Source organism: Tubulanus polymorphus, chromosome 8 (genome assembly GCF_964204645.1).
Source record: "Tubulanus polymorphus chromosome 8, tnTubPoly1.2, whole genome shotgun sequence".
Classification (NCBI taxonomy): domain Eukaryota; kingdom Metazoa; phylum Nemertea; class Palaeonemertea; order Tubulaniformes; family Tubulanidae; genus Tubulanus; species Tubulanus polymorphus.
The window spans coordinates 8171979-8316157 of record NC_134032.1 but is presented as its reverse complement, the minus strand read 5'-3'; the positions used below and the strand labels follow the sequence as shown (position 1 = coordinate 8316157).

Genomic DNA, 144179 nt, shown 5'->3' with positions numbered 1-144179 from the left:
CGTCTGAAAATAGGCAAACAAACACCGAAGGTTACCATAGTTACACCGACAGGCGTGCACGCGCGCAACAAACGGGGCTGTTCCTCGTAATGAATACTTGAATATTCATTCAATTTTGAGTCGTTTCCATCCAATTATTTCATCATCCTACTATAGAATTACACATACATACGAACCGACGTCAAAGGTAGGACAGGGTCCCTACAGAACAGTCATTCCTGGATATAAGGAGTGTCTGTATGACTTTCATATGTACATGTATAAACCATTTTCTGTAGTTCTGTGAGCAAATGTTCATCCTTTACACTACCTTAACTCGTTTTCTAATTTGGTCACTGCCTAATTGGGTAAAAACGAATCCCAACTTAATCGATTTAGGCATAGTCTACTGTACAACTATAAACTAGACGAAAATTTCTATTTTGCTTTTTTCAAAAAAATTGAAGGGGTTCCTGACATTTTGCTCAAATTAAGGGAGCTTCAAGCACCTAAAGAAACATTTTCCAAGACTGATGAAGACAGTCAAGGGAGACTGATGAACTCTGAAATTTTCACCTTTTCATATCCTCAATATTGCTTTTTTAACAACAAACTACCACCGGATCTTTCACATGAATTTCCTCGCTCCAGATTTTTCACGTTTTTTACACGTCAGGGTACAATAACAAGAATTTACTGATCGCGACTTGGACGGAAAAAAGTGAAATTTCGTTAACTTTTACACAGCTTTTGCTGCATACAGCTCACGGTAGATGGGATGGATATTTTTCTTCGCATTTTTCACATGCTTCTTTAACCTTTTCATATTATTTTCACAATTTTCAAGCAGATCCATATTTCAGTCATGTTACGCCTGTAAGTTCCCCTCTACTTAAGACTGATATTTGTCCTGATTGTCTTGATAAACTGCCCAAAAGACTGTCAGGAGCAACAAGCACTGGTTATTCACTGTGGCTCCTGGCGAATGAATTAAACGTAACAACAATTTTTAATGATAACGCATTTATTTAACAATTATTTTGAAATTAATCGAATGTACATTTTGAGTTTTCGCCAGACATCCAAATAGGCAACAGTTCGTGTAGACAAAGTAAAGTAAGTGATCGGGTAAGTGATAAATAACATTTCAAACAATACGGCCCTGTTTCACAAATGTAACTACAATCAAATCATATCATTGAAGTCATCAAGCGTGAGAAGGTCATCATAAATCATAACATTACCCTTCCAGTGCATCTACACCGCAGTACGATGTATAAATTGGTGATGGACTTAGCTAGTACACTGCATCGTAGTGTATTCATATAGGCCTATTAGTTATTAGTTTCTATCCCTATTGAATGACTATAACCTGTCAAACATTGTAAAATATTAGTAACTAATGATACACCGCAGGATGGTGTAGACGCACTGTAGCGACATGCCCATTATTCAACACACTGGAGTGGCATTTGGAAGATTTTTCTCATACAATGTATCATCTTCAGCACTTTCGGGTATAAATTAGTCAGCGCTGAAAGGGTTAATGAAAGGCTGTCATCAGTTACTTTAATGAATCATTAGAGTAAGATCGTCATTAGTAACTTAACATAATTTTGCTTAGCTATGCTGAAAATTCTTCCTCAGAGAGAACCATAATTTTCACGCAGTGTTCTCCGCAACATTTTTACATCCACCCCTCTGAAAATCAGTTATCCCTTAAAAAATTAACAGCTGCCCCCACAAGAGCGGATGTCAATATTCTATCAATGTTGATAATCGCTTTGAAATATATTGAGGTAATGTGAAAAATAGAAGATTACACCGAAATCGAGCTGAATTTTGTGGAGCATTGAAAGCCTTGCTATTTCAGCAGCCACAGTGGTACTGTTTTTATCAGTAAACCATTCAATCGATGGAATCTGTGTATATAATAACTAGGCCTAGAGCCAAAAAATTGCCAATTTCTCAAAATTCAAGGCGTTTTTAAGGACTTTTGGGCATTTTGCTTAAATTCAAGGATATTCAAGTACTGTCAGGAATATTTTCCCGCCAAGGTTTTCGCACCACGATTAGTGCGCATGATCGACTGTATGGTATGGGTACGGCAGTGGTCGTTTTACAGCTCTCGCGAGCAGAGCCTATGTCAATCCGTAAAGTGTAGTGTAAGTAAATGTAATTACGTTGTTCGTTAGAACTCAATTCTCAATTATTCTCACTTATGTTCTCGACAAGTACCTAGAAAAATATTTTTGGTTTAGAAGGAGTTTTCAAGGAATCAAGGAGTTGTACCGTTGAACTGACGGCATACGGAGAACACAGCGACTACGAAATAACGACAAAATCGAAAAAATACTAACATTTGCACCGCTTCTTCGAAGGAACACGTAGCTGTCGGCGCGTCGTACGTTTTTCAAACGAAGCACTTCTCGCGATGACTTCTGATGTCGTTGATTTTGAATCGGCGCCGGCAGCGAACGCACGCGATCGTGCCACCTGAGTGCGGAGTCTGCACGTCGACGACGCGAGACAGGTCGACCTGCAGCGGACGGACGTAGAATTTCGACGCCGATACCTCGCCAAGTCGGCTACACTCGATGGCGCCGACGTGGACCACTTTCAGAATCGTTCGCGAATTCTTCTCCGGGTTCAAAATCTCAAAACCACCGCCACGTTTTAACTTTGGGTATTCCCTGAAAAATTCAATCCGCATTTGCAAAGTATTTCTTCAATAATAGACATAGGGGGAGAATTTACGGAGGCAGCTATCGTTTCCGCTACGGATATCGGGGCTGCCAACCTCTAAAAAGCGCTATTAGTAACAAGTTTAATTTCTTTGAGTAACATTTCATTGGAATATGAAAGAAAATGTTCCATCATTCAACAATAAGACCATCAGTAACATCTTTCATATTTCTGTAGTATCGAACAAATCAAATTGGTATTTCTTGTTATAAAATTGTAATAAACACTGAAAATCAGGAACATTTGGCAGCTCTGGGTGATCATGGGGGGTTTATAGAAGGAGCCATCTATACTGGAAGGCTCTCTCATCGGTAATTCAATCATAGGCCTATCGTAGGGGGATATATGGATCCATGCTTTCAGGAACTATCTAGGCAGGGTTTCCAGTGGTAAGGCCAGGGAAAAAAGAAGTACTAAGAAGGACTTTTTCCACAATTCTAGACCCAAAAGGAGGGACTTTTTGACTCAGAAAGAAGTTCTTTCCAGTAAAAGGGTCCATAAGGGAGCATTTTCGCAATGACTTTGCTGGAATACTAGTCGTGTAGACCGGTCATACATTTCAGGGTAATTATTCAATCTTAATGATTTAATTGAATTACCAGGCCCGAGTAATAGAATACTTCAACAGTACAATTCGCGACAAAATTGCATGCGAAAATACATAAAAAATCAAATTTGGAAGGACTTTTTTATCAAAAGGATGGATTTGGGTTAAAAAGAAGGACAAAGATGATGTTTGTCGAAACTTTTTTCGAAAAAAAGGATCGTAGGGGTATGAAGGTAGCCATCTTTTCTGGAATTTGACGATGTCACAGGGGAAATGTATGGAAGCCGTCATCTTCACCGTAAGCGTTTATGGAACTTGATTTCGTAGGGGTCTTTACGAAGGCAACCGTAGGGGGAGTTTATGGAACGGGACCATAAATCGCTAACTTACTCGTAGAGTTTATCCGATAGATCCTGCTTCGATCCGTTTGCGTTGAACGTAATTTTTCGCAAGCCGAGCCCGGACGCGAGTAGCCGCGCTAGTTCATCTCGATCCGGTATCAACAGCGCGTCCGTCTCGGCCAGGCAGACGACGGCTCGCGTCAACGTTCTTTTGATTTTGTCTCGGTTTTTCGGTCGTTTTCGAAGCACAGCCGTCGTCGAACCTGAAATTTCATCGAAATCACGGACGATTAATGCGGCGAAATTTACGCGAAAATTCAATAATCGATTAACTTATCAACCCATAGTGGCCACTTAACGCCCTTTAAAATTCCCTGAGATTTCCCTGATTTTTCCACGTGACCACAAAAGATTCCCCGAGTGAGATTCCCCGAGAAATTTCTAGCTTTAAACGTTCCAATTTATCGAAGAGTCGAGACGATACGCGATATGCGTGTGAGATGAATAACGAGAGAGAAGTTCTAGTAAAAATATATGTATTTCGAGCAACGCTTCGGCTAAATACTATCAGCCATCATCAGTACGCCTGATAGAAATTACTGTCTGTCACAGTTGCTCTCCGTGCGACGTTTTGGTCCGTAATTTCGTTTATAATCGGTTTATCTGCAAATATCATGCATCAATTTGTTCAGTAAGGAATTTGCATTCAGAAATAAATCATGAACTGGCATAGATTTGTTTGTGTTTTCATCTATCAGCGATAGTTAACCTAGCATATACCACTTTCAGAATCGTTTCCAAATTCTTCTCCGGGTTCAAAATCTCAAGCCATCGTAGGTTCAAAATTCTTAAACGATATATCGATATAATTTCTTTTTGATAAGTTTCTTTCTCGAAAGATCAGAAGTCAAATTAGAGCGCGCACTTACCGCGTGTCAGGAACTGTTCGTTTCCACGAGATGAAAGCGGTTTCTTCGTCACAGTCGTCGCAAATTACTCGCGGAATGAAAAAACTCGAATTCGAAAACAAAATTGTTTCACCGAATTCTCGACAAGCGCGACTCGCCTAGGAGAATACTGAATTCATTTTTTTAGCGCATAAAATCAATAAAAAATATCATAATCTGGTAACTAGAAATTTCCAAATATGGTATTGGTATGGTCACCATTTCAGAAATTTTAGGTATCAATCTTCACAACTATGCGCGCGACGTTCTAATTGGACGTATTGACTACTATTGCTACGAAAACTGATCATCCAGACTTCAAAAGGTGTTCACAACTTCATCTAAGGCCCTTTCGATGAACAATGGACTACAAACGCCAGACAGGCATTCTATCAGGACACTTTCAAAAAGTAATTGTCCACTCTTCACAGGTATAGACTTCACCCCAAGACAGTCCCAAGACATCAGAAATGAACTACGAACACCAAGCTTTCATCAAGGCGCACTCCATAAGTGATTGTCCAGAGTGAATATGTGTTCAGAACTTCACTGAACAGCAAACAGCATACGTGAAGACATAATTTTTTTAAGTTATTAAAAATGAACTATTTTGGATTTCAGGAGCTGTTCCAGGCCAGGGCCAACTTTAGAAAGGTTTTGTGCTGCGTTGAAATAAAGGGCACATTGAATGATTGAAAAAAAAACACTTTCTTCTATTTCAGCTGAAACCAATAACGTTAAGGGGTCAGATGAGCGAACTCCGAAACGTTCATCCTTCACGATAATTTTCCCCAATTTTAAGCAACATACCCAAGTAGAAGGCTAGAAAACAATTAAATTAGGCTAATACAAATCTATAATGAAAATGCATACACATAAAGATTGTTAAACAATAGGGGTCAGGGATTGCAGGAACATTGCTAGGTAGAGGAGCACATTTGAACCGTATAGGATCTTATAATCCTAGGTCCCTACAGATCAGTCACCCCTGGATATGAAGTTCCCTGCATATAAGCCTAAGGAGTTTCAAAGGAGAAAATTTAAAATTTCAAAATAGGGGCCCGCATTTCTTTCATATCCCAATTACTGTAGAATTCTCTTCCTAAATCAACCAAACATTAATTAATTTAAATTCAAGGTTACCAGTATAGACTGGTACCGGTATCAACTTTTACCCGGGGGCTTACTCAATTCATTTTCAATTGAGTTAGGCCTAACCCCTGGCTAAATGTTAATACCAGTCTATAAGAGCTACGGGGCTGGTTTTATAGACTGGTATTACCTTTAACCCGGGGGCTAACTTAATTCATTTTCAATAGATTTAACCCGTGGGTTAAAGTTGATTCCAGTCTATAAAACCAGGCCATTGACCGCAACAAAAAAATCAAAACATTTGAAGGTCTTCTATAAGGCCCCAAAAGATCCCCTGGGGATCCGCGCCCGAATTTAGGGGTCGATCTAGAACTGGAGTTCGGTATCTTAATCGATCTACTGCACTTGAGGTAACATTCAATACCAGTTTTTAAGATGAATTTGTGAAATAGCGATAGATGTATAAAATGTTTTGTTCTTACCCGGTGATGTGTTTTGACTGTAATTCAATGAGACAGTGGCGCCACCTGTACTCGTACTAGGGAATGAATTCTGCTCTGCCGTGGTGAAATCCGAATCGCTTGGATCGGCGATCCGCAAATTAGCGTTATCCGAATAAAACATTTCGTCGATAAAATCGCCAGCGTGATCCTCCCCCTCGCCGCCGGGGGGCTCCGTTTTGATTACGACCGCCGTCGTCGGTAAATTTCCGCCCACCGACGTAGTAGCCGGGGTCAAGGTCAATGAACCGGAATCGACGTTTTCGTCGTCGCAATCTTCGGCGTCCGACGGGGAACGCTTTAATTTCCAATGACTCGAATTGTCCGACGCCCCCGGTAGGTCGCCCGAGCAATCGACGTCGTAGTCTGTCGGCGCTTGTTGGTGCACGGCGGGCGCGGTGAGAGCCCGACGGCGTTTCCAGTTGCGCGCGGCCGCTTGACAACGACGACTCAAAAGTTCGAGGCGGCGCTTTCGCGCGGGATTCGAAGAACAGGGAATTTGCCGCGTGGTCGCCGTCTGCGGATCGTCGTCACGGTTACCCGTCTGCCATTGAGCCGTCAGATTAACTGAAATAAATATAAACAAACGAATAAAACTCGGTGCAGTGAAACCTCATTTTAACAACCTCACATCTATTGCGTCCTATCATATTAGCGCGCTGACACCTGGTGGGCCCTTACAGGGTGGCCTTTTTACATCCATTTTATAAATTCCCTTAGTTTTTCCCGATTTTTTTTGTGATTGGGCCTATAGAAATTCCCTGAGTCGATTCAGAGAGACTTCTATTGTCTGTCACCTGCTCTCTGTGCGACATTTCGGTCCGTAATTTCGTTAATAATCGGTTTATCTCCAAATATTATGCATCAATAAGTTCAGTAAGGAATTTGCATTCAGAAATAAATGATGAACTGGCATAGATTTGTTTGTGTTTTCATAAATCAGCGATAGTTTTACCTACCATACACTCGCGTAATGCCGAAAAATGGCTTTTATGACCCATCACGTGGCGCCACCTACTGTATTTTGATATGCTAATGAGCAGGTGATTACGTCACTGTAACATTTGCGAGCGCCCGCGGAGCTGAATTTTCAGCATTACGCGAGCGTATGCTGAGTAAACTATCGCTCATAAATGAAAACAAAAACAATTAGTAAAAATTGTTGTTTATTTCTGAATGCAAAGTCCTCACTGAACAAATTGATGCGTAATAAAGGTAGATAAACGGATTATTAACGAAATTACGGACCAAAACGTCGCACGGAGAGCAGGTGTGACAGACAGTAGGTTTAAAATGTTACAATTCATGGAATGCTCTACCCAGTGCCATCAGATCTGTTGAATCACTACATCGTTTTAAAACTCTTCTTAAAACTTAACTTTTCACCAGACATTTCGACTGAATTTTCCATGTAGATGTTTTATATGTTTTGTAGGATGTATTACCGCGTCTTTGTTATTTTGTGTAAAGCGCTCTAGAGCCTCTTTGGAATAAGGCGCTATACAAATTTTGTATAATGATAATAATAAATCATCCATTTTTCAATGCATCGCATGCTAAAGAAACACATGGTCAATAGAATTTTCCAAATTCCCAGACTTTCAAGGGTTTTCAAGGTTTTTGGTAAAATTCCCTGATTTTTCTGGGCAGTGGCCACACCGCTTCAATCGCAGCACGTGAGGATCCTCTATCAATACCATATGAAATGGTGTCCTTTTGCATAAGTGACGGGTGGATCTTCACTTGTCGCGAGTGGAATCCTCTATTGCCAAAATAAATAGTACCCTGCATGCCCAGGACACCTGATTGAATCATCTATTTCGGCAGTAGTCGAGATTCCTTCTACAAACTAGCAGATTTCATCTTTCGAAAATGATGCAAATTCGCGTTAAAATCGGCGAGCGGGTTTCGATTTTAAAGCATTTAACTAACCGGTTTGATTTCGTATCGAAATCCATCTGCTCCACGTTTGGTCATCGGCTCCAGCGATGAACTCGTCCAACCACTCAAGATGTTCCTCTATGTAGCGTCTGATCAGGTTTTCTTGTAAATGCACCTGCACGCCGACGCCTTCAAATACTACCATCTTTCACAAACTGTAGAAAAATACAAATTATTTTCACAACCTCAACTAGATATCCTTGTTTTCAGCAAGGGCCGATTTTCAAAATTTGAATGTGCCTCCCGAATTCAAAAGTATGTCGTTTTAAGACAATTTTAAAGACGCAAAATGAACCCGCACAGGCACTGATATGGGACAGAAAAAGCCCCATTTTGAAGTGCCACCAGAATCCTACGAATCTGCCCTTTTCAAATTACGAACTGGCTCCAGTTACAGAGGGACGTAAATTCCGCCGCTGACGCTGTGGTGGCCCCGGTTGGTTACGCCGTTCACTATGCGCGTGCGTGAAGGACTACGGTGTCGGTGGCGCATTTAGTGATGTACAGCAGTGTGTTAGTGACATTCACCTTAAATGTAACCCAATGTAAACAAGAGTTGCCGTAAATGGAGCGAACGTCAACAACGTTGTTGTACTACTGCCTACTGGAGTGTGGAGATCGATCAAATTGTTCATAATTCTCATTTCTAGACAGTAAAGTGAAAGGTCATTTTGACATGATTAATTGCTACATGCACCCCCATTTCATTTATTATGTTCATTTAATCACCAAACGGGCACGATTTGAGCAGTGGGTAATGGCCAACAATGGGTTTTTTACTTTACTTCTCAGACGCTAGGTGGCAGCACTACCGGAGAAGTATCGGTTTTTGTCATTTGAAACGTTCGTAGAACAATCATGGAAAAAAGACAGACAAGCCATTAACCAGCCTATTAAAACTTTTAAATACCAACAGAATTCGGTGATAACAAATATAACGGATAGAGATAGGCCTAGTAGAAGTTACCTAAAAATGACATTTATTATCGAAGAACCAAATTGTCCAGCTACGTGTTAGATGCAATACGTTTGAAGACGATCGCGCTAACCTAAAAATCCGGATTTGGACATTTTTTAATTTTTAATTTTCAACATCTCATAACGCCGACCACCCGGCGGTCTAATTACCAAAAAGCAAGACAAGCCACAATGTAGTACAACATAAGATAAAAGGAGAAAGATAGAGCAAAGTTGGGTAAAAAGATAAAAACTTCGAGTTGAAGAGAGGATTCAAACGTGTATATTGTTGATAAAACGCGGAATGGGACTCAGTCTGAAGCTGTGTCGTGTCGGGACTTGAACCCTCGATCAGAGTCGTTGCTACTGCAAACAGGTTAAACAACATGGCGGACTACGACGATGATGGTTGGTGTTTTTATACTGTTTTCATTTCAGATCGCGTATCATCATGCCGATATCTTTCACCCGTTTACTTAGTCTTTTAGGCCTGAATAAATAGAGACTGGACAGGATCAAAAGAACTTTGTGACATTGTGTGGGCGGGGTCACTTTTGTCTTCAATTTCTTATAGGGTGACTTAAAAAATGACAAAAATGTCGTCAACGAAGAAGACGAAATTGGGTAAAAGTGCAGATCCGCACCTCTCCGCGTAAACGGTTCAATCAATTACATTAAATATCATTGTTTCAGATTCAAAATGTCATCAGCAATTCAGTACGATTGTCATTGGTTAATTTTAAATCTTCACTAGAAAGATTTTAGCCTGGATTCTGACTTCTGTTATATTTAGTAGATTGCGTCAATCACGAGAGGTGCGGATCTGCACTTTTACCCGAAGTTGATATTTAACCGTACGGCGAACTGTTAGTGTTAACTTTCGCTATTTTACCGTACATCATTACTATATATTATGGTATTAACTAATAAAGTAATAATAAAATCATTTTATTGGGTTTAGGCACAGGGGCTTGGCACAATTTGATGGAGTGGAGGATGGATGATTTTCCCTGGAATACTGACTGCGGTGCAGGGATGGTATCATCCATCCATCCTCCATCAAATTGTGACAAGCCCCTGTGCCTAAACCCAATAGGCCTAACATGATTTTATTGTTACTTTTATTAGTTAAGCCCCTGTAGGTTTAGGTTTAGGGTTCCGATGGGTTTAGGGTCTAATGACCCAGAGGGTTAGGCTAGGATTAGGGTCCGTTTTACTATAGGGATAGGATTAGGGTAAGTTGAGGAACTATAGATAGGCCTAGTTAAGACATTCGGGTGGTTTTCAGCGAGCTCGGTGGGATGATGCTGCGCTGGCAATTTACTGGATCGGGTTCGAGTCTCGCTCTATCCGCTCTATTTTCTCTAACTCTGTTCACCACAATTTCCTCAAATTTTCTAAGTCGCGCACCTCTGTGCGCATGCGCGGCGTAAATCAGCCAATCAGCGACGATGTACGGTAAAATAGCGGAAATAAACACGCTGCCGTATACGGTAAAACATCCACTGTGAAATGTCAAATGACACTCACACAATCACTGGCCCTATATTATACTAACTAGATAGACAATCAATGTTAAACTTACTTTACACACCACATTCATTTGAGAGTGGAGAAGGTGCCCTGTGTATGTACATTTATTTTTTTAAAACTTTTTTCTGTATTTCTATGTAGGAGGTGGATCTGCAGCAGTCACCGTACCTTGCGGAATTTGTGGCCGGTCATTTTTCCCTGATGCATTAGTAAGTACTGTATGCCATGGCACGATTTTGATGACCAAACGAATTGTTTCATTGCAAGCTTAAATCAAAAAAAGCAATCAGAAACATCTTAATGTTATTCCTATAACTTATCAACCAAGGTCGACAATAGGTGTTCGATGTCAGTTTGATCTGAACTTGGGACCCATTGGAAGTAGGCCGACAGTCAACTCTGAGTGCTCGAATGATAGAATAATTTTCCTACTCTCTATTTATGGATTCAATGAAATTCTCCAATCTGAAAAATTGCCATGGTGTTCAAAAAAGATCCAACTTAAGCGTAGGAGTCTGCCGTACCATCACACTCAGACGTCACTCTCAAGTCAAAAGGCCAAGACTTGAGCGGAGTCTTATATAACCTCTAGCTCGGACAACACTCTTGAGTCGAACAATCCGAATTTACCAGATTCTACTGTACATCCAATTCAGATATCACTGCAGTCTAGCGATCCGACTTGAGCGGAGTAATCATTCAAGTCAGACAAATTTTCATTTTTCAAAATAAGTTTGTCTACTCAAAATACCAGTCCCTCAGATATCCCTCCCAAGTTGGACAAATATTGTCTGAAAAGATCCGACTTGAACGGAGTCTAAAATAACTAATTTCGCTGAACTGTGGAAGCGTTAGTTTTTAATCTAAAAGAAAATTCCCATTGTTTTTCCTCTAGCGCCGACATGAACCTATATGCGCGAAATCTCAGGCGAAAAAACGAAAAGTGTTCGATTCGGGCAAACAGCGCTCACAGGGTACAGATATACCAATCAGTAAAGTAAACCATTCCGGGAAACCTATCAAGGTAAGTTACAAATATTGTGTCCCCCTATGACATCATAAAATCGTGATCTCTGTAGACACTTCTAGAAAATATGGCTGCCTCCTTAAGTCTCTCTAATTAATCATTAAGACACTTCCAGAAAAGATGGCTGCCTCCATTCATCCCCCCTATGACATCGCCGAATTAATCTTGAAAATGTAGCCGCTGTCATAAATCCCCGTATGACAGCATCGAATTACCCCTATAAACCCCCCTTGAAAAGATGACTGCCTTCAATTTCATGAATCCCCCAATGAAATCATCTCAAAGTGCAACCAGAATAATTCTAATTACCCCTATAAACCCCCTTGAAAAGATGATTGCTGTCAATTTCATAAATCCCCCTACGACGTCATCAAATTGTCACCAGAATATTTCTGCAGTGGTTTCACGGAAAGTTAGTACCCGGTAAATTTTCATGCTTAACACATTTGCTGCCACAGTAATAATACAAAGCTGCTCCCAATTGCCAGTATGGGTGTACGCGTAGCTGGCACTGAAGCTGTTAAATAGTCAGCCTTAGCTCGATATTTACGAACGAGATAAAGCAGAGTTTGTTACGATGCCAGCCAATACGGGATATCGACAAATTCAAGTTCTTGAATTACTTGAACTACATTGAATTTGATGGCGCTAGTCAGAACTGGAAATTGGAACCTAAATCCGCCATGTTCTAGTTCATTTGCAATAAAAATATCTCGCTTCAAGTTTTTAGTAAGCAATATTTTACTTACTATACATAGGCACGCATAATCCTTTAAATATGATATCCTGACAATGTGTTGAATTCGATAAAACCTCACTTCGAACGCTAAAAATGACTAGAAATGTAAAAAACTACCAAAAATAACAAATTTAGCGATGACGCTCGAAGCAGCTAACGGAAGTAATGACTGGTGCCGGATGTCATCGTTTTGTTGCTGAGTTCAAGATTCTGAAGGTTTATTTATTGCAGGCTACACTGATAAATATAAAATAATATTATGAAATAAAATTGATTTTAGAAGGACTAAACTCGTAGATTCATAATAAAAATATGAAAAGTACCAGGACTCGAACTAACAATCAAAATTGGGCTGTCAAGTGCTGCCACCATGTGACACCTGGCAATCAGTCCGCATCGTCAGCAGTTGCAAAATGTTTTTTGATAATTTTAGGACATTTATAGTGATTTCTAGCCTTTGCAGTGAGGTTTTATGATATCCAACGTAACGGTAAGATATCATATTTAAAGGATTATGCGTGGCGATATATAGTACGTAAAATATCGCTGATTGAAAACTTGAGGCGAGAGATTTTTATTGCAAATAAACTAGAACATGGCGGATTTAGGTTCCAATTTCCGGTTCTGACTAGCGCCATCAAACGAGTAATTCAAGAACTTGAATTTGTCAATATCCCGTATTAGGAACAGCGTCATTCCCATGCGCCCAAGTGCAAATATCTAAGTGAACATGAAGGATCAGCTATGAGCATACTCTAGTAGCAACGATGATAGAACCACAACTATGAGTAAACTCCTAGTCGCCCGAGAATGTGTGAGAAGAAAGCTGCCGTCATCTAAAGAGGATTTGGCTTTCTGGAGGTGTCTTATTAAATGAAACCTAAGATTTTTACCTAACAACTGATTGACCTAACAATTATTTAGCTATTTTGTGCTGTGATTCTAATTCATATAAGCAGGAACTTAGAAAAATTGTGAAAAATTAGAATTGAAGGAAATTTTGATTAAAAAGAAATGCATTCTGTACTTTTGACATGGTTTATGTATTTCAGAAAGAGGTAAAACTGATCTTTTGGAACGTCGATTGTTGAGAGGGTAGACCTGGTCTAGATCTGACCCTACTTGATGCATGTATACGATTTTATCAGGGGATCTGGCCTTTTTATGGAAAAAATCTTTCCATCGTGGCTTTATTTAAGTCCGGTGTCATTTTGTTTAAATCTGATGTGAAATATGTTCTTTGACGGGTCCGTTTTAAGCCTAGCGTACATCGACGAAGCAACTGGTGACAACTATTTGCTATTGAGCGATTACCCCGCGCAGATCGAAAATCTATTTACAACCAGTCAGTTGCAACTGCGTGGCGCGTGGCGATCGTTGAGATCCACAGCGCGGACATCGACCGCAACTGAGATGTGCTATCTGAATGAATTTTAATTTAATTGATAATTGAATAGACATCTACGGATATGATAGTAACTGAGTAGTTGCTCAAAAGTAGAACATGGGCAACTGGTTCGAACTGGAGATAGATCGTAGCTTACCAGTCGTAAGCTCGCTCACATCGACAAAATTCAAGCAACTGATGGTATCTAGCCAGTTACTTTTATGCGCCGAAAACTGCCCGGCAACTAGTCGTCTCCAATTGCAATGTCGATGTACGCTAGGCTTTAGACACACACCAACTTGGATGACCGAAACATGCATGCCTCGTATTACGATCGAATTAGTATTTTTTCTCATTTTTACCCTTCAAGGGCCTTGGTTTCATGAAAAAAAGTTCAACCTGTTTTGGTCACGTACTTCGCGCATTCAGTATTTCCTATTTCGAGCAATAAATGGAACCTTCGATGTTGCTGTAATTATGGCAGTAGGATATCAACTTCTGTGACAATATAGGGTTCCACTTGTTGCAAGTGCCTGTCCACCTGATGTCGCTAGTTGTTGTAACTCCAGTTTTTGCACTTCAATCTCTTTAAGATGAAATATAGACTATTTTTCAATTGAAATTGAATCATCTTTTCTGTGATCGATGAAAACTACCGGTATTCTTAAACACTGAGAGTAGAAAAGTGAATCGTGTAATTTATTTTTCGAGGCTCGATATTTGGATTCAATCATGACCAGTCATAACCAAGCTTTCCCGGTATTTTCAGCGTGTATCCGATGTTATCTTATTTCTTATAAATATTTGACTACTTTTTTCGTGAAACCAAGCCTTGAAAGGATCCGGGAATGAAGGATTTTCGGTAGATTTTTTCTTTTTACTTTCACATTTTTGAGGGGTGGCTGGTTTATATTTCAGCGTGAAGCGCCCTCCAAGAATAACTGGCGGGCCAAACACGAAGATTTTATAAACGCGATCAGGTCGGCGAAGGGCGTCGACATCGCCTTAAAAACCGGGGCTCCGCTTCCACCCCCTCCTAAACCATCCATCAATCCAGGTTAGTTCATTACTACTCACTTCTTCGATCATAAATCCACAATCGAATTAGCCCTATAGACACTTCCTAAAAACATGATGACTGCACCTCCATAAATCCCCCTTTGACATCATCATCAGTTTACCCCTATAGATATGTAGAACGGTGTGGGCTAGTAGTTTGAGCGTTCGACTCTGGGAATCCAGGTCATGTGTTCGAACCACCGTAGTCTCCTTCAGCAAGGCACTTATCCTCATTGCCTCTCTTGACCCAGGAGTAAGTGGGTATCTGGCCTGATAGAAGACTCCTGAGCGTCTAGTAGCTGCTCGGATGTTACTTCTCCTCAGGGAGAGATGACTGATACATGGTTAGAGTAAGATAACCTGGGGTAATAATACCAATTAAATGGAAAGCCCAGTTGAACATCGTGATAATAGAAATTTGATTACTTTCACTACTATTAGTACTACTTCTAGAAAAGATTTCCCCGTATGACATCATCAAATAACTCCCTTAGATACTAACCAAACAAGATGACTGCCTCCATAAATCCCAATATGACATCATCAATTACCATTATCGGCCCTTCCAGATCTGCCTCCCGACATAATCACCTTGCTCCACATAAAGATCCCCTATGACACCCTCAAATTATTGTACCCCCTAAGACTGAGATTTTTAGAATTTATCAACCTAGTACCCCTGGAAACCAATCATTCCGATAAGCATTTCCTGAAAATATGAATACAGGTACCTCCATACATCCCCATACACCATGATCTAGTTGATTTGGTGATTATAACCATTTTAGAGAAGAAGGCCACCTCAATAAATCCCCATACTACATCACTTGTTAATCTCCCTATGAGGTTATTTATTTCTATATTTTTCTTTCATGCACAGATTATGTGCAGTGTATGTATTGTAATCGACGGTTTAACGAAACTGCTGCCGAGCGACACATCACGTTCTGCAAGGAACAAAGCGAACGATTATCCAAACGTCCGGTCGTCAACGCGAACGAGAAGGCTAAATTCGACGCGCGCAAAAAGGTAAATCACGTCGACAGGGGGTCAAGAGAGCGGAGGCAATGCAAAAGGGGAGCAGAAATAGAGAGAAGGGAGCGAATTTTTCAACCAGCAATTTCGTCTATTTTCATTTTCAGTACAAAGCTCCGTTACCGAGTAAAAAAACACAGGACACCAGTCCAAACGGTTCTCGGCCTCCGCCTGCTGGACGAACTGGTCAGTACTAAATCTTCACTTATTAAATTACTGTAGTTAAACATGTACTGTGCTGTACAAGTATGTACACATTATTCTGAACATAAACTTGTACAGTGTACATTAACATGTTATTTTTTACATGTTATTCTGTAACTTACGCATATGTTGTTCCGTATATGCACAGGTTCCTGTACATGTAAATTTCTCACATTTACATGTTTATCACTTGTACTGTTCTGTACGCGTACGTGCATGATGCTCAGTGAATGAACCATCCTCACTTGACAGGGCATGATTGCGGCCGGCTGAAACTCGTGCCAACACACAGACCCTGGCCGCAAACCCTTCAATGAGCGGTCTATTTCATTGCCCAAGATTTCTTGAACTGTTCTGTACCGTAATATGCATACGTACATATTGATCAAAACATGTAAATGTTCTCAATACATGTACAGTGTAAATATTTTTAGACTCTTTTAGTTCCTATTTATTCAATTACTTAGCAATTGATGCTATCTGCTTCAATAATACTAGTAATTAATAACCTCTTAAGGCTTGGTGTTTTATAAACCGGTTTGAACGTAGTCATGAATTATAAAACAGTATCGAAGTTAAATCTGGTTCATAAAACCGGCTCTTTATGTGGTTATTTTCTCAGCTTTGCTTCGTTATTTCATTTCTTCTGCCGTTCTATGCGTGTGTAGGTAGTGCAGTAAGGTCAGCTGGGTCAGTCAGATCAGCTTCTAGTCAGAAACACGGACAGACTTCCTCACCAGCAGGTAAACTACACAGGGGAACCCATAGGCGTCACCAGCTGGGCGGAGGCGCAGATGCGAATACCGACCCTTTTTGAAATCGAAGTTCCAAGTTGCTATGCATCTGACAATGTATGTCATAATTCCATGGTAAAAGCTTAGAAAATGTGTTTCTGCGACACCAAAGTTTCAAATTTCTTTGGGGTAGGGTCTGCAAGCTGGGTCTGCTGGAGGATCATCTTGGTGCGCATATGGAGTCGCGTTCTTAGGAAATCCGACCCCCATCAAAAAACTCTGGTGACACCCATGCGCTTATTTTACTTTACTAGTTCTCAGTATGCTAGTCACTAGTCCTACTGCAGCATTCATTTTTAATTTTCTTAACCTTTTTAGTTAAATTTTTTGACATCACTGTAAACATCTGGGTTGGGTTTAATAGATGTGGAAGAAAAATAATGCCTGGGAATATTTTGAAATTCGTCAGTTTAACCATGGTTTCCATTGTTACTATGGTGGTTGTTACCCAGATTTAGGAGTTATCCCTAGGGATAACTTCGATACTCAGTCTATGAAACCGGGCCCAGGTTTTTAAAAGTACCATGAATAACATCAGGGTTGTTGAACATTTCAGGAGGTTTTGGCGCGGGCGGTGGCGCGTACGGGCCAGGTGGATATGGCAGTAAAAACATGAAAAAATCAACAAGCACCGGAACGATGGCTGTAAGTGTTAAATCCAGTGCAAGCTACATAAAAAAAGAGGCAAAACTTGGAGGCCTTGGATATTGTCATCAAATTTTCAATTGATGGCTTAATTGTTGCTTCACAGCCACTTTATAGCCTTATAGACAGCCTTTAAGACTCTATTCTTTTATGACTTCATGTTTTATGACGTGTAATGTTTTTAGACTATCACTCTCAATGTTTTATGACTTAATGTTTAGAGACTCGTGATGTTTCAAGACGTTCAATGTTTAATGTATTAAACCACAAAACTCTCAAAGATTTAGGGCTTTCAATGTTTTGAGATTATCAACGTTTTAAGACTATGTATTAAGACTCTCATTGACTCTCAACGCTCTAAAATCCATAGAAGCGGTAACAATATAAGCTTTATTTTCTAATTCGAGTAAAATATTTCAATGTTTTGAGACTATCAATGTTTTAAGACTCTAATTGACTTTTAGCACCCTAAAATCCACAGAAAGGATAACAATATGAGCTTCATTTTCTAAAACATTTCGGTGTATTGAGACTATCAATGATAATATTTTAGCGTTTCGATTTTCCAAGGTTTAAGACATGTCGATGTATCTATTCTCTCGACAGACGGACAGCTATGGACGACCGATGAGAACCGGTCGCAATCCCCAGGTCTACGAAGCGGCCAAGAAGGACATGTATGGTGGCAGCGGTGCGGGAATGGGGAGTAATAGGTATAATTCAAGCGATTCATTGCCTCATCTATCACCAGCTAGGTACGACGCACCTGTCACATATAACACTATCTAACCATTTTGTACCCAAATCGCCGAAGTGATTGAAAATGATGCATTTGCTTTATAATCCCCATTGATTGATGGCTGATTTGGCAGGGATCAGGCCCGAGTAAAATTTGACCCGTGCCTAATGAGACACGGAAACCACTCACTCAGTACTAAACAATGCATAAACAAAGCGGAGTGAGTCACTTCTGGAACCAGTTGCAATTCACTGGCAATAATATGACCCGTGCTTAAGTTTGGCTTGGGCTTGGTTGGACATATTTGGTTTGGTTTGGCCCCCGTGTGAACAGTTTTTGCTGACCAATATGGCCCGGACCAAAAATGCTTGTGTGACGCGGCTGTAGAATTGCTTCTGGGATTCTGAAGTTGGGACTTAATTTTGAAAAGCGAATGGGTCCACTTTGTTTCACAGTTCAAGATCAGCAGGGTTCAGTTTCACAAAAAAGTTTGATCTCATTATCGAGTTTCGTCAATATTTCAAGTTTATCTTAAATTGGTTTAGGAGTTCATCCTTCATGAAACTGAGCCCTGAGTTTATGTTCGAAAATTTGATTTATCCATGTGATAGAAATTGAACTCATTTTAAGATAACTCTTCAACTCAAATTAGAACTGCGGAACCAGTTGATTTTTCATCAATAGAATTAACCAATATCATGTTTCAATTGATATTGAAAAAGTACTTCAAAATTTTGTCTAAAATAGGCTGTAGTAGTTAAAAGTTCTCCTTAAAAAAAAAATTCAAATCAGAAGAATTTTTTTCTCCAAATTTAACGGTGTCCCAGTTCCCCCCTACCCTCTGTACCATGTACAGTTGAACCTCGTTGATATTCTGTTGAAGACGAAACCCGTTCCGCATGTCCCAGCTAACATATATCATTCAAGATTTGGATAATACGAAACCCGTTGAATACGACAATTTCACGTTTGCTCTCAAGATTCGTATGAACGAGGTTCCACTGTAGGCCTATAGGGTGTTTGGGTCGGGGAGGGTGTGGGTTTTTCAGTCGCTTAAATCATTGTTCCTCTACGTAATATAGAAAAGGTGGAAATCGCAGATTTTAGATTATCTTGTGAGTATAAATTAGGATTTCGAACTAGTTTTTTTTAAATTTTCAAGCGCGCCTTAGAGATCTTATAACCCGTGCTACCACTGTGCTGCTGCTGCTTCCACAAACCAAACCAGGGGTCAGATTGATGTAAATGAATGAATTGATTGTGAAAATGAATGTCTGCTTAAAGAATTGTACGAAAAACTGAAAAAATCATCAAAATGTGAAAAATTTAAGAAAATAACTGCATTAGTATTTTCATCTTTTTATGCTTAAGTGTAATACTGTGGAGCTCAGAATTTATGCACTGGCTGTGTTCAAATTTAAGAAAATTTTAGTTTTATCTGTCCAGCTTATGATCGGTAAGTAACTCAAAACTGCTGGTGTTTTCGTGAAGGAATGTGAAAAAAATTTGAAAAGTCCTGGTATTTTCTTGTGGGAAAAGCTAATTGTAAGGGTGTGAAAAAAATCCTGAGTTCATCAGTCTGATCCCTGAATGACTTCCAAACCCAATTTTGATGAAATGGACCTCAACAAGGGCTCTATCCGTGAGAGGTCTTATTTCAGGTCTCCGTAAGACAATCAAAAGTGAACCCTTTAATATAAAGACAACTTCTGTCAAACCAAGGGCATGATTTTGTCCAAAAATTGTGAAAATATGACGCTGTTATGGCCCTAAATAGCATCTTTAAACAACTATATTTTCTCTGGTGCTTGCCATTGCCAGAATAACCTTTTTTTGCTGGAAACTGTAAACTTGCTAAGAGCTGCAGATTTTGCCCGATGCTCTGTTAAATGCACATAGCACCCGGTGAGATCCACATCTGTCTAACTCGAATTTTTAGTAGATTTGATATGTTTTTTTCTTGCTGCTGAACAGTGATAGAAGTTCTATGTGAGTTTTAACCATTCCACTGAGTGTTGCGTGTTGTTATACATAGCCTATGTACTAAATTTCTCACAAATGATTTGCTGTTTTTTTTTGTGTCTCAGCACTTTAGTGACCCTGCTGCGCGCACTTTCTTCTATTATCCTATCGTTTTCCTCACCTTCCACAGCCTGCTACTATTCGCTTTAACTTCATACACACATTTTTCGTCATAATACCATGCACCTATCCTTACTATTTGATTGTTAGATACTGGAACACCCTCCCCTGCAGGAATTAGAACATGACATTGCTAGACGCTATTACGCATTGAATTGGCAGGGATTAAAACCTGATGGCATCATGTCACATTCCTCCTTCACAGGGATTTGAACTTTATGAAACTGTCACATGCCTGCCTCACAGGAATTTTAACTTTAAGACACTGTCACGTTCCTACCTCACAGGAATTTTAACCTGATGGCATCACGAGGCTGTCGTGTTCCTCCTTCACAGGGATTTGAACGTGACGACATCATGAGACTCATGATGTCGTTCCTCACTCATAGGAATTTTGATATCCTGGATACATCATTAGACTCTCTGCAATAGTGCACTGCCACGTGTAGTTTATTTAAATACATATGAATACATTTTTTATTTAGATACCTGTATGAATTTTCATACACTTTGCATAAATGAATATTTGGATAAATTATGATTATGGAGTAAAGTCTATTGAAAAAATTCTTAAAATGTTGAAAATATCTGGAGTTTTCGTCGAAATTGTAATTTTCTTAAACAACTTTTATTTTCAGAACCGGAAGTCCTTATACACCATCGCCTCCGAGCAGTGGGCGAGGCGCCAGAACCCGTCACCACGACGACCAGTACCATTCTACCGCCGCGACGAACAACAACTACCACAGTAAAGTGAACGGGCGCATCGCCAGCGCGGCGAAATTCTGCCACGAATGCGGTACGCGCTACCCGGTGACGAACGCCAAATTCTGCTGCGAATGCGGCGTTAAACGCATGGTACTCGACGTCTAGAGGCGTGAGAGAAAACTGTCGCTTTCGTCGATTTTTATGTAAACTCCCTATTCACGATGAATTTTCGATACCCGCCGTATTGTGCTCAAAAGGCGGCCGGAAAAATTATGAACTTTTTTTTTTCTAAATACAGCGGAACTTCGTTATTACAACGAACTTACAGAAAACCTGTTCATTAGAACTTAACCAGTATGAAACTATATTAACAGGGTTTCCAGCAGTCCTTCCAAGTCCTTTGTCCCTTCTTTTGGAAAAAGTTTGGACAAACATCATCTTTGTTCTTCTTTTTGACTCTTAAGTCCTTCCTTTTGATAAAAAAGTCCTTCCAAATCTAATTTTTATGTATTTTCACGCGCAATTTTGGTGTGAATTCAACCGTTGAAGTATTTTATTACTCGGACCTGGTAATTAAATTGTCAGTAATATTGAATATACAGGAAAGTGTTATGGAATTACCCTGAAATGTATGACTGGTCTACACGACTAGTATTTCGGCAAAGGCATTGTCAAAATGCTCCCTTATGGGCCCTTATTTTACTGGAAAGTACCTCTTTCCGAGTGAAAAAGTCCCTCTTTTTGGGTCTAAAATTGCCGAAAAAGTCCTTTTTCGTACTTCTTTTTATCCTGGCCTTACCACTGGAAACCCTGATTAATTTCAGGGTCCGGTTTTATGAAAAGCTTAACACGCTTAAGGTCAAATTTTTGTCCCGTGGTCAGTTGCTCAATAGTTGTTTGAAGATAACTGATGGATAAATACCATAGTAACAATGACGTTCTAATTGTCACTATGCCAACTATCCACTGGTTAACTCTTACCAACCTTTGAGCAACTGCAGCCCCTGATTGAAACATGAAGTAACAACCAATAGTGATTAAACCAAAATTTTGCATCTGAATTTTTGGTGAAACTGGAGGATCCAGGTGTTATTTCGGCAAGCAGGTGTGGGGTGCTGGTGGACATGGGGTGAATCTGTTTGTTGTATACCAATAATTTGATTGAAGTCTGCTATAAGCCAAGTTCGTTATAACGAGGTTCCGCTGTGTTAAGGCTTCATAGAGGTCTATTTTATAGATTTTGTCAGTCTGAAACAATTGCGAATTTAGCGGGTTCGACTGATTTTACTTTGAAAGCATCTCTTTGCGTTTGTCATAATGACAAATTTGTATGTTTGAATTTTAATTCTGATGCCAGTGGTGAGTAACCGGCGTTAAAATTTCACTATTTTTGAAAATGTCATAGATACACTGGAACCTCGTCAGGCGTGGATCCAGGAGGTAGCACCTGGGGGCACGTGCTACCCTCCAGATTTTCACTTGGCCCCGAAAATCATTCCCGTCAAAAATTTCGGTACAACCCGAGGACGTCCAAAGGCTACTCATATATTTTTCATGTTTCAAACGAGCTCAAATTCTTGGAAATTGCATCTGCAGGGTTTTATTTTTTTAAATGTTCGCGGGGGAGGGCCACCAGACATCGTTACTCGTAGATAGTGCCTCTTTTAATAATTATTGTGCCCTTTTCATCGGGTGCTCATACAAGATGAGCTCTGGATCAGCTCCTGCTCGTTATACAGACAGATATACCAGTAACAATTTATCAGCTATTACAGCTGAAAACAAATTATGTCCTAAGTGGGACGATTTATTCGATTTCACACTGAATACAACAACCGGTTGTAACAAACAGATTTTCAGGTCCCTAGCAGTTCATTGTAACATGGTTCCAGTGTATTTAATGCAAACCCTCGAAATAGAAAATGCTCCAGACGTGAATTACCTTTTTGGGTAGAATTTGTGGGAGAAGTTTCAAAATTCAAATCTCTGACAGTTTACTAAAGCGACTGGTATAGAGAATAGAAAGGGGGTATGGTGGCACTCGTGGTGGGGTATGGGGAGTAGGGTGGTGTCTAGGGAAGCGACGGGTGTGAGGTTGGGATTCTGCCCTGTAAAATCTATGCGCCTTGTAAATCTAGGGCTTTTCTTTAAAAATCTATAAGGCTTCATATCAACTTTCGAGTTGAGGATTTTCATATCTGCTTGATTTTCTGCTTGAAATTGTTGTAAGGAAAATACGTCCGAGAAAAACCTGAGAAAATACTGTATTTATCATGTCTCCGTCCTTATGTGTGCACATACATGTGCATGTCATGCGCTGATAGAACTACATGTACATGTCAGATGTACGTGTAAATCAATTTCAGATTTCATGCGCCGAGTATGTGTTCGATATGACCTACCGGTATTTATCATCAGTACATGTCATTAACATGTGCATGCCAGATCATGTGCCTTCGCGCCGATAGCATATGTACTACATATGACCTAGTTATTTTCATGGCATGTATATGTGACCTAGTTATTTTTGTTAGAGATTCTGTGTTTTTACAAACAAATGAAAGAATAAAAGATTATTGTAAATAAATCATTGATTTGAGTTATCAATTTTTTGTTCTCAGGCTTCCCCGACACCCTTATTCTCATAGAAGTATGCAGGGCTGAACGTAGCATTTTAATTTGAGGGGGCAGAGAAACCCAAAAAAGGCAATATTTGTAAAAAAGGCACTTTACCAAAATCTCTGGGGAGGGGCAAACTCCTGCTAAATACAACCCTGGTTTGTGTGTATGCCTGCGGGTCTGTGCGTGTGGTTAGCTTCCTTAGTGGGTCCATCTTAATGAAACGTCTGTACAATTTTAGTATGGTGCGCCACCCAACAACAGAACTAGGCGCTATAACTGGGTTTCAGTGACATGACCTTGAAGGCGACCTCCTAGAATGGGGTCAAAATTCAGAAACTGAAAGTTGTCTTGACAAAATTTAGCTATTGGACCTAGATACTACATATACAAAAGGTAATGGTAATTTCAGAGTACAAGCCTGAGACAAGAACCATTGTCGCTTGCTCTATTAATCGTCCTTTCATTGGATACAATTAAACTTCAAAATCCTTTACACGGACAACAACAACCGAGAATGTGTTTTGATATCGATAAGAATTTATTTCATATTTCACAATAACATATTTTTTATAATAATTTTCTAATGACTAGATATTAAATTACACAATAACAACCCCTCTGAACCACAACGATGATTTTTGATGTATCTAGGTATGAAAAGTTACCTCAATGACTTGAATACAATGGAAAGGTTAGGGTAGACTAAAGAGAGGCAACCTTTCATTCCTGGATATATCATCAACCCCCAATGAGGACCACCAGCTGCTATCCCACTAAACGGTGTGAGCATCGAAAGGAAAATTCTGTTAATTTTTAGTTAACTTTCAACTAGATTTTAAGCCTACCACATGAGAAATAATATAAGGCAAATCCTAAAGTATAATCCGCTTAATTCGGATCATTTGGGACCAACATATTCATCCGGTTTACCCGAAATCCGGATTAAACGTCATTTTCTTGTATATTAATGAACAACAAATGAACTGCAAATATTGTCCGGTTTAGACCAAACTCCGGATTAAGCAGATTTCACTGTATCTCGTGATAAACTCATGATTGATTCAAGGGTTCAGATATAGAGGTCTTGCAGCCATGTGGTTTTCCAACTTGACTACGCCATATAAATTGGTCGGCAAACATGACATTAAGGGATTTACGCGATGGACCGTCGGAAGTTTTTGAATCCCCTGATTATTTTTTGTGGACGGTGGAACCTCGTTACAAAGAACTCCAGGGGACCAGAAAATATGTTTGTAACAACTGCTAGTTTCTTTAAATTCATTAAATAATTGAAATTGTTAATTAGAAAAAATTTTCTTATTTGGAATAAAGATCTAGGTTCATAATCGTTATATCCGAGTTTGGTATAATGAGGTTCCCCTGTATTGCGAGTCGGCACCACTGGTTTGCAAACAAGCTATGATGTCACACACATGACCTCTGGAGCACAATTTTCATTCACAGAATTATGGATAGATTTCAACTCAATTCAAGAAGAAATTTGTTGTCCAAATACACACTGTTGCCACCTAGTGGACCAACTGTAGAGTCATTGCGATATCCCTTTGGAATTCTTAAGATAGAAAGATATTTCTCGCTGAGGCCCCAAATACGGGAAAACCTTATCAAGTTAAATTTTGGTTCAGTTGCTAATAATCAATTCACAGACAGGTTCAGATATTAGACCCATCAACCAATTCTACGAAGACAACTTGGATGTAGAACGTCTAGATCCAAGTTGTCTTGACCGGTCTGTAAAGCTAGGCCTCAACTTAAATTAAGAATATTTACAATAAAATTCTAATAACAATACAAAAACAGAAACAGTAATCTCTTTCAAATGTATTTTGAGGTCGGTGGACAAATCTTTTAAAAATTTCCAGCCCTAGCTTAATCCATGTTTTCAGCTGGATAACCATCCACCTTTACAGTAACTGAAGTAAGACATAGTCTTCTCGTAAACCAGGTAGATTTCAATGTTTCCGAACAATATGGATTAAACAGGGTCTACTGTTCTATAATTTGTCAAGCGCAGGTCCATTGAGTGCAAATTTACTCATCTACTAGTAACCCTACGGACAAAATCACGGTTGCAGAAAATTTATAGACAAGCAAAGGTCTAAAATTCTTTGATTTCTAGTTGGTACAAATTCTTTTATCGCGGAGGAAGTCAATTTGTAACCTAAGGTACCAAACCCTTCGTCCCCTATGTTAACAAAACCGGAGCCGAATTGACACATAATACATGTATGAAATCCAGGTATCGTTCATTCAAGGAAATATTTCAGACTCACAACCATCAATGAAGTTTGTTTGTTCAAATGAATTGGTATTCGAAAAACACCACTCACTCACTCCCGAAAAGTACGTACTTATCTACGAAGGGATCATTCACCTATCACGTAAAAACTGGGACAATATAATAATGAGCTAACTAATAACGACAAACAGCCAGTTAGTTATCACAACACAAGTACGTACTTCAACTACAATTATGTATGAGAAAGTGCGGACTTCCCCCGCTTAAGTAAGTCCTATCTAAGTAGAAATGCGGCAGAATTTGATCGTAACGTTTTGTCTTGTGCGAGTTGCCCCTCGTATTGCGGTGGTCCGCTGATCTTAATTTTGTGGAATCAACGCCGAGTTGGTCGCCTCCCTTTGCAACGCTGCCAACGTCCTGAAATTTGATAATAGTAGGACTAGTAAAAATTTTGCACATCAAAATTCCCCTAGTTATTTTCGATATAAGGTTGCACGAATCCAAGGATTTCGATGGCTCATGATGTAATATTTGTGCATCAACTGCGTTGGGAAATTATAACACAGTCAACGCATATTACTGGGGGCATTTTGCATTAAGAAAGCGAATTTGAAGTAGCCACTAGTAGCTACTAGAACTAAAGTTTCACCAGATCTTGTGACGGAATAGAGATTATCATGGGTGAACAATTTCTACAGGCGTCGCGAAGGCCTTAAATGGATTGAGAGCCATGATTGGGGTCGCATGAATTATGGAAAATATGGCTATTATTAGATCATTTACTAATTTAGAATATTTGGTTATTTTGAAATGAAAGATTTCTAGGGGGCATTCAGATATTTGAGAGAATTATTTCTGAAACTTTTACACAAACTCTAGCCCTTCCTACAGTTTTTAATTTGGTTTTGCATGAATTTGCATTAATTACCATATGCAAAGTATTTTCATACACTTTGCGAATGAAATGGTTTTTACAGGGGTAGAGGGTGCATGGGGTGTAAACCGCCCCTACAAAAAATGTCAGATTTTACGACAAAATGAAATACGTATTTCAAACTGATACCTTCAAAAGTTTGAATTCATCAGCTTTTCTCAGTATTTTCAAAAAAAGAGTTAATTATTTCCGATGAGCATTCTTTTTCAGTTTTAATTACTTGATACGCCCTATTTTGAAGTTACACCTGACCCTATTTTGAAGTTGCACCTGACCCTGGATCCGCCAATGGTTTACACACATTACCAGGGTATATCCAACTCAAATTATGGCTATTTTCTTACCTTCGTAGCCGGACAACTTTTGATTTCATCTCTTTCTCGTGCTCTTTAATGCGAGTGATCTCGGCCCACTTGGCTAAGTTGTGCTTCGGGTCGATCAGACAGCACTGGTACAGTCCGGTCCACACGCCGATGCTCTGCGGCGCCACCGACGGCCAGATCACCGACAGATTCGGCTCGTACAACGAATTGATGTATTCTGACATGACCTCCGGCCGGTTGACGAACGACCTACGCACGGGAAAATAAGAGTTTTTCCTTATATTCGTGATATAGGCCAACTGATTCTGTTTTTTGATATCCTCCCAAAACGCGGCATGTTTCGTTATGCTTTTATCGGTAAAAATTGTTTTTGATCAAGGGCTGGATCCATAGACGAGACCCAAGCCCAAAAGGAATCTGAAGACATTGTTATGGTATTAGTTTGTCAGAAGTTGGTCTATGACTGGTCTGAAATCGAAGCCCTCACTACGGAACCAGCCCCAGAACCTTTATCCATAATGATCATCCTAAGATTCGGTATTAAAAATCTAAGAATTGACCGCAGCTGGACCTCCGAGTTGGATAGAACTTAACTTACCATAAAGAGACCGTTTTCTCCGGTAATTTATGTTTTTTTCGCTCTGCCTCGCTGTTACACAGGAATGTACCTAAAACAATATTTTCATGGTCAAAGATTATTGTTGTCTTTTGATCAAAAATGAAGATACGTAAATGTGTCCAAATTCTTCAAAACTGTATAAGGCCTTATGGGTTGCTGCTAAAATCGGTCTGCTCAGGAAATTTGTTCGGGCTGAACTCACCGAATTGTGAACTGTAGCTGTGATGGAAGAGAGTGGTCAGGAATTGTTCGTTAAATTCGAATGAACACGGAAACTGTTGCCATAGCTAAAAAAAAAAACAATTGTAACAATCTATATAACTAGAACGAACGTCACGTACATATCTCCCGGACACTCCCAAAGTAACCTCCCAAACCCAGGTCCGGCATCAACATCGTTTTCTGAATTGACGATTCAACCATTTATTTTCAAGCAGTTTCGAAGTTTTCACTAGAATTCAGCATCATCAGGGAAACCAAAATAACCTAATAATGATATACGGTAATTTGAAAATATAGATGTACGTAACTAAGAAAGGTTATGGACAAGAACTGGAGAAAAATTCTATCAGGAAATAAATGGTTAAATCATCAACCATCAGTTTTGCTCACTAACTTTGAATACCGGGATAAATATCAGACTACCACATCAACATTGCTTTCTGTTGATAATCGCTACGCATTTGGTAATTTGCGCGAAAAATACGGAAACAGTTCGTTTTACTCACCTGCCAGACACAGTCGAGGAATAGTAGATATACGGGGGCCTCGGTGCGGCGGCGACTGACCGCAAACGCCGACTTCGCGCAACGATCGGAGAACATGTGACCGGCCTGTAACCACTCGCGTTCTACCAACGCTTCAAATCTGAAAACAACACATTATGATAGAGACAATATATTGAAGATAAGATTAGATAATTCATCGACGGCTTAAGATAACCAAATAAATTAGACAACAATTTGATGATGTCATAGGGGGCATTATAAGCGGCAGTCGTCTTTTCTAGAAGGGTCGAAAAGGGTAATTTGATGAATCAGCGGATCAAAATATCTGCGATAAATGTAAAATCCCACAATGGTGGTTCCTATCACCCTTCATCAGTCTACTAAAGATTAGACTGAAGTAGGAACCACCTACATTTTTAAGTCATTCAACAAACGTGGGATTTTACATTTAGGGTAACTTGATGATGTCATACGATTTATTGTGTCAAGTCACCTTTTCTAGAACAGCAGAGAAGGGTAAATTCAATGCCCTAATTTCCTGGAAGAGACATTAGGGGTAAGGGCTAAATTGATGATGTCATAGGGGGATCTATGGTGTCGGCCATCTTTTCCTGGTAATATCTATGGGAACAGGGGGATTTATTTAAGCAGCCATTTTTTCTAGAAGGGTCTGAAAGGTTTGATAACAACATAGGGGGATTCTACTAGGCAGTTATCATTTTTGGCAGTTATCATCTTTTTGTAAGGTTCTTAACCCTTTCAGTGCTGACTTATTAATACTCTATAGTGCTGGAGATAATTTGAAAATTTTTAAAAATGCCACCCTAGTGTGTTGAACCATGGGAATACCGCTATAGTGCGTCTACACCACGGCGCGGTGCAACGTTAGTTACTAGTATTTTACTATATTTGACAGGTTCTGCCATTTTTCAAGAGAGATAATTGCTAATTACTAATTCCATCAATACACCGCAGTGCAGTGTACTAGCAAAATCTATCACTGATTCATACACCGCGCTGCGGTGTAGACGCACTGAAAGGGTTAACTGGGTTATTCAGTCAAAAAGTGGATCGCAAAAATCTGGATAAAGCGGATAAAGGCGTACATACCCGCGGATCGTGCGACAATCCGGATCGAGAATCACCTGGGCCAGCGATGTCACCTGCAACGTCGTGTCGGTGCCCTCGGAGCCGTGAACGAGTACGGACGCTGACTCTTTATCGATGCACTGAGACACGACGCACGCGCACGTCAGAATATCCTTAACGTGATTCAACCAACCGCACGATTCTAACTTCGATAACCACTTATCCATACCCGAGTTCGTATCGCTACACGCTGCAAAATAGAAACGGAATGATTCGAAATTTCAGGGCTGGATCTGGCGTTCGATCTTTTAGATTTTAACCCATTAGCACTCAAGCCGCTTGTATCCGCATTGCCTATTTCTCCTCAAGCCACCCGCCCTGATACTTTTATTGTATGCTGCACAAAAACGGTCATAGCGGGATTTGAACCCAATAGCTTATGATAAACTAGACACCCAAGCCCTTAAAATACCGTATAGAAATCAACGCCTTCCTATTTGAAATTCTCGAGTATTTGGCGTATGAACATGACAGATCTGAGCGCTCACTTAAAATGCGAGTAAATTTGGATGATTTTCGGGGGGCCAAAAGGACTCGATTTGGGTGGCCCACCTCATCAAATCTTATATATCATATGAAAGCCATGACTATTTATGACAAAATAACACTAGCCTGTAATGCATGAAAATAAACAGCAAATGAGCTATTCGGAAATCGTGATAAACATGGATTTTCCCTTGAATTTTCTGAGGAGTAATCGACACTACTTAGTGAACTTCCTGAGTGCTAATTGAATGAATTAACCAGAGTGGCTACTATTTGACTTGCTCTTCCCTGACATGTAATAATTGACGATAACAATTCATTTTCTTAGTGCGCTCCTACAAATTATCAATGCACTTTACATCGGCATGAAATAAACATGAGCTGATGTACGTCGTTTTCTTCGACTTGATCTGCTAACAATCCAATCAATTAACACAAGACATAGATGGAAACTGTTTGGACTATTCGCGGCAAATTTCCGCGACTCTTCCCTGATTTCTAGCTTCTTTTAACGAAATTCCCCGACTATCTCCTGAGTTGTTTAAAGAAAAGAAAATTCCCCAACTTTTTCCCGATATCCAGGCAAATGTAATATGATAACAAATATGATACGTCTTTCAAATAACCCCCGGATTGAAACGGCAGTTTTTACAAATCAGGACCATTACTTGGGTACCCATCAAGTCTTGAATGAAAGTCTGATAATACTGACCCCTGTATTCATTATTACTTTATCAAGGTAATGAATGACCTGGTTGATCATATCAATGACGTTAAAGGTGGATTTAGGAAGGTAGCCTTCTTCTGATCGAGTCTATTGCGGAGAAATTTGATAATGTTATAGTTACGGTAAATAGTAGATTATGAAACTAAACCACTCCCATCACAGACCCCCCTACCTCCCTTCACACCTGACATACCCATTCGCTATCACCTCATCACTCTGAAGACCCAAATCAAACTATCACTATGCTAATTAAAGCTAGGTTTGCCCAATTTTTTCGGCGGCAATCTTGAATGAAAATTCACGACTCAAAATTCTCACCTTCGAGTAGTTTGATGAGAGATTCCTGTTGGACGCTGAACCGTTCTATCGGTTGATGTAGGCGGCGCCACTGCGAATAATGCGCCTCCGGTTCGACACCGCCACCTGCAACGAGTGCATATTCAAAATAATTTCAACATTTTAGTCACATGTCACTTTCATACACAGGACGCAGTTCTGGGCAAGATTTGACTCTGAGACGACTCAAATGAAAATGAAGAGATTTCAACTCAAAAGTTAATGCTAAATCACAACTATTAGAACAATTACCGAGGAATAAACCGTTTGATTTGAATAGACCTGGACCCGGTTTCATAGACTGAGTATCTAAGTTATCCCTAGGGGTAAATCCTAAATTTGGGTGACAACCACCATAGTTACAACGAGAAACCATGGTTATAACTGACAAATTCTAAAATGTTCCCAGGGACTATCTTTCTTCAAAATCTATGAAACTCAGGTCTATTAAAATGGGCTATAGTTCCACACCGGCAAATCAAAATTGCATATCAAACAGATTACTTCATTTTCAAATTATCCATCTCTTAGGGTCACTCTTTAATTAAGCCTTTCAGTGCTGACTAATTAATATCTTAAAGTAATGGAGGTAATTTGAAAAGTTCCAACCCAGTGCATTGAACATTAAAAGGCATAGTGTTAGAAAGCATCTACTGTACTCGGCTACACTGTGGTGCGGTGTACTGTTACACTGCTGGGCGGTGTACTGCTACACTGCGGTGCGGTGTACTGTTAGCCACTAATATTTCACTGTTTGACAGGTGAGAGAGAAAAACTAATTATCTAATACATCGATACACCGCGGTGTAGATGAACCGAGAGGGTTATTAACTCATGGATGTGGTTCATGACCGTAGGGCATGAAGCCGGATTCGATGCGAATTACGTACCTTTATTTTGCGCTACTTTAGCCAGAGATGGCGCTCGAGTATCGATGATGTAACCGCCTCGTTTGCCGATGCCGAGAGTGGCGTTGACCAGTTTCTCGTCGTCGCGACAACGTCTCGAGTTGGGACCGGTCAATGGCTGACTGCTCCTCAATATAACCGTCTGTAACAAAGTCTCTCATTAGCGGTCGACTACAGCCGAAACCCTTTGTAACCCAGGAGGCCTATTTCAGAAAAGATGGCCAAAATCTGTTTGACCCAAATCTTTTCCGTAAGGGTCTCAATAATTAAGAGCAATTTGATGATGTCATTGGCGGATCTATGAAGGCAGCCACAGTGTTTTTAGTAAGAAATTAACAAGCCAGGTCCCTTCGAAAAACAGGAGGGTCCCATAATATGTCACAGTCCCTGAAACGAAAGCTGGTTTGAAAAACAGGTGGTCCTCAAAAAACGACAGATGGGTCTGGGACCCGGGACCTGGCTCTTATTGAAGACACTGAGCCACCTTTTATGGAAGTGTCTTTCAGGCTATTTTACATATTTGATATGTTATAGGGTAACTTATTTATGCCATCTTTTCTTGGGAGGTTTATGGATCAACTATATGATATAGATTTATCAAGGCAGCCATCTATTGTAGAAGTGTCTACAGGTGCATGTACATGGATAATATTTTCCATAAAGAGATGGTGTCTCTAAGTTCAGAGTTAAATGTTGTTAGTTGTATAAGACAGGGTGGCCACTTTAAGTTCACTTGCTTTTCGTCCTCTGATTATTCCTTGACGTGCACGTTATTTCCCTGATATGATCAGTCAAATATGTAAGATATACACAGAAACTGAAGATGATTGACAGGTGCGGTTGTATCAGCTGTTGAAGACGCTCATGTAAGCAATAATACAACCACGTGCGCGATGCAAACAGGGACATCAAACTAAGAAGCACTGAAACTGTTTAATTTTACGCACAATCATGCAATGTCAACGAATTTCCTTGATTTTAGCTGTTTTGCGAGATTTCCAGACTATTCCCCCTGAATTCAAGGTAAGAAGCCACCCTGTAATATATGTATTATTTACCATTACCTTATTATCTTTATGGTAGTAACTGAGTACTGGGAATCGTCCCATGTGTCGGAAATTAGCAACTTTTTTCAACGTTTCGTTATCGATTGATTTCGGCACGACGACCGCCTGCGGGTACGATGGACAAACCTGAAATATGTATTCGAATTTCCAAATCATTTACTTCTTATAGCAAAATTGACACATTGTACACACTGCAGAATAAATTGTGCTGACAATATTTGATGGTGTCATAGGGGGAATATGAAATTTAAGGCGGCCAGCTTTTAAAGTAGGGTCCATAGGGGTAATTTAATGATGTCACCGGTGGATTTAAAATGGCACCCATCTATTCTGGAAGATGTATAGGCCTAGGGGTTATATGATGATATAGTTAAGGGTATTAAAGAAGGTACGTAGCCATCTATTCTGGAAGTTTCCATGGCAATTTGATGATGTCATGGCGAGATTTACGATGGCAGCCATCTTTTCTGAAAGTGTCTAGCGGTAATTTCATAGCGTCGTAGGGTGGTATACGAAGGCGGCCATGATTTCCGGAGAGCACTACCTCGAAGTCTTTATTAACGTGGCTGATTCTCCATTCGTCTGTCGAGCTGATGATACGTGTGAACTCTGATTCCGGGGTGAACGCTTGCCAGCCGTCCTCGATAATCTCAAAACCGGCTCGATGGAAAAACGGATACGACAAGTTGATGTTCTCTACGAAATAAATTTTCAATATCAACTCAACTAGGGACACAATGCTCGCATGGCGGAATGCTTGACAATCTAATAAGCTCGATATTCAAGGCCCCCAGGAGAACAAATACAGTAATCAATGAGTTTGAAACTCATCAATCAACTTTGCAATTAAATGTGATTACAAGATATGTACGGGGTATGCAGAAGCTACAGGCTTCAGGCCACAAATGATATTTTGGCCACAAAAACGGCCACAGGCCCCAATTCTTCAGACGACAATTGGTTCTACAGGAGGATACATATACACGTAAAACATTGAAATAATTGATAGAAACAATGTCTACAAAATTTCCTTTCAAAGCTTCAATATTCTTTCAAGTGCTGATTTCAGTGAGTAAGAATGGCTGCCTGTTGGCCATCTTGATTCTGATCAGGCTAGTTTTTAGCTACCGATATAGTGAATGCAATAATCGCCTGGCGGGTCCAAAATGGGGTGAAAATCAACAGTGAAGCTTGGTCAGCGCCCCTAAATATACCCAGAGTTATGCAACATACCAATATTGGAAAGTTGTTCGATGCTGCTGGCGACATTCAGGCAGTCCTCGACTGACGGAATATCCAGAGACAAAAATGTGAAATCTTTACACCTCAAAGTGAGAACGCCGACCGAACCCTGCAAGCGCTTCTCCACGCAATCCACGTTCTTGTGTAACAACTAGAAAATAGAAACACACGTATACAATGTATCAGATACAATAGGCCTATATCAGCAGGGAAAGTCTACCCGGAGCCAACCACTAATAGAGCAAGGGATGGCTATGAATACAATGATTCTCTGACGTTCCATGATTCAGATATTCTCTCGGAGCCACCCACAACAGAAAAGGATGACTTGAGCAACCCACTATAAACAACATTTGGCTCCAAATTTTATAATTCAGATCAATTCAAGCCACAGCGTAGATAAAGGGAAATTGTGTGGAAAAAGGGAAATACCATATTGAATACCATACCATTAGATAAACATTCTCAAAGCCATCAACATGAGTAGGCCTCAGAGATGCTAGGGCCAAAGTACCAAAATTCCAGAATTTAGTACGGGGGGGATCTGGGGGTCCTCCCCCAGAAAAAATTTTGCGTTTCTGCATCGCCGGAGATGCAGTATCATGATCGGCATCTTTCATCTGAAAATACGATGGCAGGCATTCGTTGTGCTTCACATCCCTCGCTGCCTTCTTATGCCGCGCGCTATCCGGGTGACGAAGAATATCTTTTTTCCCGCCACTAAAGTATTTGACCTGGTCTTTACAAATGACGCAGTACGCCACGCCAGCTAAGTCTATCTTACGAATGTAGTTCGATAAGTAGTCCCCATTACTGTCCTTACACTCTAGCCAGTGCCAGTTAAATTTATTTTTTATACCGCTGTCCATTGCCTTTATATCGGCCGACTCCCGACTGAAATCTTTCCGTGCGTGCTCATTTTGCAGACCGTCCCGCAAAAAGAAAGTTACAAAGCTGCGTGCCTCAGGACATAGCATGCGCGTGGTAATAATTAAGATGATATTTATTAAATATCATCTTAATTATTACCACGTGCATCTTCACATTGTTGGCCGTCAGCGGGACGATGTACAACGGCGCGTAAAGATAATTGACTTTTAATTGGAAATGGCGTCACAACAGTGGCGCTCCGCCTACGCACGCACAGATACCACAACAAGCACACATATATACATTGTAGCAGAACGTCCTCGGAAACAGAGACCAAGATAAAATAACACAGAAGCGACGACGAGTACAAGCAAACGAACACTTTAACGGTCCGTGCCATTACTGGTCGCCGCCAGGAATTCTCACCAAATTTCGGCGATCCTAAATTTCCGGAATTCCAGATATTTCCGGAAAACTAGCATCTCTGAGGCCTACTCGAGCCCAAATATTCGTTAAAACCCCCCCACCCTCACTGGTTCTGGATGACATAGGCCTAATGCGGATAACCGAGAAGAATGCAATGGGCCAAAATGATTTGGCTATAACCTGAGACACCCACTGTTGGATTCGGTTATTCGGATAGTCCATGGGCCACCAAAATAATTAAATTGAAATTATCAAAAATAATTTCTCGTACCCACAGTTCCTCTTTGTGGTCTTGTCTTGACGACAGGAATAGATGATGTCCAGTGATACACAGAGTTCCTTCCACCGATGGTTTGAAAGGTCGACGCATTACAACGTTGTCGACTTTTGGTGTCTTGATAAATTCTACGAACTCCATTTTCTGAATAAGAAAATCAATGATTCAAAGAGAGGGCTGATGCCTAGGCCACAGAGAGAGGGAAACTTAAGGGATAGCTGATGTGAAGACCTTGCGGGTTATGACAGTTTGGTCTGACCATTTTTCCGGCCTCCCAGCCGTCAACAACTTGTTCTAGTTAGATCTACACTGCTTAGGACTGGAAGACTATAGGATGGTCACCAGAGCAAACTTTCAGATCAGGGAACCCTCTAGCCATAGGCCTATTTGTCTAGTATCTGGCAATTGTTCCCAAACAGTACATCTTCCGGTATTCAGACCACAGGGGCTCGTCACGATAGCTGGGGGTCAAAAATCAAAGATTTGACCCAGTATCCTAGGTACCACCTATAAAAAAAGAAAAGGGAGCTAACATTTTGACATACTAGAATTGACCTTCTCATTTCAATCGCTCATAACTTCGTAACCCATCGACCGATTCGCACGAAATCGGTTTCGTTTCATTCCTAAGAGGTTACTTTTTCGTTTGAGACCTTCCGCGACAAAATCGGATAAGCGACACCCGAGAAATCAGGACTCAAACCCAAAAAAAACGAGTCAAAATAGCCAAAGCCGGAATTACTAGGACGTCTCGGAGTAGTCGATTCCCGACGAAAAACGATGAGTTGACGCGGTTCCCGGACGTAAATCATCACATATCATACATCGCTGGAAAGCTTATGAACTGACCTTATTGAAAAATGCCTTTATTTGATAATCCGTTCCGATACCCGCGACTGGCGAGCTGATAATCCAGATAATCTAAGGTCAATTCTAGTATGTCAAAATGTTAGCTCCCTTTTCTTTTTTTATAGGTGGTACCTACTGTCCGTCACACATGCTTTTCGTGCGACGTTTTGGTCCGTAATTTCGTTAATAATCGGTTGATCTGTAAATATTATGCATCAATTTGTTCAGTAAGGAATTTGCATTCAGAAATAAATCATGAACTGGCAGAAATTTGTTTGTGTTTTCTTCTATCAGCGATAGTTTACCTAGCATACGCTCGCGTAATGCTGAAAAACGGCTTTTATGGCCCGTCACATGGCGCCACCTACTGTATTTTGAAATGAATGAGCAGGTGATGACGTCACTGTAACGTTTTCGAGCGTCCACGGAGCGGATTTTTCAGCATTACGCGAGCGTATGCTGAGTAAACTATCGCTCATAAATGAAAACAAAAACAACTTAAGTGAAAATTGTTGTTTATTTCTGAATGCAAATTCCTCACTGAACAAATTGATGCATAATAAACGTAGATAAACCGATTATTAACGAAATTACGGACCAAAACGTCGCACGGAGAGTAGGTGTGACAGACAGTAGGATACTGGGTCAAATCTTTGATTTTTTACCCCCAGCTATCGTGACGACCCCCTGTGATTCAGACTTGGAAACCTCTAAACTGAGAGAGGGTCAAAAGAGCCCTGCACCCGTGGTGAGTGTGTGGTAATGATTATGATGACACTGACATAGGAATCGAATAGGCCCACGACTGCAACAGGTTTTTCACACAGGGACTTGTCACGACTGATAATGGATGAGACCAATGATGGGGGTACCAGTATCCCGCAACTGTATAATATTATACAGGGATAGTGGACCTAGTCATTGATATTGGTTTTTTTCATTCACTATCAATTGTGACAAGTAAGTCCCTGTGGTTTTTCACTGTGTCTGTGGGCCCTAGCGTGGGCAATGCCCATCAGATGGAGGGGAAATGTCATCACTTGGGCTGTGTAGTGCCCCACCAGTGCCAGTGTGTGTGGGCAGGTGGCGGCCCAGAATTCCAGAAAGAAAAATATAGAACTGCAACTTCGTCTTTGACAAAAAACTAAAGGCTTGAAAGGCTTGAAGTCCAAGTAATATTCTTTTGTTTACTTGGGTTTTGCGTGGGCCTTTAGTTCGGATTTAACTTATTCTGTCATTCCTTTTTTACGGGAGCGATAAAAAAGCTGTGTTCTTACCAATAATTAGGTAAAATCCTATCTAAAATCAGTCTTCGACTTCGAAAAATCGTTCGGAGCGATGTTCGGAGCTGTCAAATAATGAATTCTACGCCGTACTAGTGCGCCATCTAGCCTGTGAGAAATAGGATATGATCGAAGTTTTTCAAACAATTTGAATCGTTTTGCCAAAGTAAAACAATAAAAATCCATATTATTAATCATAATATTATAATATATAATATATTAATTATAATATCGAAATATATCCAAATAGATATGAAATAGTTTGAGGTTTGAAGGTCGCGTGGAGTCTCTGCGTTTCTTCCATTTCTGGGTTTAGAAAAACGCGTTAGAAAAATACAAAAATTGAGGTAAAAACCTTTGCATATCTCGCTGATGGTTTGTAATGAAACGTTTGCCGATGCGTTATTGAAATAATCAAGATAAGCTACTTTTGGATTTTGAACTGTCATTTTTGAGCGTCATCGCTAAGATATGAAATTTGCATATTATGAGTCATTCTGCAGAATTTCCAGAACCTGCCCTAAGAGGCCACATGGCTTCTCAGGGCAGGAACCTGACCTGAATAGAATTAGAATTGGTATTTTTCAGAAACAAATTAAAAAATACTAATATTTTTCATAGAAATAAAGAAATGAAAAAAACTTTTTTCTGTGGGAACATTTCTTATCAAAACATCATCAAAAATTTCATCTATAACTTAATGAAGAAGAAAAATCACAATTATTCTCAGGAATAGTATTTTGCTGCTATGTTAGGTAGGCCTAATTAATGATAACGATGATACAAGTTTTTGTAACAATTAAATTATATGATTCCAAGCGGCGCTGTTTTTATTTAATCTATGTAATCTATAATTTACAATTAACGTGCTATGTTTCTTCGACCAATTTCTTTGCACTTCACTTTCTTGTGTTACAATTGCATACGTATTTCTATACATTGTTTGCATCAATAAATATGAATGCACTTGCAACAAATGGCCCCTCAGGGTAGGTTGATATCGGAAGTCAAACTGCAGCAGTTTAAACTAGCCTCTCAGGGCAGGTGATATCTCCAGAGTGAAACTGGCCTCTCAGGGCAGGTTGATATCGGAAGTCAAACTGCAGCAGTTGAACTGGCCTCTCAGGGCAGGTTGATATCGGAAGTCAAACTGCAGCAGTTGAACTGGCCTCTCAGGGCAGGTTGATTTCTGCAGAATCAAAACTGGCCTCAGGGCAGGTTGATATCAGAACTAAAACTGCAGCAGTTAAACTGGCCTCTCAGGGCAGGTTGATATCGGAAATCAATCTGCAGCAGTTGAACTGGCCTCTCAGGGCAGGTTGATTTCTGCAGAACAAAACTGGCCTCTCAGGGCAGGTTGATTTCTGCAGAATCAAAACTGGCCTCAGGGCAGGTTGACATCGGAAGTCAATCTGCAGCAGTTGAACTGGCCTCTCAGGGCAGGTTGATTTCTGCAGAATGAAAGTGGCCTCTCAGGGCAGGTTGACATCGGAAGTCAATCTGCAGCAGTTGAACTGGCCTCTCAGGGCAGGTTGATATCTGAAGTCAAACTGCAGCAGTTGAACTGGCCTCTCAGGGCAGGTTGATATCGGAAGTCAATCTGCAGCAGCTGAACTGGCCTCTCAGGGCAGGTTGATATCTGAAGTCAAACTGCAGCAGTTGAACTGGCCTCTCAGGGCAGGTTGACATCGAAAGTCAATCTGCAGCAGTTGAACTGGCCTCTCAGGGCAGGTTGATATCTGAAGTCAATCTGCAGCAGTTGAACTGGCCTCTCAGGGCAGGTTGATATCTGAAGTCAAACTGCAGCAGTTGAACTGGCCTCTCAGGGCAGGTGATCTGCAGAACTCAAACTGCAGTAGTTAAACTAGCCTCACAGGGCAGGTTGACGACAGTAGACTACGTATATAATTGCACCCGCAGGGCTGATCAGATTAGATTTAATTGTGTATGCCTTATTGCTTGTGGCAACTATAATTATGCCATTGTCATTAGATAAAGTATAAAACTGATTAAAGTTGGCCTGCGCTTAGGTAATTAACCTCACGAAAAAATAATATGACATATGATCAACCAACCCTTACCCCGAAGAAAAATATGATCAGCAGAATTACAATAGAGTTGCTGCGAAAGCAGTAGAAACCCCCAAAAAATTCACAGTTGAATAAGAATATACAGCATATTGAAACGCACTAATATCAGTGGACGACACAAATTGTTTATGTAGGCCTATAGGATATTTGAATAATTAAATTAATGCTTTGAAATTTATATAATCCCCATAACTTTCTGTCGTCAGTTAACTACATGACTTTTTAGAAATACATTTCTTATTATGAATGAATTTTAATTGAAATATTACTTTCGTTTTATTTGTTAAGTATCGATATATCAATACATTTAATTTATTTCATTTTAATCCATTTAATGACCCTTCTCGAAATTTGCCATTTAACAGAAAGTAGAAACGCTTTACTCAATAAATTACTGAATGAATTGATATGCTTGGGACGTCTTTTTTGTTAGATATGCCCGGGAGGTGGGAGTGAACCCTCAACTTGGTTTTTCACTCCCACCTCCCGGGTAGTATACATATGCTTCTTCCAGTTTTCTCATGATGGAGCCCCGGAGTGTCCTCTAAATCATGCTTGTTCCGCAAAATGTGTTATCCTGTCTATTTTAAATTGTAATTTTCTACTCTGTAAAATTAATTGTCCTTTTTCTCCTTTATTGCATTATATACTTGTATGTTTTACTGTAAAACTTTTAAGTTGTAATAAAGTATTGAATTGAATTGAATCGTCGAGCAGATTTGAGCCTCAACTTCCACAGTATACATTTAAAGTTAGGGTTTCTTAATCATCTCATTTTTTTCGGTTAGCTTAGGTTAATGATAATGGGTAGGCTAATCTCAAAATTACACTGGTTACAAAGTAAAACATCGCAATGAAAATGAGTTGCGAATGAAGAGCACAGATGAGTCATGCAATTGCAAAGCCAAAAATTTAAAATTTCAAGGGGAAAACGAATATTCGGTTGTTAGAATGAATTTTAATTCTATATTCTAACTTTTCAGCTTCTGGATTGTGAGACTTAGGCCTATTATGTATTATGGTTACTGACTAAACCCTACCTCCCGTCAAATCATATGAAAATCCAGAATTTTTTTTTCGTGAATGAAGTTTGTTTTATTTATCTACAGGGGGAACTATGAACTCATCAATGGAATATTGATAATTCTATCGTAAAAATGGTTTTACCGAGAGTGCTGCGCCGGGGTCCGACTTTCCGCTTCGTGTTCTTGTGCGTATGCGCTATTGCCATCTATCTGGGATTTCAGATATTCAGCGTAAAACTGCTCACGTCTTCATCGAAACGACGAAATTCGGCTCCGAATGACGACCGCGACGTGGAGGCGCATCGGCCCGTCGTGAAAATCGACGCGCTCGGCAGATTGCTGAAACCGAACTTCCCGGCGTTCGCGCGAGTCGTGAAAAAGAATAACCTCGTCATCAATGAAATGGAGAGTCTGAAAAAGATCATCGCCGCGAAAGAACGACGAATCTTCGATTTTCGTCGGCGCGTATCGAATTCGGTCGCAACGACCGCGGTGGCAGTTGTTCGGTCGTTTAAACCGTTAGGGATGAATCCAGAGCTCATCGCGAAATATCAACCGGACGGTGAAGGCCGGTTTACTTGTTTCAATTCAGGGGTAGGTTAGAAAGTTTTCTTCAGATCTTCTGGGTCAAGTTTTATATAGATTAGTTTTAAGCAAAGCTAGCTGTGAGATCAGGTTCAATTGAAGACAAAGAAAGCATATTACATCTTTCTTTTCATTCTTAGATTCAAGCAATTGAAAATTGACTGATTTTCTGTGTAGACTTAGAGTAATGGAAAACATACTGATTTTCTCTGTAAAGTAAAAACAATTGAAAATGAATTTGTTTTGACTTGAGTTTAAGTAGGCCCAAATGAAAATGAACTGATTTTTGAATATTGATTTATGAACTGAGTGTTAAAACAATCAAAAATAGAATGTTTGACTGTAGAGTCAAAAGTAATTGTAGAAATTGACCATCAAATGATTTTGACTGTTGAGTTAAAGTAATCAAAAATTAATTGTTTTTGACGGTAGAATTAAGCAATTTAAAATGTACTTATTTTCACAAATAAGGAATCTTGATTGTTTTTCTTTTTAGGAGAAAATGAACATATCACGTGTCAATGATGATTACTGCGATTGTGAAGATGGTTCCGATGAACCAGGAACATCTGCTTGTGCAAACTCTAGGTGAGTCCTTGTATTAACTTAGAGTGAAATTGAATCGACAATTGAATCAGGAATGATTCAAATTTAGCCTCAGTAGTTTAAGCTTCACTATTGTGGCAACTGAGGAATCCGCCATTTGTGGCAAGTGAGAATCCACCAGCGCTGTGCTAGGATGAAGTATGACATCAATGGCAATGGCGATGGAGGATTCCTCCACTTACCGCATTGTGGCAAGTGATGATCCACCAGGTGTGCTAGTGTGCAGTGAGGCATAGACTACTGTGATGATAAAGGCTTCCTCCACTTGTTCAAGTGAGGATCCACCAGGTGCACAAGTTTGCAGTATGATGTCGATTACTGTGGCAATAGAGGATTCTTCTTTCGTGCTCTGGGATATCGACTTCTGTGGCGAAACAGGATTTCTGCACTTGAGGCATGTGAGGAGACACCATGTGTGCGAAGGCGAATTTATTGAAATGTACTCAGTTCAGGCGCGGATCCAGGGCCATACAGTAACTACAGCACAGTGAAAAAAGGGCACCAATTTTGAAAAGGGCCAGTATTAATGCCCAGCGAGCGAGTTTGAGTTTGAGTGCCATTCATTGGTATCATGCCACTAAATTTACCTTCACATTCAATTTGCTTATGCCCTTTTTAGATTTTTGGCGAAATTTGCCCTTTTTCGATTAAATCTATAGAGTCTCTTTCAGAATAGTGCCCCTTTGAGGAAAAAAAAATGCCTTAGATTGCCTTTTATGATTTCGGGCAATTAATTTCATTCACATTTTGCTTTAGGCCTAGTACAGAAAAGCAATCATTTTCTATGGCGCACAAATTGTGTGCCCTTTTATTTACTTTTTTCCCGAAACATAAATTTTTCAATGGCATTTGAAAACTGCGACTACTGCATTTGCTGCATGTGCGATAGTCTGGATCCACGCCTGCAGTTCTGAGTACTCCAACTGCGCATTTTTTGACAAATGTACTCGAGTATGGTACTCAGCACATCTATCCAAGGGTGTACTTAATTTTGGGTATTGTATTGAGTATTATACCGGAGAAAAGGAAAATGACGGTCACTCATTTGCAGTTCGGCCATATTTGTTGCAACCAAAATCAACAACTCATTCATCTACAGAGGATACTCATAATTGAGTACCCTATACTGGTCAAGTACCGTAACCAGAATCAGGTATGTTTCGATAAATTCGCCTCTGGTGTTGCCGTAGTGGCACTAGGGGATTCCTCCACTTGAGGCAAGTGAGGATCCATCAGTAGATGCTACGTAGTTTGCCCTAGGACATCAACAGTTTAATGTTTTCTCATTGTACAGGTTTTATTGTACAACTCAAATCGCCGGTATAAACGGGATGGTCGTGTCGTCGCGGGTGAACGACGGTATTTGTGATTGTTGCGACGGCAGCGACGAATGGAACAATATCACGCTTCCCGATAATATCAGAATCGACGAAGGTATGTTAACGCTAATATAGAAATACTTATATCTATACGATTTTGGCAATCAACGGACGGTACATGAAGAATTTGTTTAACTTGGTTTTTAGGCCAAAACTTGTCCGACTTGAGAACTTGTGGCCGACTTGTGGCTCTGCTCAAGTCGGATCTTTTAAGAAAAGTGAAAATTTGTCCAACTTAAGGGCAGTCCGAATTGGACGGTGCATTAGACTTCTCAACTCAGACAAAATTTGTCAGAAAAATATCAGGCCTTGAATTTAATGATGGAAGCAGCAGCATTTGCAGCCGGTTTGTCTCCTTACCGTGAACTGCTGTGGGTTTATGCATCGTACATAATACACGAAACACCACACACACACAATGAGTACATACAGCTTACTCATTGTCTAAAGCTGAGTAGTAGCATAAGAACACTGCACTGGGATGCAAATTATGAATCTATTGCATGCAGCGGTTAATAGATCTTGCATTGGAGTTTAGAAGATGAGAATTTTCAAAAGATATTTTCAATGCTTTTGTAAACAATTTTGTTTCAGATAAACTGAAGTATGTGGTGATGCACGCGCCCTGTCAGTCAACCTGCTATATTCATTTAAAAGCGCTAGAAGCCGAGAGACAAATCCAACAGCGAGGGGCCGTCATGAAACAAGAGTACTTAAAATACGCCATAGGGCAACCGTTTATGGAACATGTAGGTTTTCACAGAACTGGAATGAATGGTATGCAGGTATCATTCTATAGCCGATTAGTACCTGCTTTCATAATCCCTCTTGCAATGAGCTTGAAGCCCAGAGACAAATCCAACAGCAAGGGGCCATCGTATAAAAGAATACTATAAATACACCATAGGGCAACCGTTTATGGAACATGTAGGTTTTCACAGAAATGGTACCAATGCAGGTATCATTCTGTTGCCGATTGGTACCTGCTTTTGTAAACCCTCTTTTACAATGAAGTGTTAATGGCCTCAATCTCCAGTGATGATTATCTAGCGGAGCAGTACGTTGCAAGGGGATCCAAAATGAAGGCGGATGTCCAAAAGAATGTAAGGCATGATCTTGGATAAAGCAGCCTTGTCAAATGCCCACTGTTAGTTTTTTTTGAAGAAAAACATGAATAGGTCCGAGAGAACAAGTTTGCAGAGTTTAATGATCTGTCTTGTTAAAAAGAGCAGCATCTATTGCAAGGCTAAGGCCTCGGTGTTCTCCATAATGTGGAAGACACTGGGTCTGAACCTCGTGACGAACTCCTAAACATACCGCTGTATTGGCACATGAAAAGAATCCTTTGAACAAATTATTGATTAATTGATGATTATCATTCTTATTTTCAAAAACATTTTTTCAGATCCACGGACCGCATGGTCTTTTTTATAAACTCTCCGAGACGTGTTTCAATTTCGAAACATCCCAGTATAAATACATAGTCTGTCCGTTCCGCGAAGTTCGTCAGGATAAATTATCGCAGTCGCCGAAAAATATCGGTCGAACTCCGACGCTGAGTCGCCTCGATGCAGATGAAGGCGGAGGTTGGATGCTGGTGATGGACCGCGGAGATGCAGATGGCTGCCCAGATGGAGATCACAGAAAAAGTCTGGTGAGTCTCGTGAAATATAGTTTTGAGAATTTTGAAAAAAGCGGTGGAATTATCATTTTCATACTAGTCATCGAGCTAGGTCCAGAATACTATTCTCATTTCTATGGACTGAAGTTGATACCTACCGACCTTAAGCGATGGGTTGAAATTTTATACCTTCCTCTTACTAGGTATCAAACAGGTATCTAATATATATAGTATCGAAGTTGCCTTTTCAAATTGATCCTAAACATACTGCGATAACGGATCCTGGAAACAACCAATAATTCTAACTCAACGAATCAAGCCGACACTAAGGCTGGGTCCAAGTAAAATATAACCATTTCGATAAATCTAGGTCATAAAAGGACAAGAAAATTGTTGAAAACGGTTTCAGATTAACTGATGTCGTTTTAACCCTTTCAGTGTTGACTAATTAATACCCTATAGTGCTGGAGATAATTGGAATTTTTTTTTTAAATCCACCCTAGTGTGTTGAATAACGGGAATACCACTATAGTGCTTCTAAACCGTGACGCAGTGTATCGTTAGTTACTAGTATTTCACTATGTTTGACAGGTGCTGCCATTTTTCAAGAGAGATAATTACTAATTACATCAATACACCGCAGTGCGGTGTACTAGCAAAATCAATCACTGATTTATACACCGCACTGCGGTGTAGACGCAGTGAAAGGGTTAAGATACAGGTGGTTTAACTGATTTCATTTTCAGATACAGTTTGAATTTGTTTTAACTGATCTCATTTTTTAGATACGGTTTAAATGTGGTTTAACTGATCGTGTGTCTCACGTCGATGAGGATGAAAGATGCGTTTATAAATTCACATTCCAAACTCCAGCTGCTTGTTGAAACAAAATGTGACCGCTTGAGAGCCTGCTTCTAGTGGAATGTCTGAATATGCCTGACCCTAGTGGAATACATCTAGTGAAATATGCCTGCTCGTTGCGAATTACGTCTACTCCTAGTGAAATACGTATGTTGCCAGGCGCGAATTTGTCTAATCTCAATGGAATGTGCGTGGCCATGGTGGAATATGGCTACTCCTAGTGAAATATGTCTGCTAGTGAAATACATCTAATCTTAGTGAAATACGTCTGCTCCTAGTGGAATATGTCTGCTCCTAGTGAAATATGTCTACTCCGAGTGAAAAATGTCTACTCCGAGTGAAATACGTCTGCTCCTAGTGGAATGCGTCTGCTCCTAGTGGAATATGTCTACTCCGAGTGAAATACATTTACTAGTGAAATACGTCTGCTCCTAGTGGAATACATCTACTTCTTAGGGAATATCCCCGCTCTTTGTGGAAAATATCTGCAGATGTAGACCGTGTTATGTGACATGGTTGAAATTATCGCCGCCCTTTTGTAAACCTTAAGGTTCTTGCAATGAACTTGTAGAGTGAGCATACTATATAGAATGGTAAAAGTCTAAACTCATCGAGAGCCTGAAAATGTATTCATAACTGGAGTACAGTCAAACCTGCTTAATCGAGATCAATTTAATCCGGATTTCGATCCAATCCGGATATTTTCTACAGTCCACCTACATACACGTTTTTAGCATAATGATGTTTAATCTGGATTTCTGATAGACTGGATGAAATACTTTGGTCCTTTTCTAAGTAAGTGGGTTGTAGTGAATGGTTCGTTCATTCATTCATTCATTCATTCGTGATATATTTACATTGTCTCAAACTGTATTTATAAGAAAAGTCAAACGTGAATTATTTTAGAAATAAAATCGTGAATTATTTGAAAAATCGATCAATTCTTTAGTGGTTTTGCGTTTTCAGTCTTAAGTCCTTGTAATGCCAGTGTTCGGACGAATTGATATTGCATTAGAAAAGAAAGGCACATGTATCCGCTTTTATGAGTTGTAGGAGCCGCAGCATTATAAACGATGGCATTATAGAACCGATTGGATAGAACAGACTTCGACTGTACATATGTAACCATCCGTGCCCGGCATGGATTCGAACCTGATGGCATCGAGATTGCCATGGTGCGGTTTCATGCCGTGGCAGAGTGTATCAGTGACGCTATCACTGGTTCGAATCCCTGCCGAGAGAGGATGCATATGCACATGTAGACCGAAATTTCAACTGAGGATGATTTTTGATGAACTTAAACGCATTTTATCCGTCAGAACAGTCTACTAAGAGACATGTCAGGGCAATGACACTTTTTGAAATACTACCAGAAATTAGGACCATATTTGGGGGAGGGGCCGAATGAAATAGACTTTGAGCATTGGTTTCGAAAGATCCACTCATCGGTAACACTTGTTAATCGTTTTCGTTCAAAATATGCACATGCTTCCAAAAGGCTGCCTGATCAAATTGTATGAGAAAAAAGCAGCATTTGGCTTTAAATATGCTACAAGTTGTAAAAATTGGTTCTCTTTGATCTTATTTTCAAAAATCGTATGCGCAAAAGCTTCAAGGACCCACCGGCATTTGTATATGGGCACCTTGAGAAAGTTCCACTTTCGAGAAAAAAACTGTTGATGTTTTGAGTGATGTTATGTGTTATGGTGTGTGCTTTTCGCTTGTCTACTTATTCTTATCTTGCGTTTGGATTTTTCTAATCGCGCGACCCAATTCCTATTTGTGTTTCTGATTTTGTCAGAGATGATTCGATTAGACAAGTTCTCAGTGACAAGAGTATGGTGCAAATAGTTGAGACGTAATTATTCTACGAGCTGAAAAGTTTATCTTCCAATGATTGAATGCAGTCCATGTTTTAGCTCGTATATTTCATAGGTTGCCTTTGTTCTCGGATGTTTCCTGTTCATTATGTTCGTCAATCATAATAAAAACGCAAATCCGACGCCGGGAAGAAACGAAATCAGAAATTCGGTGGTCAGAAAAAACGAGGAAAATAAAACGAGTACTAGTGCGGTTGATATGACAATTCAATGTTAAGCGCGCAGACTCAACGTGGACTTGAACTGACAAGTCATCAATGACAAGAGTAGTGCAAATCTTCTACGAGCTGAGTGAGAAGCTTCCTGCAATAATTGAAGTCTATGTTTTAGCCCATACTGTCAACCCCGATATAAAGAGTATGGCGGTCGGGGGTGTTATACTTTTTGTACAGAGATGCGCATTGAGAAATCTGGCGGTATGCGGTTTGGCGGTATGTGGGAGAGCGGTAGATCGGGGGTTGACTGTATATATTTCATGGGTTGCATCGTTCTTTCATTTCTTCTTCTTCATTTTATTTTTGGACACTCGAAATGAGTTCCTCTAATTGCAAGCCCCATTTACGGCGGCGCCAATCACTCACGGGGTCATATTCACTTCTCGACCCACTCATTGTTAATGGCATGTAAGTTATGTTCCCTGGATCATCTTTTCCAAATTCGATTGATTTAGTCCAAATATCAGATTAACCGTTTCAAAAATACTGATCTTTAAATGGGACGCGTGATATTTCTTGAAAATGCTGGCACCCACAGGACCCGGTTTCCCAGTTCCGACGAAGCGGAATATGCATTAGCAATCGATGCAGTTTACTACGTTTCTAATGAAAGTGCGTAATTCGTGTGTCGTGTTCATCTTGAGGTCATCTCCATTCGATCTGACCAAACACAACCTCGTGTACGTACATGTTTTACGACGATTTTTCGTTCTATCGGAAAAATGAAAAAAAGTCGATATGAGTTCAAGGGCGATGAACGAGTGGAAGTTTTTCGAAGAAGTCGTCAGCATATCTTAAATTAAATGCGCCGTATGATCAAAGTTAGAATGGATTCATTCTTACTAATCAGAAAAAAATCTGAAACGAGGAAAGAAAGATAGTTTTTATTAATTGGATGAATTAGAAACGCGGAAAGAAATATGGATTTTACTAATTTGATAGATTTAGATACGAGGAAAGAAAGATGGAGAGTTAATAGTCTCTAATTTAGCGGATACGGATTTCTAAATAATTCAATCAAAGGACGTGGTACTAATATGGGTATTACTTCTACGACGGTTATCGATTTCTTTTTTTAATCTTAAAATAGGGATTGTCCGTAAATTTCGTTTGACTTTTTGATTAATGTGTCCCTTACGGACCCACCACACCTGCCGAGAGCGAAACAGGGGGAAATCGAAGTACGGATATAGTTGTGTGATCGGCGGTCGAATTCACAGATTTTTTTTTTAACGACTGCCCTGTCACCGGTTGAGCCCAAATTGGAAGAGATGATGAATTTTGAGATTTTTAAGATGTAGGCCGCCGTTCAAGACGGGTTTTTGAAGATCAAATTCCGCAATTCCCTTTTGATTTCTTTTCCCGTCATCAGATATAAGTAGAGATTGAACGAATAATTTATCATTACAATATCGAAGAGGGCAGCGAAGATATTTCTCAATTTTAAATTTGTCCAGCTAAAAGGACTCAATAAAGCAGCGGGGAATGTTATAACCATAAAGAACATGCACAGAAACAGAACCAACACGGTTACCTGGTTTGAGTATTTCGATGCTCGGTTTGTTTCTGATTTACCTTTTTTTCTGAGTAAAGCGAACGAAGTTATTGCGGACATGATAGCTAACAATACAAACGGACCTATAGAGACGAGAATAGACGATAGCAATGGCTTAATGAATGTGGGCAGATTTCTAGCGATGCAACTGTTGTCGATAACATCGACAGTCCCGAGTAAATAACTATAACTCAGCGCTAGGAAGCATAGCACGCAGAAACAGAGTTTAGAAGCGGTACTCGGGCTCCAGAAACGAGGACCCCTAAACGGAAAACAAACCACACACATTCGCTCGGCAGCTACGAGGACCAGCATCCACGGACTGCTCGAAAGACTAACTACTACAAAATACTCAAAACATGCACAGTGGATTCGCGTTGATGGTTTTACTAATAATTTCCTTCCGAAGAACGAATAAGACATAACGTTGATATATTTCACTAAGTAACAGATGAGAACCAAAGTGTCGCAGACGGCTAGTTGAACGAACATACGACTGAAAGAACGTCGCCATAGTTTACGTCGCAGCATCACTATCACGATTAGGAGATTACCGTTGAATCCGAGAATAAAACAAAGACTGGCGAATACGAGGTAAAACCAAAGATAAGTTCCATTTAGCGTAGTTGCAGACAGTATTAAGGCTGTAAAAAGATTAGACGGATTTGTGCGGTTCTGAGGAACTGAAGTTGCAGCCATTGCGTCGACCAATCAGACGATCCTCCCAATTACAGTTCAATTAATCATGGAAACAATGTTTCAAGTTATATAGATTTCACGAACGTCTTCTTTCGTCAATTCATATATATGTATATATATATATATATATATATATATATATATATATATATATATATATATATATATATATATATATATATATATATATATATATATATATATATATATATATATATATATATATATATATATATATATATATATATATATATATAACCTTCAGTTCTAATATTGCTAAAAGGCAATATAACTGTAGATGAAAGGACTCAGTGGGAAAGGACTCATATATATTTGAGGCCGCCGATATATCGCGTCAAGTCGACATGAATATGTCGCTATATCGTGACGTTTTGACGACATATTTCGCTTTCTCGACCATTTTCCTCGCGACAAGTCGACATATTCATGACGACTTGAAACTCAGTCGTCATATCACTGGCGTCCTCATCTTACATTTAGTCGTGTCTTCAAATGACGGCTTGTCCCGTGGAAAATGGGCGAAAAAGCGAAATTTGTCGTGAAAACGTCACGATATGTCGACATATTCATGTCGACTTGACGCGATATATCGCGATATATCAACATAAATATGGCGACTTGTCGAGTTGGAACGCGACAATTCGAGGCCCTTTATCGCTTCCGTACATTAGGAAACGCTACATTAATATACAATTGACAACTTTCACTAGAAGAGCTAAACGTTGCAATGCTCAGTATGATTTGTGTTCGTTTAGCATATTTGTATTGTGAACAGATTCAATACTTCAATATGATATGATTATTTTTGTTTCCAATACAAAATATCGTTCGACTCATCGTTTGAAAAAATATGTGAAGAGCACCCAATTCTGAACATTTACGATAGTGAAATATACCTGCTCCTAGTGGAATATGTCTGCACCTTGTAAATTACGTCTGCCCCTAGTGAGATATGCCTGCTCCTAGTGGAATATACCAGTGGATTACGTTTGCTCCTAGTGAAATATTGCCTGCTCCTAGTGGAATATGTCTGCTCCTAGTGAAATATGCCTGCTCCTAGTGTGCTTTTTGTTTTTCTTCTTCTTTCATCATAATTTTACAGCGTTTCCAACGAGGGTTTGTGCACGTAAACGACCGCAAGCTCTAGAGCTTACTACGATTACGATTACGATTACGATTATGATTTTATTTACACCTAACCATTTCCATGGTATATGGAGGAAAACAATTACACATGTATATACAAATATTTACAAAACAACACTGAGGTGATTAAAATTTAGAGAATGAAAACGTTACAAAATATATATACATCAACTATTTACGATACTATATATACTATTGGAGGGATCTATATACATCTAAGCCGGTCTTAATTAATTTAGCTAATTTGACCGTTGGGTTTTTCAGAATATCAAGGGTATTAAAGGTATTCAAATTCAAATAGATTTTGTGGGGTTCCTTAAGTAAGGTACAGTCAAACAGAAAATGGGATTCGTCACCTAAAGTATTACAAGTGGGGCATATTCTATCGGCTCTGTCTAAATGAAGGTTTGAAAAATTGTTCACAGGTAAAATATAGGACCCGACCCTGAATTCAAATAAACTAGTTCCTAAGTCATCATCAAGTTCTATTATATACTTCTCTTACCTAATATCATTTTTATATTGCCTAAAGTTCGTGTATATCGGATTAGTATTTATGGCAGATACGGTTTCTTGAAGGTGCTGGTCACAGAGTATCTGTTTTATTCGTTTTGAAAAAGATTTACTGTTTGTCATGAATTGTTGCGTCCAAATGCAGGACAAACCACATTCATCAAAGGTTTTCTTTATATATGATAACCAAGGCTCTTAAATTTATCCCTTAAAAATAAATTGAAAGATATTTTATAAAGTATTGAATTAAGTTTGGTTTGCTTTCCAGATACTGTTTTAACCCAAAAGTGAATGATCCTGCGTCTAACATCTATATTGAAAGGATAACGTCCTAGCTCTGATAAAACTTGTAAATTGTGAGAATATTTCGTCACTTTCATTAAGATTTCACAGAAGAACAATTAATATTTTCTAATAAATCAAGATTTTCGTATCCCCAGATCTCACACCCGTACATGGCTATTAGAGCAACACACGTATCAAATATGATTCAAACATAACATCTATGGGCAATTTCAAACGTCTGCCTTTTTGAACGATCGAAAACATAGCTCTCATAGCTTTATCATGAAGATACTTTTTTGCCTTAGCAAAGTTACCATTCCAATTAAATTTTACTCCGAGATAAACATAATCTTCAACTACCTCTAACTCTTGATCACCAAACATGAATTTCGAAATCGTTTTTATCCGGGATTTACTTCGCGCAAATACTAGTACTTTAGTTTTCTCTGAGTTTACAGTGAGACCATTAGTGACACAATATTAAAACAAGGTATCTAAGTGTAGCTGAAGAGATTTCACATCCACAGCAAGAATAACTGTATCATCTGCGTATAGTATTATGAATAAATTCAGTAAGTTGTCGTTTTAGTAAAGTGGACCCGGTATATACTGGCTTGGATATGGTTGTGGTTTTGAGTCTAGTAAAGAGGTCCCGGTATAGACGGGCTTCGATGTGATTGTGGATAACTAGAGGGGTCCCGGTATATACGGGCTTGGAAGTGGTTATGGTTATGGTTAATTAAAGAGGTCCCGGTATAGACGGGCTTGGATGTGGTTAATTAGAATGGTGCCGGTATAGACGAGCTTGGAGGATGTGGTTGTGGTTATGGTTGATTAAAGAGGTCCCGGTATAGACGGGCGTGAATGTGGTTGTCATATTACTGATGAGGTCCCGCTATATAAGGGGGGTACGTGCAGATGGTTTAGTGAAGAGGTCCTGGTATAGATGGGCTTGAATGTAATTGTGATTCTAGTAAATGGTTGCTGTTCTAAGTAAAGAGGTCCCGGTATATACGGGCTTGGATGTGGTTGTGGTTTTAGTAAAGAGTTACCGTTATAGGTGCGGGGTCGAGGTGGTCGGTTTAGTGACGAGGTCCCTGTATGGACGGGCGTGAATGTGGTTGTCATATTACTGATGAGGTCCTGCTATATAAGCGGGGTACTTGCAGGTGGTTTAGTGAAGAGGTCCTGGTATAGATGGGCTTGGATGTCATTGCGATTCTAGTAAAGAGGTTCCAGTATAAACGAGCGCGGTTGTGGTTGTGTATGAGGTTTGATTAAAGGGGTTCCCAGTATAAGCGGGCTTGGATGTGGTTGTGGTTAATTACAGAGGTCCCGGTATAGACGAGCCTGGATGTGGTTGTGGTTCTAGTAAAAAGGTCCCGGTATAGACGGGCTTGGATGTGGTTGTGGTTCTAGTAAAGAGGCTTTACTGAAGTGGTACCCTATAGGTTGGGTGGAGGTGGTAATGTGAAGAGTTCCCAGTATAGACGGGCGTGGTGTTGTCGTTTTAGTAAAGTGGTCCTGGTATATACTGGCTTGAATGTGGTTGTGGTTTTGGTTCTAGTAAAGAGGTCCCGGTATAGACGGGCTTCGATGTGGTTGTGGTTATGGTTAATTTAAGACGTCCCGGTATAGAAGGCGTTATGTTGTGGTTTTAGTAAAGTGGTCCTGGTATATACTGGCTTGGATGTGGTTGTGGTTTTGGGTCTAGTAAAGAGGTCCCGGTATAGACGGGCTTCGATGTGGTTGTGATTAACTAGAGGGGTCCCGGTATATACGGGCTTGGATGTGGTTGCGGTTCTAGTAAAGAGGTCTCGGTATAGATGGGCTTGGATGTGCACATGGTTTTAGTAAAGAGTTACCGTTATAGGTGGGGTACGTGCAGGTGGTTTAAAGAGGTCACGGTTTAGAAGCTTGGATGTGGTTGTAGTTTTGGTTATAGTAGAGAGGTCCCGGTATAGACAGGATCGAATGTGGTTGTGGTTTTGGTTCTAGTAAAGAGGTCCCAGTATAGACAGGATCGGATGTGGTTGTGGTTTTGGTTCTAGTAAAGAGGTCCCGGTATAAACGGGCTTGGATGGGGTTGTGGTTTTGGTTCTAGTAAAGAGGTCCCGGTATAGACGGTCGTGGATGTGGTTGTGGTTTTGGTTCTAGTAAAGAGGTCCCAGTGTAGACAGGATCGGATGTGGTTGTGGTTGCTGTTCTAGTAAAGAGGTCCCGGTATAGACGGTCGTGGATGTGGTTGTAGTTTTGGTTCTAGTAGAGCGGTCCCGGTATAGACAGGATCGGATGTGGTTGTGGTTTTGGTTCTAGTAAAGAGGTCGTGGTAAAGACGGGCTTGGATGTGGTTGTGGTTTTGGTTCTAGTAAAGGGGTCCCGGTATAGACGGACTTGGATGTCGTTGTGATTCTAGTAAAGAGGTCCCGGTATAGATGAGCTTGGATGTGGTTGTGGTTTTGGTTCTAGTAGAGAAGTCCCAGTATAGACAGGATCGGATGTGGTTGTTGTTTTGGTTCTAGTAAAGAGGTCCCGGTATAAACGGGCTTGGATGTGGTTGTGGTTCTAGGAAAGATGCTTTAGTGGAAGAGGTACCCTATAGGTGGGATGGAGGCGGTTAAGTGAAGAGTTCCCGGTATAGGCGGGCATGGTTATGGTTTTAGAAAAGTGGACCCGGTATATACGGGCTTGGATGTGGTTGTGGTTTTGGTTCTAGTAAAGAGGTCCCGGTATATACGGGCTTGGATGTGGTTGTGGTTTTAGTAAAGAGTTACCGTTATAGGCGCAGGGTCGAGATGGTGGTTTAGTGACGAGATCCCGGTATGGACAGGCGTTAATGTGGTTGTCATATTACTGATGAGGTCCCGCTATATAAGCGGGGTACGTGCAGGTGGTTTAGTGAAGAGGTCCTGGTATAGATGGGCTTGGATGTCATTGTGATTCTTATAAAGAGGTTTCGGTATAAACGAGCGCGGTTGTGGTTGTGTATGAGGTTTGATTAATGGGGTTCCTGGTATAGACGGGCTTCGATGTGGTTGTGGTTAATTAGAGGGATCCCGGTATATACGGGCTTGGATGTGGTTGTGGTTCTAGTAAAGTGGTCGCGGCATATACGCGCTTGGATATGGTTGTGGTTAATTAAAGAGGTACCGGTATAGATGGGCTTGGATGTGGTTGTGGTTTTGGTTCTAGTAAAGAGGTCCGGGTATAGACCGGCTTGGATGTGGTTGTGGTTGCTGTTCTAGCAAAGAGGTCCCGGCATATACGGGCTTGGATGTGGTTGTGGTTAATTAAAGAGGTACCGGTATAGATGGGCTTGGATGTGGTTGTGGTTCTAGTAAGAGGCTTTAGTGAAGAGGTACCCTATAGGTGGGGTGGAGGTGGTAAAGTGAAGAGTTCCCAGTATAGACGGGCGTTGTGTTGTGGTTTTAGTAAAGTGGTCCTGGTATATACTGGCTTGAATGTTGTTGTGGTTTTGGTTCAAGTAAGGAGGTCCCGGTATAGACGGGCTTGGATGTGGTTGCGGTATTAGTAAAGAGGTCCCGGTATAAACGGGCTTGGATGTGGTTGTGGTTCTAGGAAAGAGGCTTTAGTGAAGAGGTACCGTATAGGTAGGGTGGAGGCTGGAGGCGGTTTTAAGTGAAGAGTTCCCGGTATATACGGGCTTGGATGTGGGTGTGGTTGCTGTTCTAGTAAAGAGGTCCTGGTATATACGGGCTTGGATGTGGTTGTGGTTTTCGTTCTAGTAGAAAAGTCCCGGTATAGACAGGATCGGATGTGGTTGTTGTTTTGGTTCTAGTAAAGAGGTCCCGGTATAAACGGGCTTGGATGTGGTTGTGGTTCTAGGAAAGAGGCTTTAGTGAAGAGGTACCGTATAGGTAGGGTGGAGGCTGGAGGCGGTTTTAAGTGAAGAGTTCCCGGTATATACGGGCTTGGATGTGGGTGTGGTTGCTGTTCTAGTAAAGAGGTCCTGGTATATACGGGCTTGGATGTGGTTGTGGTTTTCGTTCTAGTAGAGAAGTCCCGGTATAGACAGGATCGGATGTGGTTGTTGTTTTGGTTCTAGTAAAGAGGTCCCGGTATAAACGGGCTTGGATGTGGTTGTGGTTCTAGGTAAGATGCTTTAGTGGAAGAGGTACCCTATAGGTGGGATGGAGGCGGTTAAGTGAAGAGTACCCGGTATAGGCGGGCATGGTTATGGTTTTAGAAAAGTGGACGCGGTATATACGGGCTTGGATGTGGTTGTGGTTTTGGTTCTAGTAAAGGGGTCCCGGTATAGAGGGACTTGGATGTCGTTGTGATTCTAGTAAAGAGGTCCCGGTATAGATGAGCTTGGATGTGGTTGTGGTTTTGGTTCTAGTAAAGAGGTCCCGGTATAGACGGTCGTGGATGTGGTTGTAGTTTTGGTTCTAGTAGAGCGGTCCCGGTATAGACAGGATTGGATGTGGTTGTGGTTTTGGTTCTAGTAAAGAGGTCGTGGTAAAGACGGGCTTGGATGTGGTTGTGGTTTTGGTTCTAGTAAAGGGGTCCCGGTATAGACGGACTTGGATGTCGTTGTGATTCTAGTAAAGAGGTCCCGGTATAGATGAGCTTGGATGTGGTTGTGGTTTTGGTTCTAGTAGAGAAGTCCCGGTATAGACAGGATCGGATGTGGTTGTTGTTTTGGTTCTAGTAAAGAGGTCGTGGTAAAGACGGGCTTGGATGTGGTTGTGGTTTTGGTTCTAGTAAAGGGGTCCCGGTATAGACAGACTTGGATGTCGTTGTGATTCTAGTAAAGAGGTCGTGGTAATGACAGGCTTGGATGTGGTTGTGGTTTTGGTTCTAGTAAAGGGGTCCCGGTATAGACGGACTTGGATGTCGTTGTGATTCTAGTAAAGAGGTCCCGGTATAGATGAGCTTGGATGTGGTTGTGGTTTTGGTTCTAGTAGAGAAGTCCCGGTATAGACAGGATCGGATGTGGTTGTTGTTTTGGTTCTAGTAAAGAGGTCCCGGTATAAACGGGCTTGGATGTGGTTGTGGTTCTAGGAAAGATGCTTTAGTGGAAGAGGTACCCTATAGGTGGGATGGAGGCGGTTAAGTGAAGAGTTCCCGGTATAGGCGGGCATGGTTATGGTTTTAGAAAAGTGGACCCGGTATATACGGGCTTGGATGTGGTTGTGGTTTTGGTTCTAGTAAAGAGGTCCCGGTATATACGGGCTTGGATGTGGTTGTGGTTTTAGTAAAGAGTTACCGTGTTAGGCGCAGGGTCGAGATGGTGGTTTAGTGACGAGATCCCGGTATGGACGGGCGTTAATGTGGTTGTCATATTACTGATGAGGTCCCGCTATATAAGCGGGGTACGTGCAGGTGGTTAAGTGAAGAGGTCCTGGTAAAGACGGGCTTGGATGCCATTGTGATTCTAGTAAAGAGGTTCTGGTATAAACGAGCGCGGTTGTGGTTGTGTATGAGGTTTGATTAATGGGGTTCCCGGTATAGACAGGCTTGGATGTGGTTGTGGTTAATTAGGGGGGTCCCGGTATATACGGGCTTGGATGTGGTTGTGGTTTTGGTTCTAGTAAAGAGGTCCTGGCATATACGGGCTTGGATGCGGTTGTGGTTAATTAAAGAGGTACCGGTATAGATGGGCTTGGATGTGGTTGTGGTTTTGGTTCTAGTAAAGAGGTCCCGGTATAGACCGGCTTGGATGTGGTTGCTGTTCTAGTAAAGAGGTCCCGGCATATACGGGCTTGGATGTGGTTGTGGTTAATCAAAGAGGTACCGGTATAGATGGGCTTGGATGTGGTTGTGGTTCTAGTAAGGAGGTCCCGGTATAGACGGTCGTGGATGTGGTTTAGTTTTGGTTCTAGTAGAGAGGTCCTGGTATAGACAGGATCGGATGTGGTTGTGGTTTTGGTTCTAGTAAAGAGGTCCCAGTATAGACGGTCGTGGATATGGTTGTAGTTTTGGTTCTAGTAGAGAGGTCCAGGTATAGACAGGATCGGATGTGGTTGTGGTTTTGGTTCTTGTAAAGAGGTCCCGGTATAGACAGACTTGGATGTGGTTGTGGTTTTAGTAAAGAGTAACCGTTATAGGTGCGGGGTCGAGGTGGTGGTTTAGTGACAAGGTCCCGGTATGAACGGGCGTCAATGTGGTTGTCATATTACTGATGAGGTCCCGCTATATAAGCGGGGTGCGTGCAGGTGGTTTAGTGAAGAGGTCCTGGTATAGACGGGCTAGGATGTCATTGTGATTCTATTAAAGAGGTTCCGGTATGAACGAGTGCGGTAGTGGTTGTGTATGAGGTTTGATTAATGGGGTTCCCGTTATAGACGGGCTTCGATGTGGTTGTGGTTAATTAGAGGGGTCCCGGTAAAGACGGGCGTGGATTTGGTTGTGGTTCTAGTAAAGAGGCTTCAGTGAAGAGGTACCCTATAGGTTGGGTGGAGGTGGTAATGAAGAGTATTCCCAGTATAGACGGGCGTTGTGTTGTCGTTTTAGTAAAATGGTCCTGGTATATACTGGCTTGAATGTGGTTGTGGTTTTGGTTCTAGTAAAGAGGTCCCGGTATAGACGGGCTTGGATGTGGTTGTGGTTATGGTTAAATTAAGACGTCCCGGTATAGAAGGCGTTGTGTTGTGGTTTTAGTAAAGTGGTCCTGGTATATACTGGCTTGGATGTGGTTGTGGTTTTGGGTCTAGTAAAGAGGTCCCGGTATAGATGGGCTTCGATGTGGTTGTGGTTAACTAGAGGGGTCCCGGTATATACGGGCTTGGATGTGGTTGCAGTTATAGTAAAGAGGTCTCGGTATAGATGGGCTTGGATGTGCATGTGGTTTTAGCAAAGAGTTACCGTTAAAGGTGGGGTACGTGCAGGTGGTTTAGTGAAGAGGTCCCGGTATAGACAGGCTTGGATGTCCTTGTGATTCTAGTAATGAGGTCCTGGTATAAACGGTCGTGGATGTGGTTGTGGTTTTGGTTCTAGTAGAGAGGTCCCGGTAAAGATGGGCTTGGATGTGGTTGTAGATTTGGTTCTAGTAAAGAGGTCCCGGTAAAGACGGGCTTGCATTTGGTTGTGGTTTTGGTTCTAGTAAAGAGGTCCCGGTAAAGATGGGCTTGGATGTGGTTGTAGTTTTGGTTCTAGTAAAGAGGTCCTGGTATAGACGGGATTGGATGTGGTTGTGGTTTTGGTTCTAGTAGAGAGGTCCCGGTATAGACGGGATTGGATGTGGTTGTGGTTTTGGTTCTAGTAAAGAGATCCCGGTAAAGACGGGATTGGATGTGGTTGTGGTTTTGGTTCTAGTAAAGAGGTCCCGGTAAAGACGGGCTTGGATGTGGTTGTGGTTTTGGTTCTAGTAAAGAGGTCCCGGTAAAGATGGGCTTGGATGTGGTTGTAGTTTTGGTTCTAGTAAAGAGGTCCCGGTATAGACAGACTTGGATGTCGTTGTGATGCTAGTAAAGAGGTCACGGTATAGACAGGATCAGATGTGGTTTTGGTTCAAGTAAAGAGGTACCGGTACAGACAGGCTTGGATGTGGTTGTGGTTTTGGTTCTAGTAAAGAGGTTTTAGTGAAGAGATACCCTATAGGTGGGGTTGAGGTGGTTAAGTGAAGAGTTCCCGGTATAGATGTTGTGCGAGGTTGTGGTTTTAGTAAAGTGGTCCCGGTATATACTGGCTTGGATGTGGTTGTGATTTTGGGTCTAGTAAAAAGGTCCCGATATAGACAGGCTTCGATGTAGTCATGGTTAACTAGAGGGGTCCCGGTATATATGGGCTTGGAAGTGGTTGTTGTTATGGTTGATTAAAGAGTTTTCGGTATAGACGGGCTTGAATATGGTTGTGGTTAATTACAAAGAGGTCCTGGTATAGTCTGCGTGGATGTGGTTGTGGTATTAGTGAGGGGGCCTCGCTATGTAAGCGGGGTACGTGGAGGTTTAGTAGGGCGGGGCCATATAGGCAGGGTGTGTGGTTTATTGACGAGGACCCGCTATATAGGTGGGGTGGAGGTGGTTTAGTGAATGGGTCCCATTATGGACGTGGGCCATGTGCTTACTTTGTATTGAATTGAATTTTTATTGTGGTTGTATGCGTTAAAGATTTATTTCACAGAGGTATCATGCGTAAATTAGGCGTATCTCCATCTTCAGAAATTATCATGGCCCATCATTTTATAATCATCTCATTATGAGATTAAGAAAATGTAGCTCCCAGCGGTGAAATATAATGTGATAGTTAATCCCGACCACAGTTGAAAATGGCGCGGTAACATTAATTTCCTCTATAGTCGAAATTTGAAATAAACCATACGTTAAACTAAAAAAATCAAAATACTCTAGAGAACATACTGGCCCACATGTTTATAGAATGAGAAATTTGTTGATTGGGTAATTCTATAAAAGTCGCCATTTGCAAAATCGTAGGCCCCTAAATATGAACGATGCTACCAAAAACATGATAGTGCGAGGTACAGTCAAATCTGCCTTAATCCGGATCGGCTCATCGGGATTTTGGTCTAATCCGGACAATATTTGCAGTAAGTGGATGTGGTTAAGAAATTCCTCGTTGGAATAACCTAAATCGGCTCGACAATGAATCAATCATTTATAGTCAGACACGAAAGCGGACAACATCAATTTTCTATAACTACTTTGAATGCGTTAAGGATTTATTTCACACAGGTATCATGAGTCAATTAGGCATAATTAACTGTCCATTTCCGAAAATTATCATGGCCCTTCATTCTGTAATTATGTCATTATGAGATTAAGAAAATGTAGCACCCAGCGGTGAAAATTTTGTTTTAATTGTGAGTTAATCCCGGTCAAAATTGCCCAGTAACATAAATTTCCTCTGGAAGAAACTTCTTTAAATATTCGTTCATGTAAATTGTAAATACTGTTTGCACGAAACCTCGTGTCTCCAGCGCAGAAACCATTAAATTCCTGATCAAAGCGTTTACCGGTACACAGAGTGGACCATGAAAATATGATTTAATCAGCTCACACGAATGTACAGTTATCTTATCTATATTTCGGTCTACATGTATTATGAAGCCGTGTTTATTTCATACTAGGTGTATTATTGTAAAAAGTACTGTATCGCTTTTCATTTAGGTTTTATACTAAAGTTTGATAGAAAACTGAACTTGGGGGATTTTACCTACATTCGATGTTCAGACTACGGAACGAATGCGTACGATTCCTCAGCATCCAGACTAAGGCAGCCACCATAACAAAATCTCAGTTCCATAAATAAGAGTTAGATAAGATGAGAAGATACACAATATCCGTGTATGATGATAACGAGAGAAATCCCACAATAACGAAGCCAAGATTGAAAAATTCTATATCAGAATGATTATATTTGAGGAGCGACGTTTACCCAAAACGTCGCTCCTCAAATATAATCATTCTGATATAGAATTTTTCAATATTGGCTTCGTTATTGTGGGATTTCTCTCGTTAAGAGTTAGATATTGAATTAAGATTAGTCCGCTCTCAATGTCTTTAACTCTTTAAGAATAAAATTTAACAACTATGGAACTGGATCTCTAGCCTCCTATGAATGAATAAACGAAACGCATTTTCTAAAAGTTTTTTTGTAGATGTTTTTTTTTTGTTCAAATGCGTATGAAATTTACACAGTTTATTTACACAGATATAGAGTTTAAATGAAATTCCAAAACAATTGAAATCAACGTAATTAGTACACACGCTTTACATTCACGAGGACACACTATAGACCGACTCATTCCAGGCGCGTGGCGTGGGGAGGGGAGTTACGACGAACCACCCGAAATAAAAAAAAGGCTCGCATTTGAAAAATGAATTTTCAGAAATCTAGGCTTGCCCTTTTGTACCCCCGTCCAATAGGCCTTCATGTACTTAGGACAGGCATTGGACTCCATTATAGGAAGCCTTGAACTGTATTGGCCATTTCAAGGCAACGTGTATACCTTCCAGCACCAATTGAAATAGGTCCGCACCTCTAGGAAAACGAACTGCCGATAAAATCGGTGATGCCACGGCCTGTTCAATTCCACCACTGCCTCACCTTCCCCAATTTTCCACACCACCTAGTGCCATACTACACAGTCAACCCCCATATACCGCCCGCACAACATAACGGTGATCTATGATTTTGGTTGTGTAGAGAGTACGGCCGTATATCGGCGGTTAATGTTGATTAGATCCGAGAGAAAACGTACCAATTGTCTAGGGAAAAACCTGACGTTGATTCAGTGGGGTAGGAGATGGCAGTCTATCAGGGGGGCGGTATATCGGGGGTTAACTACGGTTTTTCATTATCGCAGGATCTTAGTTTCCAGTTAAGATTTGATGAAACATTTCGGTCGCCCTTAAAAGGAAATTGAAATATTTCCGCGAAAATCACCCAGAGCAATTTTGAGTTGACGGCATAAAGGGGTCTAAACGGTACTTCATTGAGTCAACATATCCATAATTACTTATTCAAATAACACTTCGACTTGCGGTAAACCTTGCCTCACTCGAACTAACACCTATTTTCCGATCCTCACCTCAGTATTCGCTTACCACGGATCTATTTTGCCATTTTATCCGAGTCAGGCGAGGTTTACCGCATTTCGGACAATATATTCAAATCTAGAATAATTTAAATCTTCGTAAAAATTGCGATTTCATTTTTTCATTGTTCTTCAATGATCGATGAAAGTCCCTCTTCGACAAAAATCTTCGAAAAATCAACAAAACTTTAAAAGTTGAAATTCTCACTACGTACATTTCAATCTGCGGCCTGCATGCCCTACACAGACATTCTATTTACTATCTATCACCGTATTCATCCAAATTCTAATCGCCCACACTTCATAAGTAAAATTGATTTTAAATGAACTAAACAATCACCAGACATAAGAGACATTTAATTAGCACACTTTCAAAAAGAAAATCAATTGTCCTCACTTCACGCCAGTTCAGTTCAGGACATTTCTAATTGAAAAGGAATACATATATTTGACATTCTAACCAGCGCACTTTCAAAAGGCAATCATCCAGGGTTTGCAATACAATATATACTTAAGTGAATGTCTGAAGGACTGGTTCCAGGCAGCAGATCCATACCTGTATTTACCCATTAGCACTCAAGCCACGCGTATCTGCCCTGCCTATTACTCCTCAAGTCGCACAAATTCGACCTGACACTTTTTTGTATGCTGCACAAAACCGGTTACAGTGGGATTTGAAACCCAATAGCTTATTATAAACTAGATACCAAAGTCCTCAAAATACTGTACAGAATCAACATCTTCCTATTTGAAATTCTCGACTATTTGGGGTAAGAACATGACAGATCTGAGCGCTCACTTCAAATCCAAGTAAGTTTGGATGAATTTTGGGGGCCAAAAGGACATGATTTGGTGGCCCACCTCATCAAATCTTATATCATATGAAATCCTCGACTATTTATTACACAATAACATGAACTTGTTAGCATGGAAATAAACAGCAGATGAGCTATTCGGTATCGCGATAAACATGGATTTTCTGAGGAGTGATTGACGCTACATCGTAAAATTCCTGAGTGCTAATAGGTTAATAAACTTGAAATCGTTGAAGAACTGGATCCAGTTCCACAGTGGTGAGTTAAGACTCGGCATTGACTCATTGAAAAGAGTTAACTAACTCATAACGGCCGAACTGGATCTTTAGCGAGTGTTACACACATTCGGAGTTTGATGAAAAGAACACACGAAGGCACTTCCACTAGTTCTTCTAGTAAGGTTTCTCTCGATTTCAAAAATCAGATTTTCAACTAGCGCTATCCGTCTCTCTCACGCACTGATAAGACGTTGAAAATATTTTCAATAATGAGGACCCGGTAAAGCTACTGCGACCGTCGTGGAGAATTCCACGTGTGGCAGTTGTTGAGCTTGCACCACGGCGAACTTCTGCTTCCTGCCTTCGTAGCTAGTCGACTAGTGGTCGGAACTGATAACCGTACACACTATAGTTCGCGACACATTTCACTATGTCGGCCATCTTCGAAATAGGTCTGATCTACAGCGATTGTGCAATGGAGTATAGTTCCGACTGACATTCGGTATTGCTTAGTTCACAAATAGTCGACTAACTACGATAACCGAAGTTCACCCTGGCGACAATGTCGTGCATAAAGGGCGATGCTGATCAAATTCAGATGAGTTGTCCCATTCCTAATATCCTAAGGCGGAGAAACGCATTTACGAGCACTGATTTTTCACGACCAGCGTTTTTACCAAGATGCGTTGCCGATTGATTCTTGCGATCGACCAACTCGCGCTGGAGGAAGCGATGTGACGATTCGATTTCCAAGATGGCGGCACCTGTTAGTCGATAATGAACGGTACAATCTTTCGACGTCGCCATGTTTACGCCATTCGATTAATTAAACCATCGTAATCTATTGTGAACTTTCGCTTTAATCCACAATATCGGTGCGAATCGTCAATGAAAGAGATCGCAAAAAACGAACGCTCGTAAAAACGCCTCGATCATCGGACACACCATCAGGTGGAACGAATGTAACCCCGACTGAAAGTCTGCTAATGTCTACGAACGCCATCTGGTGTCCTCGAACAAGAACGTCCTACCGCGAGTCGTGCCATCTGGTGGAGAAGCTGCTCGCGCTGAGTCCTCATCGGTTCGTCGATCGATCAATCGAACAATCGATGCAAATTAAATGAAGTCGATGAAATCATGCGTCGTTGTCGTGTACGAATAACATTTCCGATCGGCCGAGTCCGATTTGTTGGAATGTCTCCGGCTCGGGGTCAGCGTCGTCGTCGCCTGACGGCGCGCACGGTAACACTTTACGCGGAAAGTTCGTCACGATTTGAAAGTCGTCCGGCGTATCGTCGTGACAATACACGAAATAATATAAATACTGAAAATATGAAATTATATCTCATTCGCGACATTGTTTTTGTAAAAACTTATGACCAAATCACCCGTAGCACCCTTCCTAAACAAGACGGTGGCTAGTAAGTATTGATTCCCAAATAAGATGATCAAATAACAGGGTGGCCACTTTTATTCGTAACATTTTCCTCACTATTCCCCGACATATACGTTGTTTTCACTGACTTGATCTGCTAAGAATCCAATCAATTAATTAACAAATTCAAATACGTAAGATATACGGTAGATGGAAACTGTATGATTTTATGCACAACCTACCTATCTATCTCAACAAATTTCCCCGACTTTTAGCTTTTTTTAAACAAAATTCTCTAACATTTTTAAAGAAAATTCCCCGTCTTTTCCCCGATTTTCCGCTAAGTAAGTTGCCACCCTGAATTACCTCTTAAGAACCCCCTAAAGGTAGCTACCTCATTGAATTCCCTTATGACATCATCACATGTCTTTCCATAGACCCTCGCTTTCAGAAAACTGAACTGAAAATTGACTCATACCTTTATAGATTGCGTTTTCAGGAATTTGCGCTCGATGCGTTTGCCACTCGGTAATTTCAGCACGATGTGCACTAAATCAGGGTTATCGGACTCCGGTTCGGCTGGTATTTTGTCCTTATACTCCTCTTTCTTGCGAGCAATTTCCTGAAATAATGATCGAAATAAATTCTAGATACAGTGGAACGTCGTTATAACTGCCTTGGATATAGTGATTTATCGGTTATCGCAAACTTTCTTCCCAAATAGGAGAATTTCAGCTATTTCGGTTATAACAAACGGAGTTCCTAGAAGTTATCAAAAAGTGAAACATGGGGGAAATATTTCTAACCCCGAGCCATTTTCAACAAGACAGTTATAATTTTGGTTTTGTACAAAAGATCCCAGTCACAATGTTCTGGGCTCATGTCAATCGAGTCAAGTCTAAAATACAGGTGCTAGGAAACAAAGGGTTCAAAGATTTGGAAAACTCCAAACAACGAAACTGACCTCTTTTTTTCTCTGTTCTTCCCGTTCTTGGTTTCTTCTTTCTTCCTCTTCTTGCTCGACTTTCTCCAATTCTTCGCGCTTTTTTCGCTCCTTGGCAACAAAAGAGAAATATTTCATCAGAAAATCAGGTCGCCACACACCCGATTGAAGAAATAACCAGTAACGGCTAACACAAAATGCCTGAGATGAAACTTTCACGGAACTGGAGCTGGACCTATTCAACGTTACCTATGTTGTTACTTCAAACGTACCTTTTCCTGATCAGCCTTCAACGACTCTAAGTAGGCGGCATCCTGTTGTTCCCTCAATGATTGGTTAAAACTTCGCTCCTCCCTGAAACGGAAGAATCGCCAATGGTTAGACTAGGAAACTGCAACACACAGACACTGCTGTAATACAGACAGACTTATAGTCATGATAATGTCTAGCTGTCTTTCCCAAACAAATCGTTTTTAGGGAAACCAGTGTATCGTTTCATAGTCAGACTAGAGTCAGTTTTTACGTGGTCGAAATAAGTGCGTCTTCACTATCTGACAAGTTAAATTCAAGAATCCAAGTACAAACGTGTATTTTATCAAATGAGCCTCAAAAAATGTTCTTTTCTTCTCCCAGCATTTGGTATAGTTTCCTTAATTATCGATTTTTATAATTTCAGATTATGTGATTTAATTTGATTTAATTCCACTGTCAAAATGTAGATGAAATTGAAGCCAGGAAAACTGAGGAACTACTAGCCTGGAGGGTCTTAAGTAATTGCCATAAGTGGAATCATCGCAGGCGTCGAAAGTTCCACATTAATGTAACACAAATTCCTAACTTCAAAACCCCCAGTACGGTGCGATAAACAGGACACGTCTTTAGAAGCATGCATAAATAACAGGGGAGGTCTGATAACCGACCTCCACCTACGCTTGATCTGACCTACGTACCTCTCAGCTCGAGCTGTTAACAGCGAAGCCTCGTTGTCATTCATAACTCGAGTTAGCTTGTTGACGAACTCCTCTGGTCCTGGAAAAGAATTCCGAAAAAATACTATTACGCTTTCGAAGTAGGAGCGAAAAGTGAGAATCTAGGACCAAATGATCGAATCTATGTGACAACAGGGACTAACAGGACCTAATTCTGATGCAGACTTCAGTATTTTTAGCTAGATTTCATTGGGAGCTCATCTACGTCTGAGAATAAGTTCATTTTCAAAAGATGTAAAATCTTGAATTTCAATTCACAACTATGGAACTGGATCCCTGGGGCCAGTTGCAGTCAAGGCTAAGACTTAGATTATATTTCTCTGCCTAATCTAGAACTTACAACCACAGGGTGGGCACTTTCATTAGATCTTTTCCCCCGACTATTCCCCGACATGTAAGTTGTTTTCCTGACTTGATCTGCTAAGATTCCAATCAATGAACAGTGGCGTTGGAAGTGCAGCGACTGCAGCGGCGAAAGTTGTGGCAATAATTTACTGAATGACATTTTTTCTACTTTGAATACCACATTTTTGAAGAAATTAAGTAAATTCGCCACGGCAATATTTAGAACATGTCCAAAATCAGTATTTAGCCGCAGCAATCAAAAATTGCTTCTAACGCGCCCGATGAACACAGTGAAATATATAAAACACAGAAACTTTTTCATTTTACGTAGACGCAATCTAATCCAAAGATATTTCCCTGACATTTCTCTGTTTCTTTTAGCAAGTTTTTGTTATAAAATTACGTATTTTGAAGAGAGGAAAATTCCCTGACTATTCCCTGATCGCCACCCTGGATCAGTCTAAGACTAATACGTACCTACAGGTCCTTCGATTCGCGCGATCACGGTCATCTTGTTTTGCCGCAAAACGATCAACGCCAGGAATGGGTATGTGTTCTCTCGCAATGCCTGCGATACTGTGCCGAACAAGAAAAAAAAGAAAAGAATTCAGAAAACGTGGCATCGAACGTCGTAATTTGGATATTCTCAGAGCCCCGACTGGAGAGAGGGATGGTGCTGAATACCGAAATGAGCTTAAACCGGTCTAACAACGTTACACAGTTCTGTACACGTATTAAAAATCCCCAAGTATTTTATGCGTGATTTTCAATTATCCCAAATAGAAATGGGGACTGTGTAAAAGTTGACATACATACCACGGGGATGTCCACGTTTTAGAGGTGGTTGGTTGATAGAAGTGATTTTCACAAAAAACTGCAGCCATTCGGGTAAGCAATTGACATTGAACTATGCAATGCCACCTGAATTTCCTAAGTACTTCACACCCTATTGGAAAATCTATCGAACTCCCAAATATTCCCTATTGGAAAATCTATCGAACTCCCAAATATTTCCAAACTGGGCAGGCACGGATCCAGAGCTGTGACTTCAGTGGCTGAGACTCCCCTGCTCAGCTACCAAAAATATTTTTTAATCGTTTTCTTGAAGGAATGTACTCAAGACGAAGCGGGCGAACAGTACTACATAATCGGTACTATATCATCGTACGTTTGGCCAAACAATATGCCGTATAGGCCCCCTATCAGAGATTTTAGTCGGCGGTTTAACATCCAACATTCTTTACGAACCCCCTCCTGGAAAAAATCCTGGATTCGCGCCTGCTGGGAGTTTAGTGCAAAGTTTTGCTCGATTTCCCAGTATTGTGGGAACCACGTACATATCTTTTTCTATAAGATTTTAAACTTATCGTTGCAGTAAACACTGCCTTACTCGGCCAACTCAAGACTTTTACTTAACGCTAACAAAAATTAAATCACTCCCCATGCATTGTATCTTCCTATTATTAACTCAGTCTCTGCTTATCTCGGACCAATTTTGTCATTCCAAGTTTGAATTTCAACTAACCTCGATACCCTTCCGGGCTGTTTGTATTACACGCCCAGAATAACATGCTCGTATTGATGAATTCGACGACGTCGTCGTTGGACAGAGTCGCGCGACAAAATCCGGCAGTGTCCTCGTGGTCGTCGCCGTGCAGATAAACCAACAGGAACTTCAACTCTCGTTTCGCGTCGTTCAGAGCCTGAAAACAGATCCGACAAAAAAGAAACTACCCGAATTAATAATAATTTCTAAAGCGCTTCCTCGGCTAAAAACTTGCGCCGAGAATATATTTCTTTTAAACGTCATGTGATCCGCTAGAAGGAGACATAATCCTACGCAAAAGATCGAACAAAAGGCTCAGTACAGTATCAAAGAATCAGGCGTACAAAAAACAAGAAAAGAACAAGGGGCTCAGAAGTATTCATGAATCCATCCACTAGCGAGCGTAGATCCTAGAAGATAGAATGAAGGGCATGGCAGTGTCGAAGAAACCCCCCCCATAGGGGAAAGAAGGGGTGCTGACCCCAGAGAGAAGGCAGGGCTCGGCAGTATCAAAGAATCCGTCTACTAGGGGGTGTTAAACTCACCTGGCTATACGAGCCCTGGTAGAATACCGGGTGATTTGAGCCGAACTGCAAATTATACGCGCTGATAAATTTCACCACATCTCCGAGAGGGTCGGTCACGTCTGTAACAAAAATTGCCATAATTCCATAGCCATAGTGAAAAAAGAAAACTGTAATTTGTAATAGGATCTCAAGGCCCCGGAAAAAATTTCCATTTTCCAAAACTTTCCAAAAAACCTGCGAGAACCCTATTGAGACTGTCTGAGAAACACAGGTTTTCAGCAGACCTGGGTACATTAAAACCAATTTTAAGATTCAAATATAGCCATCGGCCAACAAATAAACATTAGCAACTGATATATTTGTGTACAGAGGAGGGGGGGGGGGTGTAAGCGATTTATGTATGTATGAGTCAAATATGGTGACATGTCTTCAAATTCCTGTTATGTCCAGGACTTGCCAAAATTACAAATTCAATCATGAAAAAAAAATTGAATCCAACAGTGTTATTCTGTAGTTAAGAGTATACCTAAGTATAAGTAAAATGGAAAAGAAAGTTCAACAGACCTAACTACCTTAATTATGTACTTATATGAATATTCCTGTACGGAACTTCGGGCACAAAATGGAAATAAAAAATTTGATTATCTTATTAATGTCACTAAAAATTAATTATCATAGACTCCCTTACTACAAAACCAACTTACTTCTTCGAGGATCAGGCCGCAGAAGACGAACTACAAAAATAAAAAACGATGAACTCATGGATAACGTTTTAATCACCAAACACGTTTCGTAGCAGTAAGGCTCAATCAAAAGTAAGCACGTTTCAGCACTTGTATTGAATAGCGCCCATGATGGACATCGTAACTGCTCATCATGATTTGCCAAACTGTAACAATTACCTACTTACAGCAAATGGAGCAATTTAGCAAATGGCCCCAGAAGTGATGTGTACTTGGTTTTTGACGATAATGAATACTGTGACAAAAATTTCCAATGGCTTTCGAGTTAAAAAGTTGTAATTTTAAGCTCTTTTTGACATTTTTGTGAACAAGTAAGTGCAAATCAGGTCCTTAACAATTTTCATTCTCCAAAAAGTAACACTCGGTAACGCTTAGTAATAGACTTGATAGGAAACCACATCAACTAGAGTTTTTTCTGTTTTTGAAAAAAAAAACTGGCTAAACCGCCATCATAAACTTACGTGTGAATTGGAACAAATCTACGAACGTCGAATACACGAATCTGAACGGCATCAGAAATATGTAATAACCCCATCCTAGAATTCCGCGAGGACGTCGGTGAGCGACGGTGAATATTCTGCGAAAATAAATCGATAAGATAGAATTGAATTAACGGGTAAAACCCCAGGATCAGGCCGTATAGATCCCGAGTAAAGATTTGTCTTTACAGTCAACCTTGCAGTAACTCGCACACACAAGTTGCCCCAATTCCAAAATCACGTTTTATTCCTTCACCAAATACCATTAAAATCTGTCTATAAGCAGAGCCGTCGGAAGGAATTTTTCAGAGGCGAGGCTTATTTCTGAAAGGAGGTCTGGAAAAATTTTTGAGAATTCAATCGCCGGAGATGCGTTTTGGGGCCATTCCACGGTCTCATTCACAGAAGAATAAGAAGTCTTTCTATTTTGCTTTAAATTCAATCGTCGAAGTCTCCCTGGAATGTATCTTACCGATATTCTACGGCATGAATATAGAGGACGCGAAATGAACACCTGAAGGTCACGTAGTGTGTTTGTATTGATTAAACGCACAATGCTCATACGGCCCATATGTAGCCTTCATATGTAAACGTGATCGTCTGCTTATGCAAGTAATTGATGTCAATATTGGAGTCATACATTTGGTAAAAATTCCTTTAAACATTTGCCTTATTCACAAGTTGTAGATTGTGTTAGTCGAATAAATTTTATTCGTTGACTGCACTGAGTTGATACATCGGAAATGAACTGAGGGATGGTCGATAAAGCATGTAGGCCTACCTCATTGTCCAGTGCGTAGGAAATGCGTACAGCTATCACCGGAATGATACAACAACACTGGCCTCTCCCCGTTTTTTCCCCCTCAAATTTCAATCATTTAATCTTTCGATTTATGTAACCCCATCTAAATATGATCAGTAATTTCAATGAATCAGGAGGCTAACTACTTTAGCTTAGGCCGATCCAAAATAATGGTCTGTTCGCCGTAACCCGCCCGACCCGACTTCAAAAGTTGTGAGTGAAAACTTTTTTCCAGGATTCTCTGTAATCAATCTTATTTTTGACTAAAGCGGCCGACCGACAAACCCACTGCCGATGTACGCGCTACATATGTTTGTTGTCAATTAAGTGTCGTGTGAAAACGTGCCTCGACAGGCCGCCTAGTTTAAGTTTTCCAGAAAACCGGCAGCCTTCTAGGTGAGAGAAGTTCCATGTTGCCACTCATCCCTCACCTGCCCTGCTGAATGAAACGTTACCTCTGATCAGACGGGCTGTTATTCACTTGAGGCGGACGCTCATCCTGTTGGTGTTGTTGATGGAATACAGATGGCGCCCCATCCTGTTCGTTCAGCGTAGTCTGAACGGCTACCTCCAGATCCCAGTTGTGAGTTTCTAGGATCTCGCGACATCGTTCCATCGTTTCAATTCCAGTAAGATCCTACATTGAAAAAAAAAAAACAACATTCACGACTTATTTCAGCAAAGGGCCGGGCATCCAATCTCAGTCAGTCAAAGATAAATATTCTTCTTGCATTTCAAATGATTTGATCAGACAAATAGCATTTCGGGTTCTAACCCTCAATCCTTTCAGTGCTGACTGATTAGTAATACCTTATAGTGCTGGAGAAAATTTGAAAATTTTGAGAAATTCCACCCTAGTATGTTGAATAACGGGCATACCGCTTAAGTGTGTCTACACCGCAGCGCGGTGTATCATTAGTTACTAATATTTCCGTGTTTGACAGGTGCTGCCATCTTTCAACAGAGATAAAAACTAATTACTAATTACATCAATCCACCGCAGTGCGGTGTACCAGCAAAATCCATCACCGATTTATACACCGCACTGCAGTATAGACGCACTGCAAGTCTCCAATCAGGGTCCTATGTCTGAATACAAGGAATTTTCAATGAGTTCTAAAGGAGAAAACAACAAACATCGAAGAGGTGCCTGCATCACTTTTATCCAAAATTCTGTAGAATCCTCCGGATCGCTACTGTTTATCTCGGTAAACCATTGAGTGGTTTTATACCGGTAAGCTCATTTTTATCCAATACACTGCCTCAACTCGGTTTTTAATTTCGTTACTGATTTGGTAAAAAGAATCCACATCCCAATTGTGTCGATTAAGGCGTAGTCTATGTGTAACAAAGTTTTCCCAAAATTCATGTTCTGACCGAGTTTTGGGCATTTTGCTCATAAAGGAGTTCCAAGCTCTTTTAAAAGAGTTTTGAAGGGATCGAAGAGTCGTAGGGATCCTGATCAAACGCTAGAGTGAAGTAAATAAGCAGACTGTCAAGGGATACGTCTGGGAGGACGCCCTCTGCTTGTACTAGCTACGAAGGGGAGAGGGCACTTGATTTTGAACACCTGAAACTGCCAGCCCAAGAAATCAACAGTAATGAAGGAAGTTCCACCGGGGTTTGGGTTAGAGCAGGAAACATTTTTACGCCGGTGTGCTGAGGTCTGAGCTGAAGAGGTGATCACAGGGGTTTGGCGATGGGCTTGGATTTTATTTCCGGGTTGTTGATAATCGCGCGAGAATGGAGCTAAATATGAACTGCGAAAAAAATTCAAAATATCATGGAAATACCTTGTGTTTATATTGTTTATTTATCCTATGTATAAATTATTTATATTATTTTTATGTTTATTCTATAAAGTTCCGATATACAATTGGTCATTAAGGATCATTATCAGACGGTCGTCACGCTTTACTATATAAAATCACAAGGGACGAAATGCCTTCAAGTCGTGCCAGCCAGAAAGTTGGGACCGTCACGTGACTTAACGCTTCATATTTGACTGAATGCGAACCTGAAGCATCTAAGATGAAAACAATATGAAAAATATTTGAGAATAATTTACATTCAAATGCATTTTTTTTGTCTTTGAATTGTATGTTTGATCATAATTCATTCTTTTTAAGTTATTAATTTCAAATGAATCATAATCTGACAATGAATATCGGTCTATGAATGTGTCAACTTTTCACATTGAAGTTTTAAACACAATGACGTCATCAGAATGTCACGCGACTGTCCCAACTTTCTGGCTGAAAATCTAAACACAGTGGAGGCCTGGCGTTTCGTCCCTTGTAGATTTAAATAGTAAAGGGTCACGACCATCTGATAATGATCCTTAACGACCAATTGTTTATCGGAACTTTATAGCGGATTAATAAACAATATCTGTACCTGTATCTGTCTGTATAGTTGCTTGTAGTCCTTAACAGGCTCAGTTGCAACGAAGTGGAGTGCGCAGAGGGTTTTAATGCTGCGACATGCGCTTGTTGATATAACAATATAAAAGCGCAAGGTATTTCTGTGATATTTTGAATTTATTCGCAGGTCATATTTAGCACCATTCTCGCGAGATTATCAATAACAACCCGGAAATAAAATCCAAGCCCATCAGTGCATCACCAAACCCATGAATATGATTTATCTTTATTTAGGTATGTTCATGTCCGCGCGGGGCGCCACTATCGATTGTGACGACCATTATTGATCAGGAAAAGTGTGATGCGCGTTTTTACCACGCGTTTGACATCGCGTAGTAAAATCATTCATAAAACCTGTCTATCAATGCAAATGAGCTAAAATCTTTTGGAATCAACCAATAAGATCGATCTTTATCACTTGGGGGTTGGTTTAGTGTATAAATCCGCATTTTAGTCGAAGAAAATAGAAATCGAAATATACCCTTTTTCAAGAGCAAAATTTGTCAGCTTAGGACCCGGAATAAGCGACGAATCATCAGGAATCGGAAGGTTTAGGATCTTAAAATTCAAATACTGAAGACGCATGCTTTTATTTCGTGTCGGGGCTGAGCGATCGCTGCCGGAAAAGTCGATGTCTAAGTTTTGCGTTGAAGCGAGCGATACAAAATGGCGGCCGGTACTTGTTGTTGAATGACGACGCGCCGCGCTGCTCGTGATGAGATCAATATTCAACAATTATTCATCGGTCTAGCGGTGAATTATTGTATTTATTTGTGTAATTATTGTATTTTTTTTGCGCGCGGATCGCCACTACGCTCCCGTCGGTAAAGCGGCTGTTGAAAGAGGGAGGCGTCTAATGGGATGAATTGAGGCTTGTGACGGGCAAAAATAGAGGCGCATGATGGGACAATGAGGGGATTTTCCAAAAGCAGCAAAATTGAAATATATATAAAATATTGTTGAAATTTAGCTCAAAACAAAACAAATGGATTATTATTTAGTTATTATTAGTAGAGTTATTACTATTGCATGGTTTATGTTTCTGATTGATTTTATTATGATATCATGAATATATTTCAAATTTCAGTGTTTTGAGCTAGGCCAAGCCTAATTTTCTGCTTTTCTTAACTAAAATTCATTAAGCAAATAATATATAAAATTGGTATATTTAAATCAATTTGCAATAGGAGCCTATGGCTATAGACCTAACTGACAGGCCTTGATAATCATGTTTATTCATTTCAAAAATTATGTAGTGAAAAAATAATTTCATTTGAAATCATATCAATATTTCTCAATATTTCACATTTTTTCTTGCCGTTACCATGGAAACCTAATAATAATAATCTATATAATAAAAGATATTCCTAGATAAACTTAGGGCAAACATAAACTATTGATAACTAGTTATTCTATCCCCTTTCTACATCATAACTTTTGATCTAACATCGATATTTTCATTATTTTACCATTTTTCGGCTGGTTTCCATGGAAACCATAGGCATTTGGAATCAGATAAAAACTTTGGGTCTTTCAACTGTCACCTGAAAGTGCTATAAGTGTATTGCTCTTTAAATTTCTAGTCTATCTCTTTTAGTTTAAGAGATATTGAAGTTTCTTTACGTGAAATATTGCCTTCTTAGATCACAGTTTTTGTGTATTGAAACATGAAATTTAAAAAGCATATTGTTATTTGAGCCCTCCCCATTCCAACAAGCTTTCTTTCAGTAAGATTGGAGCTATTTGAATTTTTTATGGATATAGCTAGTCTAGTACCTAGCCGTTGTTCCTGAAACAACGTCTAGGGCGAAAGTGCTCATATAAGGTTAATTTTCGTCCCTCATTTCGAGGGAGGAGGCTTTGAGCGTCTATTTCACCCCTTAAAACACCATCAACTTACCTCAAACTGACTGTTCTGTAATCAGATGGAAGTTAACTATTGTTTGTGCATAAATTTGTAATCCTAAGTAGCTTTTGACGATCGTAGTAGCTCAAAACTTTTGACTAGTCGCCTCAAAAAACAGTTGAAGTGAAGCAACATAACAAATATGGCGGCTTTTCGCGGTGCATGATGGGAGTGTAAATTACGGATTCGAACTTAAACTTGGTGTCAAGGCAGATATTATTCTTGTTTCAAATTATTAAGGTTAAAATTGACCAAAATCTATGCGTTTTATCAACAAAAAATAACATTTAGAGTAATTTTAGAGAGACATATTGAATTTTCACATTTTATCAATTTATTCCGTATTGGAAATCCCGATAGTGGCAATCAATTCAAATCAAATCAATAAATTCCCCGGTTCGCGATTTAAATCATCAAAAAATTCATTATAAAACACGTTTTCAAAGTCAACTAAGTAACTTATTTATTTATCTTAGTACAAAGGTTTGATTTGACACTAAAATCAGTTGTTGCATTGCAATTAACAGGAGTTAACCTCTATATGATACTTTAGCGTCAGACGTTGTACGGAACCGTAACAACGACTGGTATTCAGACTAGGATAGGATATAGTAGTTAGTTACCTAATCGTTGGTGGTAAGCTTTTTATAATCGGATGGGCTTATACCAACGTTAGGTTGAAAAAAGTAACACTTCAAAAATATACTTTCTATTCACTTCAGTCCACAATTAATGGCTTAATTCACAAACTAACACAGGTACCTTTCGAAATAATCCAATTTTATGTATGTTTCGAGTGATTAATCAACATTATTTTGAGAAATTAATTAATTTCTCAACAAATTTCGCCATTGGCCGCCATTTCTCTGTATTGCACATGTGGCATGATAAGACAAGGGGACCTACAAGGATTTATATAAAACTTCCAAGACGAAACGACAATTTTTATTTTTGATGGTTTTCCAACTTTTATTTGAAGTCTTCGTGTTTTCCATAATAAATAATGAAATAATAAATTTCTGGTAAAAGAAAAATGTGAATAAGTGTTGATTTCTTAATTTTTTTAAATTTCGTCGTTTCGCTTTGTTAGTTTGTGCTGTTGTCCTGGCCTCAGTCCACAGGTGCCAGCACCTCCAGTAATTTTCAAAATGGCAGCTGTTGACTCGACGGAAATTTACTCTCACTTTACGGCCGATTTGCACATGGATTAAGATCGCCAGGTGAGGTGTTATAGGTATCAGACAAACTACGAATCTGTTGTGCGTCGTCGATTACAACAAAAATGAGACAGATATCTTAAGAGACAATGAAATGCCAGGCAAATTACTCGTCAGTCAAATTGGCTGACGAAGATTTCATACAAAAATGACCTTCCCATTCCTGACTGTGGTTTGTGAAAATATCCGATCGTGAAACTAAACCACAGACAGGTTACTGACTAAGGATATAGCTACTTTATTTGAACGAATTATCGTCTTAATTGTTTAACTATAAATCGACCTCGTTCCTCCCTCAAGCACTCCTATCCACTCTGAAGAATCCGGAGTAAAAACATATTAACACGTCAGAACACAAGCACTCAGCACATGACATTTTATAATCATTTGACACTGTCAGTGTCACTAGACAGATCAATAAAAACACCGTTTAATTGAATTGATCTGCATCTTTGGAGCGGCACAAATCCAGATTCGGCGGATTAATCCACTCCATGTTTTTCTCATACAGTTCGTATTGCTAACGTGGATAATGTGGCTATAACTGGAAGTAAATCGTAGTCACCTGGAAATGAATAATCGTTTCAGTTTGCTCGGGTGTAATTTCATCCTCGTCAACCTGCGCCATTTTGTCGCCGGTAATATGGTGCATGTCGACATAAAGAAATCGCAATTAACTTTATTACGCCTTTGAAGTAACATCGATCGGCGCAGCAGAGCGTTCGATTATCTACACCGAGTAAACCTGGGTAACCCATTGATAACCCGTATGCGTTCGATTTATCCATCACGTGTTAATTTGGGCTTCCCCAGGGAAGTTAAAAGAGCGACACGCGATCCAGCGCGGCGGGCGTGTGTCCCGCCCGGCCGTGTCCCCGGGCCAGGGAAGCCAAAGTCCGGATAAATCCTCGCACCGGCTAGGATCTCCGGGTAGCCCAGGCCCTTTCTGAGGCGCTTATTTTGAGAAGAAAATTGATAATCGTTCTAATGGGGGCTGTGTGGACACACTCATTTTTTACAGCTCCGGTCATGAAAATGAGACTACACCCGCGTTGCTAGAATAAAAACCACACCGCCCTCCTAGATGAGTTTACGGAACAACAATTTGAAATAAGCCGCACGCAATTCTTGGCTTGAAACTTATTGAAAATTAAAATTTGGCAGAATAAAGTTTTATTGAATTTCATTGCTATTCCGGGGATTGCCGGAAATTGCCGAAACGATCGCCATTTAATGATTTCTAGACAGGTCAAATTTATGATGGAATTGGTATTTGTGATGTTGAATTACGAGTGAATAGAATGAAATAATGTACCCTTTAGGACCAGGTATGAGTTGCCCTTATATCCGTTCATGCTGAGGTTTAATTAGTTGAAGTTGTCGATTCGGTGAACTCGAGATAAACTCGTTTAAATGAGTTCAAATTTGGTGTTATTTACTCAAAAATTACTGTTGTTAAAAGATTGAAGAATGTAAAAATTTTGGAAACTAGGCCTATGTGAAGTTATTTTACGGTCCTCCTTATTACTGAGATGACATATTTTACCGAGATCAAAATTGAGATGACATGAAATTATAACATATTTATTTATTCCTTATCGATTTTAACACTTTTGAAATCATATAATATCAGTACTAAATGCCTGCTGGACTGGATGGAGTCATATGTTACATATTTTGTCGGATATTTCTGTAGAAAAATAACTATTAACTTTACCGAGATGCAATCGTCGATCAATCAAATTCAATGAAATTTGATCGCTAAGCGAGATTATCATTATGTATTTAAAGTTAAATTTTTTTAAACAAAATGTCCGGAAAAATATGTTGTTGAACCTAATGCAGGGATGAGAATTCCCCGCGTATCCACGGCTTCCCACGGATTTGGGTATTTAAAAATATCAATTTTCCAAATAGTCAAAAAATCCGAGATGAGAACGCCTACCTATAGAATCTGCAGGTTTTTTTTTTTTTCTTGAGTTACACACGCGAACCAGGTGTCAGCACTCACAAGCGCCGAAGGCGCGAAGCTATTTCGGGGGGTTTGCGGGTCCCCCCCAAGAAAATTTTAGAAATTAAAAGCGTTTTCCGAGCACTTAGAGCGATTTTGAACCCATGAACGACTATTATATTTTGGAAGGTAATGGCTAGTTCCAATGTGGTACATCCTCATTCAATGACATTCAGCATCTCATGCATTACGGGTCGAACCCTGAATTATTGCAGTTAAAATGCACCATTGAATGCTCACTAAAAATCATCACCCAGTAGTGTATAATAGTGAAGGCGTTCGCCACACACGCGCGGCAACAGTGTGTATGTATTTTATCGATCGGTTGCAGACACGCGCGCGCAGCAACAGTAGTAATGTATATAGGCCTACTTACTGTTGCCGCGAGTGTGTGGCGAACGCCTTCAGATATTATACACTACTGGGTGATGATTTTTAGTCGGCGTTCTCATCTCTGCTAATGACGAATCCAGTTTAAAAGTACGATGATTTTCAGCCAAGCTTTTTATATCAATCCTGATTTGGATAATTCGAAACCCGTTTAATTAATACGACTATTTAACTTTTGCCCACAAGATTCACAATTGTTACAATTACATTGTCTTAATTATGTTGAATGATGCAATTCTTGCATAGGCCTAATCAAAACCTACTAAAATGGGGAAATTTTTTTGAATGTTGTAAATGTTTTGATTGTATCAAATATCTTGCGCGCATTAGGCCTCTACGAACCCTGAGGATCAATGTAGGTATAGGCCCAATTGAAAATTGACTTCATTTCGACGGTTACACGCGCCATCCAGTTGCGGGATAGCCAAAAGTGTGCAGCACAGGATCCTAATTAGAATACGGTCTAAAACGTGGATATCTCCAATCCATTTTGGCATAAGCCAAGGCTGAATGGAGCTTGATTATAAAAGATATGAACTGATCAGTTCTGTTAGGCATGTAGGCCTATATATAACTCTGCTAACGCCAGGGTCACTATACAGCTCCTTGATTCTTTAAAAAATGGAAAATGCTTTTCAAGGTGCTTGGTAAACTCCTTTAATTTGGACAAAATGCCCAAAACCCCTTTAAAACTCCTTCAATTTTGAGAATAGGCAATCTGAAATGTTCGTAATTGTACAGTAGATTTGGAAATCGATACAGTTGGGACGTGGATTTTTTATACCCAATTTACCAGTTACCGATTTAGAAACTGAGTGTACTGTAGGAAGTTGAAACGTACTGAAATAATGGTTTGCCGAGGTAAACAATACCGATTTAGGAGGAGTCTACTGTAATTGGGATGCATGAAAGTGATGCGGACACTTGAAATTTTCTCTCCTTTGTAACACCATGAAAACGGAGCGGCCTCGGTAGCTCAGTGAGATAAGGTACTGATGCTGTTGCATCCACTATCAGTGCTGACTGACTAGCAGGTTCGAGTCCTGCTGGCTGCTTACAGTGTGCGGGCAACACTTCAAAGGCCGCCCGGTGGTGAGGTTAAATGAACAATACAATAGGGTTAGTCTAGGGAAACCAAGGTCCAAGCGACGTAAAGCCAAACAATCTCGCCGTATATCCAGGGATGACCGATCTGTGAGGACCGCGCGGAACCCATAAATAATGCTGAAAACTCTGATCGCTGCTTTGCGGCTATGTTTATTTTTGTTGTTGTTGCTGTTGTTGATAATTTGTTCTCTTGCCGTTCATTCACAGCTTGGCAATTGTCGAACGCGACGACTGATGATTCGGCGTGGTCCGGTGGCAACGGAGGAGGAGGCGTCGGTGGCAGTCATATCATCACTGAGAACGGACGCCTCGATCCCTCGAAAGACGACTCAAGTAAAAAACGCCAAAAGATTGTTTTTCTTTCATTTTTTTTTTCTTCGATAATTTTTTGCTGAGAAATGCCGGCAATATTTGTGTGTTGGTGTTGTGTGAAATTAAGCCTGACCCCTATCGCTGATAGATGGCTATATATCCCACATTCCCGAGATCGCAAAAGATTCGCTCATAATTTTACAAGTTTCATTCGTCTTGTCTTTAAAAAAGATTTATGGCATAAATGGTCATCGATCGAAAAATTGAATAGAAAAACCTTCTGGAACTGCAGCAGTCACCTACCTGCGAAGTGACAGCCTTAGTATACTCTCGTGCTACGTACCATCACCTAACCATGGTTGTTGTCTTCAAAACCACCATGGAACCTCATTTGCTGTAGTGCCATGGTCTTGGAAGCCTTATGTGCACAGGGGCGGCCTAAGTACCCGGCGCCGTTTGTCTCGACATCCTCATGGAACCCTCACCTGCCACAACAGTGGTCTAAGCCCTTGTATGGAATGCTCATCATATGAACGTGATGGGGATGCTTCCTTGAAAACCCCTTATATCCAGGAATGACTGATCTGTAAGGATCCAGCTGCAATAATGAGTCTAACAACCCTTGTGGAACCCTCGCCCCAGCAGTAGCACTATTAGAACCTCCGATGAAACCATCTGCAACCCTCATCTGCAACCCTCGTAAAACCCTTGCCCTTGCCTACAATATGACTGTTTAATTATGAGCGACTCTTGATTTGATCACACAGGGCTGCCCGTTCTTTTTTCTTCCGCCTCCGAATTAAGGACGCTTAAAAAGCGACTTAGCAAAAAATTGTGTCCATTTCAGTTGAAGCACGTACTATAACTCGTCACCGGCAACAAGCGTTGGTTTTACAACGCAGCGACGCCGGTTTGAAATTTGAAAAAAAAAAGAAAATTACTTCCGATCTTTTTTCCAGATCTCTAATCACCGCAGGAACTCGCTTCTTTTATCCCGAGACAATTCTAGCTTTCAGCGGCTATATATTCATTGCGATTAGAATTTCAGTGCGGTTCCTTCCTTCCCGTCGGCCCGTCGGTGGGTGCGTCAACCTGGCAGTTCCACAGTTGGGAGCTCGGTTGATTTGATCATATTATAAAACGATGAATGTTATTAATAACTAATAATCGATGTATACTTTCTCTACACGATCAATGATCGAAAATTTAATTACTCGATTTGAGAGGGAGCTATAGGCCGTTCAACTTTCGCGCCGTTTTCATCATGTGTTATTGAGATGCAATGATGCCAATTATTTCGTTTTCGTTGAAAAATTTTAGACAGTCAAGCTCAGCTGATATAAGTTGAAATTCTGCACCCCGTTTGACGATAACGTGAGCCTCGTTGTAATTGAGAATTTATTGGTGTACAGCTCTGAATTCCAGTTAACTAGTTGCAATGCACAGGCTGTATGCTTGCAGTGCAGTAGACATGGGACTAAAAAGATATCTTGTTCCTGCTTTTGATGTCCTAAATAGTGCCATTGAGTTAAAGAAAGAGAAAGAAGAGAATTCATTTAATTGATGAGGGTGCTGTGCCACCAGTTCTCCCACTAGATGGCTTACAGGGCATGTTCCATCCAGGTCATCAGTCATCCCACCATATTGTGTACCATCGGACTAGGACATGCTTGTTCTTTCTATGCTATAGTTATCCTCCCAGATGACGTACATTCTCAACTCTATCTAGTTCACCGATAATTCCACTAAATGGCGTACATAAAAGTAGGACATGCTTAAGTTCTATCTATGCTACCAGTTGTGGTGACGTATCTCAACGTCGGATGTGCGTTCACTATGTAGTTCACCTGTAATCCCACTAGATGGCGTGCGTAAAAGTAGGACATACTTGTTCTATCTAGGTCGCCGGTTATTCCCCCAGATAGTGTACCCAAACAGCACACTCTCCACCTGGTGGATCTTCACTAGCCAAAGAAGCACCGTGCTTTAGTTTCACTGATGAGAACGGTTGAACGTAATTAAAAACTCGCGTTGGACGTTATTATTACCGTAAGCCTAGCCTCTCTCGACGATCGCTTCTTGTTTCCAATTTCAGCCCTGTTGTTTCTCCACGTGACCATCACCTTTCCAATAATATTTGTCATAATTTCACAATTGGAAAACATTTGTTGTATCTACGTACATTGACTCGTTCAACCCCTCAAATTCAAGGCGCAATTCTTTTATAGTGACTTAATTCCCGCGACACCAAGGTTTAGAAATTTGAAGATAATTTTCGTCAATACTCGGGGCCAATCGCACAGTCATGGCTAAGATTTACGACCAGTCTAAGACAAACTTATATCTAAAGATTACTTACCGACTTGAGATTGAAGACCGCTTTTGGACTCTATAAAGTCATGACTTAGCGACTGGGCCCAAGGTTATTCGGAAGGCAGGTTTAGGTCGATTTGTAACTCGCGCGTCGATGCTACACTACCTGGGATAACCTGTCAAAAATGGCAGTGCCGGTATAACTAAACTATTGTGATTATGAATATATCTTCATTGTAACTGGAAGTAGTTAAGCCTTTCAGTGTGTCTACACCGTAGTGCAGTGTATGAATCAGTGATGGACTTAGCTCACACACTGCATCACAGTGTGTCGATGCTATTAGTGATTAGCTTTTATCGCTATTAAAAGATGGCAGCACCTGTCAAACGTAGCGAAATGTCAGCGATTAACGATACACCGCACCGTAGCGGTATGCCCGTTATACAATACACTGAGGGGGAACTTCTAAGAATTTTCAAATCATCTCCAGCAAATCTGAAATTCATAGGAATCTCGATTTAATTTGCACCTCACCTCCCTCGAACACGGCCTACTTCAACTTCTGACTAACTCGGACAGAAATAAAATCAGATTTTCTGACTTATGATCCTTACCTGTGGTGAACGTCCAAGGGAGCTCGGGGTTCGAAGGATTGAAACTGCTCACAACTCGCACTGGGTGACGATCGCGTAGCGGAAAGTAGAACATGAGTTGCCACGACCTGAACCCGCCTTGAGAAGATGTAACAAAATGAAAGATTCGTCATTACTGATAAAAAAAAAAGAAAATTGTGCAATGACAGAAATTTTTGCATTCAGTTATTTTCTCTCATTTAGGATTCACGCCGACTGGTCCAACGGGGCAGACGCCGCCGGCCGGGCAGACGTCGTTAGGCGCTCCGGGCCAGCAGCCCCCGATCGCTCCTCCGCCCGGAGCAGTCGGTGCGCCGAGATTCTCGGCCGCCGTGCCAGTCGCGGCGCCGGCGACGAATTTGGAATTCGCGTCGCCCGCAAGACCGAACCATGGCACCGAGGGCCGTCCGATCATGCTGAGAGCGAATCATTTTCAAGTGCACATGCCGAAAGGACTGATTCACCACTACGAAGTGTCGATTTCACCCGACAAATGTCCGCGAAGAGTTAATCGGTAAGTACATCAGTATGTACGTGTGGTTCGTTTATTTTTGCCTGGACCGGGAAAATCAGGCAGGGCGGTGTAGAAAAACTTGAAAAGTCTAGAGAAAATCAGGGAATTTAACACATTTTGCAAATGACCTGGATAACTTAGGTTATTTTGATATGCTAATGACTACACGTTTTTTTATTGACGTGATTCAAAAAAAAATTGATTAATTGTAACATACTCAACCAAGAAATTCCTCAGATTTATTCAGAGAATTTTGTGTTATAACGCGGGGGATTATAAATTAGAGGAAAGTGTCCACCTTGTCAGGGAATTCTGACCTTGCTTGAACATCAGTTAATTGTTCTTGCTGGTGACGAGCACCATAATAATAATAATAATAATAATAATAATAATAATAATAATTGACATTTACATAGCGCAGGTATCCAAACTACAGTCTGTTCAAACGCGCTCCAAACTAGGTATTATTACCCCCAGCCTATAACTCTATTCCATGTATCAGTCATCTCTCCCTGGGGAGAGGTAACATCCGAGCAGCTGCTAGGCGCTCTGGAGTCATCTATCAGACCAGGTACCCATTTAATCCTGGGTGGAGAGAGGCAATGAGGATAAGTGTCTTGCCCGAGGACACTACGGCAATGTACGGGGTTCGAACCCACGACCTGGCTTCCCAGAGCCGACCACAAGGAACCTCTTGAGAAGAAACATACCCACTGAGGATAATGTTAGAATTTCAATCAGAAATGTCTTACTCATTTCTTGAAAATCAGGGAAAGATCCGGGAATTCCAATATTCGGCGTTTTGTCGTTCATGCACAAAGAACCTCGCGAAGAAGAAATCAAGCCCCCTACCGAGGATAATGTGTAATTTAATCAGGGGGTGTGTAGTCAATTTTGGATTCCCTGATCCGTGCGTATAAGAACCCGGCTTTGAAAAATTTTCAAAAACCTACAAGTCGGTTGCTCAGTACGAACATTTCATGATGAATAAGTGCAAAATATATCATACTGTAGACTCGGCTTATCCCTGGAGTCCTCTCATCGTGTGCCCTATATATTACCGGCACACGGATGTTTTTTTTTAGCCCACTTGGGACTTTAGTCCCAGCGGGCTATTGCGTTCACTTTTCGTCCGTTCGTCCGTCCGTAGACGGAATCCAGTTATTTTGGGAAGTTTTGAAGACGCTTCAAGGTAATGTCTTGATATTTGGTTTATACATGTATCTACCCTAGACACATCTTCAGCCCAAAAACTGGCCCTATCAGAATCAAGATGGCCGACTGGCAGCCATTGTTGTTCACCAAAATCAGCACTTTTTACACATTTTGGAAGTTTACGAGGGAAATTTTGAAGACGATATGATCAATTACCTTGATCTTTCGAATATATTTGAATCTACCAAGGGCCCATCAGCATAAGAAAAATTGGGTCCATCTGACTGAAGATGGCCGTCCTATGACCTTTTTAGTGCCCAAAAATGTCAATTTTGGCCAGAATTCTAGGTCTGTAGCTTCCTACTGGTTTGCCATTTCTTATTGCAATTTGTGATGGGTATTCTTTGTAAAGGGCTCTTTTATACCTGAGATAGGTATTTTTGATCCGCCAATTATGACGCAATTGGCGGCCATCTTGGTGTCATTAGTACTCATTCGTAGGTGGGAAAAAGTTTTTCGACATTATATTGTTACCTAAGCATATTTTGTTACAACAATGAATTAGAAAGTTGTAGCGTATAACGTGTTCTATGATTGGGGTGAGTTTCAAGTTCATTGTTTTTTGTATATGGCCACCAGGGGCGTTGAATAATACAATATCTAAGTATTTCTATATTATATTTGTACCAATACATATTTTGTTACCGCAATCAATTGCAAAGTTGTAGCTCATGACATCATCTATGATTGTGGTGAGTTTTAAGGAAATTAGTTATTCTATATGGTCACCAGGGGGCGTTGAATAGTAGAATAACCTGGTATTTCCTTATTATATTGGTACCTAGGCATATTTTGTTACCATGATCAATTGCAAAGTTGTAGTTCATGACATGTTCTATGAATATGGTGAGTTACAAGGTTATTGGGTTTTGAATATGGTCACCAGGGGGCGTTGAATAGTAGATTAACTTAGTATTTCCATATTAAATTAGTAATGAGGCATTTTTTGTTATCACAATCAATTACAAAATCGTAGCTGCTGACATGTTTTATGATTGTATTGAGTTTCAAGGTCATTGGTTTTTGTATATGGTCACCAGAGGGCGTTGAATATTGAAATTGTTAAATTGTTGAGCATTTGAAACCACTTCCCAAGTGGGCATGGTGTCCCTGGACCCCTAGTTTATCTTAAAATAGGGATTGTCCCCATTATTTATTTATTTGGCTGGTAAATTTTGTTTGATTTTTCGATTGAGTGTCCCTTACAGACCCACCACACCTGCCGGGAAGCGAAACAGGGGGTTTGATTTTGAAATCGGAAAAAGAAGTACAGATATAGATGTGTGATCGGCGGTCGAGTTAACAGAATATTTTTAAATCGAAGTACATAATTGGAAATTCGGTTCCGGTTCATCCAAACAATCTTCCATTCAGTCTGAACTGGCAAGCGACTGATTGGGATGAATTTTTCAGGCTGCTTAATTTAATACATTGGGATTTTGGAAATAGCTATATTACAAGGTTGAAGATCATTTTGTCCCTTTTTAATATTTTTTTGGTCGTTTTCTACGTGTAAATAGTCCGATAGTTTATTGTGACACGGATGTTAGCTTACTCCAATACATCGTCATAACGGTCCATCCTTGCTCCGACTGCCCCGGAATTCATGTACCTCGGAGAGAATTTATAAACCCGAGGCAAGCAGAGACTGAGTGACTACCTTTGAAGGGTCAACCCTTTATTATGAACCGCCCTGGTCTCGGAATTCAGCCAAAATCATGAACTCCCGTTAACAAAAGTTCAGTTCATTGGCTGAGATGAAGTTATGAAGTGCGCATCGTGTCCTTGGCCCCATAGTAATACTCTATTTACGATGATTGCGGAATTTAACAGATCTTAGAAAATGTGTAAGTGTTTTTAGAAATAGATATCGCTATCATTTCTGGTTTTTGGGCTTCCGTGAGACCCTTATTCTCGTACTGTCTGTGGGTTTGTGTGTCTTTCAGCTACTTACCTTCGTTCATAGTTAGTCGATCTTGGCGAAACTTTGATACAATGTTAGTTTGGGGGTCTAGTTGTGCACGGCAAATTAGTCCAGTGCACCACCTAGCGGCTGAACTAGGCGCTAAAAACTCTGTGCCTGAGAACCGTTGTCACCTCATGGCTTGTGTTAGTTATATTTATGAACCTATGCTAAATTAGTTTATTTTAATGAACACGAACTAATTGTTTGAGCGACGAGTTAAGAATTAATTTTTGCCGTTTCAGCGAAATCATTGAGACAATGGTTCAGGCGTACAGTCAGAGAATATTCGACGGGCAAAAGCCGGTGTTTGACGGGCGTAAAAACCTCTACAGTCGAGATCCGCTACCAATAGGGCGAGAAAAGGTACGTTATTCATACTTTAACTAACTAGTTATATTAGTAGCCTAACTAATCATGGTTTTACTGAATTGTTGATTTTACTGAGAATTTGAGAAGGCGTTTTGCTTTCACTTCATCCAGCCACATTGAACCATGAACATAACTACGTGTATTATTTATAATGTCAGATCGTAAATCCTTGCTTAGTGATGAATAAACTATATAATAATAATTTATTTCTTATATAGCGCATAACTAAAATGATAATGATCTATGCGCTGTACAAAGGGTTAATACATATACATAAAATCAAGAACTTAAAAAGCATATGATAAAACAGCAGGAGCAAAGACACAGTAAAATAGCTTTAAAAGTCCTTTTAAAAAGGTACGTTTTTAAATTTGACTTAAAACATTGCACTGATGGACTAAGCCTTACAGAGAAAGGCAGGGCATTCCAAAGAGCTGGAGCAGCAAAACTAAAAGCTCTCTTACAGCTGGATTGATTGCTAAAAGGAATGTTAAACTACATGTGTATTCAAGTTTATTTAAGTCCTCAGTATGGTTACTAATCATGATTTCACTGATTCGTTTAAAAAGGTTGTCATTAGTAGGGCCATACAAAGCGGGGCAGGGGGGACATTTGGCCCCCCCCCAGAGATTTTGGAAAAGTGCCCTTTTCGCTGAACATTATTGTTAAATCCAATAGTAATCTCATGTAGAATCCTTCACTCGGGACTTAAAAGCATTTTGTTAGAGTTTTTGTTTGTTCATATGAGAAGAATTGTTATATTGGTTTTTAAGACTTTAGGTGATTGCCCTTTTTCGGTAAGGTAATTAACTTTTTTCGGTTTTCTCTGCCGCCCCTACGTTTAAATACTAGGTATGGCCCTGATTAGTAGCTAATCATATTGGAGTCAATGAGAAGGTTATCATCTGATAAGTAATGACTTCAAAATTTCAGTGAAACTATCGTAATATCAGAAATTTTGAAGTCAGTTTGAATTGAGAAGGCTATCACTAATTATTTATTTTAGATCATCACCTGTAATGTTATCTTTTAGGTTGATTTAGAGGTAACTCTGCCCGGTGAAGGGAAGGACCGTGTGTTTAAAGTGAATATACGCTGGGTAGCGCAAGTCAGTCTGTTCGCTCTGGAAGAGGCTCTCGAGGGCAAAAACCACGCCATCCCTTACGACGCCATACAAGCTCTAGACGTCGTGCTACGTCATTTACCAAGCATGAAGTGAGTACCTGGGACAGGGTGGCCACTGACCGAGACAAACCTGGACAAACTCAGAGACTCGGAAAAATCTAGAAAAAAATCGGAATATTTGACATATTTTACAAAAAACCTTTAAGTTAACTATAGGACCATATTATTATTTTCAAATATAGGACCACTATTGACCATACGTTACTTGATCAACATGTGATTCATGAAAAATGAAAAGAATTGTAAACCAAGAAATTTCTCTATTCACCCGCCGAATCACTCAGGAGAATTTTGTGTTATACGTGACATGGAAAAATCAGGGAATTTATAAAATGGTCAGAAATTGGCCTTCCTATAGATCCCATACAGGTTCCACTTTCACATTTGTGAATTGAGTTTGAATCTGAAAGTCTTAAGTAATGAAGCAAAGTGAATTAATTTTCACTTTCCTAAAGTTAACACGCTCACTGCCACCATGATGATATGGTGGCGCCCCCAATTGTCACCGAGTAGGGCTATATTTGAAGCTGGCACTGTAGCTATTAGATTAGTTAGTTCACATTGCTTACCAATCAGGAACGTTCATTCCCATGTCCCACAGTGCAAATATGTGCCTGTGAATAGGAAGGGTCAGCTATATGAGTATTGTATACTGGTAGTGGCAATGATGGCCGAACTGGAAGTACAAGATATCTCATTTTTGAATAAAAAAAGCCATTTTCCATCCCCAGGAACGATAGCTGTGCTAGTTTATAACAGTACTAGTTACAGTTGTAGAATATGGGGACATTAGAAACTCCTGGCTCAAATATCGCCCTGACGGTTGCTTTACCATATGTATCGTGGGGGCTTTGATACACCAGGAATATTACATGAAATTTTATTTTGATGGTCGGAGCTATCTGTTACGTTGAGCCGGGTTTTGGGCAAAATTATGATTTTTCGAAAAAATTCGTCACGTGGTCATTGTTTGTAAAAAAAATGTTGATATTCTTCACACTGAGTTTCTGTTGTGCTTAGACAAGAAAGTTAATGCGGTATCATCAATTCAGTTGGTTATGAAATTAAATCGTAGCTATAAAGTACTGTTTGTCTCTAACGTTTTACTAGATTCGTAGAGTAGCCGTGTTAACCGGGTTTAGAATAGATAACGACACGAGTAGTTCTATATAGGTTAATTATTTATTTGACGCACGAGCTTTTGCTACTAATGAATAAGAGCTTCATCGGGTGATCAGGTGAATCACTCATTCACCTGATGAAGCTTCTATTCATTAGTAGCGAAAGCTTGTGCGTCAAATAACTAGTTAACCTGTATAGAACTACTCGTGTCGTTATTTATTCTTAACGTTTTACTAGTATTACTGACAGGAATTTTGACAGTAGATTATTTAAAAAGGCCACTGATCTGGAAAACCTGTAAAACTCGAGAAAAAATCAGGGAATTTAACCAATTTTGCAAAAACCTCGAAAACTCTGAGAATTTGCGTACCGGTATGTTATTGACCCCGTGTTTCGTTACCGAAATATGATTCGTGAGAATATTTCCATCGAGTACTGTACCCTTTCCTATGGTTTTTGCCAATATTTTCTAAATTTGGATTTATCGCCAATGGTTTTTCTATACGACCCGGCCCTGCGGTATTGCATTTAGCCACCGACGAAATCGGCCATCTTTTTTCTTGGCGTTCTCGCAGTAGAACGCGTTGGATTTTTTCGCCGTAAAAATCTGGGAATTAGGATATTAGGGAGTTTTCACTCTCGTAACGGTGAGTCCGTTCGGTTTGGGGGTTATCCCTGATTTCTTTTTTTCCGTAAGAATTTTATTTACAAATATAATTTGATTGAATTGAATTGAATTGTTTTGATTTGTAACAGGATAATTATGCCACCCTCTCCTAAGGGTCAGCATCGTGGCGGGGAGGGATGCGGGCATTTGTTTGGCGCCTGGGACAACCACGATTCATGTGCGTCGTGCAGGCGCAAATCCGGTCAAATATGTGCAAGGAGCAATCCTTGCAATATTTGCGTCGTGTGGTCCGAGGACCTTTGGCTTCGGGCCGATAAGGCTCTTAAACTAAGAGATCGTCGTCGAGTTAGCAGGGATTCGTCGGTTTCGGCCGATGTGCCAACCGACGTTTCTAATCCTGTTTCTTATCGTAAAGCGGAGCGGTCGCCGGTCGTTCAGGTACGATCGGCTTCCCAACTCCGTTCACCGGGGAGGAACGCTGGTTCACCGGCACCGGTCTCCGGTCATTCACCGGTCTCTGGTCGTTCACCGGTTCGGCCGGTTCGGCCAGTTCAGACTACATGTTCGGAACCGAGCGCGCGCCGCGGTAGTCGCGAACGGCCCGCACCGGTTCGGTCGGTACCGGTCCGGTCCGGGTCGGGCATCGGTCCGGTTCGGTCCGGTTCGGCCACCGGTCCGGTCCAGACGTCGTCCGGTTCAAAACATCCGGTACGTTCATCGTCTGATTCTGATCGTCGCTCCGGGGATAGAGCTCGCTCTCCCACTAGATTTAGACGCCGTGAGCGTAATAAACGAGCAAGATCTCCTTCTCGCAGATCAAGGTTTGATCGCGAGAGGGACTACGATCGTTATTGTCGGAAGTTTCGCCGTCGGTCTTCTCATGGTTCGTCGACGTCGGTTAGCGATGAAAGCGATTCTTCTAGTAGGTCGCGATCCCGTTCGAGGGACCGTCACCGAAGTCGGCATGATCGTCGGGATACTGGAAAATACCTGACTCAGAAGGATTTCCATGTATTTGAGGAGAAAATTTTAAACTTGTTATCTTCGTCGCAACAAGTCGCTGCAACTTCTACAACAGGTAAGCCTATTCCTGGTTGTCCGGTTAGAAGTTCGCCAGCCCACTCAGTTTTTCGGAATTCTGACTCTGAATTCCTGGATGCTGCGGTAGGGTCTGATTTAAATGAGGATCGGGTCCCAGAGGCGGCAATTCCTTCTGGGGTCGTTCCTGTCGCAAGCAATTGTGGGTTGCCCCAGACGATGGGGGCTTCCCTGGCTCGCAATGTATCTCCGTCCCGTTCAGTTTTATCCGAACCAGCGGGGGACATGCCATTTAGAGCGATGATAAGTGAGTTCTTTGTCAAGCACGGGGCAACTCGGTGAGTCAATGGAAGCTTATCGCCCTCCGGACTCCGATCTTAACGTTTTACGGGAATCGTCAGCGGTTTCAAGAGAATGGGCTCGATTGGATACGCAATTATGGGGTGAATGTCGGCCTGGAACTTTTTCATTTCCCCCTCCAGAACGGGGTATGAAATCTGGGAAATATTTTAGTTCAACCGATCCACCTATAGGCGCATTTCGCTCGGCGTATTACGCAACTCCAGGTGCTGTGGATCACAGTCATAACTGCCTGGATGCTGATTATACTTTGATCAGCCCGGATACTGTTACAGCACAGTCGGGTATTCGTTTGCCTAAGTCCGGTTTGGTGGCCATGACGTCAATCCTGGACAATCTTACCAGGGTTGGTTCGTTTCAAGATATGGCACTTAAGGTGTTGACGGGTGAGCTTCGCGAGACTCACGCCGCCGTTCATGCGGGCTCCGACCCAGAGTCAGTTGCCCTAAAACTGGAGGGAATGGACCGGATTATCCAATCTTTGGCTCGGTCTGTTTCGCATGTAATTCCGTTGTCGGTTCGGGGTCAGGCTAATCTGGTGTTAGCCTCCCGTCAGTCAGTGATGGACTCCAGTGCCAAAACTCGTCTACCGGATATGGTGTCCAATGCTTTGCTGAGAGCCCCATTGGGGACGTCTTCACGTCTCTTCTCCGGTTGGTGCGCTCCGGTTTCCGCAGAGCTGAGGAAGATTCGGGAGGTTCAGGCCAAGTCCAACCCCCGAACTCCGTGGAAAAAGCGTTCTGGTCCGACGCCGGCGGCGCAAGCGTCGGCGCAAGGTTCGGCACGGACGCAAACAGGACCATCTCAAACTTCAGCGCTTTCTCAGGCGGCTTCGGATGCCGGTTGGAGAACTAGCGCGCAACTTCAACAATCGTGTCAAGCCTCGTCCGGTCGTAACAGTTCCGGTTCGTATCGAGGCAAGGGGAAGGCTCCAAAAAGGGGCTCTTCCTTTCGGAAAAACTCGAAATGAATTCTTGGGACCAGTGGGAGGTTGTCTGCAGCAGGCAGCAACCCACTGGTCCGACCTCTTTGGAGACGGTTGGCCCTCCCGGGTCGTCTCTCGGGGCTACCGTCTCCGTTTCCTAAGGCGACCGCGCCTGATGAGGTCACCTCCCGACATGCGGCCAAAACCAGGTCAGGAGGCCTTAATCTCTCCGGCTCTCAAGGAACTGGCAGAGAAGGGAGCGATAGAACCAGTTTGCAACGAAACTTCTCCCGGCTGGTTTTCTCGAATATTCATGGTACCAAAGGCCACAGGGGGTCAACGGACAGTGATAGATCTGTCATCCCTCAATCGGCACCTAGACATTCCAAGGTTCCGGATGACCAAGCCCAAGGACGTGATTCAAGGGCTCCGTCCGGGTCAATGGGCGGCTTCATTGGACCTGAAGGATGCTTACTTTCAGGTTCCAATTCACCCAAAATCTCGGCGATTTCTCAGGATAAAGTGGAAAGGCCGCCAGTTCCAATTCAGGTCTCTTCCATTTGGCCTCAGTACGGCCCCGTGGGTTTTCACCAAGTTGGTCAAGTCAGTTCAGAAGGTACTTCAGTCAAGGGGTGTTCGACTGTTCGTTTACCTCGACGACTGGTTAATAGTCGCGAATTCGGCTCAGGAATGTCGGGAGGCAATGACCTCAGTCTTGGACTTAGTCCATCAGCTAGGGTTCCGCGTAAACAGGGAAAAATCTCAGTTGACGCCGGCCCAACAGTTCACTTATCTCGGCATGGACTTCGATCTCCGAATCGGCAAAGTCTTTCCGTCTATGGTTCGAGTGGCCAAACTTCAAGAAGCTGTAGCGGGAGTGTCCACAACCCCGAGAACAGCTCGTTACTGGTCACGGCTTCTAGGCTCCATCAGCTCCATGGGTCTGGTGGTGCCCTTAGGCCGCCTCAGAAGCAGGCGCTTGCAACAATATTGGAAGGTCTTCTGGTCTCAGTCGAAGGGCAACTGGGAGGCCTTGATTCCCGTACCTCCAACCATCTAAGTCCGGATCTTCTGTGGTGGGCGGCCACTACGAATCTTCGGCTCGGGGTGTCACTAGCCCCGTTAGAGGCTCCAGTTCGTGTATTCACGGATGCCAGTCACCAAGGTTGGGGGGCATATCTGGAGAACCGAGTCAAAGCCGGGAAATGGTCTCGCTACGAGGCCACCAACCACATAAATTTCCTAGAAATGCTGGCCATGTGGAAGGCCCTTAAGTTCTTTCACAGGAGAGTGGAGGGCCACCACGTTTGGTTAGCCACAGACAATTCAACAGTGAGGGCTTACCTTCAGAACCAAGGGGGCACTCACTCAGAAACCCTCACAGGTCTGTCGGCCAAAATTCTTCTTTGGTGCCAGACAAAGGGCGTGTCCCTGACTGTGGCACATTTAGCAGGGAAAAGGAACGTGATGGCCGATGCTCTGTCTCGTCGAGGTCAGGCTATTGCGACAGAATGGGTTCTCCACCAAGAAGTAGCCGATCGGGTTCGGGGCATTTTTGGCAATCCGCTGCTGGATCTGTTTGCCACCCGGTTCAATCGGAGGTGTCCTCTGTTTGTGTCCCCGTTTCCAGACGCGGAAGCGTGGGGGGTCGATGCCTTCTCTCTGGACTGGTCGGGGATGCATGCGTATGCGTTCCCGCCCACACCAGTCCTGCCGCGCCTACTGGATCAAATAGAGAGATCAGTCAATTGCAACATAGTTCTGGTAGCACCATGTTGGCCAGCTCAGAAATGGTTCCTACCACTTCTCAACCTACTGTGCGACAACCCCAGGATTCTTCCGAATTTCCCATCGCTTCTGTCTCAGGGGATCTTTTGGCATCATCCAAACAGCCAGTGGTTAAATCTGCTCGCCTGGCCATTGTCCAGCGATCCTTGTCAGCTTCAGGCTTTTCAGAACAGGCTGCCTCCTTTATCGCAGGATCTAAGCGGCCATCAACAAGTACCATTTACGATGCCAAATGGAGTCATTTTGCGGATTGGTGTGCTGCAGGGGAAATTGATCCATGCTCACCCTCTGTAGCTCAATTGGCAGATTTTTTACTGCACCTATTTGTAGCAAAAGGTTTACAGGTCATAACTATTAAAGGTTACCGCTCCGCGATTTCTCATACATTGCGTGCTTCTGGATGGCCAAATGTAGCAGGGGATCATCGGATATCCCAGCTGGTTGCTGGGTTTTCTATTTCCCGGCCTAGGGTAACAAGGACAGTTCCACCATGGGATCTGTCTGTAATTTTGAAGAAGTTAATGGAGGCTCTATTTGAACCTCTTTCGGCAGCGTCTTTTGCAAATTTGTCAAAAAAGACTGTATTTTTGCTGTTCTTGGCTTGCTCGGCCCGTCGCTCTGAGATTCATGCGCTTTCAGTCCGACAAGGTCACATTGTCTTTGGGCCAGCGAATGAATTTGTTTCGCTGCGGCCTGCTTTGGAATTTTTGGCAAAGAACCAACGACCAGGCTCGGTTGGGCGTCAATGGCGAATTGAAGCCCTAAAACATCGAGTGGAACCGGGCATCCCGGACAGGACTTTATGTCCTGTGCGGGCGTTGTGTTTCTATTTAGATCGCTCTGCTTCACGGAGGGGTTCACGGGAGCGGTTATTTATTCCGCTGCTGGATCACCTAAAGGGTGATATTTCGCGGGACACAGTAGCCCGATGGGTCTCTTCAATGATCAAGGACATTTTATTGAAGGAGAATCTTTCCTCGGAGGGAGTCGTTTCTCATCAAGTGAGGTCTATGGCTACTTCCTGCGCAGCCTTTTCGGGTGCTCCGTTGGAGGAAGTCTGTCGGGCCGCCTTTTGGAATTCACCGTCGACATTCACGTCATTTTATTTACGGGATGTTTCAGGCCAGTTAGGCTCATTAGCTTCACTTGGTCCTGTTGTCATGGCTCAAGGTGTCCGTTCTTTCCGATCGGACCCTTTAGTGTAGAATATTTATGTAGCATTATCAGGATCACAGGGGGTGTATCCTTGTACATAGTTTGGGCTCATATCTGCAAGTATTAATTTCGCAAAATTCTGGGGGGGCTCCTGAGCTGGACGGACTCACTGTGGCCAACCGGTCTTCCCTGTGCTACAGTGCTCCATTCCGTGCTTGGGTAAGTGCTCTCTTTTTCCCTCTTACCTTGCGTTTGAGCGGTGGTTTTTCTATCTACCTTTCCCACCATCCTTGTGCTAGGCTAGTCTAGCAAAAACCATAGGAAAGGGTACAGTACTCGATGGAAATATTACAATTTTTGGAACTAAAATTTGTATTTCCGAGTAGTACTTACCCTTTCCTATGGTGGGAATCCCGCCCACCTGCCCCGCATAGCTGTTTTTTTTGGTCTGCTATGACGAAAAAAGATGGCGGATTTCGCCGGTGGCTAAATGCAATACCGCAGGGCCGGGTCGTATAGAAAAACCATTGGCGATAAATCCAAATTTAGAAAATATTGGCAAAAACCATAGGAAAGGGTAAGTACTACTCGGAAATACAAATTTTAGTTCCAAAAATTGTAATTTTGACCGTGTTTTTAGGTACACTCCGGTCGGTCGGTCTTTTTTCTCGCCACCCGACGGCTACGATCATCCGCTCGGCGGCGGCAGAGAGGTCTGGTTCGGCTTCCACCAGAGCGTGCGACCGTCGCATTGGAAAATGATGCTGAACATCGACGTCTCGGCGACCGCGTTCTACAAGGCTCAGCCGGTCATCGAATTCATGTGTGAGGTTCTGGACATTCGCGACGTCAGCGAACAGCGCAAACCGCTCACCGACTCGCAACGCGTCAAATTCACCAAGGAAATAAAAGGTATTCGATAAATCACCGAGTTGGGCACCTCACGGAAACCTCTCTCCGGTATCTTGATCCTGTTAGTCGCTGCCCTCGCCCCCTCCCGAAAATATCCGCTCCCTGATTAGGCCTATTGCACCATTTGAACAATAACGCATAAGCCGGCTACCCGAAATACTCGACCCTTTTCCCCTCCTAAAAAATACTCGTTCCTCTTATTGACTTCAGCCACAAGCCATCTACCTGAAATATTTACCCTCTCCATCCCAAAAAAATACAACGTTACCTCCTGCCTCCTTACTCTATAAAACACTTGCCCCTTTGACATACGCACCTTTGCCCACTAAGAATTCCCTTATGCAGATCCATGAACAACGATTCCCATAATCAATGGTCAAAGTTCCGTTAAAATGTTGCTATTAGGTTCGAATCATGACACATCTTCCGCTGTTGTGAGTTAGTATTTGACTCAAAAGTTAACTCATTGAAAATGAACTGATTTAATCTCAGAGTTAACTCTAACTGACAACTGTGGAACTGGATCATGATGAATAATGGAATTGGCCTATTATAGGTTCTGCCGGTTTTAGGGGCCCGAGTTCCATACGACATGTGAGACATTTTTAGAGCGAAATTTTTGATTATTTTGAAAATATTCACGTTGAATATAGTTTGATTGCAGTGTAGTAACATATGAACAGTATTTACAGGTCTGAAAGTCGAAATCACGCACTGCGGTACGATGAAACGTAAATATCGAGTTTGTAACGTTACGCGAAGACCGGCGCAAACGCAATCGTAAGTTTATACCCGATGAAAATCAACAGTAATGAGCCCAAAACTCTTGCGGTGCACCAATTATGAGTCAGATTTAAGGAACTATTTACTTAAATAGCTATTCTTCAAATAGTTTCCCACATGCATTAACTACTTATCTTCTGGACTTTTCTTCCAGAAGTACTGCGCCTACTTTTAAAATGAACTTCACCAGTTCATTGAAAACTATTTTCTCGCTACTGTTCAACTGAAATAGTTTCTGTGAACTCTCTTGATAAAGCGAAGTTACTTCAAGTCTCGGTGAATCTTTTTAGTCACTTTATGCTCGTTTTACTCCTGCAGGTTTCCGTTACAACTGGAATCGGGTCAAACTATAGAATGCACCGTCGCTAAATACTTCCATGAACGATACAAGATGAAATTGATGTAAGTACCTCTTCTGAAGAAGCACTCATATTTTCCCCAAGTTCCACACACACACACCCTATTAGGACAATTGCCCCCAAATAATACCCTTGTAAATCCCCTAAATTTGTGATTCCTCTTTATTAAAGGTATCCACATTTGCCGTGTTTACAAGTGGGACAAGAGCAGAAACATACATATCTACCTCTGGAAGTAAGTATTTGAGAATTTTTGAATTCATACAACTGTGGGAACAAGGTAGAAATACACAGAAAGTAATGCAGCCTGACAATGGCATCCTCTCGGACATTCAGCATTGTAGCGATCACTTTCTGAAAGTCGGCCAATATAACGCCTAATGTTTGTACCGGTCATTCAATTTCATGTAACACACATGACGTAGTGTGGACACTCATTCTTTGAAAGTGCGCTGATAAAATGTCTGATATCCGGTGATTATAGTTCATTCTTCCGGTGAAGTTCCAAAAATGTTTGTGTGGCCACTTCTGGAAATCAGGGAAAAGTTGGCGAATTTTATTTTCTTTAAAAAAGTCAGGGAATAGTTTTGTTAAAAAGTTAAAAATCAGGGAAATTTGTTGAGATAGCTAGATCGAGCGTAGAATCGAACAGTTTCCGAGTCAGCGTACGTATTTGACTGTGTTAATTGATTGAATTCTTAGCAGATCAGGTCAGGGAAAACAACGTGCATGTAACGGAATAGTCAGGGAAAAGTCAAATAGAAGTGGCCACCCTTGAAGCGCCTTAAATTGGAGGAATGGTAATAAAGTATCTAATGTCTGACTGAGGGGTTGCAGGGTCCACTGTTGCAGATTGATGAAGATGTTTACGATTTATTTGTGCGATGATTTTAGGTGTGTAATATTGTCGGAGGTCAACGCTGCATCAAAAAACTCACAGACTTACAGACGTCAACAATGATCAAGGTGCGTAAATAAACAATCTGGTTTGTTGAGCAGATCGATTTCCAAAAAGAACAGTCGCGAGATTGTCTCCATAACTGAAAACATAATTTACATCAGTCACTACTGTAATTAACGATTTCGCTCAATGTTTCATTTCAGGCGACCGCACGCTCGGCTCCCGACCGCGAGAAAGAAATAAACACGCTAGTAAGTATGCGTCTTTAATTGGGTACTGGCTCCGCTACAGCGGTAAGCGAGGAATCCGCTTTTGGCGAGTGAGGATCCACTAGGTGTGCTAGTGTGCAGTGTGGCATCAAACTGTCGCAATAGAGGATATTACTGAGTGATTATCCGCGAGGTGTCGCTGGTAGTGAATCTTTCAGCGTTTCAATTTTGTCAACGTTTCAAAGAATTCTGTATGAAGTTAATCTGATCGATGAAAGCTTCACCAAACAGTAGTTTATATAATCGTGAATCTTTTTGGAGCTTAATATAAGGAGTTGAAAATTGAAAATGAACTAATTTTGACTAACGTAAAACCATCTATTATTCACACCTTCTGGTGGTGAGTGCAAAACCTCATAAAATTTCAAGAGCATAAATCCAAAAAATGATAATCCATTTTCCATTGGAATTTTAAGAAAAATCTCTTTTCGACTTTTGTAGGTGCGAAAAGCTGATTTCAATAACGACCGATATCTGCAGACGTTCGGCCTTAGCGTGGCCAACCAGATGACAGAAGTTCAAGGTCGCGTACTCGCCCCACCACGGCTTCAATACGGAGGCAGAGTAAGTATTTCTGGCAGGGTAACATGAGTGGTATTTGATATTTTCTGGGATCTCATGAAATTGTTTCCAAAGTTATTTTTCTCGATTTTCTTTCCTACAGCAAACTAGAGCTCAAGCCGTACCGAATCAAGGTGTCTGGGACATGAGGGGAAAACAGTTTTATAGCGGCATTGAAATTCGTGTTTGGGCTATCGCTTGTTTTGCGCCTCAGAGGACGGTCCGTGAGGACGCATTGAGGTATGAATAGTGATTAATTTTAGATGAATAATAAGAAAATGACTTTAGAAACCTTTGAAGGTGCCTGACAATCTCTAGACCCCCGTTGACAATATCTTACAGTTTCAAGGACCTTTATGAATGTTTTAGATTTTAGATCCCCTTACCTGACAGTTTCTAGACCCTCTTGATATACCTCTAGCAGTTTCTAATACCCCTTTAGGTGCATGGCAATCTCTAGACCATTTGCGGGTACTTAACAGTTTTGAGATCCCCCTTGATGGTTCCTAACAGTTTTCATTCCCTCAGAATGGCTTTAACCTGGAAACCTAGAGAACTCTGGGAATCAGAAAAATCGAGAAAAAATCTAGGAATTTGACAAATATTACCAAAAAACCTGGAAAGCATAGGGAATTGGGAACTTAGGGTGTTTCTTCATGTATACATGATTCAATGAAAGATGAATGAAATCTATCTTTTTAGACATAGAAACTTCTCTGATTAACTAAGGGAAATTTGTGTAATATCACATGGAAAAATCATAGAAAACTCGGGGATTATTAGATGTGGAAATTGGCGACTTTGCGAGTATCGTGGGTTTGCAGAAAAATATTAAAATTGTGAGGTTGGCCAGGAAAATACGATGTTACTAAAAATAGTTGTAACCATAACGTAGGTTTTAGATTACGATACTACATCAATTATCCCTGTAGTCTTATCGAGAACCTCATAAAAAAACGATGTTCATCGGAATCTGTTTAATTCTTTCGAGGGAAATGATGACGCCGATTTTCCATGCAGTGTTTTTTTTCCAGGAACTTTACGCAGCAGCTACAGAGGATCTCAAACGACGCCGGCATGCCGATCGTCGGGCAGCCGTGTTTCTGTAAATACGCGACTGGACACGACCAGGTCGAGCCGATGTTCCGGTTCCTCAAGAACACGTACGCCGGCTTACAACTGATCGTCGTCGTGTTGCCGGGTAAAACGCCCGTCTACGGTACGTCCAGTAAAACTCTCAGTTTCTCAGTCTTGCTCAACACGGCAATGCCTAATGACTAACAAAAATCCCTTAGGCCCATTGGATTTGTCAGAATAATTCTGAATCATTTGTTCCGTATTCGTCAAACAGTAAGAAGCCCTTAATTCTGATCATTTCGACTGATGAAATTCATCTGGCTACGTATAAGAAATCTGGGTTCAACTATCTGCAAGTTACATATAAGATAAATGGCTACTTAAGCAAGGATTATTTTGCAGATATTTTGATACCAGATGATTTGTATTTAGATACGTAAGAGCTTGTAATGGGGAAAAGCCGTATTGGAATTCATTCAAGGCATTCAAGTATTTGCATTTATTGGCATTCAAGTCTTTGGATTTTCTATGATAATAGCTGCTGTTAGCTATGGGTTTTCGCTTCTCAACATCAGTCTACCAGTCGCCCTTATTGATGCTCTCTCCCATCACGGTGCTTATAGTTTCTAGGTGCTCCCCATTTTCACACGTCATTCCTTTCATCGTTTCAGCCGAAGTAAAACGCGTCGGTGACATTCTGATCGGCATGGCGACGCAGTGCGTGCAAGCGAAAAATGTTAACAAAACGTCTCCGCAAACTCTGTCCAATTTGTGCTTGAAAATAAACGTAAAATTAGGAGGAATTAACAGTATCTTATTGCCTGCTATACGGTAAGTTTAGAAAATGGCCATACTTAATGGAGGGTTGTAAAAACTAACATGGGGAGGGCCAATTAGAATCTGACTGCTTTAAAGGATGATAGGCTTTGGTTAGAACAAAAAGGAAGCCTGGTATGTATAGGGTTCATAGCGTGTCTCCAAGGTGCTTAAAAGAGCTTGCTTTTGACATAAACATGAAAAATATTGCCATTGTATCTTCAAAAGGGAACGGGGGTGAAAAATTGCGACAGGCTGGATCCACCCCTGCCCACTGCAAAGGCAGGGTTCATTCATGATGAAGATGGAGACCTGATTGGAAATCTACCCGGAGGCGAAATTCATCGAAAGAGGTTCGAAACGTCTCGTACGTTAGTTACAATGGTGATGTTTGTCGTTTCAGGCCTCCTGTGTTTAATGAGCCTGTGATTTTCCTTGGTGCTGATGTGACCCACCCCCCGGCTGGCGATACGGCCAAACCTTCCATTGCAGCTGTAAGTACCTATCCACACTCTTAATCATCAATTATTTGGATAAACAAAGAAGAATCAAATTGTTTTTTAACGTCATTCTTGATTCATCGTTATTGCCTCCGACTTACTTTTTTGAAATCTCGGTATGAAAATGATTACACAAAGTGGTCACTGACCTAAAAAACCTGGAAAACTCGGGGAATCAGAAAAATCTAGGATTCAGGAATTTGACAAATGTTACCAAAAACTTGGAAAATTTGGAGAATTTTGATAATGTTATCGGCTGGGTGTTTCTTTATCAATACGTGATTCCATGTACAATAGTCCGGGGGCTGAGGGTGGTCCTGTGCGCAAATATATGTCCCCTTATTTTGACTTCTGATCCTTGTAATATACCCCGAGGGGCGAAAAGTGGCCATCCCGTTACATAAACTCAGGAAAAGATCAAATATTCTCGAGCATCCGTCATCAAGTGTCTGCTATCTAGAAATTCATGCTCTCACCTTTGCCTTTTTCCATGTTCATCCCTGAAGAAAGAGTAACAAATTTGAATTAAATTCAAATGATCTGAGAAACGAAGAAAACTAACCTTTCGCCAACTGTTAGGCCGGCAATTAAGACTGGAATATCTAGAAAAATATTTCGTTTCCTGAAAAATTAAGGTGGAAACATGATGATTGACTGGAAATAATTTTGTGTTGAAAGATAATGATAATAATGATGAAAGTCTTTAGCAAAGCACTATTCTGATAAATTCACTTGCTGTGCTTTCTCTCTGAAGGCCCTTTAAAATAGCCAGGTTTTAACTAAGTTCTTAAGTCTCAAAGTCATCAACTGTTCTCATGTCCACGGGCAGGGTATTTAGAGGTCTATAAGTTTTAAAGTAACGATCATCGATATCGGCTAATGATATTTTTCGGTGGTATTCTGGTTGGCGGGACCCATATTCCAAGTAATATTTAGAAAATGGCTGTAAATCGGTCGTATGAAATGTGATATTGAAAGTTTCTTGCAAACGTTCTCACCCGCAGGTTGTTGGTAGTATGGACGCACACCCGAGTCGCTATTCGGCAACCGTACGCATTCAGAGACACCGTCAGGAGATCATACAGGATCTGTCGGCGATGGTGCGCGAATTACTCATCCAGTTTTACAAATCGACGAGGTTCAAACCGAATCGGATCATATTCTACCGTAGCGGTATCAGCGAGGGCAGCTTTCAGACAGCCGGGGTAAGAAACAACGCTTCAGACTTAAAAGATAAGAACGGTCGTCTAAGCACATTTGCGTCTAGTTCTACGGTTGAGATCTAAGACATTATCAGACTAGACTTTTAATAGGTTCATTTCTACAGTGGAAACTAGATAAGACTTTATTTTGCTTAAGGTGCATAGTTTACGACCACTGCTGAGACCAGGCTCATCTCATTTTGCTTCAGTTACACAGTTGAGACTGAAGATGAGACCAATTTAAGCTCATTTTTGCATTAGTTCCATAGTTGAGACCTACGTGATTTGAAAATCAGTCTATGCACATTTTGATCCAGTGTACCAGTGTACGACCACTATTTCCTCAAAATCATGGACAGTTATCGAAATCTAACACTAGACAAACAAAATCGAATGTTAATCACAATCAATTAAACGTAACGGTTGCATATAACAAATAATTTTGTAGGTTTTACAGAATGAGTTGGTGGCCGTGCGTAAGGCGTGCATGCAGTTAGAGTTAGAATACCAGCCCGGTATCACGTATATCGTCGTACAGAAGCGACATCACACGCGGCTGTTCTGCGCCGATCGTAAAGATCAGATCGGTAAAAGCGGTAATATTCCAGCCGGTACTACCGTCGACGTCGGTATTACGCATCCTACTGAGTTCGATTTCTATTTGTGCAGTCACGCCGGTATACAGGTCAGTTGAACTGTACTTCATCTGTCATTATTCCCCCTATGACGTCGCGAATTGATTACCTTATTGGCTCTCTCCCTAGGTAATATGGCTGAATTACATGATACCTAGGTACCGTAGACACTTCCAAAAACCCCTATGACATCATCGAATTACCAAAATACACACTTCCAGAAAGATGGCTGCTACCATAAATACCCCTATGACAATCATCAAATTTGTACTGTATTTGAACCAACAACTTTCCATTATACAACAACAGTTGAACATCACCAACCCTTAGGATATATGTGAAACGGAAATGTGAATATTTTTTGCTGGGTTTTATATCGTAGGGTTACCCAGAATTCTTACAGATTAGGGAATACTAGATTTACTGTGGAACAACAGGGAATTCTGACTGCTTTCTTGAAAATCAGCGCCAAATTAGATTTTTTGGTATCTTGTCGCAATCTTGCTGGTGACGAGCGGCCCGATGAATATATTGATAAGAAACAGCCGCCACTGGGGATGTTTTATGGTGTAATTGGAATTTTTGGTGAGGGGGGTCAGAGATTTTGGATTCCCTGATCTGTAAGAACGCTTGCTTCCCCTCACATCCCTTAAAGGCTATAAAGGTTCGAATATGTGTCATTATTATTTCGTAGGGTACGTCGCGTCCGTCGCATTACCACGTATTATGGGACGATTGCGGATTTTCGGCCGATCAGCTGCAGATGTTAACGTATCAGTTGTGTCATACGTACGTACGGTGTACACGTAGCGTATCGATACCGGCTCCCGCTTACTATGCACATCTCGTCGCCTTCAGAGCCAGATACCATCTCGTCGAAAAGGAACATGACAGGTAATAGTAACAGTAGTAATAGCTATTTAATTTCTCTAGCGCATTTTCGACTGTGATACAATATGTTCAAATGCCGGACCTGCCTACCCATATGATATCGCCGTAGTTTCTACGGTAATTCATGCCTCATTACGAGGCTACGACCTGACTTTAGAAAATACGATTTTCATCACTATCACCTAAAAATACCATGATCGGTGATTTCTGGTAGCCATAATACGAGCGGTGATCTCTCTAAATCACTGTATTTACCGCCAATACATTATAGCCTTTTACAGTGATGAAGTAGTTTGACTTATCGATTAGCGCACCTCTTCTTTGTATTAATCTTGAGTACACATCTACGTATGTACACAGAACACACACACATGCACTGATAACAGGGCTGGCATATACTATAGTACATTTAGTGTTGCAATGTTGCGCGCTGTACTTGGTGGCGTGGCCATAGGCTATACAAATGTAGAGGCATCGGGTGATCAAAAATGACCAGATAATTCAGGGAGAAAAAAATAATTGCTATAGTAGACAAAATTACCGGGTTTAATTTTTTAATCAGCTATCTGTGTGGGATTCGAACGCAGACATTGCAGAGACTAAGTTCACCCACAGTCCTTTGCGCCGCATACTGTTCGACGTGCAATAATATATCATGCTCTCAGTGCGGGCAGTCGGATTGTCGTAGGCACATAGAAACACAAGGATTTGACTAAAGCACTGTTAAAAACACCTTCAATCCAAACATTGTTTACTAAAACGAAAAGAAACATCTGAACTTGCTTTAAAACGAAATATTACTAAAGCTGAAGCAAAAGCATCTGAGCTAATCGCCGAGTGCAACTGAAGGTGTTTTTAACAGTGCTTTAACAATTTTGACAGAAAAGCTGAAGTCAAAATTACTCTCAGAAGAGTCTGAATACGATCTAGGAAAAATGGCAAAAAACTACGCTCTGACTGGCCCTACTACTACTGAAACCACTGGCCGTAATAATTCTGGGTAGGCAGGTCTGAAATGCACTTTCCATTTAATTCGCATGGTTACCTCCAGCCTATAACTTGAATCCTAACCGTACATCAGCTATCTGTACCTGGGGAGAAGTAACATCCGAGCATCTACTAGGTGCTCAGGAGTCTATCAGACGGGGTACGCACTTGTTCCTGGGTGGATAAAGGCAATTGGGATAAGTGTCTTACCCGGGGAGACTACAGTAATGAACAGGGTTCAAACCCACGACCTGGCTTCCCAGAGTCGAATGCTCTAACCACTCGCCCATACGCCGCTCAGCGTGTTAATAGGATCCCTTTCTCCCTTGATGTGGAATTGAAAGAGGAGACTGGATGGAAACTGAGTCTTCAGGGCCCGATTACTTCAGGGGGGTCCGGTTATACTGTAGGGAAGGTTTAATGGAGCATATACGTTATTTGGCTGCCTCCACAAATGCTCCTAATGACCTCCTGTTAATAAATCATTGTTTTACTTGTTATATTCTTGTAGCGGAGAAGGAAGTCAACAGTCGGGACCGAGCGAAGAACGAAATGAACTTGCGTTAGCTCGCGCTGTCACTGTTCATCCTGATACTCTGAAAGTTATGTATTTTGCTTGAGTACACTGAGAAAAAGAGGGAGGAGCAGATATTCTTAGTTGGAGAGGACAGATTCTGGAGAGAGTTTACCAGTTGAAATTCTTGATCGGTTTTAAGCACAGACGGATTCGGGAGGGAGTTTACAAAGACAGATTTTCAGAATGAAAAGTATGTCTGGCCACGGAGACACTCGTGGTCGTTGACTCAAAAGTAGAATATAAGTCTTACGTATAATTTTCGGAACTAAAAAGTCAACGAAATGTCAAGTTTTTGGGATGACGTTTTGAAGCGTTTCGACGGGAAACCAGGGGAATATTCGTTAGATTTTTATTGCAAGCAACTTGAAAATCGTTCGCCGTGTTGCATTCAGATGTTTTAATGTCCTCTACTATAAGTTGTAAGAATGAATCGAGGTTTTTTTCGATTGAAGTTTTATGTATCACTATAATTTATCAATTGTTGAGTGTTTACTGTATGTGCTATGTACACTAACTGATTTAAATCACGTTTCTGTCTTGCGCCCAGCAGTTAGCCGGTCTGGCCAGTGGTCAGTCGATTTGCCCAGCTGACAGTCTATCTGCCAAGCGGTCATCCTGTCTTCATCGCTGCGGACAGCTTGTGTAGTTGTCAAGTATCTTTCCGGAGTTCAATGTGCCCAGCGGTCAAGTCAGTTCGTCTGCTAAGCGCTTCGATCTGCCCAGTGGTCAGCCTGTCTACCCAGCAGGGTCAAATCTGTCTGCCAAGAGGGTTATATTTATACACGTTGGTTGTTTCTGTGACATTTTGATAATATAAACAAAAGTTGTTAAGTGTAAAGCTGGGGTTCGCACGGAAATTGCGGTACGTAATTTCGAACCGCCATGGTTCCAATGAAATTGGCTCCGGTTAGAAATAAAAAAAGATCGGTTAAATAAACGTTGCAGCTAAAGTGAACCTGTGTAGCTTTAATAAAAAAGTGAGAAGGCAGCTACCACCGGGGCGCGGCTGGGGATGGATGAATTTGTGTTGAACTCCGGTGGTGATTTATATATATATATATATATATAATATCCGACACACGTACGTTCGGCTGCTTTCAGTTAAAAACATTCACACTGAATTCATCATATCAAATGTGTCGTCATCGGCGTTGTAAATTCTGTATAAATGAAACGAAATGATAATATGTTATTTGTGTATTCTTTGTGTATGGGTGAGGTGATGGTTACGCACACAGAATTGTATTGGGCTTCGTCTCGATGTATCAATTTGTATTTATACGGAAATCTTTCGTCGATACGAGAATTTGTATGAAATATACAAAAAATACAGAAATTCGTATTACCGGTAATATGAGAAGCTGTATTAATACATGAAGCTGTATTAATCTGCGGGAATCTTTATTAATACAGAAATCTATACTAATACGATCTGTATTAATATATGAATCGGTATTGAAACAGAAATCTGTTTTAATACATGAGTCTGTATTATTGCAGAAATCTTTATACAAGAATATGTGTAGATACATTTAGGAATCACAGAAATCTGTATCAGTACGAGAATATGTATCAATGCATGAATCTGTATTGATATCAGAATATGTATTTGTGCATTGATATGTATCACAATGCTATACAGGATCCAGTGTCAATACAAGAATCACTCGTTTTGGATACAAGAACATACAAGTACAATGTACATCATACGGACTTTAATGATACCGATTTAATACGAAACTTTGTATTAATACAGGATTCTGTATAGTGTATTTAGTACAAATGTGTGTGTATTAGATTAAAACTGGTTCGGTGTGACCGTAACCTTAGCAAATATTGGCTGTGAAATTATTAGTAATTGCGTTTAAGGTGCGCTGTTTCTCACTTGCACATGTAACCTACATGTTTCGATACATGTAATTGACATGTGCTTGAGGTACGTAGTAAAAAAGATGGACACGTTTGCGCATCTTCATGTACTGGAACTGTAATATCGGTCAAACCAGCTCAATTCGGATCTGTTCTATCTGTAATTCATTCGTATTAACCAGGGGCATACCCTAAGAGAGGGTGCAGGGCGTGTGCACCACCCCCACCTCCCCAAAAAATCCCGAAACTGCCCTGAAATTTCACTGGAAAACGAAAAATGTATCGGTCTCGAATGATCCTGATTTGCCGGGTTTTACGGTATATTTTCACACATTTTTGCGCATTTGCGTGTTCGATATAACGTATACATGCAATCTTGTAACGCTACATGTAACGCTACAAAAATTGATAACTCGTTTCTCATTTCTGCTGAGCTTAAAAGTTGACCCGGCCGCTTGTCTATATAGGTATATCCTGTGCATTACTTTTCGCAGTCAAGCTTACCATAACAGACCCGGCAGCTATTGAAATAAACCGATTACTAATTTCATCGCAATTCACGAAATGACCCGGCCGATAATGAGAAACAAGGTATCAATGTTTTTGTCGCCTAATATGACTTGAACATGGTCGATATAGCATGTAATATGATCATGCGCTCTGACCTGAAAATGACGTGTACGCTGTTGACTTGTACGCGTAATTCATGCTTGGGTGTAATTTACACGTTGATACGTTCATTTATGTTTGTTGTCTTGCAAGATCTTGAATATTTCGAATTTATATCGTAGATTAAATGCGCTTCGTTCCTACGAAAATAGAGAGGCAGTTCTTCGCGGCATCCCGCTGTTGCTAGACCGTCGTCGTTTAAAGAGGATACGAAAAATATGACCCGTTTTGAAAAATCTCCGTCTCTATGTTTATGCATTTTCTCCTTACTGAATTAGATCCGAGAAGAACGAAAGAAAACGATACCTAACCTAGAACATGATTATCGAAGAAAATATTTCGCTGTTATTTTTTATTCAGCGCTTTCATATAACAGACTCTCTCTCTAGCTATCTCTCTCTTGAAGTCGAGTTTTATTCGTTGTATTATTGAGAGAGACGAAAGTTGATTTTAAAGGCAGCTTATCTCGACGTTAAGGTTAAAAAGAAAAGATGAAAGACTTGAGCATTTTTTTCGGGCAGCCTTTTTTTAATGATGATGAATGCGTTGCGTAGCTCATTTGGCTCGGACCCAGTTCCACGGTGTTTTGAGGTGATGAACTTTTCAGATTTGGACTAGAGTTACGTTGTTAATATACCGGTATTTAAAAATGAACTAATTATGAATGCTGAGTTAAAAGTAGTTGAAAATGTACTAATTTTTACTGAAAATTTGTGTGAAAATCAAGTAATTTTGATTTAAAATTGTAAATTTCAAATACCGATGTACATTCATTTTGAATAAGTCAATCCTAGAGTGTCAGAATGTAACAAAACTGTGGAACTTGCCCGACACTGAATAGATACGTATTTTGATTTTTATGCATCACCGAAGTGGTCTTTAAAAATAGAATTTGAGCATTGTTTTTATTTAAAATTTCGTTCCAAAATGTCTTAACCAAAAACCTAAAACCCCCCACTCATAATTTCAAATAGTTTTATGTTTGATATGAAATAACGAGCGAATTAACAAATCGATTTATTGTTGAATTTGTAGGCCTACAATATCATGAACAAATTTGGATTTCCATGTATATGAACAATAAAATCAGACCAAGTGATTTTCCTGGTCTGATCGATGGACCAGGGGATTATCATGGCCTGGCGGAGGTACCAGTAGATTATCCTGGCTTGGCTGTGGTGCCAGGACATTATCCCGGCTTGGCTGAGGTACTAGGGGATTGTCCTGGCCGGGCTGAGGTTCTAGGGGATTATCCTAGCCTGGCTGAAGTTCCAGGGGATTATCCCGGCTTGGCTGAGGTACTAGGGGATTGTCCTGGCCGGGCTGAGGTTCCATGAGATTATCCTAGCCTGGCTGAAGTTCCAGGGGATTATCCCGGCTTGGCTGAGGTACTAGGGGATTGTCCTGGCCGGGCTGAGGTTCCATGAGATTATCCTAGCCTGGCTGAAGTTCTAGGGGATTATCCCGGCTTGGCTGAGGTACTAGGGGATTGTCCTGGCCGGGCTGAGGTTCCAGGGGATTATCCTTGCTGGTAAGGCACCAGGGGCCAGTTGCACAGTCATGATTTAAGTCAAAAAGTGGTCTTAAATCTTAAGACTGGTCTTAAATTGTTAGATTGGCTATAGAACTAAGTTGGTCTTAGACTGGTCTTAAGTCTAAGCCATGACTGTGCAACCGGCCCCTGAGGATCATCCTGGCCCAGCTGAGGTCCATGAGAAACTTTCAAACTTAATCGATTTGATTTCATTCATTAGTTGAACTTCTATCAAATCAATTTGGGACAGAAATATCTTTGAAAAACTGGACCTTGGCCCGGCTGAGGTCACTCAGGCCCTGAAACCATTTTGGCCAACGGTCAGTCGGAACACTGGTCTGGTGTTACATGTCACCATCGTTTGCGAAACTGAACAATAAAAAGCCTTCGATAAAACAAATACGATTAGCCACAAACAAACAAATTGATGTGCACCGTTTCACCGGCTTCTCTTGTCGACGTGAAATTCTTTCGTAGATCTGTAACGTGTTGGTTTATTAAAGCCAGGTGCTCGTTTCATGGAATGACTCGATAATATTTCGTATAAGTTTCTACGTCGTCGTCTTATTGTTATCGTCGTATCAATCTGCAATCTAGACTCCGCACCTCTTCGCAATTTGAACGCTATATTATCATTCGTACGATTTGTGATCGTCGACGTTTCGCGTGTGTTCAGCACTTCACCCGAGATGTGGTCAACCTCGCTTGATTCGTATCTCTTGGAACCGTGGTTTTTTCTATGAATTAGAAATACGGATTATACCTAATTGGTACTTTCTGTGAATCATGTATAATTCGCGAAATAATCGATTTATCTATTAATTTGTATAAACTACGAATAAGAAAAAAAACGTGCTAAAAATTGTTTCCACTGGCATTGGAACAAACGCCGCGTGCCACAACCATTTATTGTTAGACTTAAGTGGCGTGAAAATACGTCGCGAGGCTATGGCACGCTCAGTAGCAATGACTGACAAGTAATCGATAAGCTTGCCAATCACTGCCAGCAGGCGGAACAATGGAATACAAATTATGCGTCCCATTTTCAATTCTTTTTAAGAAAAGGGACCGTAGATATAGCTATGATTTACGAATTACGAATTATCCGATGGAAACTAAAGGGAATAACAAAGGAAAAAACAAGGAACCTTTCATTTTTATACGAATTAGGTAGTTAAATTAGAAATTAACCGACGACGAATATAAGCGAGGTTGACCGTATTTCGAATTGAAGTGAGAATTGACAACAAACTCCGGCCATTAGACAGTTTATCGGCGCGCTTTCTTAAAAAATTAGCTAGTCGACACTTCGCTTGTTGATTCAAAACTATTCGCGCGAGAAATTTTCAATCGGAAATGAAGTACGAACATTGGATATTCTATCAGGACCCTTTCGATAGCCGGACTTTACACTGAAATGATGAATGTCTAAAGGGTTCATCTCGGGCTGCGGATTGATACCTGTATTAGTCGTTCTGTGAAAAGACCCCCTGCTTTGCGTATTCTTGTCTTCATGTTTAGGGTGTTGTTTTTTTTTTGGTGCCTATTTGCGAGGTGTTGTTGAAATTGTCTTTTTAAGGGAAGGGTGTCAAAGGTAAAGGGTTAACCGTCAATTCTCAATAATTTTGAGGTGTGGGGACTTCCAACAGAGTTTCGGCGTGCTTCCAAAATATGAATATTTTTTTTTTTTGTTCAGTGTAAAAATCAGAGTAATTTTAACGGGAAGAATGATCGATATATCTATATACATATATAAATATTTAGCCCTAAATGTGCTGAAACGGTTTATTATTTTCTGAAATGTGGCATTTATTTTTATTTTCTTTCTTTCTCATTCACTTTGTACATACATTTACGTATACCCTGAAAATGATAGTGCTAAAATCGACTCAAACTTCCGTCGAAAAGAGAAGGGTTCGAATTTGTCCGAAAAGGTTCGATTGACATGAACTTGTAGTTTCACAGTTGTGTTGGATTTTATCCTCGACTTCATTTTATTTTATCGAAAGTCTACTGTTTTATTTTGGTTATCACTTTTACAGAGCTGAGTTATATATACTTTAAAACCCTTGAGGCGGTTTAGTCTGTAAACTGGGCCCAGGTTGAGGATTTATCCCTTGCGATAACTTCGATACCCTGTCTTATTAAACCAGGTCCCAGTTAGGGTCCATCCCTCTCGTTAACTTTCATTTCCAATCTATAGAATGTGGCCCAGGTTTAAGATTTATCCTTAGGTATAACTACGATATCTTGTGACTATAATACCGAGTCTAGGTTTAGCATTTGTCCCTAGAGATAACTTCTATACCCAGTCTATTAAATCCGAGCCCTGTCGATGTTTAATATCCACAACCATAATGCTTGTTTCTGGTTCCGGGGGTCAAACTTAACCAGGTTTTTCTTCTTTTTTTTTTACTTCTTTTAGATAATTGGCTGTGAATAAATGTTGTGCCGGTTGATTATATGTGCGTGTGCTTTAATAAGTTGTCTGTGAAACCTTTATTACGAAAATCAAGAAATGTTTTCTTTTTCTTGGTGGTTGAAAATATTGGGTGGAGTTGCGGCGTAAACAGTGGAAAATTTTATCAACGGTAGACTCTACCTTACTCAGGTCATCTCGGAAACGGCTCACAGAGTCCCGGGTGAATGTTACGTTGAGACGTTATTATCACGCCATCAATTTCCCCGATTAGCAACTGTGAAATGTTTATACATGTAGTATGAGTAAAATCCCAAAATAAATGAATGGGATTTTACTCTTATCGTTTTATCACAGCTATTGTAATCTACAACTGAATCATTGTACATGTAGTATCTGGCTACTTTGTGTTCCGTCGTTGTGTATGTAGCTACCCTAACTGTGTATCTGGCTATTGAATTCCCTTGACTCAGTATCTGGGTACCAATTCGCCTAACTCAGTATCTGGCTGAAAATTCGCCTAACTCAGTATCTGGCTACCTAGCCCCCTAATATACGTAGTGTCGGGCTGCCAAGTTCCCTATACAGAGTATCTGTCTACAGTTCATCGACTCAATATCTAGCATTAGAGTTCCTTTACTATCTGGAAACCAATTTGCCTAATTCAGTATCTGGCTACTGAGTTCCCTTACGCTGCATGCATCTGGCTAAACATTTCCAGTTACTGGCTACTGAGCCCCTAACTTAGTGTCGCGCTGTCAAGTTCCCTATACATGTACACGGAATCTGGCTACTGAGTTCGAGAACTCAGTAGCTGGCTACCAAGTTCTTTAACTCGGCATTTGGTGACCGAATAAAGCGGAGTCTACTGTTATTGTTGTTATTAAGCACAGCGTAGTTAATTTCTTCCATGAACCGGTAACCGGTGGTATATTTTAGATTTTGTAAATCTGGTGTCGGAATTTAAATCATTAGTTATTGCGCGCATCCTCGCTTGTTTGGTTGTGACTGCCGCCGCTGAAGCTCGCGCCAACACAAACTCTGACCGCAAACTGTTCATTGGTCTATTACGTATATCGCCCACCAGTCTATATAACTAGCCAATCAGATGTGTGGTATTTATAGAGAAAACTTTGTGCCGGTAAAAAGGCATTAGATTGGCTAGATATATGGACTGGCGGGCGGTGAGCGGGCCGAATCCGTCCGCCAAAGAAATTGTGGGCGATGTAATAGACTAAGAAGGGTTCGCAGCCAGGGTTTGCATTGGCGTGAGCTCCAGCAGGCGGCAATCAAACCCTGGCAAGCGAGGATGCATTTCGCGTGGAGTGTCAACACTAGATAAACATATCAAACATCACTACACAAAGAGGTGTAACCATCTATCTGCTACATTGTACATATGCATATACATTGTATGAACTGGTTTCCGAATTTAAGTAGTAATGATGTTGAAATATTGTAATTGCATTATAGAATCAGGATTTTCTAGACAAGATCCCGGCCTCGGGGCCGTATGTCCTTCAGTAGATCAGGCCCCACTTCTACAGTTGTGAGTTAAATTTCAGCGATTAAGAACTGTGACAGCCAGGACTCGGTTTTCCAATGTAATCGGCTTGAATTTGACTAGGTTTGAAACATTGAAATTGGACTGGTTTTGAGAACTGTGCAATTGGATCCAGTTGGTATTGTGTTGGCATATTGCCATGGGTATAAGTGCCCAATTTCGTTGTCAATGGCCCTTTACACTTTTAGTAACAGCATTTAAAAATAAAACAAACCTTGAACGACATAATTTACTAATACCTGTAGAACTAGATGTCTCACATGCGAGTTAGATTTGTCTTTAAGGGCTGTTCATGCAATGTTTTGAGGATTTTCAACCAGTCATGAACGCATTTTTGAGCATTTAACTTATATGTACAGAGGGATTAAAATTACCAACCCCTACCTATGGGCATGTACACACTTTATTTCATGCTCCCATAGAGTAGAAATTATCGAAAATGTGAACTTATTTGGACTGTAGAGTTCCTCGATCTAACTCAATACTCGGAGCCCTGCTGGCCCAACTCGTACTGAATTTCAAGGATCCACACCTGACCACGCAACAAGTCATGTTAGACCTGGGGCCAGTTGCTCAAAAATTGGCTAGAGTTTAAACCAGCGGATAGGCGAATCAGTGTCAATTAAAAACTTCATTGTTATTAGGCCTATGCTATTTATCCGCGCCGGTTATCTTTGACCAACTTTTGAGCTATTGAGCTACTGGCCTTGGGCTTTTTGTCTAGATGACTTTGATCCTCTTTAGTCTTACTTTTTTCAAAATTGGAAATGTTTTTTTTTAATTTTGATAATTGCATGATTTTATTCCTGTACGCACTCTGATAGATAAAAATCCACCAATCACAGGTCTTGTGATGTGAGATTTGCCCAATCTGTAAACTGACTGGGGTTTTCCACCAATCATAGCGCAGATCGGGATTCTACCAATCACAGTGCATGAAAATTGGAAGTAGATATTCGTCCGCTGATATTGTTTCTTCATGTCACCACCAGAGGGCACCACCTGATGGACGAATTGGTAAATCGAACATATTTTGTAAATAGTTTGTTATCATGTATTATTATTATATATAATGATAATAATAATAATAATATTATTATATTATTACATTTATTAGTTAATAAATCATTGTAGTAGATGGTACTAAATATTAAGTTTAGTGTTTCGTTAGTAAGGTACGTGTTTGTGTCAGGCTATCGTCCGAAGAACCACGTGGAAAAAACGTTTCAATCACTTTTGAAAATCGCTGCCATCACACTCCCTGGATTTGAAACGAATTAATTCGACCTGAATTCATGCCCATATTTTCCCAGGGGACACTATTTCGAGGGGATGAGCCTCGTCGTCTGTCCGGCGGCATTAACATACATTTGTATCACATTTTCCTCCGCAAGGGATATGTTCCGAAACTTTGCAGGCTCAGTTGTTCGCCTTGGTACCCCATTATTTCCTATCAAACAAAGCCTGGGACGGGCGCAGGAAAACCCTGTTAGCCTAACCGTGGTAAGTGGTTTATTCGTGGTTAGGCTAACCAGCTTGAAATATGAGGCCACACGAAGACAATGGTTAGCTAACAGGGTTTTCCTGCGTCCTGTTATGCCTAACCACAGTGGCGGATCAAGGATTTTGCAAAAATGGGTGGCTGACAAAACGTAATGAAGAGACTGCGATTAGCGAGTCGCCCAGCGGCGAAGTCCGAACGACATTTAGAAATTTTTTAAAAATCCTCGGGAAAATGGTGCAATTTGACAACATTTGTGCGATGATTTTAGTGAAAATTATGGCATCCTGCTGAGCCGTGGCCAGGATGAGGTGTTGATATAAATTTAATGGGATGATTGGGGGAAGCTTAGCAGGTCATTTATTAAACATTTGCCATCATAATTTATCATGTCCAATACTGATATATTCTCAGTGTTTTGAATGCCTATTTGTGACTTTTTCTAAATAAATTACTTATTTACTAATTTACTTTTCTATTTCAATTATCTAGAAATTTGTTATATCTGTGCTTTCAACGTTAAACTATGGTCTCAATATGTAAAACATAGTGTAAATAAGAATATTCATAAATTCTCACGTTTGCATAATCATCATAATGCATTTCTACCTCTGGCCTTTTTACCTATGGCATGATTTTTCCTCTGGCATTATTACCTGGACGTATCGGCCCCACTCCGCGCGGGATTTACGCGAAGCAGCAAACACAAACATGGCCACTCTCTCAATTTTCAATGATAGAAATCGTGTGTGCATTTCAATTATTTCGGCTGTTAGGGTTTTAAGGCACAATATAAGTTGATGATGTGATATGGCGATGTTAATTAATGATAATTCCGCAGTGAAGCTAGTCACGAACGCTGCCAAAAACACTGAAATGTGCGTAGTTGCGTAAAAACTTTGCAGTGAATTGCAGACGAAACATGAAGCCTTAACGGCCGTTAAAAAAAAATTATACCAACCAGTGCCGAACGTTTAGTTTTCCAACAATAATGGGGGGGGTGGTAAGTAGTCATGCAATTCAAGTCATCATTTATTACACGTTACTTCCGTGTTGTTGAAAAATGTGATCTGTGTGCTGGCCACAAATGCACACAGATCACACTACACTACCCATTACACACTCCAGTACCCACAGCTTTTATATAACCATCCAAATATTTAGAGTGTCTTTCTTCCTGGATTCGGCAACCGCTGCGTACAACAGATTCGCCAGTCACGTAAGGGGTTGTTGCCGCAGTGATCTCCGTCTCTCTGATCCTAAATAAAGGTTCAATGGCTCTGTGGCTCACCATCAAATCATTGAGTCACTTATGGAGTAAGGCTTTTTATTTCTCTTTTTTTTTTTAAAGTGAGGAATAAATACAAACCTGCGCTCTCGTCATTTACCCAAAGGGAGCTGATAAGAAACAAGGGTTTTTTGCGTGGCCTAGGGCAGTTTTGAAACAAAGATATCATTCTCTTTTATGCGAAAACAAGAACATGAATATTGATTCGAAAAAAAGTTGTATGAAGTGAATCAAAATTGAAATAAATGATTATTTGTCTGAATTTCGACAGCGGATTTTCATGCAGAAATATTCGCGAATTTCTCGTCCCAGTAAAAGATATATGTAGAAATTTACCACGTAGTTGCAAACAAGGAACTGAACAAATATGTCATAAAGAAAATCTCTCTGTTCAGGCGAGATTGGTAAAAATGTAGTGATAGTGTTCGGAAATGTGAATATTGCAAATGCGAGTGAAACTGTTACGAGCATTATTGTTGTACGTTTTGATTTTGTAGTTTTCTGATCAGAAGAAACCATTTTTGAACCTCCGAATAACTGGAATATTATTACGGAATTTGATGAAATAATCAAAGTAAGCGGTAGGAGATGAACGTGGATTACAAATGTGGTGAAAAATGTTATTTGGTCAAATAATCTATAGTAACATCCGAAAAACTGATCGGGGAAATGTATCGACAAAGTAGGAAGAAGATACAGAAAAAGTGCATTTACTAAAGTAATTATCAATGTAGAAAATCTAGCGAATCTCGGTGTACATATCAAACGAGATGTGAACGGGAAGAGCACAACTGCCGCACGTTCTAGAGATATTGCTACTATAAACCACGAACTAGTAGAGGCTACAAGGTTCATTATGAATTCATAGATTTGGCAACTGATCAGTGAATTCATCATGAATATTGGACCCGTTTTTAAATGCAAAAGAACAAACTGTAAAACAGGCATCAGTGTATAATTGATACAGTATATGGAATCACTGAGGGATAAAACGATAAGATAGTTAGCGTAAGATAAACCGCGGAATTTGCGACTTATCATTATCAGGAAAGTTAGTGAATTTCCAAACACTCCAAACAGAAATACGATAGGAAGAATGATTAGCGATGCAGCACGGTAGATTCCAGACCTGTTCACGACAGACATGAGAACGATGAAACTGTTATAAGTTCTGCCGATTTGCATCTGAGTAGAATTCATGATTCATACAGATCAAGTGAGTCCGTTGGCTATAGCCTGCCCGACAGTGTAGTGACTGTCTGAGCTTGGGGTAATACTTCAATGATAACTCCAAGGTCTGAGAGTGTGCTACTGACTGTCTGAGAGTGCGCACTGACTTTCTGATAAAATACCGAAACTGACCGTGTCCTCTCGCGTATTGGAATATCAATTTAACTTTGATATGTATCATTAAAGTCTTTACGAAAGCTACAATTCATTTGTTAGATTTATTGTTAACAGCGGATAGAAAATCAATTCCCTGAAATCTAACACAACGAAGCTTTTGTGAAAGTTTATCATTATTTAGATTAACAATGTCATTGAATCGATCATGAATATGCGATGTAGGCTTACAATAATTTATCGTAAAGGGTGCCAATACATATAGTAAAACATCTTCTGGTTGGAAAATATCTATCAGAGCATTAAACACACAGCCTATCTACTCCCCTCATCGGATACGCCTTAAGCGGAGTGTTTCTGCTGTTTCTGACCTGCTGGAGTTGAAGCCATGATTAAGAATCACATACCCAAGGACCGGTTCATAAACATCATAGCTAGAATCAGATCAATCCAACCGACCGAAGATCTGCACGTTGGATGCGCCAGTAGGTTGTATCTATTCTGAAATGTCTTCAACAGGTGTTATATATAACCCACTCACGGACTGGGTGCCGCCCCTATTTTGACGTTATTCAGATTGTGACATTATTCAGAGTTTGATGGTCACTGAAATTGTGTCTCATCTGTCAAATACCTTGGAACGATAATCAGTGAGCAAAAGCAGGGATAAAAACTGGAGAGTGCTTGCAAGAACAGCTCAAGCAACTGCTGCTCTGAATGATATTCTAAAATCTTTGGAGGGACAGAAACATCTCCCTGCAGGCCCAGCTAACATTAGTCCGCACTGTGATCTTTTCTACCTTTCTCTTTGTCTGAGAAACTCGGACATTTACAACCGGTATGAATTACTGATATATGGTACTAAGGGTTTGTTGCAGGATCTTGATATACATGAGATTGAACGCCGAAGCATAGAGAGCACTCGCCCGGGGCGTGATCTCTCTTATGGGGTGGCCCGATGTACCTCGTTCCATGGCGTTTCCACGCTGGGTCAAGCCAGGGCCGCTGTCACAGATTTCAAAAGGGCATCTCCTGCCTTGCGTAAATTCTGACCAAAAGATATTAGCCAAGTGCCACAACGTCAATGCAAGTCATTTCTCGTTACTTATTCGTTCGGATCAGCATCTTAGAGCATAACAGACAGGGCATATCAGAACGATCTGACAAGTGGAGGCTCGAAAGCGTCGAAGGTGAAATGTGACTTCAGCTGTGACCTTTTCAATTTTGTCACCATGCGCCCCTTTCGATCTTCCAGAAGTCAGATATGCCACTCGTCAAAATATCGAAAGATCTATTACTTTGCTGCACGTCGCTTATCGCATAAATGGTTTCTTCTTAATGTTTTGACTGGGTCGAAATGAGAAATGATCTTCGTAAAATCGTTCATTGCTGTTATCATTAGTAATAGGGGTAATGGGCTTTCATACCAAAGGTCGAAAGGTCGAGCCCGAGAAATTTTCCAAAATGTTAAAATAACAACAATTTCTACTTGAATTAGTCGCGTACACTCCTAATTCAAGTAGAAATTATTATTATTTTAACATTTGGAAAATTTATCAACCTCAACCTTTCGACCTTTGATATGAAAGCCCATTACCCCTATTACTCTTAAAATATTCATATATATATGAATAACATTTAAATCATTGAACTTCTAAAATCAATTTTAATAAAAAATATAGTATTAAAATGGAAGCAAATAAGTACTACTGCCCAACATGTAATATCGATATAGATAAATCCCAAAAAGCAAGACACAATAAAACTATAACACATTTAGAGAATAAATTGAAACTAGAGTATAAAGATGATATATTAGAAAATAAATTAGAAGAATTAAAGGATGAAAAAGAAACATACAAATGTGATACATGTAATCAATCATTCAGTGATAAAAGATATTATAAAGAACATTTAAAATCTATAAGTCATATTAGAAATAAGAATAATGATATTTTAGGTGAAGATTATTTTGATAATGATAACGATAAGAAACAGAAGACAATTAAAAGAATAAAAAATAAATTAAACAATAAAAGACCATATATGGAAGATGTAAGAAATTATATTAATTCATTAGATAATAAAAAAGATATAGAGATAACCGAAGCATTTAAAAGTGATATTGGTCCAGCAGCTATCGAGTTTAAATTTCATAAAGGTAAAACATTAGAAGAAAATAAAAAACATTTAGAAAATATGAAAGAAATAATAAAAATAATTACAAACGTAGAATATCCTAAAATAAGTATATCTTCTAAAGTAAAGTTTATAAAATCTGAAGATAAACCAATATATAATATAAATTCTCATTCACAACATATTATATCTAAACAACATATAGATGATAAATTAGATAAATGTTATAATGAAGTAAAAACTAAAATAGAAGAGAAATATTTTGAAGGATCTGGTTTAATATTTGATGAGATAATATTTATAACTTTACATGTTTATAACACAAAATATAATAAGTTAACTAAATCAAAACCAATTGATGAAAATAATTTATCATATTATAAAGATGATAGTATAAATGGAACAAGTTATATTAAACTACCATTTAAAACTAATGGTGTAATAAATATACAAAATTTTGATAATAAATGTTTTCTATGGGCTATAATAAGTTGTTTACATCCAACAGAAGATATTACACATAGTTTTAGATTAACTCATTATAAACCATTTGAAAATAATTATAAGATAGATAAGTATCCTGTTAGAATTAAAAATATTCCAAAAATAGAAAGATATAATAATATAAAGATAAATGTATTTGATTTAATCAAATTACCAAATACAAAAGGAAATAATATTAAACATTATACATTAGAACCTTTATACCTATCAAAAGATTATGATTCAAATGATGTTATAGATATACTATATTATGAGAATCATTACATGTGGATTAAACAAATCGATTTATTTTTTAAATCAGAAAATGATCACCATAAAATATATCTATGTAGAAAATGTTTACATAAATTTAGTAATGAAAATACATTATTAAATCATAAACAACTATGTGATAATCATGATTATTGTAAATTAGTTTTACCAAATGAAAAGGATAAAATATTAGAATTCAAAAAATATGATTACAAAAATAAAGTACCATTTGTAATATATGGAGATTTTGAATCATTAAATAAAGAATTAACAGATAAAGATAGAAAAGATATATATTATAAAAGAAAGAAATTAAATTCTAATGAAAGTGATTATTCAGATGAACCACCAATAACAAATACAATTAAAAAGATTCATCAATCAGCTGCAGCTTTCGGGTTATATATTAAATCTAATTATCCAGAACTAATCGAAAGTGAATATTATAATTATAGAAATGAAAATGTTATCAATCATTTTTGTGACTTATTAATTGAATATGAAATAAGATTTAGTAAATTATTGAATACAAATATAGAAATTATAATGACAGAAGAAGATAAAGAAGAATTTGCGTTTGCAGATAAATGTTATTATTGTGAAAAGATATTTAATTATAAAGATAAAAAAGTAAGAGATCATGATCATTTGAATGGAAAGTTTAGAGGCGCTGCACATGAGAATTGTAACTTACAAGCTAAGAAAATTAACTTTATACCAGTTATATTTCATAACCTATCAGGATATGATGCACATTTATTCATCAAACAGTTATGTCATAAAATAGAAGAAATCAATAATGAAATAGAAATATTAAATTCAAATAGATCAAAAGATAAAATACCAACTTATAAATTTAGAATGTTAGCTAAAACATCTGAGAATTATATATCATTCCAATTTGGTTGTCTAAGATTTATAGATTCATATAGATTTTTAAGTAGTTCATTAGACAATCTATCAAAATCATTAGTTGATTATGAATTAAAGATATTAAAAGAATATTACCCAAATAATGATGATTTTCAATTAATGAGATATAAAGGAGCAATTCCATATTCTTTCTATAAAAATCATAATGATTTTAATATAACTGAATTATTAAAAGAACAATTTTATGATGAATTAAAAAATGAATATGTTAAAGATGAAGTTTATAATAGAACATTGAATATTTGGAATCATTTTGAAATTAAAAATCATGGACAATTAGTAGATTTATATTTAAAATCAGATGTATTATTATTAACCGATATATTCGAAAGGTTTAGAGATGTAAACCTAAAATATTTCAAAATTGATCCTTGTCATTGTTATTCATCACCAGGATTAACATGGGATTGTGGATTAAAATTTACAGATATAAAAATGGATTTGTTAACAAATATAGATCAATTACTATTATTTGAAAAATCTATAAGAGGAGGAGTTTCAGGTGTATTAGGTGATAGATATTTCAATGTAAATGATAACCCTGGATATAAGTTATTATATATAGATGCAAATAATTTGTATGGTTGGGCAATGATGGAACCACAACCTTATGGGATGTTTGAAATAACTGAAGTTTTACAAATTGATAAATTTGATTGGAAGAAAAGAATTCTAGATATTGCAGATGATTCAGATATTGGTTACTTCTTCGTTGTAGATTTAGAATATCCTGAAAATATTAAATTCAAATCTAGAAATCTAGCATATTGTCCCGAACATAAAACTGTTAAACATGAAGAATTATCAAATTATCAAAAAAGAATTAAACCCGATAATCATATTCATACTGAAAAGTTAATGGTAACTCAAGAAGATAAATATAATTACGTTGTGCATTATAGAATGTTGAAGTTTTATTTGAATCAAGGAATGATTCTAAAAAAAGTACATAGATATATTTCATTCAGTCAATCTAAATGGTTAGAAAAATATATAGATTTTAATACTACACAGAGAACTGAAGCTAAAACTGATTTCGAGAAAGATTTCTTCAAACTAATGAATAATGCATTCTATGGTAAGACTTGTGAAAACATAAGAAATAGAAATGATATTGAGTAAGTTAGTAATGGTAAAAGGATAAGGCATTTACAATCATATCCTAAGTTTATAGGTAACAGAATATTTGATGAAAATTTAGCAGCAGTTAAAATGAGGAGAACTTCTATGAAGTTCAATAAACCTATTTATGTTGGTGCATCGGTTTTAGAATTATCAAAGTTATTAATGTATAAATTTTACTATAACATATTACAACCCCATTTTGGAGAAAAACACATAGAAATTCTATACTTTGATACTGACAGTTACATATTAAAGATAAAAACTGATAACATAACAGATGATTTAAAAACATTAAAACATCATTTTGATTTTAGTAACTATCCTAAAGATCATGAATTGTTTAGCAATGATAATAAAAAAGTTCCTGGGAAGTTTAAGGATGAATTAGGTGGTGAAGAAATGATAGAGTTCATTGGTATTAGATCTAAAATGTATTCATATAAAACCAAAACTCATGAAGCTAAAAAGTTAAAAGGAATTACCAAAAGCGTTGTTGAAAAGAATATTCATTTTAAAGATTGCATCAATTGTATATTTAATGAAGAAGTTAGAAAACATAAGATGAAATGTTTAAGATCTGAAGATCATGAAATGTATATTGAAGAGATAGAGAAGATAAGTCTAAACCCATTTGATGATAAAAGATATATTTTAGATGATGGAATCCACACAGTCGCCTATGGTTGCAATTTAGATGAATATATAAAATTCAAAAGAGAAGAAACAAAAGAAAATGAGATTATGAAAAGGATTCTAGCGTGTTAATCAATTTCAATAAAAATTTGTATAATAAATGGAGAGTAAACAAGTACACAGTGAATTCTTAGATAGAATTAAAGATACTTCAAGCGTTAAATCTGTAGATTATAAATTCAAAAAGTTAACAGAATTAACAATTCACAAGAAATATTTAATTACTAACATTGAAACAATTACTAATAAATATGGAGATAAATTAGTAATTCATTTAGAATATGAAGGATTAAAAGGAAATACATATAAATTCAGAACATATTTACCAGATAGATTTCATAGATTATCAAGTGAAGATCTAGAAGAATTATGTTCTGGAGATTTCTATTTCGTATACAAAGGTAAGAATGAAAAAGGGCATCACGATATTGATTTCGAATAAGAAAATATGTAAAATAAATGGTAGAATTAAAAGAATACAGAATATTTGTAGATTCTAGAAAACTTACAAATTATAAATGTCATAATTTATTAGTACAATTAGATAGAGAATTCAAGAATTGTGTAGATTTAAAATTAGTAAATATAAGTTTATGTAATTCTTTTTATAATATATCGAATAAAACTATTGAACATAATACTTTTTTAATTCATATTAGAAATGTAAATAAATGGTTTCATCTATTTCTAAGACCAGGATTATATAATTTAGAAACATTATCTCAAGAAATTAATCGTAGAGCACGGTTGAAAATTAGAAAAGATGATAAATTTTTAATAAGATTTATAAAAAGTGATAGCTCAAATAGAATTAAAATAAAGGTATTTGATGAAAGTCAACATGCATTTATGGTAAAAAAACCTATAGCTAAATTGCTAGGAATTGAACCAGATGTTGTTACAGTAAACGTAGAAGGTATTTCAAATATAATACCTTTTACACATTTTTATATTTATTGCAATTTAATTGACCCAACAAAAACATTTGAAGCAACTAAAGATACAACATGTAATTCTAGTATATTAAATATTTTACCATTAAAAAATGTTAAAGAATTTGGAACGCAAATAAATTATAATTTAACAGAATGTGATTTCAAACCATGCATTCCTAGTTTTAATAATTTTAGATTAGAAATTAGAAATCATAATGGATACTTAATTGATTTAAATAATTTCCCTGTTATTTATGAATTAGTTATAAGATGTAAAGAGTAATTTTTTTCACTATATAAATGAATATAACTGTTGGACCGAGTATATGTTTTGGGTTTGATTTTAAACATGGTAAAGAAATGAGAATTAAACTAAATGACGTAATTACTGATATAAAAAGTAAATCATTTAACAATGCGTCAATGATTGATAAAGAAAAGTATAATATAGAAAAAGTAATTGATTTAATTAAATCACCTTTAGAATATTATGAATTAAATGAAGATGGAATTATTGAAGATATTAAAAACATATTAACCAAAATATATGATAATCATAAAACTAGTAATGAAATAAATGTTGAATTAATCATAAATAAGTTAACTAAATATTTTGATGATAGTAATTTTTTTGATAAATAAATGAGTGATAATAAGTGGATAATAACTGGATTATACAATGGCCCATTACTATCAGTTGGAACGGTTGGTTATTCAATGGTATTAAAAAAAGTATTCAAAATGGGAAGTGTTAATGTTGATAGATTTGATATCAATGATATTTTAAAGTTAACATTAGCAGTTACTTTATCTAATTTAACTATTGATTATTTGGAAAAACAAAAATATATTCCTCCCATATAAATACATAATTTTTTTGTTAAATAAATGGCTTCTGCAATTATAACTATTATAGGATCGGCAATCGTTAACGCTTTAGCATTTACTGGTGGTGGTTATTTATTTAAACATATTGATAAAAATAGTTCATTAGGAGAACAAAGAAGACATAACTTAGCGTTAGAGAAATACAATAAAGCTGCAGAAGAATATAGAGAAAAGAGGCAAAACTATATGGATTATATTAACAAAGAATTATATGATCAGAAGATTTCACATAGAGATTTTCAATCAGTTGATGATGCAATGAGTTTATATAACGCAGTAACAAATAAAGAAAAATTACATCTATACAAACCTAAATTATCAGATTATTATACCCCAAGTAAAGAACAACAGAAATATGAAATAATATGGATTTTAGGTGGAACAGTTATTGTTATATTTGTTGCTTATAAGTTTACTAATTAGTATTTTTTATTCTAAATAAATGGAAGATAAAGTTGATAGAATTGATATTATTCCTCATGATATAAATAAAACTAAATTAAAAATATATTTAGAAAAACAAATATTAGAATTTGAAAGTGACTTAAAGATAAAAAAGAAAAAATATCTAAAAAGTAAAATTATATATTATTTGATTATAAGTGGTTCGGTTACAATTAGTTCTGTAATAACATTTCTAGCAATATTCAGCCCATTAACACCATTAGCTATATCAATTGGTGTATTAGGATTAAGTTCAAGTGTTTTAACTGGTATAAGTTCAAAATTAAATATAAAAAGTAATAAAGAAAAAATTAAAACTAATATAAAAGAAATTAATAAATTAAAGAACACACTAGATTATATAATAAGTTTAAATGGTCATATAACAGTTGAAGAACAAGATAAATTATTAAAAGAATTAATAAATTATTAATTTTTTAATTATATAAATGGTAGATTGTTTTCCAAAAGCTTTCCGATATAATAAATCAATTAAATATAATATTCCAGCAATAGATTTTAATAAAGATATTACATATAGAAATGAAGTTTTAGATTCATTAACTAATTTAGAAATTTATGTTACTGAAACTAATAATTTTAATGCAAAGATGGAAAATATATTTCATGTATATTTAATTAATTTTAAAAAATTGAAAGATGAAAAACAATGGTTATTAAAATCTAATATGAAGTATTGGCAGAATAAATTAAATTTTGCTGTTTATTGTGCAACAACAGGATGTGGAATTAGTTGGAATGATCATTTGAATAATTCTAAATATAAATTAATTCAAAGTTTATTTAGATTTCATACATACTTTCAAATCAGAATAATATTAAATGAATTAGAGTGCGCTTTACCAGGATCTAGGTATTTCAAAGAATTAGATAATAATATTAATTTATCTAAGTTTTATAAGATTTGCAATGAATTTAATATAGATATAAATAATTCTGATTTTAGAACAAAAATTGGAACAATAAGATCACTTCCTTGCCCTAAAAAGATTGCAGAATATTGTGCACTTCCCATACCATCTAATAGCCTTTATAATATCTATAATAATAAATTAGGTTATGGTAAAATAGAAACAAAGGATTTAGAAACATTAAATTTCAATAAATTACCGAAATTTTATGATCATTTAAAACAAGAAAACAATAATGGTTGGGTTTATTTTATTTTAGAAAATAGTGAAGGTTTTACTAAATCAGGTATAGAAAGAATAAATCAATCTATTAGAACTTATTTGATTTGTATTTTAGGTGCGCAAGTTGAAACAAGATCACCGATAATTGGAAATTTGAATACATCATTTGATACACAAAAACAATTTAAAGTTTTATTTGAAGATTCAATTCATAATGATAAAAATAGATCGATTCCAGAAAACATTATAAGATATCAAAATTATTTAGATAAATCTCATGTAAGACTTAATTATTGTATAGGCCCTAATCTATTAATTATTTCTAATGATTTAGTATTAAAGATGGGAAATATAATTGGTTATAATAATCTAATTAAAACTGCAACAATAAATAATTCATTTGGGTTAAATGATATAAATAAAAAGATTATCACTGCCCCAAAATTAATGGAAGGTGAAAAAAATAAAAAACATATTCAATCAACAGAAACTAAAACTAAGAATATTAAATTAAATAATGATTCCAAAATAAAAGATTACAATACATCAGAAGATATAAAAACTGATAAAATTCAACATGATATAATTAAACTAAATGATGATAATAAATCACATGAAAATACTAAATTAGCTATAACTTGTATAGGAATTGTAATCGGAGGAATATTATATTTTAAATTTTAATTTTTTTATTATGTAAATGGATGTAGAAGGTGGAGAAGATTATGAAATGGGAGAAATGGGAAATAATAATGAAGGATATATTGATGATGAACCACAACCTGATTTTAATGAAACTAATATTGATAATGATGATGAATCAGCATATAATTCTAATTTAGCAGATAGTGGTTCTAAAGCCCCATCAACAGATGAATTTGATAGAAGAACTAGATCGAGAATAAATCCTGAAAATGAAATTCCAGGTTTATCAAAAGAAGATATAGAAAATAATAAATTTATATATAAGTTTCAAGATGTATTTGAAAAATCTGGATATAATATAAATTACAGAGGTGCCAGACTTTTAGTAAAAGAATTAAAATATTTAGATGGTGAATATTATTATAAATTGAAAGATGATTATTATATTAACATCTCTTATAAAACTCAAAATATAATATTAGCAGAATCAACTTTGCTTAAGTTAGAACCAGATAGAATTAAGAGAATAAGTAATAGAAATGAAATAAATGATGTTACACAAGAAGAAAGAGATAATAATAGAAAAGAATTTAAACAAAGAATTAATGAATTATTTGAAATAATCGATAATAATCCAGAAACGGAAATGGAAGAGAATAGAGATAAATTAAGATCTTCAACACCCGAAACATCGAGAAGAGACACTCAACAAATTGATAATGATTCAAGTCAATTACAATTAGTATTAGAAAAACAAATTGATAGATTAAGAGATTCATTTGACGAAGAGATGAATAGTGCTGGAATAAATCGAATACAATCTTTACTAGAAAAAGGATTACTTGATTTATCAGCTGATGAATTAGAATCATTTCCTGAACAAACACGTAGAGAAATTAAAGGTATGCAAGAATCAGCTGATAAAATTGCGCATGAAAAAAGTAAAAGAGATATTAAAATTAGATTTTTAGAAAAAGATAGAACTGATAAAAATAAAGAAATAGAACAACTAAAATTAGATAGAGATAATAAAGTTATTGAAGAAATTGAATTTAAAAAATGAAATGCATATTTAGAAAAAGAAAAAGATGATTTAGAATATAACATAAGATAAAGTTAAAGATGGTTTAAAAAAATTAGCAAAATATTTATGGGAACTATCTAAAAAATCTGCTGCAGCATTGCCAGGAGTTATTGCTTCAATTGTTGGTTTTATATTGAAATCTGCAGGAAACATTATTAACTTTGCTGCTGAACATATTATTTTATTTTTAATTACAGTTGTAAGTGCTATTATTTTTGGGTTAGTAAATATGATATCAAAAAATATCAAGTAAACCATGATAAAAAATAAATAATTAATTTTTTTTGTTAAATAAATGAGTGGGAGTTATATAAGTCCTTCGAAGATTTCTAGAATATCTAATGCTATTAAAGCAGAAAGATCACATCATATAATTACTCATAACCCTTCAAATATTAATCCCGATGAAACTTTATACGTTAGAATTCCGAGATTAACACAAAATACTTTTTATGTTCCAAATAGTATTTATTTATCAGCTGATATAAAAGTAATCGGTAATAATAATAATTATGTTGTTGATAATGTTGGAAGATATTTGATTAAAAAGTTAACAATAAAGATTGGTCCGGAAACAGTTTTCTCATTAGATGATTATAATTTATTTATGCATTATAAAGATTTATGGTTAACTAAAGAAAATAGAAATAATATGATATTTCAAGGCATCCAATCAGAAAACCAAAATAAATTAAGATCAGAAGCTAATAGCGCAATATTAACAAATGATGTAGATAAATTGATAAAAAGTATATATGGAAGCAAATATAAAATTCCATTAGACTTTGAATTGATAAATAATAATGCACCTTTATATAAATACGCAATTCAAGAAGATATTATATTTGAGATAACATTTGCTCCTGTAAATGAAATTGTATTATCTAGCGTTGTTAAAGATATGAGTTATAAATTATCGAATATATGTTTAGAATATGATACAGTAACTGATGAAAATATTTCAAGTATAATTCAAACTAAATATAATCAAGGGTTTTCATTATTATATGATTATATTGATAAATTTAAAACTGTAACTATTAATGCAAATGATGAAATAATTAATGAGAATATTAACTTCCCTAGAAGATCTATTAAAGGTATATTAATATTTTTTACCATTGGAACGTATACTAATGGTGCAATAAATGTTGACAATTATTATAATCCTGAAATAACAAAAGTAGAAATAACTATCGAAGGAATAGCAAATAAAATATTTTGTCAAGGAATGAGAATGATAGATCAATGGGTAGAAATTAAAAAACATTTTATGAATGAAAAAATAAAATCATTTGAAAATTGTAACATTAATCAAATTGATTATTATACCGGTAATAAATATGCATTATGGTTAGATTTTAGAACAACTGAAGATAACTTATTACATGGTTCTGGAAAAAAACTACAAAACACTAAAGATGGAATACAATTATTCATGACAAAGAAAAAGGGAATCAAAAATTTTAAAATGCATATTTATATTATATCTGACGCACAATTAAATATTATAAATTCACAATTAGATAGTGTTATGTATTAAAATTTTAACTTTAATAAAAATATATATAATAAATGGAAGGTAAAGTATATAAACATATTCCATACATCGATACACATGAAAATAATGATGGTTTATATTATGTAATACCTTGTAATATAGCTTTGATATTTAATCCTATTTTTAAAAATTATAAAACTAAACTGATAGAAATCGATAATAATAAAAGTGGTGTTGTTAATAATAATGTAATACCTACTACTACATCTGTAATACCTACTACTACATCTGTAATACCTACTACATCTGTAATACCTACTACTACATCTGTAATACCTTCTACATCTAATAACGTAATACCTTCTACATATAATAATGCAATAATATTAGATGTTAGTGAAAATAGAAATTATTGTGGTTATTGTAATGGTGAATTTTCAAACGCTCCATCAAATTGGAATAAACATATGAATACAAAGGTACATATTACTAATGTTATAGAACGTGTTGGTTTAAGAGAATTTATAGAACACCCATTTAGATATGTTACGAAGTTTGTTTCAAATCAAAAAGTAAATGGTAAAGAATTATATAAAGATTTTTTATTAGCAACACCTAATAGAGATGAATTAGATTTAACCGATGCTAATGAAATATTAGGATCAAACACTGTAAATGAAATATTAGGAGCAAACACTAATAAAGATGATAATGAAAATGATGTCATACACCCACATGACCCACATGATGATATAGTTACAGTTAAACATATTGATAATAAAGATTCTATAAAACATAAAGTAGAAAATAATGATAAATTTGATTGGATGAATAAGTTTAAAAATGAAACAACTATTGATGATTTGGTAAAAAAGGTGAAAAAGGTGAAAAAGGTGAAAAAAAATTATAAAGATGGTGATGTAGATTCGGTAGAGCATTTAAATATGTTGTTAGAGCCGTCTGATAGTGAAAGTGATTCAGAAAGTGATTATCTAAAACTCGAATAATAAAGGTTGAAAATTGTATAAAATAATAGTAAATAAAAAAAGGGGTTTAAATTATTTAAGGTATCTAATAGGGTATCAGGTATTAGGGTATCAGGTATTAGGGTATCAGGTATTAGGGGTATCAGGTATTAGGGGTATCAGGTATAAGGGTATCTAATACATAGGTATACAAATAGTTATTTTATAAATTTATATTCATAAGGAAATTGTAATCTCAGTAATAATTTTGAACCTTTATTATTTTTTAATTTATTCATATATTCATCATGTAATTCAGTAGGTATAATTTGATTTTCTTCCAATGATTGTTGCATAGATTTTTTATCTTTATTATAAAATAAAACTAGAAATCTTATATTCTCTCTAAAGTCTTTAACAATTGAATTATATTTCTGATTTAAAACCCAAGTTGTTATATCAAAATGTCTACCAGAGAAAGCTAAATAACATAACTCACTTTCTCTAATTTTAGAATCATGTAAATTTGCGCAATCATCGATAATAAATAATGTATTAGATCCTTTATAAATATCTAATGCAATTTTTATACAATTATCTAAATTATCTTTTACTGTTTTAGAATTTAATATAATAAACTTTTTATCTTTAAAAACTATATCTCTATTATACGTTTCATTCATTTCATAAGTAGGACAGAATAATATTATATTATCAAAATGATTCTTATAAATAGTTTCTAACAAATCTAATATGAAATGTGTTTTACCACAATTTGTAACTCCAGTAACTAACATATTATGTGGTTCAAATATAAATAAATCTTTATTCATTTATTCTTTTAATTTTACTAGATAAAATCCATTCATTAAATTTATCATCATATCCTTTATATTTCACCAAAGAATACTTTTTTCCTTTAAGAGTTTTTGTTTTCAATACCTTTTCTATTTTGTATTCTATTTCATCTGGATTTGGTACTAATGATAATTCTTGTTCATAAAAATAACCTAATATTTCTTCATCTTTTAGATCTTCTAGTTTATAAACAAATGGTTTAGTTAATATTATCTTTTTAATTTTAAATATTTCTTCAGTAAAATTAGGGGTATAACCTTTATAAAATGTTTTTCTATATTTAGAAATTCTAACATGTTGTCCTATTTTAAATTTAGGTTCTCCAAAATCGTGTGTAACAAACGCACCATATAAATTATTCCAAACTATTTCTGAATTTTCTTCTTTTCTAGCTTGTATAGGTTTCATATTTATAGAACTATGTTTAGAATTATTATAACCTTTAACTAAATCATCTAACACATCGATATATTTATATGTTTCATTAGCAGTAAAATATTTCCACATTCTAGATTTCAATGTTTTATTAAATCTTTCTATAACAGATGCTTTTTTATCTGAATGTGTTGAAAAATATTCTACATCGTTATCAGATAATAGTTTTTTGAAATGTTTGTTATAAAATTCCTTACCTTCATCAAATTGTATTTTATCTGGGATAGCTTCTTTAAATATTAATTTGAAAGAATTTGTAACTTCTATACCAGTTTTATTTTTAATCGGGATACTCCATGCGTATCTACTGAATATATCTATAACATTTAGTATCCAAAAATATCCTTTGTTATATTCTTCTAAGTTTTTCATGTCAATTAAATCAGCTTGCCATTGTTGGTCAATATATGAAACCATTACTTTTCTTGTTAAATATTTTTTATCCATCTTTTTATGAATTTGATATGTGGGTTGATTTTGTAACCATGATTTTAATTCACTATATTTTATATTGCTATTATCAGATTTAATTTTATTCCATAATTCTGAAACGTTAGAATATGATACTTCACTTTCTGGGTTGTAATATAAATCTCTCAAATATTGTTCTTTTTTCATCATATTTTAATCCATTAATAATATTTTAGATTTATTTTCATTTGATTTATGATTTGACTTATTTTCTGGTATAATAGGTTTATTGTCTGTACACGGATAACTAAGTTTCCGATCATCATTGGAATCATCTTTATCATCAGATTTGAATTTTGATTTATATATTACGCCGGATAATATAATAACTGTTACTAATCCAATTGTAATATATAATTTATAATTACTTCCAGCATTAGAAGAATTAGATGGATTATCATTTGAATCAATACCACCGTGTGGGTGCTGTACGGCACCATCAGATAAAGTCTGTGATTCATTTATATCAGTTAATTTCTTTTTCTTAGCTTTTTTTAATTCTGAAGATCTTTTACCTAATTCTCTTGCCCATTTAATTTGTTTCTCGGATCTAGGCTTCTTCTTAACGCTATCACTCATTTATTTTAGTTAATTTTTGTTCTGATTCATTTTCTGTTTCGATGTTTGGTTGTAGTACAGCGTCATCTGTTTCGTTCTTACCTGATTTATATTCCATAGGTTTGATGTTCGAAAATGTTATAACTCCAGTAGAAATCAATGTCATAACCGATCCTAATTGAAATGAAGCATAACCAACCCATTTTTGTAATTCAGTCATAACTAAGTAGTCATTTTTCAAATCACTATATAATTTATTTTCATCATCAATTGGTATTAACTGGTTACATAATTTTGAATAACATTTAACAATACCATCTGAAATAGAATCATTTATTTTAGATAATCGAGCTTCTTCATAAATCTTAAAATATTTTATCACTTTATCGGGTTTCATAGCATCTAATTCTTGAAAAGTTATTATTTTTCCCAAGAAATCCTTAGATTTCCCGCCAGCAATTAATAATTCAAGATGATGCTTACAATATAAGTAGTATTCATAATCTATATTGTTATTAACTTGAATAGAATTAGAAACAACTGTATCTTTATTATCACTAATACCTAAATCATCTAATGTTTTTTCAATATCAATACTATTCTTATTAGATTTCTTTGACATTTATATTAGAGAAATTTAATAAGAATAGTATTATAAGTATTCTTCAAATGATACTAGTATCTCTTTAGGTTAATACTAAATTGACTAGGTTAGTTAAAGTTAAAGAATTTCTATTCAAATCTATTCAAAATCTATTCAATCTAATGTCAATTAGAATTACCAAAAGAAAATATTGAAAATATAATAGAATTGACTAGATAGTTGAAGTTATTGTTTTTTTATTATATTTTATTTAAATTAGGATTTAGATTATCTCACTACTATTGTCTATCTATAGGAGCGGTAACTATAACTGTCCAGATAAGTCATTTCGGATTCTCGATAATAAATCCTAAAACTGAAAATAAATTCAAAGAAACGACTGGTGGAATTACTATTTCATAAACACATATATTTATTATGTAAATTTTAGCGATCAATAATAGAACAATGGAGAACAATAGAAATGCGGTCCAATAGGACCGGTTATTGCGCAATACACAGTTATATTTTTATTCTAACAACGATCAATAATAGAACAATGGAGAACAATAGAAATGCGGTCCAATAGGACCGGTTATTGCGCAATACCTAGTTAACAGTAAACTATCAATACAGAACAACCGCCGCCATTAACAACGATCAATAATAGAACAATAGAGAACAATAGAAAAGCGGTTCAATCGGACCGGTTATTGCGCAATACTTAGTTAACAGTAAACAATACAATATTAAAACAGATATATACAACATTTTTTGATATCTATATTATAAAGACCTCAGTGTTATAATTTATAATTTTGTCCAGAATTCTTTAATTACTGGATTGTTTCCAATCATTTCTTCAATTTTTGGTAAATGTCTTACTACTTCACTAAATGCTAATCCTAATATTTTGAATTTTTCATATTTTATTAATCTACCTACTCTTCTCAGTTTTCTTTCAAAACCGGCACTGATATCTCCACTCATTTTCTTAGTTTTCGATTATTTGAGTCCCAACAGCAATTTAAGTCGCGTTGCTGGTAATTTTGGTAATTGTAGTTCGCGCGGTAATTGTTTATTATGTATTACATCACTCAGAGTTTTCACCATTTCTTGATGATAGTCCAAATGTTCTTATAATTTTGTGAAGTTTGTTCGTCAATTACGAGAGTTTCATCCTCCATTTCTATTGATTCCTGAGTTTCACTATCTATCGTTTCTGGTTCCTCATCCGTTGGTTGACTTGGAATTTCTGGTTGATCTTTGTGTTCCATTTTAATCTAAAAGATATCGTGAAAATGAATTACTGTACTTAAATATGTTTAAAGGTTTCCCTACTTCATAATATATTTACTTACATTTAGATTTAGAACTGTAAACTGTGTTTTGAGAGAGAATATCCAATACGTTCCTATGCTTATGTGCTGCGCGTTTATAACTGGTAGTTATTCACTAGCTTAACACCGTCTGGTGCAACAGATGTTCCTTCTTTTGTAATATAATTGATTAATCCTTTTCAACTGAAATAGCACGTTCGATCAATATTCAAATGAGGTGCGCCCCATTCAACTGAATATGAAATACGGCACAGATGTTTTTGTAAACAACCTAATACAATTAAATATAGGCGGTTTGACATAGATCGAGAGTAACCGGTTTTCTAAGCACTTAAGCTTCAACATATTTTTCATTATGTGTTGAATTCCATAATTCAACAAATGTCTTTGCTTTATCCAGTTGATCTAAATATAACTGTATATCTAGTTTATTAGATTTAATTATGTTTTCTTTCTTTTCAAGAGGCCTTAAATTTCTCCAACCCCAAATAAGTTTTTTTATTGTATTCATCATTAATGTTAAATTTAGAAATCGGCAACACATGATCAATATGAAAGTATTCACCATAATTATCTATATTCATTTTATCATCGAATTGATATATTATCCATGATTTGAGAAATTCATCTGAACAACCCAATAAATTAGATAATGTTTCTGAATGTGTTTCTTTATTGAATAATTGTGTTAATCTAGATCTTAAGCATTGTTTTAATCTAAAATCAAGATCTGTTTGATATCTTTCTCTCATATATTCTGCCATATAATAATTATAATGTTCTATATTATCTTCTCGGTATTGTTTGGTATATAGTTTAAAACAAGTTTTACAGCAATATTGAAAACCATCTTTGCTAATCTTACGCTTACTAAATTCTGTTAATGATTTATCTAATTCACATTTAGAACACTTCTTGTAGTATATGTTTATAACACCAGTGTTATTTGTAATATTGATAATTTGTGGTGGTTCTGGTTCCATTTATTATACGTATTTTTTTACTAAATTGGTTAATAATTTTAGAATCCTCTTCCATTTCTTCGACCAACGTCATCCTTTTTCATTCCTCGCTGCTTTTGATAAGTTGTTTCGATTCCTTGATATCAAATTCCTCAACGTATTGTTCATTATTTGGATCATTATTCCATAATTCAATAAATTTCTTTCCCTTTGTTAACTGTTCTGAATATAACTGTAAATATTCTAGTTTCAATTTATTCTCTAAATGTGTTTTAGTTTTATTGTGTCTTGCTTTTTGGGATTTATCTATATCGATATTACATGTTGGGCAGTAGTACTTATTTGCTTCCATTTTAATACTATATTTTTTTATTAAAATTGATTTTAGAAGTTCAATGATTTAAATGTTATTCATATATATATGAATATTTTAAGAGTAATAGGGGTAATGGGCTTTCATATCAAAGGTCGAAAGGTTGAGGTTGATAAATTTTCCAAATGTTAAAATAATAATAATTTCTACTTGAATTAGGAGTGTACGCGACTAATTCAAGTAGAAATTGTTGTTATTTTAACATTTTGGAAAATTTCTCGGGCTCGACCTTTCGACCTTTGGTATGAAAGCCCATTACCCCTATTACTATTATTCAAGTTAGGAAATTGCGCTCTTAAATAGCTACTTTAGACAAATGACGGGCGCTAAGTCAAAGTGGTTTTTCGAATAATTTTACGATTAAACTTTATTGTCAAAGTATCACAACTTTTATGACAAAATTAACATAAAATAATATATCTGATGAAATCAGAGGAAAAGAACAATAACAAAATGATATGCAGAACGTAATTACAACAACAAAACGAAAAAGGGAGTAAATCCCCTGATCCCATAGAGATTTAATTTGTATAACTAAATGATATGACTTACCGGGTCGAATGCTTTGTATAAGTCTAAATAGACAACAACTGTTATTTTCTGTTAAGGTATAAATGTGCCGATATAAATTGAAGGTACCCCAGTGAAACAAATGCTTGTAGATCTGGGAAATAGAGACAACGCTGCAAGAGCTGTAAGAATGTAAAACGGCACAATTTCAGGAAACAAAAATGACATCACGAAGAAATGGTAACATGGTTTGATAAATTATGCAACCCAGCTCCTTTTAGTGGATTAACAGAGAATATGAATTACACTCTGAATAATCCAATATTAAGTAATCCGTATAACAGCCGTATCGCTACTTTGCAGCTATATTGTAAATGTTTAAAATAGTCGAAAATATGTAAGGAGATATTAGTTAAAATGATCCATCGATGGCCTATTAAAATTTGGTTCATTTATCAGAGACGAGATATTTGAGGGTCTTAGGTTTATAGGTCTTAGGTTTAGTATATTATATATAGGTGTCACTGAACCTAAGACCCATAAATATAAGACCTGGCTCTAATTCGTTATTTGTGTACTTTGGACGAGATATTGAGGGTCTTAGGTTTATGGGTCTTAGGTTTAGTATATTATATATAGGTGTCACTAAACCTAAGACCCATAAACCTAAGACCCGACTCTAAATCATTATTTGTGTACTTTAGACTATTCAAAATTGTTCTAATATATAGATATTAGTATCCATCGAAGGCCTATTCAAATCTGGTTTATTTATCAGAGACGAGATATTTGAGGGTCTTAGGTTTATAGGTCTTAGGTTTAGTATATTATATATAGGTGTCACTAAACCTTAGACCCATAAACATACATCCTCCCTCTGCAGGGACTCGAACCTGATGGCATCGCTACACTCAGCCACGGCACGAACCCCTGCATCAGTAGACCGGGTGCGCAGGTACATGCGCAGCTTTCCGAACGAAAACTGGCGGCACCAATCAGATTGCTCGTTGTATAATCGTTGAGGCAAATTTCAAGGGAGAACTATAAATGGGAAAACCCGGGCTAAAATAAAACTGGATTTCTGATTGGCTAAAAATCACATCATCTGAACTGCGCATGTATCTGCGCACACGGTCGATTATGGCAGGGTTTCGTGCCGTGGCAATCTCGATGCCATCAGGTTCGAATCCCTGCTGGGGAGGATGATAAACATAAGACCCGACTCTAATTCGTTATTTTGTGTACTTTGGATGATTTAAAAATGATTCTAAAATACATGTGTCAGTTCACCAGCTACTTGTAAATCTCTAGAAAAAAAGAATGAATATTCAAAAAATGTAGCTCGATGAGGAGAGTTATTTGGTTGAATAAGATCATTTAAACTCAGCCTGTTGTTTTGGCGAACCAAGAGTGGACACTTGAAAATAAATAAATTTAACTTTAGAGGAATCAACTGTTCATGTGTAAACGTATTTTACAGAAATCGATTCATAACTTTCCGAGTTATTTTGCTAATAAAAAGTTTCATGGAAACAAACAAAAAATAGATAAACGGTGGTCAAACATAACCTCTTTGCGATACGGCATGAAGTAGCAGCTCAGACAGTTCGAAGACGAGATATTTGGGGGTCTTAGGTTTATAGGTCTTAGGTTTAGTATATTATATATAGGTGTCACTAAACCTAAGACCCATAAACCTAAGACCCTGTAAACGCCTTCCCTGTTAGACTACGAACGACGAAACGACTGTATTAGAAGACGTCTAGTTTATTTCTCACCCACAGTACAGGGCTCAACAGTATAAATACTTGTGTTCAATGATGTGTAAATCACAAACTGCTTTAACATATAAAAGAGAATTCATGCTTGAAATGGTAGACACTGAATACAGTTAAATCCAGATTACAGCATTACAGTATTCACTATTATAGTATTCACATCCTCCCGCCGCCAAATGGCAGTGTTTTAATACATATAAGAAGATTTTCAATTGGTCTTCATTAAAATTCAAGTATTCGTATACAGCATATTACAACATCATACATGCTTACAATTACATAATAGTTACAATATAAATTTTTCGTGAACCTCATTGATTACTCATTATCCTCCCGCCCCGCCAAAGTAGCGATCTTTCTACGAGCATCAATTGCAGCACGCCGTATTGGCCGTACGAAGGAATTAGTATCAATTGAAGAGTCATCGATTTCCTTATCAGGAACCGGAAGAGTAGAACATAAAATTTCCAATGGAAATAATTTAGATATTGGTCGTGATGTAAAACCTGAAGAAGTTTTCAATGAAACTGACCTAACCAAACCATCACAACCCTTATGCAGCTCTGTTATAATCCCCAATCGCCACTTTGTACGAGGTCCCTCATCGTGAATTTGAACTACTTCACCTATCACCGGAGGGTTGAAACCACGACCTTTGGTTCTATGAAAATCTCGTAAACTCAATAAATACTCATTCTTCCAACGTTTCCAAAAACCATTAAGTAATGTTGATAGAAATTTTAATCTATCAACCAACATAAAACGATCAACAATAAAATCGGGGTCTAATAAATCTTCGGAAACGTCAGGATGCGGTAAAGTTGTTAATTTATGACCACACAAAAACATAGATGGAGTTAACGGCTCTGGGTCTCCAATTTCTGTTGAAACGTATGTAATTGGTCGGTCATTTAAATGAGCCTCTATATCAATCAACAATGTATTCAGTTCATCGAAAGTGATCGAAGCTCTACCTAACACTTTCTTCAAACAGTTTTTAACAAGACCAACGATTCTTTCATAGAATCCACCGTGCCAGGGGGCACGTTTAGGTATGAATTGCCACATTATCCCGCGATCTGCCGAAAAGCGAGATACTTCTTCTGATGAGAATAATTTTTTAAGGATCTCATTTGCACAAGTGAAAGTTGAAGCGTTGTCCGAAATTAGGCGTTTAGGTAGAGATCGTCTAGCCACAAACCTTCTCAACGCTAACAAAAATTGCTCAGTTGTTAGGTCACGAACCAGCTCTAAATGAACTGCGCGGGTGACTGCACACGTGAACAAACAGACATGACATTTTCGATCACCATTTTGAGATTTAACAGTCATTGGACCAAGGTAGTCCACACCCGTAAAATGAAAACAATTAGATTGCGTAACTCGACTAATTGGTAACGGAGGTGGATTCGGCAAGAAAAATGGTCGACAATGTACTTTACGACAAACCACACACCTCATCAGATAACGTTTAACAAGTTGTCTGATTTGAGGAATCCAATACTTCTCACGAATTTTGCAAATTGTAGAGCTCAAACCGTCATGTAAGTTGTCGAAATGAGCACGACGGATAAATAATTTCGTCAAATCATGATACTTAGGGAGAAGTATTGGATCCTTCGCAGTATCCGGTATCGGTGCGTTTTCGAAACGCCCGTGACAACGAATTATATCATTTCTATCTATGTACAGTTGTAACTGATTAATGATAGGTAAGCGGTGTGAACCGTTTTTATTACATATTAACTGTTCTCTAATTTCCGAAAACTGCTCAAATTGCATGGCTTTAACTATCTTAATATCTGCATTCTCAATTTCTTCAGCCGTAACTGAAGATGTAACACGTTCGCTCACTGCTGCACGGCAGTTAGATATAAATCGATAAACTAATGCTGTAACTCGTAAAAGTTTCGTCAAAGACGAATGTTCTCTAGCAAATAAAAAGTCGAGCATATGACTCCTATCTTCTGAAACAGGAGATTTAAGATTTTGCTCTCCTATTGTTGATGATGAATGAAGCGCCAGAAGTGATAGTGATGTAACCGGTTTCTGTTCACTAGTTAACCATTTAGGTCCTTGGAACCATTCGGAATTTTGAACTAGGTTCGATTTATCAAATCCCCGGGTAAGAACATCTGCAGGGTTTTCTGAAGTTGGACAGTAATACCAATTTTCTCCCACTAATTTTCGAATCTCATTCACTCTATTCTGAACAAATTCAGGCAACTTCTTCTTGGACTTTATCCAACATAGAGCAATTTGGCTGTCACTATACAAGTGAACAGAAACCGGTGTAACATCCTTTAATGCTTCACTAATATGATGAGACATCCTAGCTGCTATTAGAGTAGCTCAAGTCGAGGTATCGTCATATCTTTTAAAGGAGTTACTCTAGACCTTGACAATATCAGTGTACTTTCAGTACCACACTTAAGATACGAGACGGCACCGTATGCCATCTTGCTGGCATCCGCAAATGTATGCAGTTCTATCCTATCTGAATCCCTGTTATGAAAGTAACATCTTGGAATATGAAAATCAGAAACTACATTTAATTCGGATGCTATTTGCTTCCATTGTTGACACAGATCAGAAGGCAATGGCGTATCCCAATCAAAGTTTTGTCTCCACAAATTTTGAGCGAAAATCTTTGCCTTTATAGTCAATGGAGTAATCAAACTTAAAGGATCGTAGATTTTTGACAAGTTCTGGATAACTACCCTCTTAGTTAAAGGCACATCAGCATCAATAAATTTTGGTTTTAGAGATTAAGTGTCTCGATCTGTGTCCCAACGAATGCCAAGCGAGTCTATAGTCAAAGAATTCTCTAAGACGCCATCTATACCGGCGAGCTTGCGAATTTCTTCGCTATTTGACGACCAAGATCTTAAATTGAATCTGCCGTCAGCTAGTATCTTACGTGACTGTGTGTAGTAAGTTTTGGCGTCAGCTTCAGAAGGAACTGAAGTCAAAACGTTATCAACGTAAATGTTCTTACTTAAATTAGAAGAAGTCTCATTACGATTCTGTTTCAGATGATGCAGTACTGTGCTATTCAAAATGAAAGGAGATGAAGTTGCTCCAAATAGCACTCTTTTGAAACGGTATATTTCAAATTTTGAATTTGCATCATCTGCATTACTAAGCCAGAAAAATCTAGTCGCATCCCTGTCTTTCGGATGTAAGCCAATCTGCAAAAAAGCCTTCTCTATGTCGGCGGCCAATCCGACGTCAAAGAAACGGAATCTCAATAGAATTGATGTCAATTCATTTAATAAAGAAGGGCCCGAATCAAGACAATCATTAAGGCTAGGATTATCCGAAGTCCGAAAACCGCAATCGAAAACGATCCGAATTGGCGTGGTTTTTGAATCTCGAAAGACAGGGTGATGCGCCAAATAGTGGATTCTATCAGACTTTGATAATTCAGAATCTGACACTTTCTCGATAAACCCTTTCTCTAATTGATCAGAGATTATGTTAGAATACACTCTCAGCATATCTGGAGTTCTCGCTAAACGTTGCAAAGTACCACGAGTACGGTTTGTGACTGCATTGTAATTGGTTGGCAGAGGAGGATGATCCTCTCGCCACGGAAACTTTGCTTGGTACCTGTTATCCCTTTCTTTGTCGATATAGTTTGAACAGTAATTATCAAGAAATTTCTGATCGGAATCATGTGTACACTCTGGCATTATACCTATAGACTCTAATGACCAAAAATCCGATGAATCAGGTTGAGAAGTAAGATTGATTAAAACATTAATCGAATGAAATAAAGAAAGGTCAACAGGGCCAGCAATCAAATAACCTAATTTAGATTTTAGAGCAATCGGGCCAGATTTCGTTCGAATAATTTCATCAC

General features: G+C 38.7%; 7 protein-coding genes across 18 annotated transcripts in view; 3 read left to right on the top strand and 4 right to left on the bottom strand.

Moving 5' to 3' along the window:
• Positions 1 to 9118, bottom strand: part of LOC141910074 (uncharacterized) — a 13650-nt gene extending 4532 nt beyond the window's left edge. The window contains exons 1-6 of one of the 7 annotated variants that reach the window (XR_012619821.1): positions 9060 to 9118; positions 8084 to 8247; positions 6134 to 6718; positions 3662 to 3875; positions 2340 to 2672; positions 1 to 3 (exon numbers count right to left, since the gene is read on the bottom strand). The exon at positions 1 to 3 is cut by the window's left edge and continues 38 nt beyond it. Coding sequence is in view for 5 of the 7 variants with exons in the window: in XM_074800788.1 (XP_074656889.1) it covers positions 2393 to 2672; positions 3662 to 3875; positions 6134 to 6718; positions 8084 to 8237 (1233 nt within the window). In the remaining 2 variants the exon portion in view is untranslated. Of the gene's footprint in view, positions 4 to 1036; positions 2673 to 3661; positions 3876 to 6133; positions 6719 to 8083; positions 8248 to 8620; positions 8636 to 8821; positions 8873 to 9059 lie in introns of those variants that run through there. The other 6 variants (XR_012619820.1, XM_074800788.1, XM_074800789.1 and 3 more) reach the window with 6 other exon arrangements.
• Positions 9119 to 9396: 278 nt separating this feature from the next.
• LOC141909777 (zinc finger C2HC domain-containing protein 1B-like) lies at positions 9397 to 23609 on the top strand. Of its 4 annotated transcripts, XM_074800387.1 has the most exons (11): positions 9397 to 9457; positions 10724 to 10791; positions 11478 to 11606; positions 14654 to 14792; positions 15675 to 15823; positions 15937 to 16015; positions 16702 to 16776; positions 17384 to 17472; positions 18079 to 18227; positions 19294 to 19326; positions 20992 to 21102. In XM_074800387.1, exons 1-10 carry the CDS (start codon positions 9436 to 9438, stop codon positions 19316 to 19318), a joined length of 924 nt encoding a protein of 307 aa, XP_074656488.1. In that variant the 5' UTR covers positions 9397 to 9435; the 3' UTR covers positions 19319 to 19326; positions 20992 to 21102. The 4 variants fall into 4 exon arrangements, with proteins under 4 accessions (XP_074656488.1, XP_074656486.1, XP_074656485.1 ...); XM_074800385.1 differs by lacking the exon at positions 19294 to 19326 and having other exon boundaries at positions 18079 to 18185; positions 20992 to 23609; XM_074800384.1 differs by lacking the exon at positions 19294 to 19326 and having other exon boundaries at positions 20992 to 23609.
• Positions 23610 to 24750: 1141 nt separating this feature from the next.
• Positions 24751 to 38264, bottom strand: LOC141909869 (myotubularin-related protein 9-like). The gene is made up of 13 exons (XM_074800532.1): positions 38162 to 38264; positions 36030 to 36179; positions 34454 to 34613; positions 33765 to 33916; positions 33218 to 33346; positions 32136 to 32295; positions 31228 to 31332; positions 29658 to 29886; positions 28548 to 28686; positions 28022 to 28106; positions 27799 to 27868; positions 27222 to 27449; positions 24751 to 26360 (listed from the first exon to the last, which is right to left on the bottom strand). Exons 2-13 carry the CDS (start codon positions 36174 to 36176, stop codon positions 26303 to 26305), a joined length of 1662 nt encoding a protein of 553 aa, XP_074656633.1. The 5' UTR covers positions 36177 to 36179; positions 38162 to 38264; the 3' UTR covers positions 24751 to 26302.
• A 179-nt stretch (positions 38265 to 38443) lies between these two features.
• On the top strand, positions 38444 to 47248 carry LOC141909665 (uncharacterized). Of its 2 annotated transcripts, none has more exons than XM_074800223.1 (7): positions 38444 to 38514; positions 41367 to 41876; positions 42364 to 42455; positions 43768 to 43907; positions 44447 to 44601; positions 45258 to 45506; positions 46259 to 47248. In XM_074800223.1, exons 2-7 carry the CDS (start codon positions 41415 to 41417, stop codon positions 46355 to 46357), a joined length of 1197 nt encoding a protein of 398 aa, XP_074656324.1. In that variant the 5' UTR covers positions 38444 to 38514; positions 41367 to 41414; the 3' UTR covers positions 46358 to 47248. The 2 variants fall into 2 exon arrangements, with proteins under 2 accessions (XP_074656324.1, XP_074656323.1); XM_074800222.1 differs by having other exon boundaries at positions 44447 to 44637.
• Positions 47249 to 62245: 14997 nt separating this feature from the next.
• On the bottom strand, positions 62246 to 78123 carry LOC141909751 (FAS-associated factor 2-like). The gene is made up of 12 exons (XM_074800351.1): positions 78061 to 78123; positions 72405 to 72586; positions 71130 to 71245; positions 70630 to 70659; positions 69944 to 70044; positions 69378 to 69555; positions 68330 to 68428; positions 67469 to 67547; positions 66791 to 66872; positions 66540 to 66629; positions 66054 to 66197; positions 62246 to 65524 (listed from the first exon to the last, which is right to left on the bottom strand). The coding sequence occupies exons 1-12, from the start codon at positions 78121 to 78123 to the stop codon at positions 65336 to 65338; spliced, it is 1353 nt and encodes a 450-aa protein (XP_074656452.1). The 3' UTR covers positions 62246 to 65335.
• Positions 78124 to 78722: 599 nt separating this feature from the next.
• LOC141910043 (protein argonaute-2-like) lies at positions 78723 to 116098 on the top strand. Of its 2 annotated transcripts, none has more exons than XM_074800743.1 (20): positions 78723 to 78823; positions 81211 to 81336; positions 84466 to 84775; positions 88199 to 88319; positions 89359 to 89540; positions 97167 to 97438; positions 98131 to 98218; positions 98540 to 98623; positions 98752 to 98815; positions 99475 to 99546; positions 99685 to 99732; positions 100192 to 100314; positions 100415 to 100551; positions 101346 to 101530; positions 102060 to 102219; positions 102608 to 102698; positions 103709 to 103909; positions 104355 to 104591; positions 105236 to 105435; positions 106931 to 116098. In XM_074800743.1, exons 1-20 carry the CDS (start codon positions 78805 to 78807, stop codon positions 107037 to 107039), a joined length of 2829 nt encoding a protein of 942 aa, XP_074656844.1. In that variant the 5' UTR covers positions 78723 to 78804; the 3' UTR covers positions 107040 to 116098. The 2 variants fall into 2 exon arrangements, with proteins under 2 accessions (XP_074656844.1, XP_074656843.1); XM_074800742.1 differs by having other exon boundaries at positions 98122 to 98218.
• Positions 116099 to 143082: 26984 nt separating this feature from the next.
• LOC141910324 (uncharacterized) overlaps positions 143083 to 144179 on the bottom strand; it is a 2934-nt gene continuing 1837 nt past the window's right edge. Inside the window, exons 1-2 of the mRNA XM_074801060.1 lie at positions 143457 to 144179; positions 143083 to 143276 (exon numbers count right to left, since the gene is read on the bottom strand). The exon at positions 143457 to 144179 is cut by the window's right edge and continues 1837 nt beyond it. Of these exons, the coding sequence (XP_074657161.1) occupies positions 143083 to 143276; positions 143457 to 144179 (917 nt within the window). The remainder of the gene's footprint in view (positions 143277 to 143456) is intronic.

What these genes read in the sequence shown, in the direction of transcription:
- LOC141909777 (XM_074800384.1), top strand. Translation starts at nt 9,436, where the DNA reads ATGGCGGACTACGACGATGATG. An exon ending in AATTCGACGCGCGCAAAAAG is followed by an intron (nt 15,824 to 15,936) that starts GTAAATCACGTC and finishes TTTCATTTTCAG; the next exon opens with TACAAAGCTCCGTTACCGAG. An exon ending in CCTCATCTATCACCAGCTAG is followed by an intron (nt 18,228 to 20,991) that starts GTACGACGCACC and finishes TTTTATTTTCAG; the next exon opens with AACCGGAAGTCCTTATACAC.
- LOC141909869 (XM_074800532.1), bottom strand. Translation starts at nt 36,176, where the DNA reads ATGGAGTTCGTAGAATTTATCAAGACACCAAAAGTCGACAACGTTGTA. An exon ending in CGAACAACTTTCCAATATTG is followed by an intron (nt 33,917 to 34,453) that starts GTATGTTGCATA and finishes TTTATTTCGTAG; the next exon opens with AGAACATCAACTTGTCGTAT. An exon ending in TAAAGTAGCGCAAAATAAAG is followed by an intron (nt 31,333 to 32,135) that starts GTACGTAATTCG and finishes CACTCGTTGCAG; the next exon opens with GTGGCGGTGTCGAACCGGAG.
- LOC141909665 (XM_074800222.1), top strand. Translation starts at nt 41,415, where the DNA reads ATGGTTTTACCGAGAGTGCTGCGCCGGGGTCCGACTTTCCGCTTCGTG. An exon ending in TTACTTGTTTCAATTCAGGG is followed by an intron (nt 41,877 to 42,363) that starts GTAGGTTAGAAA and finishes TTTTCTTTTTAG; the next exon opens with GAGAAAATGAACATATCACG. An exon ending in CTGGAATGAATGGTATGCAG is followed by an intron (nt 44,638 to 45,257) that starts GTATCATTCTAT and finishes ACATTTTTTCAG; the next exon opens with ATCCACGGACCGCATGGTCT.
- LOC141909751 (XM_074800351.1), bottom strand. Translation starts at nt 78,123, where the DNA reads ATGGCGCAGGTTGACGAGGATGAAATTACACCCGAGCAAACTGAAACG. An exon ending in CAGCCCGGAAGGGTATCGAG is followed by an intron (nt 68,429 to 69,377) that starts GTTAGTTGAAAT and finishes TGTTCGGCACAG; the next exon opens with TATCGCAGGCATTGCGAGAG. An exon ending in AAGAACAGAGAAAAAAAGAG is followed by an intron (nt 66,198 to 66,539) that starts GTCAGTTTCGTT and finishes TCATTATTTCAG; the next exon opens with GAAATTGCTCGCAAGAAAGA.
- LOC141910043 (XM_074800742.1), top strand. An exon ending in AGACGTCAACAATGATCAAG is followed by an intron (nt 99,547 to 99,684) that starts GTGCGTAAATAA and finishes GTTTCATTTCAG; the next exon opens with GCGACCGCACGCTCGGCTCC. An exon ending in GGCTTCAATACGGAGGCAGA is followed by an intron (nt 100,315 to 100,414) that starts GTAAGTATTTCT and finishes TCTTTCCTACAG; the next exon opens with CAAACTAGAGCTCAAGCCGT.